This window comes from Balearica regulorum, chromosome 2, assembly GCF_011004875.1.
Source record: "Balearica regulorum gibbericeps isolate bBalReg1 chromosome 2, bBalReg1.pri, whole genome shotgun sequence".
NCBI lineage: Eukaryota > Metazoa > Chordata > Aves > Gruiformes > Gruidae > Balearica > Balearica regulorum.
In genome coordinates this window covers 48,291,990-48,436,168 of record NC_046185.1, presented here as the reverse complement: position 1 = coordinate 48,436,168, position 144,179 = coordinate 48,291,990, and the positions used below count along the sequence as shown (strand labels likewise).

The 144,179-nt window shown below is 41.0% G+C and overlaps 5 protein-coding genes and 1 long non-coding RNA gene across 7 annotated transcripts in view; 4 read left to right on the top strand and 2 right to left on the bottom strand.

The window, feature by feature from the left end:
* LOC104632547 (desmoglein-4) overlaps positions 1–17,661 on the top strand; it is a 21,508-nt gene extending 3,847 nt beyond the window's left edge. Inside the window, exons 2-16 of the mRNA XM_010298443.1 lie at positions 2,898–2,933; positions 3,307–3,435; positions 4,125–4,280; positions 4,422–4,569; positions 5,483–5,646; positions 5,928–6,062; positions 6,595–6,780; positions 6,963–7,222; positions 8,698–8,840; positions 8,985–9,206; positions 10,367–10,786; positions 12,641–12,789; positions 13,281–13,341; positions 14,986–15,194; positions 16,705–17,661. Of these exons, the coding sequence (XP_010296745.1) occupies positions 2,898–2,933; positions 3,307–3,435; positions 4,125–4,280; positions 4,422–4,569; positions 5,483–5,646; positions 5,928–6,062; positions 6,595–6,780; positions 6,963–7,222; positions 8,698–8,840; positions 8,985–9,206; positions 10,367–10,786; positions 12,641–12,789; positions 13,281–13,341; positions 14,986–15,194; positions 16,705–17,661 (3,375 nt within the window). The remainder of the gene's footprint in view (positions 1–2,897; positions 2,934–3,306; positions 3,436–4,124; positions 4,281–4,421; positions 4,570–5,482; positions 5,647–5,927; positions 6,063–6,594; positions 6,781–6,962; positions 7,223–8,697; positions 8,841–8,984; positions 9,207–10,366; positions 10,787–12,640; positions 12,790–13,280; positions 13,342–14,985; positions 15,195–16,704) is intronic.
* A 15,329-nt stretch (positions 17,662–32,990) lies between these two features.
* DSG2 (desmoglein 2) lies at positions 32,991–57,547 on the top strand. 2 transcript variants are annotated; one of them, XM_075744183.1, is made up of 15 exons: positions 32,991–33,236; positions 39,327–39,362; positions 40,256–40,390; positions 41,634–41,792; positions 42,039–42,183; positions 43,418–43,578; positions 44,860–44,994; positions 45,108–45,293; positions 46,284–46,543; positions 47,387–47,529; positions 48,204–48,431; positions 49,740–49,970; positions 50,997–51,125; positions 52,254–52,612; positions 54,712–57,547. In XM_075744183.1, exons 1-15 carry the CDS (start codon positions 33,192–33,194, stop codon positions 55,732–55,734), a joined length of 3,375 nt encoding a protein of 1,124 aa, XP_075600298.1. In that variant the 5' UTR covers positions 32,991–33,191; the 3' UTR covers positions 55,735–57,547. The 2 variants fall into 2 exon arrangements, with proteins under 2 accessions (XP_075600298.1, XP_075600297.1); XM_075744182.1 differs by having other exon boundaries at positions 33,019–33,236; positions 50,997–51,121; positions 52,250–52,612.
* A 12,109-nt stretch (positions 57,548–69,656) lies between these two features.
* On the bottom strand, positions 69,657–91,269 carry LOC142600381 (uncharacterized). The gene is made up of 4 exons (XR_012833839.1): positions 91,104–91,269; positions 86,631–86,735; positions 83,955–84,008; positions 69,657–69,767 (listed from the first exon to the last, which is right to left on the bottom strand). It is a non-coding gene; the product is annotated as an uncharacterized LOC142600381 (long non-coding RNA).
* Positions 82,298–90,239, top strand: LOC104635973 (transthyretin). Its single transcript, XM_010302989.2, has 4 exons — positions 82,298–82,410; positions 83,206–83,345; positions 87,961–88,096; positions 89,954–90,239. The coding sequence occupies exons 1-4, from the start codon at positions 82,342–82,344 to the stop codon at positions 90,059–90,061; spliced, it is 453 nt and encodes a 150-aa protein (XP_010301291.1). The 5' UTR covers positions 82,298–82,341; the 3' UTR covers positions 90,062–90,239.
* Positions 91,270–92,209: 940 nt separating the features above from the next.
* On the top strand, positions 92,210–99,022 carry TTR (transthyretin). Its single transcript, XM_010302988.2, has 4 exons — positions 92,210–92,366; positions 94,076–94,206; positions 96,818–96,953; positions 98,700–99,022. The coding sequence occupies exons 1-4, from the start codon at positions 92,298–92,300 to the stop codon at positions 98,805–98,807; spliced, it is 444 nt and encodes a 147-aa protein (XP_010301290.1). The 5' UTR covers positions 92,210–92,297; the 3' UTR covers positions 98,808–99,022.
* Positions 99,023–100,114: 1,092 nt separating this feature from the next.
* Positions 100,115–139,047, bottom strand: B4GALT6 (beta-1,4-galactosyltransferase 6). Its single transcript, XM_075744185.1, has 9 exons — positions 138,257–139,047; positions 118,281–118,397; positions 117,795–117,908; positions 110,794–110,918; positions 110,131–110,247; positions 108,347–108,534; positions 105,921–106,043; positions 104,943–105,044; positions 100,115–103,718 (listed from the first exon to the last, which is right to left on the bottom strand). Exons 1-9 carry the CDS (start codon positions 138,369–138,371, stop codon positions 103,571–103,573), a joined length of 1,149 nt encoding a protein of 382 aa, XP_075600300.1. The 5' UTR covers positions 138,372–139,047; the 3' UTR covers positions 100,115–103,570.
* Between the last annotated feature and the right edge of the window lie 5,132 nt (positions 139,048–144,179).

The window sequence follows — 144,179 nt, the reverse complement described above, 5'->3', positions numbered from 1 at the left end:
TCATTAATCACTGAATCTATGGAAAGTACTTCATGTAAATACTCAGATACTAGTTTAGAAGGAAAATTTGTTCACTACCTAGAAGTATGCTGAAGCTAGCTGCTAGGAGACATTAATTCTCTGCTAGAAACAGCACTAGAAAAAAAGGGGTTGTATCACAGACAGATATTAGAAATAGCTGGGGTGGGGCGAGCCTTCTAACTGCTGATGATAGTGGAGAACTGGAAAACATTAGTTGGGGAGGCAGAGGAACCTCCATCCCTGGATCAAGTTGTATAGATGTCACTCCAGAATTGTTGAGGTTTAGCTGGAGAAATAGACAACTTTGCTGTCTGCCTGCCCTCCTTCCTATAACACGGCAGTATCTGAGAGAGACATACCAAATGCAGACATCAAGTTCATCAGACCAGCCCTTCCAAATAACATCACAAACTGTGCTAAGGACTTCGGATTCAAAAGCATCAGGACTTCTTTCAAGTTCTTCCATTAGTCAGCATGGGACAACTGTAGAAATACGGGGCCTACATTTACAAACCCCAGTACTACCGGTGAACAAATTCCTGACATTCCCATTACTGGTGCTCAAAAACAAAGGATGAAACTCCAGTGTAAAATGAATATTCTTCACCGCTTGAAAACAGAAATCCCTATAGGCTGAAAGCAAGTGTTTTATGAATATTCGTGTCCTAAAAGAACAGAATTATTTACAGGCATCGTCCTTATTGCAGAGTATGAGAGTGATGTGGCTGGATGTGAGATATTAGATGCAGACAGTAGACAAGATTCACTAACATTGCACTGGGAGGTGTATACCCATACTTTTCTGGGTCAAGACAATTGCTTGCATGCCAGAGGGAATTTCACCCTAAGGGTGGAGAGGATATCTCTGTACTCACCAAAGGAGGCTCTTCTCTACCTGTGGGATCAACTGATAAGAGATGTTGAATCAGTGCTATTTGTGGTGGACTTCATCACTCAGCTTCTCTGGTGAGGGTGTGATCTGCCCCTTCTATTCTCCCACATTTCCCTAAGCTCCGAAAGGGATTATAGAAGGAGGCTTGAGTGAAAAAACCCTGTAGTTTAAATGGAGTCTGATATTGTCCCTTCTCTGAGATGAGTAATGGCTGTACATGAATTTGAACCCCATTCTGCAGCTGAAGATTTAAATAGTCACCAAGACATAAACTCAGATTAAAAGAGGTATTGATGCATTTAGCACAACATGAACATATTGTAACAATTTTCCTGCAGAGCACTTTTCTTAACCATTTATGTCAATAGCTTGCTCAAAGAAACAAGAAAAAAGAATCCTCACTCCATGAATAGTCCTATAAATTTCACGGTACTATACACCAAATAGGCAAATCCACAGTTAAAATTCCCTTATTCCGAAGCAGATTAGGGCAGCCATTGTGTGCTGAGGTCTCAGGGAATGTTCCGGGCAAGGTCAGATCATTGGAGACATTCCTTTGTAAATGACAGATTTACAGATGTAAATGACAGACCTTTTACAGCCTATAGGTAAACAGGGAAAGAAAGAGAAAGGAAGGAGGGTGAAGCTGCTCTTCATTGATCCATTGCAAGTAAGAGGCTGTTTTAACATAAAGTAAGTGGAAAAAAGTCTGTGACCATCTTCCAGCCTTGACAGAACAATGCAATAACTTCGAAGCGAGGAAAGTCCCATGAGGTAAAGTTACTGTAAGAAGAAGATTGTCACAGATTTTATCCAAGTATAACTGACATAAAAAACACCAGCTAAAACATGTCAGACATTTAAAAAAAAAAAAAAAAAAAAAAAAAAAAAAAGCACTATTGAACAGTACCGGGAAACTATAAGAAAAGTGGAAAATTGGTAACTGCAGCTGTTGACCACATTTGGTGGGTAAAGAGAAACTGCAACACTTCTGGAGTCACCTGGATATTTTGTTTCTCCCAATGATGAATGAAGCAAGCATCCAGTCCTGCAAATCCCATATTCTTCACCCTTTATCATCTGAAGAGAGCAGAGGCAGGTCCTAAACCCAAAAGAGATGTTTTGAAGAGGTACATTCACCAAGTGAACTTCATTTTCACACCTCATTTAGGAACAAGGTTAATTAAACTGTGCCTTCTTTTAAGTTGTGCTAATCAAGAAATTGAGGATTCTCTATTATTTTAATTTTAAATTTAAAGGAAATAAATATTGCATCTGATCCAGCCACGTTTATTTACTCCGGACTTTGGTTGCATAGTTAGACATCAAATCAAAGCCCACTGCACTCCAGGGAAATCTGTCTGATAACTGCAGTTAGCTGTCTACCTTACATTGAATCTCTTTAACCTCAGTGGGAAGTTTCAAGAAAGCATTTTCATTCTTTGTGGTTAAACTAGATAGTGAAGTACTCCAGGTCTACTGTAGACTTTCCAAATAAGAAAAAATAAAGAATAAAGAATAAATTATTTAGAATAAATAAATGCCCCTTTTCATGTGTGTATGTCCCCCGCCTCCTTCTTCCCCCAACTTTACATGCTGATCATGACATCATATGGTATGGAATATCCCTTTGGTCAGTTGGGGTCAGCTGTCCCGGCTGTGTCCCCTCCCAACTCCTTGTGCACCCCCAGCCTGCTCGCTGGTGGGGTGGGGTGAGGAGCAGCAAAGGCCTTGGCTCTGTGTGAGCACTGCTCAGCAGGAATGAAAACATCCCTGTGTTATCAACACTGTTGTCAGCACAAACCCAAAACACAGCCCCATAGCAGCTACTGTGAAGAAAATTAACTCTATCACAGCCAAAACCAGCACACTGGAGAAAAAGTACTGCTCTAGTCCTGCAATATAGAAATGTATGGCAGTTTGGTTTTGCTTACTGCATTTTGCCCTGCATTTTTATATGCCAATCTTCTTATTGTCCTTGCAGGTACTCTTGGATTGCAGCACAGGATTTCATGTAGAGGTAATATATATTTCTCTAGAAACTGATTTTGTGATCAAATAAAATGTAAGCAATACAAAAATGAAAGGGAAAATACTGAACTAAGACATTTCTGAACTTGAAGATTGAAAACATATTTAAATATTAGTTGCAGGTAATAACCTGCTCACCCTCTCAAGAGAAGTTCTCCTGAACCTCAATGAGTATCTCATACATGTGAATAATTTTAAAGTAAACATGTACAATCTTAGAGTTTGTGACTTGCAGACATATAAAAAAGCACATGATCTATAAAAATGCCTTTTCTTCTTATTGTTAGAAATTTTAAATATCTGTATTAATTTAAAATGTATTGAGGTTACTGGTCATATCATACTGGAACTCTCTATCAAAGGTAAAAGAATGGGATGAAAATGGAATGGCAAGATGGAAAACCTTCAGAAGACAAAAACGTGAATGGATCAAATTTGCTGCAGCTTGTAGAGAAGGAGAAGATAATTCTAAGAGGAATCCAATTGCCAGAGTAAGTAGAAAGAAAAATAAACGTGTTTACTGACAAGGAAGTTTTTCTAAAGACAGACTGATAAAAGCAGAGATTTAAAAGTATATTGGCTTAAGATAGTCAAAGCAAGGAATGTAGAATAAAAGAAAGATGATGCAATATTTCCAGCTCTGCTGAGACAGTCTCATATGGTGAACCCACGTGGCTGTGAAGAGTGACCAAAGGCTTCCTAGAACATTGCCACCAGTCTACTTCCTAGACAGCTCCAGCCACAGTCTCTTCGTGTGCAGCATCTGTGTACTAGATCGCAATATTTTTCTTTTCCCTGTCACCCTGAGAAACCCCTGGGCAGAAGTTCAAGGATGGTGCCTGACTCCTGTGGGCAACAGAGCAAAGAAGATGTCTTCCTATCCTCTCACCATGACCGTACCCTTACTGAGGTCCAGCCACAGTGTGATACTCATGGAAGCTTCTCTCTCCACTTCCTTGCCAGAAGATTTAAGAGAAATAGAAAACCTGGCCAGCACCTAAGGGGAGATGGATCTCTAGGCTAGCTGTTTTGTAGAAGAGCTTTCCATTGGTTCTGTCAATTGAAACTTGTGATACAACTGAAATTATATAGAATTTTTTACAGAAATTAATAATAGGAAAAAAAGCCCTGCAGGTGTCCTCAGTAAACTGGCATAAATTATTATTATCTATTATTGTAGATCCGATCAGATTGTGAAGAAAAACATCCAATCACATACAGCATCTCTGGAGTTGGAATTGATCGTGCCCCCTACGGAATATTTGTTGTTAACCCAAGAACAGGAGAAATCAATATAACATCAATAGTGGATAGGGAAGTAACCCCAGTATTTGTTGTAAGTACTCCCATTTTTGTCTTACCTTTATAATGATGGATCTGGGGGGAGCAGGGAGACCAGAAGGAAATTCATTTGTTTCAGTTTATTACTTTGCTTACTTCACTTTTGGTTTTAAAATGAGTAAATCTCTTTATCTAGATACGTTGCTTTGCTAAACACTCAATGACCGGTGAAGATTTGGAGCCACCTCTTGAACTTCGAGTCAGAGTTCTGGATATAAATGATAACCCTCCTATATTTGCACAAACTGTATTTACAGGATCTGTTGAAGAATCCAGTATGGACAGTAAGTAACTATGTTGTGCCTATTATAGTATAGTTAGTGAAGCTCCCAGAATACAGTTAATATAAACTTGGGGAGCTCGTTCTACATTTTCTAGGGCAATGACACATATTTGCCAGGGCTACTGCAGAGAAAGGAGAGGGAGATGCTTCTCTGAGTGGTATTCAAGATGGGTCCCAAGCTCATCGCCTAAAATTAAGCAGCGATGTTTCCTTCTCCCTTTCCTCCCACACATGAACACTGAATGTTCCAGTTTCTAACCATACCATCATGCAAATTCTTTCAGATGTGAAAATTTAAAATAAATCAGTTCATTCCTTCTCATTAAAAAAAAAAAACAACTAACATTAGACCTACACTTATTTCCTTTGAGGGTATATAAAATATGTTTTTTTCCCATTTTTTTCTATTTCAAATATTTGTATTTGTAGTCTGAGTATTGCAGTTGCAGTAGGATATTACTGAAAAACCCCTTATTTAAACCACTAAATTGGTTCTTTTTTACCAAAACTACAGCAATCAACATTAGACATGGAAATAGCACTGAGGCAATGGTGCCTAATGCTCTTTTTCTACTTTGTAGAAATTCTCATTTAAAACTGTGGAGATTTCTTACATGAATATCTTCAAGCTCAGTACTTACTGTTTTTACATAGTCCCTATGATGACTTACAGAAGTTCAGTGAAAATCTGCATTACTCCTTCTGACCTTAATTTTTAATGCATTTTAAAGTCATTAACATTCAGTCAGAATCAGTACTACAAAATTAAACTTGTTTTTCTTTGTAAATGTCAATGAATAGGTAGCATTCTATCATTTTTATACACCAAGTTTTAGCATTGTCTTACTAAGTTGTTTGCAGGAACAAAACATATTTTCTTATTTGTTTTTTTAATTATTATTTTTTATTCTTAGACACACTAGTGATGAAAATAATTGCATCAGATGCAGATGAACCTAACCACTTGAATTCTAAAATCGCCTTCAAGATAGAGAGTCAGGAACCTTCAGGTCCACCCATGTTCATTATGAATAAATATACTGGAGAACTCCATCTTGCAAATTATCTTGACAGAGAGGTAACATTTTCCTTTCCAAAGTTAAATAACATGACGTTGTGGTGTATATGTGTTATGAGAGTGGGAGGGGGGGAAAAAAAAAAAAAAAAGAAAAGAAAAAAAGAAAAAAAAAGGTTGTCATTTTTACAGAAATTAAGGGAGAAATGCATTTTTTCTATATGTTACAATAAAATGTCTAAGGCAACTTTCTGCATTAGGAAATAGTAGCAAGACATGAGTATTTACAGTGTTTAGATGTACAGGTGGTCCTTCTAATATGCTCATTTCTCTTTCTGTGACAGCAACATAGTAGCTACACTCTTGTTGTGAAGGCATCAGACCGGGATGGAGCTGCAGATGGAATATCATCCCTTTGTAGCTGTAACATTAAAGTTATTGATGTCAATGACAACTTCCCAACGCTCGCTCAAAGCTCTGTAAGTTTGTAATACCAAAAGCAACACCACTGTTTAAAAACTCTGTTCAAAAACCCAGCGCTTTCACATTTGAATGCTCCACTGGATCAACAGGGTTGGTTCCTCAAAGTATGCTCAAAATCCAATCGGTTGCTTGCACACCAATTCTGATAACATACACATAGATTATCTTTGTATTCAGAGAAGTCAATCCTGACACTGACTTCTCAGTTTTCAGAGAAAGCTAGTCATTCAGGTGTCCAGACCCATGCAATACAGCCAGATTAAGTAGATTAACTCAATCTTTTTATGATCTTTTCCTACAGAAAGCACAAATCCATTTGCTCTAAGCTGTCTCTGCAAACACTTGAGGTAATACAGCTCTTCAGATCTGCAACTAGAATCATAATTTACCCAGAACACATGATTTTTATTAAATTGGCATGGACTGTGGGCAGGACATCCTTCAAAAAAAATCTCTGCAATCAGCTGTGTTTTCCTCACATATTATATATTTTAGTGTTTGCTAACAGGTATTTATCTGTCATTCCAGTTTTCAGCAAGTATTTCAGAAAATTCACTCAGTTCAGAACTGCTACGAATACAAGCTCTGGATGCTGACGAAGAGTTTACAGACAATTGGTTAGCAGAGTTTTTCTTTATATCTGGTAATGAAGATAACTGGTTTGAAATTGTTACAGATCGAGCTACAAATCAAGGAATCCTTAGAGTAATTAAGGTATGGATAAATATCGTGATTCAACTGTTGAAATAATAATCTTAAAATAGTTTTAATTAATTATTAACAAAATTAAACAAGCAGTAAAAATACTGTCATTCAACCATTTAAAATAGAAAATATTTAAATAAAATTAAAGGAACCTTTATTTCTTATCTAGTTCTCTGTGGTTTGTCTTTTAGGAACTGAATTATGAACATCTCCAAACTCACTCACTGATTATTGGTGTCAGGAACGTAGCTGCCTTCCACCATTCTATTGCAAAAGACTTCCGAATGAGTGGAACACCCCTCACAATAGAAGTAAAAAATATGATTGAACCACCAAAATTTCAACCATCTTCAGTTGTGTTTTCTTTATCAGAAAGCAAAAAAGTGAATTATATTTTGGGAACATACACAGCCATTGATGAGGACACCGGACTTACTGCATCAAATGTTATGTAAGCTCTGCTCTGCTGAACTTCCTGGATGGACTAGTTCTTTTAATTGAGATTTCAATGGGATGAGGAATAGGTATTTTAAAGGGTGCTTTGGAAAACAACTTTAAAAATGTTAATATATTAGCAATAGAATAATAGCAATAGAATAGTATATTCTTCAGCCCATTTTTATGCTATGATTAGTTTTGTTTCCTGACCTACTTTCCTTAGCCCTGCACATGACAAAGAAAATATAATTTTTCTAACAGGCTGCAACTTACATAAATCAGAACAGATTTGCTTTCTAACCCAACCTATGAATATTTATTCTTGAAATGTTTGCTACAAATAGGAAATTTGTTAGCATCTCTAAAAAAGCAAGCAGAAAACCCCAACAATGGGCATTATTATACAATCACAATAGAAGAGGTCACTACCAGCTCATTCTATAGTAAAAAAATATATTCTTTTATGTTTATTTCTGCTGAAAGTGATGATAAGTAATAATTATAAATAATAATTTTAGTCTGTCAAAAAGGACCTTATTGCTCTCTACAACTACCTGAAAGGAGGTTGTAGCCAGGTGGGTGTTGGTCTCTTCTCCCAAGTAACAAATGATAGGACAAGAGGAAATGGCCTCAAGTTGTGCCAGGGGAGGTTTAGACTGGATATTGGGAAAAATTTCTTCACCAAAAGGATTGTCAATCATTGGAACAGGCTGCCCAGGGAAGTGGTGGAGTCACCATCCCTGGAGGTATTCAAAAGACGTGTAGATGTGGTGCTTAGGGACATGGTTTAGTGGTGGACTTGGCAGTGCTAGGTTAACAGTTGGACTTGATGATCTTAAAGGTCTTTTCCAACCTAAATAATTATATGATTCTATATTCTATAATTTTGCTTTTTAATGTATGTAGAAATAAATACATCTGATTTACGAAAGTTGGAAAAGTTTTCATAAAACAGAGAAATATGTTAGTAAATACAACTGTAAAAAGTTAAAGGCACTGGAACAGGTTGCCCAGAGAAGCTGTGGATGCCCCCTCCCTGGAAGTGTTCAAGGCCAGGTTGGATGTTCAAGGCCAGGATAGACCTCCTGGTCTAGTGGAGGGTGTCCCTGCCCATGGCAGGGGGCTTGGAACTAGCTGATCTTTAAGGTCCCTTCCAACCCAAACCATTCTATTCTATAGGAAGAGCTGTGGATTTAACTACTGACATCAACAAGGGTTCTGGTAACGGTTTACTGGTTCCAGAAAGATTTTGCTTTTAGACTATGATACCATTGTCAAATTATAATGCACTTCTACACATTTACTTTATTCCTAATTATTTTTCTGGCCTACTTCTTCTGAAGTCTACAGGAATTTTGCTTGAATAGGGTGAAATGCAACCACAGCCTAAAGAAAAATATTCCAAAGTGACAAATATTATTTTTACAATAAATACTTAATACTATATTCATAACATAATGCTGAGTATTTTTACTTCACCAAATACAGATATAGTATAGGACGTGATCCAGGTGCCTGGTTCAGAATCAATCAAAACACTGGTGAAATCATGCTGAACAAAGTTATTGACCGGGATTCAGTCTATGTAACCAATGGGCAGTACAGAGCAGAGGTTCTGGCTATCACCAGAGGTAAGAAAAGAGATTAAGTTTTCTGAAACAAAACTCTTTGTTCCAGATTTCTCTCAGTGTTTTTTCCTGTTTCTAGTTTTCCCACCTGAACTGCGTTCTTTATAGTATCAGTAGTCTCTCCTGACCACAAATATCTTTTTACAGGGGCTCCTCGATATACTGCTACTGGCACCATTGTGCTTTCACTTCAAGACATGTATGACAATTGCCCAAGTATTAACACCGAATTAAGGAAAGTATGTATGCATTCCCCATCAGTGATTATCACAGCAAAGTATATGGATGGTCACCCATATAGTGGTACCCCCTTTACATTCAGCATACATGGTGAACCTCAAACTACATGGATTATCAGATCAATAAATGGTAAATTAACCTACATTTTATAACAGAATAAACCATAGTAATAAATTCTTATGTAAAATAACAGATTAGGATAACCTTTTAATAACAAACAAAACAGTTATTAGACTCTTATAATTTCACTGAAATGTGATTTTATGCTCATATGAATCCAAGAAGTTGCTCTGGATTTGTATCTTTATATATATATATCAAAATCATATTAGAACTAGAATCAGAATCATTACATGTGTTTTATCTAGTTATCATCTTTTAAAGGAAACTAAGAATATACTGATAAAAATAGAACAGCAAAACTATATACTTCAATGTAGCAATGATAAGCACCTCTATTGGTCTATACCTAATGAGGTAATTCAAAAGGAGTAATTTGATACCTTTTTATTTCTACATTATCTAAAAAATTCTAAGCATATGACAAAGCTCTCAAATTTATTTATTAGAGTATAAAGTTATTAGCTGGCAGAGCTTTATTTTTATAAGAGGCATATGAAAAGGGCAAATAAGGATTATATCTTTTGCAATTATTGTACAAATTGTACTTACACTTATTTCTAAGAAAAAACGTTGTAGTCAGTGCCTAGTGGAACTTTTCCAGTTTCCTCCAATAGGACGTAACAAATGAATGAATTAGTTAAATCTCATACATTACTAAATGACAGAATTTGCATAACTTACTGTATGCATAGAAGACTATATTAAATGGTAAATATCACAATTACAACTACTCTCCTATTTATCCTAAACAGATGCAAATGTGTAACTTTAAATATTTTAAAACTACTGAAAAACAATTTTGAAAAACACATGTAAATTCCTTGTGAGAGAGAAAAAATTTTTATGTTCACCATTGTGTGAATAAAAATCAGGAAAAGCAGCAGTAGATATAAAAACATGCTTTTGCCCCTTTTATATTTCTCACGTTAAAAAGTGATGACTAGACAAACCTGGCTCAGGTTTTCCAATAGAAAAAACTAGCATAGATGAATATCATAAGTTTAAGCTTTGAATACGTACTGTAGATGCATAAGTAACTGAAGATCTTAGAATGGGAACACTTAGTCTTTATTCTATGAACATTACTCACAAAAATTATAGATTTGTACAGTATTTACAGCCAATACCTTAATCTAAATATTTTTCTTTTCTTTTCTTCCCCAAAGCTTCTTCTGCACAACTAATGAGTCAGAACATTGACTTTTACATTTATAGGATCTATATCAGTGTAAGAGATAGCCAAGGCCGACGCTGCCCTAAACCACATGTAATTCCTGTGCAAGCTTGTCAGTGCGATATTCATAATTACTGCACCAGTGGGGCCACGAAAATAATTGTCATTGGTGATGGTGAAGGTGAAAGAGACCAACACGGTGGTTATTATGACTATCGACCTGAAGAAGAACCTAAGGAATCCACAGACTGGCAGGGTTACACTGTTGACTACAGTGACGGTCAAGGATATACTGCAGCCACTGATGATACTTTTAATGGAAATGAAAATTATGGCACAAATACTCTATCTTCTACCACACTCAGTGGTGCTGCCATTGGCCTGATGTTTCTTGGTGGATTAATATTTGTTCGTAAGTATAAAATTAAGAAAAAAGAATATTATTTTTCTAAAAAGTGTATTTTTTGAATTCTTCTAAAATAAGGTGACTTTTCTAGCTGATTGTTAACATGCTGGCGTCCATGGGCCACTTGACAGAGAAAAAAATGTCTTTTAAACTATAAGAATTTCTCTGTATTTTATATTCTACATATTTATATGCATATTTCATTCAGAAACAACTATTTCCTTCCTAAGACTTAGGGTTTTTTCCTAAGGTGTTATCCAGTTCTCAGACCATCAGACAGGGTAAAAATGTTTAGTAGAAGATTCAGAAGATTTTGGGCAGGAGCTGTCCCTGTCACTTATAACATACACTTTGCAATTCATACTTCCATTGCACTACTAAAAGAAAGGGACAAGTATGAGCTCCAAGTTGGGTGTGAAAGGATGTAAAGAACAAAATTCCTTTGAACTCAAAGTCAGATTTCAGTAGTAGAACAACCATAAATTTTGAACCTTTCGGCTATTGCTGCCACACATTACATCTATTAAAAAAAAAAGTTGCATTTGTGATAACAGGATAAAAACAGATCATTCATTCATATATCCTAGTGTTTTTGAAGAAATATTAGTTTCAGGGATAAGAATGACTCAGGTTAGACTTTATGTAAGCAATTACTTCTCAGACCACCACAATCAGATGTGACCATCTTTCTTTCATGGCCTGGGCATCAAGCAATCAACATCTAAAATTTCCCAGTGCAGAAATACTGAGTACAAAAGCAGAGGAAACAGATTTTTCACCTGATTTTTTGAGGAGGGGTTCTGTTTTGTGTTTTGATCTTTGATTAGTAGGAAGCAACAAACACAAAATTTCAAAGCCGAAAAAAGTTGTTTTATTTGTAGTTCCCAGGTGATTAATGTTACAGGACAGACTGTCTTTCTGCCTTTGGAAATCTAGTTGATAGTCTGGAGTAAATATGTCCTTAGTCATGCAGTGTGAGGTAGCACTTTTTACATTGTATAGCCCTTTTCCTTTTTTAGGTCACTTTGATGTTAAACTAAGAGGTGTTGATGCTCTGCTTAGTCTGGTGTAGGCCACTTAGTAACTTAGACATCTAGGTTAAGGACCTAAAGACAGCCAGAATTAATTTTGCAGTGCCTTTCTAAAATGAGCAATGTTTTCAATGTTGGTGTTTATAGCATTCAGCAATTTCTAACACTGAGTTCTTGAAACAGCTAAGCATACTACAGCAGCACACCGGGAAACCTGACTTACTCTATGTAATCATTTGTTAAAACTGGGGTTTGGGGTTTGCCTCTATCGTTTTTTCAAATCAGGCATTATGTATATGTGATGTGAAAAATGCAACTGGAGCTTTAGCCAAAGATCGCTGTAGCCAGATGGATCTCTCTCCACTGATTCTTGGATGTCTATTATTACTAATGTGTATTTCTTTCAATTACAATATCTGAAGAGACAAATGTGTGCTAATGTATCAAGAATGAATATCACTGAATGCTATACATAGCGAGACTGGTTCTGTCTGTTTAATTTTCATATGTATGCAACTTATATTAATTCAGCTGAGATAGATCAAAGTCTGTTCCCAGATGTATAGGCATACATTTGGAGTAACAGCCCTACTCCACCCCTGCTTTTCTTTGCTATAACTAAAGGTACAAATTATTGTGAGTTTCCAAATGCATACATTTCCAAAAGCAGCTAATGATTCTGAAAGCCAGACTTGCAGGCTGCTTGGTTTGAAACATTTTAAAAAACATATTTTCAAAAGTTTTTGAGCACCTATGCTCTGGGAAAAGCAGCTGTTGCTGTGAGGAAGAGATGTCCTAAAACCTTGTTTCCTGTTTCTTTCCTGTTAAGTGATTCCAATTTTGATGTCAATGAGCGACTGTTGTGGCTGTGGACCTGGCGCTGCAGCTGGAGTTGGAACTGGATTTGAACCTGTACCTGAATGCACAGAAGGAGCAATTCATCCATGGGGAATAGAAGGTGCACAGCCTGAAGACAGGGTCAGTACATCCCATGTTTCTAAACCCCACAGTATTTACAGAAAAGACTGCATTTGACTAGAAGCATGCAAGTGATTGTAGCACTGTGTCATTTTCCGAAAGAAGCCTGGCATTGTCAACAATTGCCAGGCAGATATGAAAGGTGATTCTTAACTAACATCTGCAGATGGAGTTTGTGTGTTTTAGGCTGTCTTCAGTTAGCTTGGCCCAACAGTTTGGCGTTACTATTCCCTCAGCTGAAACACCGTAACTAGCAAGCTTTTTCAGTGCAAAGTGGGACAAGGTAACACAAACCATCTTCACTGATCACCTTTTATGCTGACAATGAAAAAAAACTTGGAGTCTTTTTTTTTTTTTTTAAATTGGGATGGTAATTAATAGCTGTCATTAACAGTTTAGACTGCTAATTCCTTAACATGATTCACAAAGTCTTGGTTTTCATATGGGAATTTCAAAGTCATCATTCAAGGAGTCAAAATGTTGTTTTCCAGGATGTCTCACACATTCTTGCCCCAACAACAGCTGCAGGAGGTGATTTTGGTGAACCCTCCGGTAAGCAGATCCTAAAATTTTCTATGTGCATTGTCATAAAGCTATCTTTCAGAACTTCATGTTTTCTGATTCAAGGGGCACTTTGGTTTCACAGCTGTAACTCAACCCTTCCGGTCTTACATCTGTAGATAGTCAAACTGATGCTAGTAGGACTTCCAGTATGAATAAAGGATCTGAGACCTGAGCTGCTGAGCAGATTCATTTCTGTAAACTACATTTATTTTGAAATATCTTGTCAAGGCTTTCAAATCTCAGGCAATTTTTCTTTATCATTCCAGCCAGTGAAGGGAGGCGCTTTTCAAGACACCAATTTTAGCAGCAATCAATCTTGAAGCCAGAATAGGGACTTTTTATTTCCTAACTTAGTGGTGAAAAGTTCAGTTCTTCCCAGTTTCCAGGCTCTGCTTCCTACAAGGGAAGGAATAGGACCTGTCAAGCAGCCAGTTAATTACCGCCCATTTGTGCACTAGCCTAGACAGAAAGCTGGTACATAGCACAATAAATTTATGCTTCTGAGATAAGGTTCCCTCAGGAATTCGATGGCCATAGCAAATAAGTCAAGCTGTGCAGTGCCCCTTTCTCTTTTTCCCCATTACTCCACAACAGGCAGGAAGGATGCTGGCACAGATCCATTTTCACTAGCATCTGACAGGAAGATATGTCACTTTGCAGGCCAACTTCTCTGATGATTATTGATTATTCAAAAATGTTCTCATCCTTAAGGTAAAATCAAAAGAGAACATTTTGGGGCATAAACATGAATGAAGAGTCTTTATTCTCAGGGAAGTTCTGCTGCAATGACAATTGAAAAGTTTAAGACTTACAGATGTGATTTTACTTTCTTTGCACTGTTCAGTACCATTATGGTGAAAACCCCTGGTTCAAATTCTATAAACTGACACTAATGAGATGATTAAATGAAAAAAACAATATAATTTAGCCTATGTTTCTTAATGTAATCATAGTCAAGACTACTGTATGCAATTGGTTTACTATATTACATGCTGATATTTAAGATCACTCATTCCTTGTTATCATATATGGAAAAATCTGGAGAAGAAAAAATCCTGTAAGTGTGACTTTATAATTTATTGTAAAGGTCATTTTCATTCTGCATTATGAACACTGTTGGTTATTATGACCCACTGTTGTTCTCCCAAATTTCCCTTAACAATCTAACGACTAGAAAATGTGAAAGGAGTTATAAAGTTATTTCTTTTAGAAAAGAGTTTAAGGAAAAACAATTTTAACCTCAATGTGATCGTAAATATACATTTATGTATTTGCATAAATATCCATAAGCATTATCTAATTTTCTAATGCAAATCCCATGACAGCATATATATACACCAGATAGAGGAATCTCTCCAGTCAATTACACAAGTAAATCATTGATTTTCTAAAGCACATATGCACATGCTGCCTAGCCTCAGGAATAAAATCAAGGTCTTAGATGTCTACTAGTATGCACTCAATTTTTATTGCAGTTTCAATGTTTGGCACCTGGGCATGGATCTGTGACTGAAATTAGTCTAAAATACCTTTAGAAACTCAGTAGTGTCATTGTACTATTTGTAAAAACAACTGGCAAATTCTGTGTAAATTTTCGCAGAGCACAGGAAGGATAACTTCTTCTCTTTTCAGACATATATACAAACACATATGGAGGAGGAGGAGTAGTAGCTTCTGGTGTTGAAGAAACTACAGGGGTTGGCTATGGCACTGGTACTGGTTACGGAACAGCTGGAGGAATTTCTGGAACAGGGGAAGCAAAAGGGTCAGTTGGAGGAACAATAAAAGAGTATCGAGAAGGAGGGGTGAACATGGCCTTCCTAGACAACTACTTCTCTGAGGTAATTACCTGATCTTTGCATTATATCTGTGAGCATACTGTTAGATTCTCCTCCCCAAGTTACATGGTGGAAATCCAAAATAACTCCATTCAAATTGAAACTTCCATGATATAAGAATGGTGTGACAGCAAAGCTGACTGTACTAGTAGGAAAAACTACAACACTAGTAGTACTGCTTGTGAGCTGCTGCCATAGTAGATTTGACTGCTCAGTAGCCTCTTTGTAACACTGATGGACACAATGCAGATATGGATAGTAAGCAATTCAATTATTTCAGCTCCATAAGTGACCACCAAATTTAGCTATTGGCCACATTTTTCAGTGTATGAATAGATAACTGTGAAATTGTTCACATGTACTTCCTGTACAGATTGTTTAATGAAGTGACTTTAACCCTTTAAGAACTGTGAACACCATTTCACTTTCTTCCTTATTTTTATTGCCATTTCTGTTCCTTAAAGACTTGTGAACTGTGACACAAATATGTAGTTTTGTAATTGGCAACATATTAATTAGCCTTTACATATGGGATTAAAAAATGCTATGGAGTTTACATGATTAATGGATTAATGGGATATAATTTCTTAATTAGCATGAACTGTAATGCATAAATACTATAATCGCATATGTTACCAAAATATCAATTAATATATACGGATTGCTGTATTTCGAAAGCTAAACAAGATTCAGTGGAGGAGAGGACAGAGCAGTCCTGAAGTCCTGAGCATGGACTTCTCCCAGATGGCTATCTCCGTGCCTAGGCTGGGAGCACTATGTATCAATTGTCTGCCAGCCTTAGGCCTCCACAGATTACTCCTCCCACTGACCATCTCAAACTCCAAACCCTTTGCCTCTCCCCTCCCACTGATCATCTCAAACTCCAAACCCTTTGCCTCTCCCTCTCGGGCCTCCCCTTTTGTTCTTCCCTACTTCCTCCAACCTCACCACACACTCACTTTAAATTCTTCTCTTTCCTGCCCAATCCTTCTGCATTGACCATCCCATCATCCTCAATGCTATCCCAAATCAGTGCTCAAAATGGATTCCCCTCTGGGCTCACCAAGCCTTCCCCATTGTGGCCAACCCTCTGTCCCATCCCCTCTGTCCTGGCCTCTCCACTGCTCCTCTCGCCATCCTGCTTCACTCTTCTTCCTACTGCTTCGTTCAGATACTGGTGGCCAAAGAGTAATGTGTTCCCCTGTTCCTTTCGCTCTCTCCCTTCACCCCACAGTCAGACCCACTGACAACAAACCAAATTTGAGATGCTAAGTGTTGGCAGAAACAAGAATAAAACATAAATAAGATTTGACTAAAACTTATTTCAAGGTTACACAAATGCTGATGATATAATTTGTCCTGTTGATGTCCTGTTTTTCAAGTCAGCTAGGCCTTACTGCGGTTAGGGAAACCTTACTGTGTTTTGAGACTTCATAGTTAAAAATCTGAGGAAAACTCACTTTGTTCTTCTTTTCTTCTTTTTTTTTTTTTTTTCTGTTTTTGCAAATTACAGAAAGCATTTGTGTATGCAGATGAAGATGAAGGTCGGCCAGCAAATGACTGCCTATTAATATATGATCATGAAGGAGTCGGTACTCCTGTTGGCTCTGTGGGTTGCTGCAGCTTTATTGGAGAAGATACAGACGAAACATATTTGGATACACTAGGACCAAAATTTAAGACTCTGGCAGAGATCTGTCTGGGCAAAGAGATCGAACCTTTCCCTGATGTCAACCCACCCTGGCCATGCGTTAACGTCAACTTTCCCAACCCTGAAAGTGATCTAAACCTCCCACCACCTGGAACCACCATCGTTGTCAATGGATGCGCACCTATGCCTCCCCCGACTGGCACTACAACAATTGTTACTGAAAACACCTACACATCTGGGTCAACCATACAGCCCTCAAGGCCGATGCCAGATCCTTTGCTCCACGGCAACATGACGGTTACTGAGACCTTCACCTCTGGCTCCCCATCTCTTTGCGTCGACCCTCTGCGTGCATCCAACGTTGTTGTAACGGAAAGGGTTGTTGGTCCTGCATCTGCCTCTGATTTGCGCGGCATGCTAGATATCCCCGATCTCACAGATGGGTCCAACGTTATCGTCACGGAAAGAGTAATCGCGCCTAACTCCCGGCTCCCGACCTCTCTGAGCATTCCTGATTTGGTAGACGGGTCGAATGTGGTGGTGACAGAAAGGGTGTTCCGGCCTGCCTCCGGCATGCCAGGCAGCTTAATAAATATTCCCTCGGAGTTATCGAACACCCACAACGTGGTGGTCACCGAGAGGGTAGTGTCAGGGTCTGGGATGAGCAGCCTGGGGGGGGCAAATCTGGGGGGCCTGAGCAGTGCGGGTCAGATGCTCAGCGCCGACAGTCACCTTGGCCAGGCAATGGGCACGGCGTCCCCCGGTACCTCCCGGAGAAGAGTGACAAAGTACAGCACCGTGCAGTACTCCAATCAGTAAGGCCTCTGCTGGTGCCCTTTCCTGCCGAAATCGCCATTCGCACCGACACTTGTTAGCCCACCCACCAAAGAATATTGTTATTATTTATAACTAGGAAATAGCTCTAAAATTTCAGGGATTCCTCCTTGTGAGAGGATCTCCGAAGGGTGCCCCATTTCAAGGTCAAATGCAGGACTTTGTCAGTGAAGGGAAAGTTGAAGTTAGCTTTAAATTTATATCTTTCTCTCCACCTAGCACTACACGTGAACAAACAGATACTGATGTTTTTGGAGAGAGATCTGATTACCAAGCAGAGCAGTGAGAGGGGATCCTTGTGTGCATACAGTATCAGCATGAATTAATGTCATCTAAAAGATTGTTAAAATACTGTACTGCTGAGCGATCTCCCACAATAAGCAGATTTAGGTTAGTAGCCGCTCACTGACAAGACAGGAAAAGAATGTAATTAATAATTAGTCAACTCAAAACTAAATAAGCACTTTCGAATGCACCATTTTACTTTGCATGTAATTCAAGAAGCGCTACAAAACAGCACTTTCAATCATTTCTCCCATCACCAACAATAGTTATAAATAATAATCATATAAACACAATACTTCATTGCTTTCTGAAGTTCTCAGTAAAGCGAACACCCCGCCACAGCCTGCCGTTCTGTTACTTTCATGGCGAGGAGCGTGACCAGCAATTCACCGCAGCCAATGCTGCCGCGTTGACACTGTCACCCAGGAAGATGTTGGCTTCATCTTTTCTCCATTACCGTTACAGCCTTACTTAATTCTAAAAGGACTTCAGTGACAACCAGGAGCTCTTAGTCAGATTTTTGTGCCAAACTATGACTACCGCTTAAGTCTCCAATGTCAGGTTATATTAAGAGGGCTATAATATACTGTGCCAGTTCTCTTTTCCAATATTGACAAGAAAATAAAATCTTAGAAGCTTTGTGATGTGGACAGGCAATAGTTTTGTATCACTGACACTGGTAGCTGAAGTCCTTCATGAAAAGAAAAAAACACTTGGGAGCAATATAAATTTGCTAATAAGCAATGTGGAGAATAATTGTTATTTCATATGTCAATGTATTTTGCATTGATATTTTGAAAGTTTATTTGAATGTGTTAATTGAAAAAGTCTTTATGATTCTATAATCTTAATTAAATCCGGCTTTTATTTTCCCACAAAAACAGCTCTACTGGACTCTGTTATTCTAATAATACCTTAAGGTGGCTTAGAATATGATCTCAAGGAGCAAAATACGGAAATATAGTATCTATCTCATTTTACTTCTGTATCATATGTACAGTAACCATAGTGTACGCAACATCGCTTCAGTGTAAATACAATAGAGTTATACAGAGGAACTAGCTTTTTTTGCTAGACCACAAAATCAGTAGTTTTCCCTCAAATTATTTTGTTTCTTCAGCTTTGATGGATAGGTTAGTGAAAAGTTTGAGAGTTGTCTGTGAACCTCCCACTCTATAAAATGGAAAAAAACCTTTCAGTTGTGTATCCAGATTAATTTATCTCAGAAGAACTGGATGACAAGTGTCAGGAAAAGGCTTTTTAAAAGAAGCTTTCAGAAATGCGACTAGATCTGCTGTCAAAGACAACCTGCAGTGCCCTCTGAGTCAATGCCACTGCCATTAACACCAATAATCCCCAGGAGTCATGACCAAATCCAAGGCTACCTCAAGAAAGAGTCCCTTTCATGGCTTCAAGTTCTTTTCTGAAGCAACTGAGCATGCTAGATGCCCTCCGATAATCCCTGAAGTATTGCTATTTTAACTTCCCCCTTGTAGCCTTGATTATCCTAAGCATCACTAAAATGGCAATGACTTCAGTGGGATTAGTGTCTCCTATATGTTATGTACCAACTATAAGTCTGATTTCTGGAACCATTCTTTAAAGAAGGAAAATAGGTACTAATACATAAAGCTCTATCCTTTTATATCTGGACAATTTGTGCTGAAATTCACTAAAATGCTGAAAAGCTCCCTTTCATTTTGCTAACCCTCTATTTACATAACAATGCAAATATTCGAAATACGTATAACTCTCTGGACATTTAGAAAGCCTATGCAATATAGCCAAAGACCACTAGAGATATTTTTTAATGTAAAAAAAAATAAATGAACTCTTATGTAAATATTTCCATCATCATCTTATGCAAATCAGAAATATTTTTCCTAATTGTGCTTCAAAGTAGTAAAACTAGTCTTCAGGAGCACACGCTGAATTCTTTGTGGCCCTCTTGAACAGGAATGTTGTGTGAAGTATGTGTGTCTGAACTAACTATGGTCTCTTGCATGTCTAGAAATACAAAGGGGAATAATTAATAGAGAAAAAATTTTGTTTCAAAGGACAGATTTTGGTTGTCTACTTCCAGTACTATCTTTTACCAACTTTTAAAAGATCAATAGTTTATTATTTAATAGAATTTCTTGAAAGATTTCTAGCATTTTTAATATTGATTTCTCACATTAAACAGCAATCACATTATCCCTCAGTGCATTTCCAGTGCATTTCTGAATATTAATTTCTATTGCTGTGTAATTTTTACAAACTTTCTTAAAATTATTTTCTTAGTGAGATGTGGACATTTTTAGGCTACTACAAATTGTGGAAGAAAAATGTATCTGAGGATGTGAACAAATACTTAGTTCATTAAAAATTCTGTGCAATTTTTTTTTAGCTTTATTATTAAAAAAATAGCATATAGTTTAAACCTGACTAGCAGACATTAGTTTTGTTTCTTTTCCTTCAGCTGTAATTTAGAAGCCTGCTTGCTGCCTACTTTTAATCGTATTGTTTAATAATGAAGAATGAATGGTTTTCAGGAAAGAAAGACAACTTTGTGTAGTGATATCAATCCTGCTCTAAACCATTCAAGCAAAAAGCTCTTTTTAAAGTGTCAGCAGCATGCAACGCTAAGTCTATGGCTTTCTTTTTTCACTTGGGTTTTGTAGAGCTGGATCCTACAATTTTACGCAGGCTCATTGAGATCTTGGCAGGAAAAGTATACTGCCATGGAAAAAAATAGAGCCACAAGCTGAGGGTCTCATTAGATTTCTATCTTGGGAACACTGTCTGAATTTGAACTGCGGGTTTTAATTCTTTTTACTCAGTCTTTATTTTGTGGTAATAAATAAGATATTTAAACTGTTTTGAGCAGCACCTACTACTTGTAATATGAAAAGACCACACAACTTAAGCAAAAATAAAAAAAAAAGTCTACTGTTTTGCTTGAATTAACATAACTGCTTAATTCAAATGCTCCTCACTACTGAGTAACCAAATGCATCATTTTCATTCTATTTAAAATATAATTAATATTACAGTGTTATTGTATTTTCATAAATAAAAATATTAGAGATTTGTTTGTAATAATTTCTGAACGGCCCTGAAAAAATACAATAAATGATCATTTGGAACATCATGTTTTAAGTAGAGTGGCTCAGGGTATTTTTTTTTTAATTTATCAGTGGGAAATGTAGCTTCCTTTAAACTTCTGGTTTGTGCAGGAAAATTCTAGTTTTAATTTTCTTTCAGAAAAAAAAAATTACACAAAATGTATTGATTTAGAAAGTCAGGGCATCCCAGGATGAAACTAATTCATGTGTCAAGTTGACTAGGATACTTTGGTTTAGGTTTTCAAGCAGAAACTTATGTCAGGTCTCACAAGAATTATAGCACAATTTCCTCAAGCCCTCATTCTCTGGGTTGTTCTCTCTCTTTACACGGCCTTTTCCATGATACCCTTCTGTCCTGCAACTCTGAAACAGTGCTTCAGAGGAGCTATAGATTAACACTGGAGTACAAGTCACAGAGAAGAAAGACAGCAAAAGACACTTGAATCACAGTATTTGGGCAGCACTGGCATCGCGGGTACATTCGGTGCATATAAGCTGAGTTGAGCCAAGCAAAAACAGTTTCGTTCTAAAAGTAAAAACAGTATATTTTGAAAATTCTGAAACACATTTCCTTCTAATGGTCCAGGCCAGTATTCATTATAATAATGATTTTTTGTACAGAGATTTTTCAAAAAGGCTTATTTAAATGCAGTAAAATATTGCTCTTAAAAAGATAATCCTATATTTACTTCTAAGTCTAATGTATAATTTTATTATGCCTTAACATTTTGAAAATATTTTTTCTTAGTATTTCATACAGCATGATTTTTAGCACTCACACATACTTCAGATAATGATTTAAATATCTTTTCAGGAAGTCAAGTTAGAAAAAATCATTGCCCATCTTCCAATTTATAGCAACAATATAGCTATCAGTCTGATGACACTGCTAATTCCAGTGCAGCAAAGCTAACTTATCATTTATCTTTTGCATATTTAGAACCTGCTTAAGTGGGAATAAAGCAAAATTCTGTTAAACAAAACCATTTGTTGAAATCTGTGGGAGTGCATGCACAAGTCAAAAATGGGTCAATAGACATAAAGTCCTTTCATATTCCAAAGGCACTGAAATTTTAACAAAAGGAGAACAATGACAAAATTACAATTGGTGACAATTTTGGATGCACTTTTGTATAATGACCAATCTGTCATATTTTACTGTTGTGACCAGTAGTTAAACAGCGTCTTGTAATTCAGGATACAGCACAATGAGGTATGAAACAGAACAGTCATGAAAAGCCAATTTAGGAAACAAAAGCTGCTTAACTGACATCCATCACATACCCTGACCTTTGATACTCATCATACACTGTTGGAACTACCCGCAAATTTAGTTAGCTAGCTGTTTAGCCCTTTTATTTTTCCTATTTTTCAGGAAAGCTCTAAAAAATAAAATAAAATATATATATTACTTACAGGCTTTTTTCCAACTCATTCATTAAAGATTTGATTCTAGCCAAATCTAAGTAAAATAAATAGCAATTTTGTACCTGCAGGCTTTGATCTTACAGTGATCCAGTGCCAAAGGTCTGGGCGAGGGTCTGTCAGGGAGGTCAATCAACTTGTGACACTGGACCAGGACTCAAGAGACAAAGATCTCCCCAGGAATCCTTACAGGGCCTCGGTAAGTTGTTTAATTTTTCTGAATTTTCAATCAATTGTCTTTGAAAAGGGGAATGGCAACTTAATCTCTACCTCTTAGGAATATGATTATAAATTCATCAGTGTTTGTAAGACGCTCAGGTGTTAAGGTGTTTTGGTAATACATATAAATATGTTGCCAGCAATGTGCCCGTCGCACCATAGAGAGAACACTTCTTGAGTCTCTGATGCTGAATGTCTATTAAAATGAATACCATTTCTCTGTAAAATCCACTCTAGATCAATTATGCATATATAAATTCCAAAGAAAAGCTACTAGACATGCAAAATTTATTACAATAGCAGGAAAGTAATGCTGTTCTTGTGTTGCTTCTGGGTATGTAAGTCTGACTTTTGTCTCCTGAATTTCCTTAGTTAATATGTTACTGAATGAAAATGACCATGGTAGGCCGTAGGTTCAGCAGCAGCAGGCTTCAAAAGGGACTAGAGAAATTCATGTATAACAGGTCTATAAATACAAACTAAATAGCCTCACCTGGGTGAGTACTAGGGGATGGACTGCAAACAATGGCCAGGCTTGCACACCCTTTCTCAACGGCATCTCCCATTGTCATTGTCAGAGACAGAATGAAAAGAAATACACCCACTTTTCTTGTCTTATCAGTTACACTCCACTGTCATGTGGGAGGTGCTTTCAATTTTATTATGACCAAGTTCACAATCTAATCCAAAAATTCAGCAGGACTATTGCCAGTGATTGCAAATAGCTTGCTTTATCACCTTTGAAAAGTTACCTAATCTCAGTTTTAGGAAATTGTCTGGGATTTGCATTTTTCATAGAGGAATCATCTGAAAACATCTGAAATATAGGCAAATTCAATGGAAAGTTGTCAATCTTAACACTGATGTTAACCAATACTGTTTGCACTTTCTCACATTCATAGCCACGTAACCATTAGGAAAAAAACAAATGCAGCCCTTGGGTCATTTGGGATTTTTTGCCTTTTGCCATGAAAATCAGAACATATTTTGATTCAACAGAATATCAGTGGTCTCGAGGTGGTGAGACATAGACTTTAAGCACCCCACACAGAAACGTGCATGTCCACAGCCCGCTCCGACATCATCATTTGTGATTCACAGAGTAACTCTGTAATTGGTTTTATCGATATAATTTTATATTTCAAAAAGAAAATCTTATTAGGGTAAGTGTGTGAAAACTACTTTGGCATCATCCTTAACATTTCATTTCTCTAACAAAAGTCTATGTAGAATGGCTGCATTTTTAATAGTTGCATAAGCCCACTGAGGAATAAAACCAACAGGTCCAACATGTGACAGACTTGCAGCACTTTACAGCACTTCATATGTGTGCATTTCAGTGTAATGTATCACCAGCTGCACCATACCACACACCATAAATGCCGCAGACAAAATCATCAGCAAAAGTTTAATGGCAAAAGTTCCAGTGGCTTCTTTTTACGCACCACGAATTAAGAGCTTGCAGGACAAAGTTAGCATGTATAATCATAGAATCATAGAATGGTTTGGATTGGAAGGGACCTTAAAGATCATCTAGTTCCAACCCCCCTGCTGTGGGCAGGGACACCCTCCACTAGACCAGGTTCCCCAAAGCTTCATCCAACCTGGCCTTGAACACTTCCAGGGAGGGGGCATCCACAGCTTCTCTGGGCAACCTGTTCCAGTACCTCACCACTCTCACAGTAAAGAATTTCTTTCTAACATCTAAGCTAAATCAACCCTCCTTCAGCTTAAACCCATTACCCCTTGTCCTCTCACTACATTCCCTGATAAACAGTCCCTCACCATCTTTCCTGTAGGCCCCTTCAGGTACTGGTAAGCCACAATTAGATCTCCCCAGAGCCTTCTCTTCTCCAGGCTGAACAACCCTAGCTCTCTCAGCCTGTCCTCATAGGAGAGGTGCTCCAGCCCTCTGATCATCTCTGTGGCCCTGGTCTGGACTCTGACCAACAGCTCCATGTCTCTCCTGTACTGGGGCCCCCAGAGTTGGATGTAGTACTCCAGGTGGGGTCTCACAAGAGCGGAGTAGAGGGGCAGGATCACCTCCCTCGACCTGCTGGTCACGCCTCTTTTGATGCAGCCCAGGACATGGTTGGCTTTCTGGGCTGCAAGCGCACACTGCCGGCTGATGTTGAGCTTCTCATCAATCAATACCCCCAAGTCCTTCTCCTCAGGGCTGCTCTCAATCCATTCCTCGCCCAGCCTATAGTCGTGCTTGGGATTGCGCCAACCCATGTGCAGGACCTTGCACTTGGCCTTGTTGAACTTCATGCGGTTCGCATGGGCCCACCTCTCCAGCCTGTCAAGGTACCTCTGGATGGCATCCCTTCCCTCCAGTGTGTCAACCACACCACACAGCTTGGTGTCATCGGCAAACTTGCTGAGGGTGCACTTGATCCCACTGTCCATGTCGCTGACAAAGATGTTGAACAGTGCCGGTCCCAGTACCGACCCCTGAGGAACGCCATTCATCACTGTTCTCCACTTGGACATTGAGCCGTTGACCACAACTCTTTGAGGGTGACCATCCAGCCAATTCCTTATCCACCGAGTGGTCCATCCATCAAATCTATGTCTCTCCAATTTAGAGACAAGGATGTCATGTGGGACAGTGCCAAATGCCTTGCACAAGTCCAGGTAGATGACGTCAGTTGCCCTTCCCTTATCCACCGATGCTGTAACCCCATCATAGAAGGCCACCAAGTTTGTCAGGCACGATTTGCCCTTAGTGAAGCTGTGTTGGCTGTCACCAATCACCTCTTTATTTTCCATGTGCCTGAGCATAGTCTCCAGGAGGGTCTGCTCCATGATCTTGCCAGGCACAGAGGTGAGACTGACCGGCCTGTAGTTCCCTGGGTCTTCCTTTTTTCCCTTCTTAAAAATGGGGGTTATGTTCCCCCTCTTCCAGTCGGCAGGAACTTCGCCAGACTGCCAGGACTTCTCAAATATGATGGCGAGTGGCCTGGCCACTTCATCCACCAGTTCCCTCAAGACCCGTGGATGCAACACACCAGGTCCCATGGACTTGTGCACCTTCAGGTTCCTTAGATATTCTCAAACCTGATCTTCTCCAACAGTGGGTGGTTCTGCATTCTCCCAGTCCCTGCCTTCCACGACCTGGGCAGTGTGGCTCAAGCATTTGCCAGTGAAGACTGAGGCAAAGAAGTCATTGAGTACCTGAGCCTTCTCCATATCCTGGGTAACCAGGTCACCCATTTCATTCCGGAGGGGACTCACATTTTCCCTTGTCCTCCTTTTCTCACTGACAGACCTATAGAAGCTTTTCTTGTTGTCCTTGACATCCTTGGCCAGACTAATTTCTGTCAGGGCTTTGGCTTTCCTAACCTGCTCCCTGGCTGCTCGAACAGTTTCTCTGTATTCTTCCCAGGCTACCTGCCCTTGCTTCCACCTTCTGTAGGCTTCCTTTTTTTGTTTGACTTTGCCCAGGAACTCCTTGTTCATCCATGGGGGCCTCTTGGTGGATTTGCTTGACTTCCTCTTTGTTGGGATGCATCGCTCCTGAGCTTGGAGGAGTTGACCCTTGAATATTAGCCAGCTGTCTTGGGCCCCTCTTCCTTCCAGGGCTTTGTCCCATGGTATTCTACCAAGCAGATCCCTGAAGAGGCCAAAGTCTGCTCTGCTGAAGTCTAGGGTAGTGAGCTTGCTGCACACCCTCCTTGCTGCCCTGAGGATCCTGAATTCCACCATTTCATGGTCACTGCAGCCAAGGCTGCCCTTGAGCTTGACGTCCCCTACCAGGCCTCCTTATTGGTGAGAATAAGGTCCAGCATGGCACCTCTCCTCATAGGCTCCTCTATCACTTGGAGAAGAAAGTTGTCATGAAATAATAATGAAATATCTGAACGCAATATGCCCTGATTTCCCTTATACTGAGGTACCAAAAAATATTAACTATGTCGAGAGCAGATCCTTCTCCCCCAAAAAGCAAAGCGTTGCTGATTTTTTAACTTTACATTCAATTGAGCTCTCTATTGAAATCAGCTGTGACTAGATTGACTCACCTGATATTTTAAACTCCTGAAACTATAGCTTGTTGCTTCCTCATTCCTCCTTAAAATAATTTCCTTGATTAAATTTAGCTAAGATTAAAGTATTTTCACTTGTGACAGGCTCTTTGATGACAGGCATGAGACTTCTTCACAGTATCACTTCTTTTTTTTCTCATCAGTACTTTTAAAGAGGGTTGGCCATGTGAAACTCCTCCAGTATGAACACAAAGAAGTCAAGAGTGAATCTTGGATTCACGGTAAAGCCCACAAGCAATATTCAAGAGAACAGGGTCTGAGGTGCAAAGTCCATGTAAAACTAGGCAATATGGAACATTGCACATCAATGTAACTTTCGAATGGCCTTTTAAGAAGTAAAGGCTTTTTAGTAGGGCCACCTGTAGGACAAGGGGTAATGGTTTTCAACTAAAAGAAGGTAGATTCAGTCTAGATATATGGAAGAAATTTTTTATGATGAGGGTGATGAGGCACTGGAACAGGTTGCCCAGAGAGGTGGTAGATGTCCCATCTCTGGAAGCATTCAAGATCAGGCTGGATGGGGCTTTGAGCAACCTGATCTAGTTGAAGATGTCCCTGCTTATTGCAGGGGAGGTGGACTAGATGGCCTGTAAAGGTGCCTTCCAACCCAAGCTAGTCTATGATTCTAGGATTCTATGAAAATTTGAAAGAACTTTCTGTTATCTCATCCAATCCATTGATAACTGGCAAACACATTATAGTAACTCTTTTATGAGCTAACTGAAATCTGCCAAAACAAACAGTTGAGTTCTTGTCCCTGCATTTCCAACTGAAAGTCACCCCAAACGCCACCAATCTGAGCATTCACTGTTCTTCTTATTTCCAGCCTAAACTTCAGATCAGCTGATATCTAGTTCTGTGCCTGTGTTGTTCTTCACTTTTAAAATGGAGACCTCTTTTTTTGCTAAGCCAGCCCCTTCTAAGGTTATCTGCTGACTTAGTGTATTAGCACATATACCTCAGTTGTGACAGAAAAAAATCACAAAATAATGCTCTTTTTCTCCTGAGACAGGGAATGCTATATTCCTGTACCTGTGGTCCCTGAAAACTTACACTGCACTGCACCATTGCAGCTGATACTGGACTTGACAAATTACAATAAGAACAACAGAGATTGCTTCCATAGCCCAAGCTGCAACTTTTCAAAATAATCTTCCCATTGAATACAGTTCAGTTATCCAACACTGATGAAGATTCATGGACCAAAAAAATGCTAATATTTCTACTTATGCAAAACACAAGTACAAATTGGGAGAGGAGTGGCTGGAGAGCAGCCCTGCAGAGAGGGATCTGGGGGTGCTGGTTGGCAGCAGGCTCAATATGAGCCAGCAGTGTGCCCTGGCAGCCAAGAGGGTAAATCCCATCCTGGGGTGCATCAAACACAGCATAACCAGCCCATCAAGAGGGGTGATTACTCCGCTGTATTCAGTGTTCATGTGGCCTCACCTTGAGTCCTGTGTGCAGTGCTGGGCCCCACAATTCAAGAAGGATGTGAAGGTCCTTGAATACGTCCAGGGGAGGGCAACAAAGCTGGTGACAGGGCTGGAAGGCATGTCCTGTGAGGAGTGGCTGAGGACTCTGGGTTTGTCTAGTTTGGAGACAAGGAGACTAAAGGGCAACCTCATTGTTCTCCACAGCTTCCTGAGGAGGGGAAGTGGAGAGGGAGGTGCTGATCTTTTCTCCCAGGGATCCAGGGACAGGACACGTGGGAATGGCTCAAAGCTGCACCAGGGGAGGTTCAGACTTGGCATCAGGAAGCATTTCTTTACTGAGATGGTGGTCAAACACCGGAACAGACTTCCTAGAGAGGTGGTCGATGCCCCAAGCCTGTCAGTGTTTAAGAGGCATTTGGACAACACCCGTAATAACATGCTTTAACTTTTGGTCAGCTGTGCTGGTTTTGGCTGGGATAGAGTTAATTTTCTTCATAGTAGCTGTGTTTTGGATCTGTGCTGACAACAGTGTTGATAACACAGCGATGTTTTTGTTACTGCTGAACAGTGCTCACACAGAGCCAAGGCCTTTGCTGCTCCTCACCCCACCCCACCAGCGAGCAGGCTGGGGGTGCACAAGGAGTTGGGAGGGGACACAGCTGGGACAGCCCAACTGACCAAAGGAATATTCCATGCCATATGATGCCATGCTCAGCAATAAAAAGCTGGGGAAAAAAGAAGGACGGGGGTGGGGACGTTCAGAGTGATGGTGTTTGTCTTCTCAAGTCACCATTGCATGCTCCCTGCTTTCCTGGGGATGGCTGAACACCTGCCTGCCCATGGGGAGTGGGGAGTGAATTCCTTATTTTGCTCTGCTTGCATGCTCAGCTTTTGCTTTACCTATTAAACTCAACCCACAAATTTTCTCACTTTTACTCTTCTCCCCCATCCCACTGTGAGGGGAGTGAGCAAGCGGCTGCGTGGCGCTTAGCTGCCAGCTGGGGTTAAACCACGACACCAGCCCTGGAGTGCTCAGGCAGTTGGACTGGCTGATTGCTGTAGGTCCCTTCCAACTGAACTAGTCTATGCTGTTCTGTTCTATTCTATTCTACCAGCTGCACAGAAGAGCAATTGTTTATTTGCATCTACCTGAATACTCTCTGTCATGTAAGTTTTCCCTGAAGGACAGTCACGCTACCCTGAAAAAACACTCTACAGACAACTTCAGAGCAGCCTCGGTTGCTACACAGAGGAAATCAACAAAAGAGTTGCTCTGCCACTCCCTGTTTTGTGCACATAAAAGACGGTATTTCATGCTGTCAGACAGTAACAAAATGCCTGTGTTCAGGGCAGGGATCTGGTCTGGCTTTTTTACAGCTCTGCCAATCCCATGGCCCGCGGCTGGGCAGGCGTGCTCATTTCTACAGCTGCACCTGGCACCTGGAAAGTTAAACAACCCGGCCGCACCGCAAAAGAAAAACCAGGCAGGCAGCAAGCAGGAGAGTGGATACGGAGGAAAGAGCTGAAGAGAGAAAAATAAGGAGAAAGCAGCTGAGAGAGAGACAAGGCGAAGCAATGAAAGGAGGGGATTATTCCTGGTGGGTAAAAGGGACTAAACAGCTTGAATTTGTTTAGGGAGCGTGACAGGAGGCATGGAGAATCAAAACCACAGTTACCACACACAGGAAAAACAATTACTCCATTCTGAGAGTGCCAACTGTTTACTTACAGTATCAAACCCTGTCGCTAATGTACTTCTCTCCTCAGACCGTTCATTTTTCCCCCCCAAGGGCCCTGGTCCTGCAAGCACTTTGAAGCTGGTAACTATACCTAATGCAACTGCTCCAGTCCCAAGAGCTGTTGGGGGTTTACGAGCCCTCTCTGTGATGTGCGTATTGTTTCACAGAATATGCATTATCCATTATATATCTTGAATACTAAATGTAACTTTGACATATTCATGTGCAGCCTCGATACACTGCTTTCTACTGGGATCTTTTCCCAAAAAAATGATTGGCAGCTGGGGCCATGGTGCAGGAAAGAATCTTTAAACAATGCAGAAAAGATTAATGACATCATTTCAAACAATGTGAAATATTTGCATAATAGCTTCATATGAATCATAAATGAATTTCAACATTTGGTTACTAAGAATATACACTAGATTTTCCACCTTAACACCATTTACTATATACTGCACTTTTCTGATTGGATTGAATCGCTTGCCTAAAAGAAACTGTACTTTTCTAGGACAAAAAAAAATACACAGGTGCAGTGAAGTTACCTTTGCTTTTGTAAGAAGCAGAGGTGGACTCTGCTGGTCTGATCTAAAGCACGTCCTTGTCCTCCACCCCAGGGAATCCAGGAGCTCCTGGCACATTACTCAGCATGAGGAGGGAGCGGCAGGCAGAGCTGGGGGCAAGGCAGGGTTTTGGGGGAGTCACTGAGGGCCAGCCACTGTCCCTTACACCGAGGCCACTCGGCGCGATTGTAACTCGCTAGAGTACTTGTGCTGACAACTATTATCCCTGAAAGCAAACACTCTCCGGAGAAAAGTTAGGTTGTTGTAGAAGATGATTTATTTGCTGTTAAAAGCTTACTAAGAGAATTTAGACAGATGTTTGTACCTTGAGAAAAGCGCAACCTGGTGCATGCCTCACACCTTGGAAAGCCCCTTTCCTCACGGAGCACCAAAGGGCTCAGCTCTTCTATGGTTTAAAAAGCAAAGATGAACTTCCTCTTTGTTCTGTGGTGTCAGTGAACTCTGAACTGCCTCCAGACGGAAAACAAAGATCCATGGATCTCCCGTGCACGCTGATTGTATGCAGGGACAGAACTGCAGCTAGGTTGTGGGAGGAGGAGTGTTTAGCAGCTGCCAGGTTAAAGTGGAGGAAAGGCAAAAAGAAATTCGACCTCAGAGGTCATTGACACAGCTACTTGCTGTCTTAGGAACAAATTGATACTGTTTGACATTTATTTCATAACATCAGGCAAATTACTTCTGTAAAATATGAATAATAGTTTTCCATACAGGCGAACTGAAGAACCTGCATAATATTTTAATTATTCCTGCTTTCATCAATTAAACAAGTTAAAAATAAAGCCTCAAACCTTTTTATGAGACTAAGAGTCTTGTAGGATGTGCAGGACATGTTGCTGACCCACGTGAAAGTTATAACCAAATAAGAACAGGCATCTAAGTTCTGGCAAAATAATTTCCAGAACAGCTTCTGTCACTCTGTGGTTATTGAGCTCTGTGAAGAAGAAATGATTCTACTCATTCCTCCCGTAAACATACAGGTAACTTCAAAGGGAGAACAGAAAGGATTTTTCAAAGGAAAATAAATTAGCTTTATACTCTATCATATAAGCATAAAAAAAAATCGGCAAATAGTTGTAAATACATATATTCCCTGACACTTCATTAACAGTGTGTTGGATAGGCAACCAAAAACTTTTTCAGAATTCAAGGGAGCTAACTTTCAGATTAAGAAGTCACAAATCAAGGCTCTTGTCTTGCAGCCTTTTGATGTAAAGAAATACTTTCAAGTTATGCTTAAACCATTAGGCTAGGAAATTTAATATACAGCTAGAATCAGAATCTGCTTCTAAATCACCAAATTAAAAGTAGTGTAATACGAAGCCTCTCTGAGACATGCTCTGCCTCATTTATCTCAAACAGGAATTACTAACAGAATTTCACACTACTTTTACGAACATTAGCTGCACTAGCTACGTTGGCTGTTAAACCTGTACCAAACGACACCCCTGCCCTTGAGACCCTGAAGAAGATCCTCAAAGGATCTCAGCGTGTGTTCTTGTGCAAATGTACACATTTCTGTTCAGTTACAAAGTGATCAGTCCAGCGCAGTGACTCAGGGACAGAGCCAAGAAAGAATATGGAAAGCGCCTTAATATTGTGCATTTTTTGTATATTGGTTTCTTTGTTTCTGCCTTTTGTTTTCTTTAAATTAAGAAAATTATATTAATACAAGGGTATCAGCAAACTCCATAAATTGTGATATTCTAAGTAATACAAATAGATATACATAACTTCTGAATAAATTGTGAGGTAAAACTGTTTCTCTTGTGATCCCCACGCAAATTATAAGTGTTGCAACTGATGTCACATGCGATGTGAAAATTTTTATCGTACACTGTTTCAACAGCAATTGAGGGGACATAATGTAATGGGAAAGACTCCCGTAAGTCGGGTTCCCTCACCAAGCCCTAATGGTATCACACATAGCACCATAACCAGCCGCTTCAGAAATTATTGACAACAGTTGAGCGTGATCTTAGAAAGATGAAGTGCCTCAAAGAAGAGTGGATGTACGGGAAGTACATTTAATTGTTGCGCCATGATGAAGAATCAGTTATACTTTCGTAAGCATCAATTAATTAGGTGTATCCAGGAAAGATGTCTGCCAGATAAAGAGTAGGAAGGATATGGCTTGGAGCGCATTAAAAAGAAGATTACAGGGAAGGTTAGGCTAAAACAACTCACAGTTTTATTTTCCCACGAGACTGTATTCCCCCCTATCAATTACTCGTTAATTTCTCGTTTTGTTGTCCCAGTTGCTTTGCATCCCTCCTGCACGCTCCAGCTGGCTTTTCTTGGCGGGGGGCGGGGGGGAGCTGCAGAGGAATTAAAATCAAACTTTGAAAGCCCTCAGGAAACGCCAGCCACCCGCCCGCCCGCCCGACGGGCTGCACCGACGGCCCCTCAGCAGCCTCCGCGGGCTCCCGCGGGCGGAGCTCGGCGGGGCGGCGGATGGAGCTCCCCGCCGCGGGCCGGGCGCCCCGAGGGCGGGGCGGGGCGGGCCGGGCCGGGCGCCACCGTCCCCTTCCCGGCGCGGCGGGGCACGGCGCCCCGCCCGGCACACTCCACCCACCCGCGGCTACTTGCGCGCTCCTCGACCGGCCGCCCCCATTTCCCCTCCCGGCCGGCCCGAAGAGGTGACCCCGTCCTGGGGCAGAGCGCGGAGGAGTCGGCGGCCATGTCGCGGTGCCCCGCCGCGGCGGTGCGGCTGCTGGTGCTGCTGGTGAGTCCGGGCCGGGGCGGGGGGTTCCCCGGTGCCGGGGCGGGGGGGAAGGCGCTGCTTTGCCGCGGGCAGGCGGGGGGTGTTGCGCGGAGCTGCGCGGCGCTGTGCGGGAGGGAGGCGTGGGTGCCGCCGGCTGCTTGTGACTGGGAACGGGTTTTCTTCCTTTCTTTGGACAGTAGGTAAAAGCGATCGCTGTTAGCTGTCCGAAAGCAGGTAAAGGCAGAAAACCCCGATAAGAGCGGTATCTCGAATGGGTGGGGGGTTTTGAGATGCCAGAAGGAGCAGGAACGCGGTGAAGAGTTCATATCGTTGCCGTCTTCATGTTCAACATACTATCTGTATTAATAAATTGCATTACTTTTTTGAAGGAGTGGTGCAGGCAGGGAAAATGGATCGTAAAGTATGATTTAATGGAAGTCTTTATTGCCTTAGAGAAATGATATGTAATTCTTAACAATCCAAGACACTTCAGGCTTTCTCCTTCCCCACCCTCACCCACTTTTAGCCATCAGCCTTTAGAGCTTCCATCCTATGAAATACCTTTTCGGGCTAAAAGCAAGGAGTATTCCATAACAGAAACCAAAACACCTGGTTTGCTTGATTTGCACTGATGCTTTCTAGTTGTTTCTAGACGTTTTACTGGAAGCTTTCCTTCATATCTGGAGCATTGTTCTTTAGCTCTTCACCTTTCCAGGCTGGCAAAATGCCTGCGGAAGTCAGGCCGCCACTGCTCAGACAAAGGCAAGGGTGGAGGCCAGGTCATGGTCTGTTCCGGGGAGCTGCCAAGGAGCTGGGCAGGGTTCAGTAACAGCTTGTTGCATGGTCAGGCTGGAAGGTGCTGTAGATCGGGACCTTGTTCCCTGAGCCTGAGGTCCTGCAAAATCAGGTTTGTTAGATGGAGACCCATTGCCTGGTAATTTTAATGTAGGCTTGTGGTTGGCCACAAGTCAGCCAGCAACAGTTAACCCTGTTCTTTGCAGCAAGCTGGGAGTTATGGCACAAAAGAACAATGGGAAACATGCAAGGCGTTACTTGTACAAAAGTTTTCACTGACTCTGTAATATCTGAAGCCACACCGTCGTCTGTTTTGGTGGGCTTGCACTGGCTCAGGATGCTGATGGTTTTGCCTGAAGAGAAGAGGAAAATTATTTTTCTCAATCCTCATCATCCTCAGTCTCAGCTAAAGTTGGGGCGGGGTACAGTATGCTAAGAGTGAACTCAGTTTGGTGCCTAAATGCCTCATTGTCAGATAGAATATTAGAGCAAATAAAGCTACCTTAGTTGGTTGATGTCCAGAGAGACATGGAGGCGCTGCTGGGTTTTGCCTTTTTTTTTGTTTGGGGGTGTTTTTTTCCCCTCATCTGGACAAAGCCATTCATGTGGTAGAAAGTCTAGTTGCTTGTTTGAGAACATCAGATTAGGATCATTTATGTCTTATGACATGCAAAGATGGCACTGATAACTTTAAAACCTTAAAAAACTACTGGAAAACAGAACCACTCTAAAAGTACTGTCTTCCCAAAGTGTCTTCTACCTTAGAAGCATCGAGGACTGTAAGTTCTTCACTCCCTGTTTTTCCTGGAGCTCTCTCATGGTCATCCATGCTCCCTCCCTGCCTGCCGGCTGCATCCCTGTATCTTCACGCCAGGGTACCTCGCCGAGGTCACGGTAGCTTTCCCCATGTCCCCCATGTCCAACCCTTTTCCAGGGATGTCTGGGCATGCTGGGCGGTAGTGCACCCGTAGGGTTGGGCTTGACCTGGCCTGTGTCCAGGGCACACACCCAGAGCCGTGGGCCTGCCGGGCGGGCACGGCTATCGAGGATTATTAGTCTGGGAGGTTTCTCGGTCATTTCTTAAGACATCACGTCTTCAAGAGAGGAAGTCTTAGAACACTTCCTACATTTGAGTGAAAGAAGGGTTGACAGATGTATGAATCTTACTACGCGAGTAGAAAAACTTATTTTTTTTCTAAACATCTTCTCAGATTGTACTTCTTGATGTTTAGGATGTTAGACTTAGGCTGGGTATGATGAAATTCAGTCCAGAATACATTAGATCACTATTGTAATGTCAGAGCCAGTAGCAATTACTTTTCAAAACTCATAGAAACAAGTTAAACTTAAAAAAAAAAACCCAACCAAAACATGATGCTTAGTTTTAGAAAGAGCAAAGGCGAGAGAATTGAAAGCAGCCTAGCTTCTGTGGCCAGTAACATGTTGAAACATGGTAAAAATATTTACAAGCATCTGTGCATTGATTCAACAACTTAATATTGCTCTGAAAAGGGGGGTAAACAGTGCTATGGTGAGATACGAAAGCAAGTGAGGAATACATAAGATCCAATATTTTATCCATCCGATTGAACTAGTGATGTATTATTTTGGACAGCAGATTTCAGAACAAAGTGAATTCCACCCAGGAGAGACTAGAGGAAAGCAAAAAAAATGCAATCTAAATTCAGGAAATCCTGTTTTATGATTCTTGAAGTGAGATTAAAGAACTAGGAACTGAGAAAAGAAAATGGGTAAGATGCATGATAAGTTTTCAGATACATGAAGGGTAATTGTGAAGAAAAGGGAATTACACTGTTCAAAGAGAGCTTTACCAACCTGGCAAAGAGGGAGATTCGGTTTGAGATTAAGACATCTCAGTATAGGTGTTTGAGTAAATGGAGATGCAGTGGATGCAGGGTGCACCTGTTTGGTTGGATCAAATTGTGCTTTCGAAGCAAATCTCCGGAGTGTGTGAATCTGATCCCTCCTGGGTGAAACTGCATTGGGAGGTGCATCCATCTACTCGTGGGTGTCTGGTCGGTGGGACCAGGCTAATTTTAGTCTGAAATAACAACCACGAAATATGGTTTGTATAGTGCTGGGTTCTCAGCAGCAACAAATCCTCTCGTATTGGGCTTGCAAAGTAGACATAGCTATAGTCAGTGGAGTCCAGAGAGAAATGGCAGATGTGGGCTGGCTTTGGGGTGACATGAACTGCTCTCTCATGTCCCTGTCTGTATTGGCTGTATTTCTGTTGAGTATAACAGAAGTTTAGGCACTAAACTTCATTTAGACATGTAAATTTGTGTGCCTTAATCTGAAACTGAATCACATTCAAACAGCAATGTGATCAACTTGCAAAGCGCTAAAAATAAGGATAATAAAATTAGGATAAAAATTAACAAAGACTTTTCCATCTGTAAGGTTCGCTAATGAGGCTGTGGAACCGCCATCACTCATTTTTAAGAACAGGTTAAACCATTGTCAGGAAGCATTTAGTGTAGTTCATCCTGCCTCAGGGCCAGGAGATGGACTAGTAGATAAGCTTGCATGGTCTCCTCAGCCTGCTTCTCTACATGTGGAAGATCATCACTTGCCCATTGTCTTCAAAACCAAACTGACTTGCAGGAGGTGTGAGATCTACATCTCCTGACACAGCATACAGGAAAGACCACATTTCTAGGACTTACTGTTTCATAGTGTAGCAAATGCAGACACATACTTTCTTGCATGCTCTGTCTGTATCTTCATGTTATAAAACTAAGCTATGTGTTCAAAGTCTGTCCTTTAGTCACTTCCTGGCTATACATGAACATGGATTTGGGCAAGAGCAGCCTTGCACTCCCAATACACGTCAGTCACTCCCTTCTTTTTCCCCTGCCCTCTCGCCTGCTCCTGCTGCTTTCCTGTGGTATTTCATTCCATTTCTATTACTTCAGGCCTCTGGTTTTGCACCTTGTTTTCTGTAACCATCCAGTTGTCTTCTGACAATGCCTTCTCAGCTCTGTGTCATCAACAGATGTCATCAGTAGACATCTATTTTTTGTGCCAAGGCTATGCTCCACATCAAATAACAGACAGGGCTTTCCTGCTCTTTACTAAGCTGTTTAATAGAAGGCAGCTCTAGGATGTTAAAAAAGGGAAAATTCAGAATTCAACACCTGTTGGATATGTGACTTTTCACTTTTTCTTGAAAAAATTTCATTGAATGAACTTTTCCCCTTTTTAAAATTCTTGCATCCTCTAAAAATTTGCAATAAAACTGCAGGATCCCTTTATATATTTTTTCCAAATGTATTTATACATCTCCTAAATAAAATTGCCACTCTTAAACACTTTTTATTGATGTCATAAAGTCCCTTATGAGATTGCCTGTGGGCTACAGATTGAAAAGTACAAAAGCAAAAGTATTTTTTTAGTGTCTCAGCAATAAAACAGAATCTTTTGAGGCTGCTTTGCAGCATTTGCAAACCAATTGGTTTTTACTTTTAGTTATCTTAATGAAAGACTTCCTGTTTATAATGACTAGCGGGATTTTCTCCACTTTCTTGATATGCATCTCAGTGGAAGACTTGCTTTTCTTAAAGTTCAGACACTTTTGTTCATACTGTGGTTTCCAATATAACGAAGCTTCTCACCTTGTGCCTCTTGTCTCCAGTATTGAGACAGAAACTCTTTTCCATTCACTTTACCAGCAAGAACAGACAAGGATGTTCAGAATGACATCTTGACAACTATTCACCTTCCAAAAGAGTTGCGGCTTCTGTTGGAAAACCCTGACTATAAACCAGAATCCTCCTGTCACTCTTGCTTCTACAATGTCATTAATCATAAAAAATAAACTTTAAAAACCCATATAACTAATAAAACCAAATAAGATTAGGAAATATTCATGTAAACAACTTGGTATAAGGTGTAAGATCCTGTAGCCCTCACAATGCATATCTGTTGGGGAACTTAGTGCTCGCTGATTTTTGTCTTCAGAATATACACATTGGGAAAATTGCCATTTGAAAAACAGTTCTGTTGTGCAAGTCGAAACAGCAGTCTGCTACATTGCTCAACACCGTCCACGCATTGCTGCATTGTGGGGGAAAGAGATAACATATTTTAAAAAAAAAAAAAAAAAAAGGCTGTCATCGATGCAGCAATCAAGGCTGAGTCAGAGGGATGAATAAGGAGAGCCCAGTCAAGAGTCTAGAATACCAGTCAAAGAGAATATCAGGAAATATCCTCTGAAATATCAGTAGGAAATCACTTTTTCTGAGCCTGCTTTGCCTGAGGCATTAGTATTAAAAAAAATAAATCACCTAAGATGCAAAATGTAGGTAGATGTAATAGTGCCGAGAACAATAAAAGTAATCTCTACCTATGCAAAGCTCAAAAGCTGTATTTAGTGGTTTCACAGTTGTAATAGCCTACTTTTTGTTGTTGTTTCCCAATGCGTACATTTTTGCACTGTTTGAGGGGTTTTGCTACTTGCAGAGTCTTTGGTGCGTGCAGAGCGGACATAAACACAAGGTCTATGGTAATCTGGTTGAGGCTCCGGTTCCTTCCAACCAGGGTGAGGCACCCAACTGAGGTGTTTAAGGGCATATATAGCTATCCTGGTGCATGAAGAGATGGGCAGTCCCAGTAATGGATGTGGGCATGCAAGGTTTTGTCAGAACAAGCATGATTTGCTTGCTTGCATGCACGTGTCTCCGCCTTGCTTAAGGAAGGGATGTATATGTGCCATTTATCCTCCCAGCAAGGTGCTAAGTAGAGAGTTGCTTCTGTTGATTACACTTCAGCAGATGTTTTGATTAGTCTTTGCTTTTAAACGTAATTTAACCTGGTTTGTTCTCTGATGTGGTTGGTGACCCTCCACAGCCTGTATAATCCATGATTTGCCCAGGAGAGGGAGTTTCTCCAGGGTGCTGCTGGCAACCAACACTTAATTCAATCAATGGCAAATTCCCATCGGTTTGGAATATTGAAGCATTACTCAGCAATAAGAAATGGTTGTTTAAAAATAACTATAAAGTCTTCAGTCAAAAAAAAAAAAAAAGATTAATTTCTTATTATCTGTTTCCTGCTGGGAGAAAAGTGCAAAACCTAGTAATGATATAATTACAGTGTATGTTTTTCATGTGAATGGCTATGGGTAAATTTTTCAGAAGCTATTATGTCTAAATAGTAAATATTAATTGATAGATATAAGATATCCTCTTCCTTGTGGTTTTGCTTTTCTTATGAGGTAGGTTGAGTCAGTTAAGTTTTAGTGTGGCTAAAGTGACCTAGAATTAATAATGATTATCATAACTTCCATTGCAGATCTGTCTGAATTATGGAAATGGACTCTATGTGAAGGTAGGAAATAATAGAAAACTGCTTTTCTTTATCAGTGTCTGAAGAAGGGTTCTTAAGCAAAGAGCAAGTGTCAAAGGCATGCTTTACTTCAGTTGAATAAATATTGTGATTTTTACCATCTTCTGAAACATGAAAGCTGTGTAATGAATAATGCCATGAAAGCTGAAATGTAAGTGAATGGATTCCTACATCCATCAAACTGAGTGGCATTCAACTTTGAGAAACTGCCCCTAAAACATTAAATATGTAGATATCTTTTTTTAACTCCGTGTAATGAAATCAACCGTTATTTTATGGAAGATGTTAATTGTAGAAACATTTCCAGTTAACTTGGAAGCCAACAGACACAGAAGGGACTGAGCTGGACAGAAGGACTAAGGGTGTCATGCAGAGTGAGAACGAGGGGTACTGAGCGAGGATAGCAGAGCCAGTGGATGGGTTGAATAGAGGCCTACTGTTTCATGTATTCTGATTTCAGAGAGAGGGTTGAGTCTGATGCAGTATTGATGCTAACAGGGTAATGAGGCAGAAATGATGGTTTCAAACAGCCTTAGTACCAAACCTCTTCCCACATCTGATGACAAGCACTGATATCAGCTGGAACAGGTGTATTTTCACCAAGCCCTGCTCATGCAAACTTGCGCATGTATTTAAAGCCTGTCTTACTTAATTCTGTCTTGATGAAAAGACTCGTATAGTTTTCCTTTTCAACCAACTTGAGGAACATACAGCTCTTAGACTGTGGCTTGGAAGGATAGTGTTGCTCCACGATTTTGAAGTTGCTAGGTATTGAAAGAGTAAAAGCTGTTCAGAAATCTGGGCTATAGCAGCAATAAAATACTCATCTGAAATGGCTAAATGTAATGCTGACATTCAACCTTGTTTTTTCACAGGTTTATAATCGAAATGGCAAGAGTGGCATGTTGTCTCACCCCAACAGCCTACTGAGACAGAAGCGAGAATGGACAGTCCCTCCGGCTTTCATATGGGAAGAGCAGGACAATGCTTATAAGAATCCAATTGCTAGAGTAAGCCCAGAAAAAGAGATAAATACAGAATACACATAAACGTAGAAATGAAAATGTAAAATAAGAGCATGGTTGCCCTAAACACATGCACAAATATGTCTTGAATTTTAAAGTCAGTTGAACGTCAGTTGAAGATTGGCACATTTCCTTCCGTTTCCTTCTTTCAGCAGATGAGTTGCTCTTGCAGCCTGATTTGGCTCAGTCTCTCATCTTTCCCAGCCACTAGTTTTATGAAAACTTTTGGGAATGCAGTATCTTTGAGTTTTTTCACTCCACCACCCCTACGCAGCTGTGGTTGAACTTGGCAAGCGGGTCCCAAAACTGCTGGTGGTGATTGAGTAGAAGGATGTACATGGAGCATGATTAGTATGCCTAATTTTTTAGGAAACAGCTAAAAATAACAAAGTGTTATCCTTTGTGCAAGTGATACGCCTTTGGTTTAGCACCAGTGCTGACACCTGAATTCACCACACCTGTCACTTCAGCGTATAAAGTAACTGCAGACGGTAGCAGGCTGTTACCCTCTGCTTGGTCATGCTGGCACAATGCACTCGTGCTTTTTCCAGATGTTTCAGGTATTTTCTGACAGCAGAGGAAAGGTATAATCTCTAGTCTATGCAGCCTCTTCTACCTGTTCCTCTCCAGGTCTGACCTTTCTTCCTCCAGCTTATCACTTCCTCAGTCCTGGTCACACTCGCTAGCTTAGCTCTAATCTCCCTTAAAAAGTTGTCCTATCTTATTTCCAGGCTTTGCTCAAGTAACTTCAATCTCCCTTGCTCAGGTCATTGTTCCAGATTCTCCCTCTTTTTTTTTTTTTTCTCCCTTGGCCTTTCTCCACATTTTACTTATTTTTATTAATCAGCCAGTTTCCTTCTTCTTCCCTTACTCCAACTTTTCACCTTATGATGGTGGTTTTCCAGCCTTTCCTTGCACTTGTATCCTATCCCACTCTCTTTGTCCAAGCAGTCCCAATTTTCTTCTCCCACAGACCTCTCCACTCCGTGATTCCGAACTGTTGCGCTGCCCATCATGTTCCCCATCTCCCTGCATGAGATCCTCAGGCAGAACACGTAACTCTTCCTGCATTCATCTCAACATCTCCACACAAAAAGCAATGCGGGAAAACACGTGTTTAATATTTATTTTTGTTTGTTCATTACAAAAATGGCAAAAATATTTTATTCGAATTTTTAAATGTGGTTTTATTTACCGAACGGTATTTAACCTGTTACATTCTTGCTAGATACATTCTGATCTGGAAGATACAGGGATAGTGGTGACTTATACTATATCCGGTCAAGGAGTAACAGAACCCCCTTATGGATTATTTGTTATCAATGGAAAGACTGGAGACCTGAACATAACAGGAATAGTTGACAGAGAAAAGACTCCAATTCTGCTTGTAAGTTGAATAGTAACTTTTTCCTTATAGGTGCCCTTCTATCCATTTTTTGTTTATTTTGTTCAAATGTGTTTGCTTCAATTAGTTTTAATCTAGTTTCCAGATACTTGTGTGTGTGTATGTATGCTTATATTTATATGCTTATATAATGCTTAGATTTTGTTATATATATATTTCTATTTTGCATATGTATTTATATATATTACAGTCACTCATTGCTTATTGTTTCTGTCTGTATTATTTCAGCTCAGAGGTCACGCACTAGATAAGACTGGAGCAAAACTGGAAGAGCCAATAGACCTCCCAATTAAAGTCCTGGACAGAAATGACAATTCTCCAGTGTTTTCACATGAAACCTTTTTTGGTTCAATTGAAGAATTAAGTGAAACAGGTAACTTATTTTTAAAATATTTTTTTTTCATTTAGCTTTTCCCAACACATGCAAGGGCACAAGTGAACATACTCTTTGCAGCAGCATGTCTACAGTAACAAGGATGCATTCTCTTGCTTGTGTAGGCCAGGTTATCCACATGTGAATGCAAGTTTTTATTCAGGCCTAAGCTGTGTGATGTGATGACGGGAAAGCGACCACGTAAGGGCAACGGAGACCAACACTTCCTCTTACGGCATCTTTGGTTTGGTGTCAAAGCTACCACAAATCCAGGGAGCAGCAAGAATTGCAGGGGAAATGCAGTCCACCTTCTGCCCTAGCAATCCCAGCCCATCTGGGAGGGACTCCACTCTGCCATGCTCATGAAAAGCCCTGCTTTATCTATGGGCTGGAGAGGTGCTTCGCTGTTAAGCACATATGGCTGTGACCTAATCCTCAAAGAACAAGTTAGTGGCAGTTTTCCTATTGATGTCAGTAAACATAAGAGCAACAGATTATTTCCCAGAAGATAAGAAGAGCTGGAGTAAAACAGCCTAATAAATACCTGACATTGTGTCCCTTTCAATATCACGATAATCTGAAGAAATAAATTACTGACTCACTTGGGTGAGGTATTGAGTTCCCTCAGCTCTCTTTCAAGTCAGTAGCAGCCATATGGTAATTGCTTCTTTGCCTGAATTCCAGCTAATGTTCAAATTCAGGCACTGGACGCTGAGGTATACCCTTTCCCAGAGGACAAAATCCTGTGCCATGAGTTGTAAGGGGATTGCACCATGGGGACCGCCATGGATTTTGAGTGAAGGTGTTGGAGGGCATCAGTACAGAGCAATTGTTTTAGTAACATTCAGGCAGAGGAGTTAATAGTGTTCCCTTTAGAGTAATGTGTGAGGGAAATGCAGCTTGTTGTTCAAAAACTTCTTTTCTTTTATCTACAGCTTTCTGTCAGAATTTTTGAGAGAATTCAACCTGCTCTGTGATGCTGGTGCATTGAATTCTATGAGTTACAGATGTGTGGATACAGTCTTCTTGTTTGCTGGAGGATATACCGTTAACATGTACTATTTGGGTTTTAGGAACATTTCTTTAGCTCTATTCATTAAATAAATAATGGCAGGAGCATCAGAAAATTGTGCGGTGCATCTGACAACAGTCTCTCAATCTGTGACATTACAGTAAAAATACTTAGCAGTTCATGGCAGTGTAAACATACTATGTTTTGCTTGCTTTTTTCCAGGTACAATTGTAATGAGGATAAATGCAACAGATGCAGATGAACCAAATAACCCAAATTCCAAAATTGCTTTCAAGATCCTTTCCCAAAGCCCTAGTGCTGCATTCAGTATAGATAAGCATACTGGCGAGGTTCGAGTAGCAAAAATAAACCTTGACAGAGAGGTAAAAAACCCATCCCATTTTTTATCTGTTAACAGCAGTCTTCTGATGCCTGTTGTGTTACCTTCAGCTCTGCCTGCTGGGTTGGAGAGCTGGCCCTTTTGCCTTCCTTCACCTCCCTTAGGATTTAAGCCTTGTCTGGCTGATGCATGTCTTTCGGGGATTGGGGGGGTGTGGGGGTGTGACAGGGTCAAGCTTGTATTCCCCCTGTCACCTCTCTAGCACAGCACCGGCCCGATGGCTGTTGCTTTCTGTCCCTCCCGTGCAGCCAGGGCAGCAGATACGTGAAGCAAGGGGTCATTTCATAGAATCACAGAATGGTTTGGGTTGGAAGGGACCCTAAAGATCATCTAGTTCCAAACTCCCTGCCATGGGCAGGGACACCCTCCACTAGCCCAGGTTGCCCAAAGCCCCATCCAACCTGGCCTTGAACACTTCCAGGGATGGGGCCTCCACAACTTCTCAGGGCAACCTGTTCCAATGCCTCACCACCCTCACAGTAAAGAATTTCTTCCTAATATCTAATCTAAATCGACCCTCTCTCAGCTTAAACCCATTACCCCTTGTCCTGTCACTACACTCCCTGATAAACAGTCCCTCTCCAGATTTCTTGTAGGCCCCTTCAGGTACTGGAGAGCTGCACTAAGGTCTCCTTGGAGCCTTCTCTTTTCCAGGCTGAACCACCCCAACTCTCAGCCTGTCCTCATAGGAGAGGTGCTCCAGCCCTCTGATCAACCTCATGGCCCTCTGTGCTGGAGAGCATATGGCACAGACAGCCTAGATCACCGTCTGCAAAGCTGCTGGCTGTGTCTAAATTTTTGTAGTATGCTACGCAAATCGACAGTGCAGAGAGTTAGGAAGTGTGTTGCTGAGAAGCAGCATTGAAAGCCACGTATTTCTAGCAACTTTACCTGTGCTTGCATGAATTTTCACTGGCCAGCAGATGGAGATCTGGATGTTAGCTCTCTGCAGCTGAGGGCAGCGTCTCTGCCTCTAGCCCTGTCCTGACTTGCAGGAATCACTGGCCACTGGATTTTTTTTCATTTTCTATGTAAGTACAATCTAACACTTTGTGGGGGAGATGCAAAAGTACCAAATCCTTTTGAAAGCCTCAGCTTCACTCCAGCAGAGCCTGTCAAGATAGTTGTGTGTGAGATTTGCTACTAGCTAGAGATAAGAGGAGCTATAGGTGGCCACGAGAGGGATTACCAAAATCTAATAAGGATAATACAGGAAAGGAAAAATTTGTAGCCTGGTTTAAACGTTTTTTTCTTATTGTGACAGACACAAAGTAGCTATTCTTTAGTGGTGGAAGCAAAAGACCGTGATGGTGCTTCAGATGGGAATGCTGCAACATCATCTTTAGAAATCAAGATTTTGGATGTCAATGACAATGTGCCTGTGGTTGAAAATAGCGCAGTAAGTACATTTATGACAGTATTGCTTCATACGAGGTTGTGCAAACTTTCTTGCACTGGTGAAATGAGGTAAATGATGACACCTTTTTAAAGAAGGGTGTTTTTGTATTGCAGTTTGAAGTAAGCATCGAAGAAAACAAAGCAAATGTGGAAATTCTGCGAATAAAAGTAATTGACAAAGATGAAGAGTTTTCTGATAACTGGTTGGCGAACTTTTCATTTGTTTCTGGTAATGAAGGCGGCTTTTTTCATATAGTAACAGATAACCGAACAAATGAAGGAATTTTGACTGTTGTGAAGGTTAGTATATTCTTTAGAGAGTCTTCTTTAAATATTAGAATAATTTATTCCCTTTAATTTGACATATATATTTATATTCAGTCAGTATGTAAACTGTAAATTTACATGGTGGACGCTCCTCCTTTGGCATATTCTTTGTTGGGGCATTCAGTAATTCCATGCAAAATAATAATTTTGTCTAGCTTTACCGCTTACATTCTGTGTGATCTTAAATATAGTGGGGCAGAAGTCCCCAAACTTTCCTTGTCAGGCAACAGTGCTAATGCATACGCTGTAAACTTTCCCATATTTTTGCTCTCCTTGCTGGTCTCAGTTTAAATTTCTTTATTTCCCATGGCCACAGATAATGTTTCAGGCAACGCCTACTCCATGAGCCATAGGCTACAGACTATTTTATGAATTTTCATAAATTGAAAGCATGAAAATATTTTCCATAAAGGGAAATATCTATTTTATTAATTTCACTCCCCTTTAGTCCACAAGAACTGAAGATGCATAGCATCCTAAGTACCTTTTTTCTTTTTTTTTTTCCCCTGCTCTGGTTTCCTTATCTGAAAACTGATAATTGTAAAAAATTGATAAGCATTATTAAGTAAATGAATTGTTTAAAATAAAAATAAAAATAAAAATTGGAAGAGCCAAGTAATATTGAGCACTGATTCACTGAAAGTAAAGACAGAATATATGGGTATGAGTCATTTCACCTACCTTAAATTGGTTTAAATTCAGTAATATAAAGACATACCTGTGGTGCCATCCGTTAAGAATAATCTTCCTTATGTACTTTTTATAAAGAGTTGAAGCATTATGTATTGGGAGTAACATGTTAACCAACAGTTCTTCTTTGCACTTTATTACTTACTACTTAAATAAGGATGCTATAGTATTATTTAAACAGTATTATTTCAATATTAAATGTATGAATGTTGTCTAGATATAAGATTCTGTCAAATTCTGAGTGAATTTTTTTTTCTTTTTAAATTACTCTAGGAGCTGGATTATGAAAAAATGCAAAGCCTGCACTTGGGCTTTGTTGTTACAAACAAAGCAGAATTCCACAAGTCAATTAAACACAGTTATAAAGCACAAAGAATTCCAATCAGAGTTCATGTGGTTAATGTGCAGGAAGGCCCTATATTCCCTGGTGGCACAAAAATTATTGAAGCAAGTGAGAACCTACAGATAAGACAAGTTATTGGACAGTATCAAGCCTATGATGAAGACACTGGAAAAATAGCAGAGCGCATTGTGTAAGAATCTTTTTATAGCCATAATAACTATGTCAGAAATCACATCTTATTGTAAAAATATATATATGGAACTGAAATAATTTCAAAAGCAGTTACATAATTTACACCTAAAGCAACATCATCGTCAATATTGTATTATGCAGAAAATAGCTGACTTGAAAAGCCTGATTGTTTGGTCATATATGGTGAGACGTGAGTGTTTGGGCTGAAGTTGTCCGTGCTTGCACGCTTTTTGTCACGCCTGTTTACTTTTGAGGGCTGATTTACTCGTCTGACTTCATCGTCTGCAGAAATGTTAGGGAGAAATAGGCAGAAACATCTAACAGTGGGACAGAAAGGGTGTAGAGTAGATGAGGCTGTGTGTGCATTTGTGCATTTAGATTTTTGAATCTTCAGCTAAAATGTTGTTGAATCACCACCGTGGCTTTTACAGGTGGTGCAGAGCAGCACCCAGTGGAGGACCCCTCTCCCCCACACCTGTAATACAGTCTCTCCCAGGTGGCTGCTGCTCAGATTTTGCTGGGAGCAGGGATGGAGGGAAGGAGGACCGCAACCAGCAGCTCTCTCTCCTGCTCCGGTCTCACTCCCTGAGTTTACTTTTTATAATGCCTCCACACCTAAATGCTGACTGCAGAGGGAAAAGCAGGTTGCAGCGTTCAGGGGAGGTTTATAATCTTAGTTTTAGAGTAGAAAACAATTCCAGTGGCGGGATCATCAGACCTCACACCTAGGGATTTGGTCTCTGCTTAAATGAAGAGTAAACGTACCGTGAAGCTGCTTTTTGCACTGATGGTTGTGTTCCTCATTATAAATGTGTACGTCTTTATATGCAATTTTGTTCAGATACATGAAAGGAAGAGATACAGCAAACTGGATCACAGTAGACACAGTCACAGCTGAAATCCGACTTGCCAAACAACTCGATTACGAATCGTCTCATGTAGTAAATGGTACCTACACTATCACCGTGTTGGGTGTAACTACTGGTAAGTTGAGAGGGTTTTGTTTTCACACTAATTGGTTTGTTTAGGGTTTAGTTTGCCTTTCTGTAACTCTGATTGGTTTAACCTCCCTATCTTTAACTGGCTAACAGTTAGGTGCCTAGTGCAGTTTCCCATAGGCTCTGTATTTGGAGGAGAGACATGGGCAACTTGTTAAAATAGGATGAACCTTGGAATGGGTTCCCAAGGTGCCCGTTTCCCTGACTAGATGCAGGTGAAATTTTTGTAAAAGTTTTGCAAAGACCAAGTTTGATAGGAACATAGCTTGTCAAGGTGGAAATTGCCAGTATCTCAGTACGCTAATCAGCATACTTCAGAGTCCTAAGTTTTCTTTGAATGCTAAGCAAGAAAGACTCCCTAAACTTCTTGTGTATCTAATTAAAATTCTTTTATAATCTGCATGTTATTGTGTAACCATACACAGGAAATACGTTGGGTTTTTTAAGTCAAAATAGTAAGACAGCTTGCCTTCAGAAGAACTTTGCCAGTACGTTTATTAACATTAGGAATGAAATATTGCTCCCATAAACTCCAGGGAGAGATTCTTTAACTTATGTCAGAAATGTTTGTGTTTGGGGAAATAGTAAGTGTTTTTATTTTAAGAAGAAATTTTTTGCACTTTTCAAATCAATTTAATTTTTCATATTTTAAAATCTTAGATGTTCCTAGGAAAACGATCACCGGCACAGTCGTTATTCAAGTTAAAGATGAGAATGATAACTGCCCATTTATTGTGAATGCTGTGCAGACTGTGTGTTCAGATGCAAAATTAGTTAATGTTACAGCTAATGATTTGGATGGTTACCCAAACAGTGATCCCTTCAGCTTTACTGTCATTGATCAACCAGAAGGAACAGCAAAAAATTGGATAATTGCATCTGAAAATGGTAAGAAAATATGTTTTTAATTACTTTCAGTTCTTTGGAGTCCTAGTGTTGTGATTTAGTTCCAGTCAAACTGACAGTTTGGCTGATCCAGACTTAAAAATCCCATATATATATATATATGTGTGTGTGTGTATATATATATATATATATATATGGAGTTATGCATGAAGACACATCACTTTGGTTGTGCTCCCTTCTCTCTAATGGCTATAAAAGCACACTCATGTCTTCTAGGGCCTGTCACCTCCCCTCAGTTGGACTGTCCTTGCCTAGCTTGATGACCCATATGTGGTCACAAGGATTTTGTGGGTGATGCTGGGATCCAGCCATTCCCATCTTGCCACAAAAAGCATACAGTGATGAAGGATGCTTTTTGTTAGAACTGACTTTGGAGATATGTTTGTGTTACTGGCTGCAGTTTCCCTAACTTAAAAATAAACAAACGAATCAACCTGCCTGCATAGTGGATCTTGAAAAGGGGAAATACAATGTAACCTGAGATTATCCAGCATGATAGGAACAAAAATAAGTCATAAATCGTAAATAATTTTAATGAGCATTTTCTTCTTACATTTCTGTTCATAGAAGCCTAGGAAATGCTTGAAGGAGATGCTTCAGGTAGCTTGAAGGCATTTTTTCTTCTCAGACTCATTCTGTTACCCATAATCCTACAGTATAACTCTGCAAAGCAATCAGCAGAGTCATCCTAATGGCCAGGTTTAGGACCAAGAAGAAATCTTCTTACCTTTTCTCACCCCGTTTGTAGCCAGACTAGCAGTAATTGTAGGGATCACCCAAACAGGGTGGCGTTCCCAGCTGGGAGCATCATCTGGGCGTCTCTTGCCTACTTGTGTCCTTGACATGACATGGCTACAGGAGCAGGTCGTGTGTTGGCTGCCCAGTCTCTGCCTGTGGCCTTCAACAGATGAATCTCCTAAAGACTGCAGCTGTTTTTTTGTGAATTCAGCCTTTGGCTATCTGGACGACGTGAAGGTTAACGCTATAGAGGGGGTTGGGCTGTCTTCCACGATAAGTCTCTGCTGGTGTGAAACTCTTCGCAATTATCTGAGACTGCAAGTGAGCATGGCTGCTTTGTTACCAGCATGAATTACTTGATAAAAATAAGAGCACATATGCTGTAGCAGTAGCTAATTTAACTTAATTGTGTTGCATTGGCTGGACTTAACTGGAGGGGGCTTGTTGGGAGGCTGTGATGGTTTTATTTCCCTTAGTTTACAGGAGTCAACTTTCTCACTACTCATTTCTTGTTTGCCTTTCTTTTTCTTTAACCTCCTCCTCCTGCCTCAGGCACCAGCATACAGCTGGTACCACAAAACCTGAAGCTGGGCAGAACTGAAGTTCCCCTCCTGATAAAGGATTTCCAAGGGTTGAGCTGTGGTCAAACACAGTCTCTACAACTGACTGTTTGTAAGTGTACGGGTGACGGCGTATGCAAAGAGAAGATTGTTGGCACTAAGTCTGTGGGTCTGGGACCAGGAGCAATTGCACTAATCATCTTGGCATTTTTACTTTTGCTGCGTAAGTAATTGTTTCATATTATCTCAGAAGCACTGTAAATATGGTCTGCAAGGCATCAGGAAAGAAACAGTCCAGCTCCCAGGTTTTATCATCTTGATATACTCTGTGTAATCTCCTAGTATGTGTGAATGGCAAATCCCCAGCTAATTTTGGTAACATCAGCATCTCACCCTCAAAGGATTTCAAGCTGTGCATTTTAAAATTAATATGTACAACTTTAATATTTGTTTATGGTATTGTAAATAACAGGTGGGGAAGCAGTAAGGAATCCTTTCGCTGTTTCCCACACCTCCCCGTGTGAACCCTAACTCTTCCCACTCAAACCGCAGCGCTCTCTCCACTCTCTTCTCCCTCACCGCAGACCCAGGTCTGGTGTCTTGCTTTGAGCAGCACGTGATGATTTTTCTTTGGTAAGACAAAACAGAGGCTCAAAAACAGAAGAATGCTTGTAGTCAGGGCATCACCATGTGTACCAGTGCTGTTTTTAAAATGGCAATAGTTTATTGTTTGTACTAGTAGCAACCTAGCTGTGGCAAAACAAAGTTCATGCCACAGGAATATGCTCTGCTCCTGAAACTGGTTTGTTTTGAGTTCCCCAGGCAACGCTCTAGACGTGTCACAGGAGTGGTGAGGTGGAATTTACATGATGTCATGTCGTTATCTAGTAGTAAAAGAACAGGAGGTGTTAGAAATGCTGAGGTCGTACAGTGATACTTAGGGCTTGGTTTAGGTATATGAGATCTTCAGTGGAAGTATAGCTAGATACATGCGTGGTCATCTGCAGGGTTGAGGCCCTGACAGGTTAATTGTCAGTTTATTCTCTAGGAAACCATCCTGGCATCTGTTTCTAGGAAATACCTTGAAGATTTGGAAACGTGTCTTCAGTCCTTATCAGCCCTCATACTGATCACTACCTCACTAAAGACACATTTTGGTCTGAGAGCTGACCAAAGTTTGGTACTGGCTTTTCGCATCCTTTGACCTTAATCATCACATAGTTAATGGCAAACTTCTGTTTCCCCGTAGTTATTCCACTGTTACTGCTGCTGTGTCCCTGCGGCTCGAGAGCGAAGGGATTTGCTGTGATATCGGACTACAGCGAAGCGATGTTGCGTCAGTGGAACAGCGAAGGGGCAGCTCCTGAGGAGAAGGCATGTATCCCTAATAGCATTTCTCTTTGATTTCTATCCAAGTGTTCAGTTTGGCACTTGGCGCTTGTTCCACGTTACGGGCTGATGTTTCAAAGCTGTACAGCAGATTTTAACCGCACATGAACATTAATTAAAATTAACCCTGTGAGGCTCAGTGAAGGATGCATGGAAGATGAATTCCACCAGCAGCTCTAGAAAAAACAACCATGTTGTTTAAACCCCAAAGTAAAGGGAAAGCAATCAAGCAAATGTTGATGGTATCTGAGCAGAAGATAGGAGTGTGGGAAAAGCATGGATGCTGTGAAGAGTGAAGCATTTGCATTTGCAAGCCTGGAATGTTCTGCACCCCTTTGGTAGCATGGTAAAGCAGCTAAAGAATGGGTTATGAAACTTAGCTTCTCCTCACTAGTTTAAAGTTTCATGCTGCATTTTAAATGACTTCCCTGTGTATTTGCCTTCTTAAACAGAGGAAATTCTTAATTAAAGAAAAAAAGGGCAGAAAAAAGTGCAAATATGCAGAGGGAACTGTGAATGCCAAGAGAAGTTTGACCTTTCTTGTTATGCTACAAAACTCAGTTTGCAAAAAAAGGGCATGACACTGGCATGCTTTTGCACAATAACAAAGAAGTAAGATAAAAGACTTTGATTTAGGGCCAATGCTCACACCAAATTCTTGTTAAAAGACAATTAACAGGGAAGCCAAAAAAAAAGAAGAAAGGGCCAGGCAGCACCATAGAGGCAGCAGGCAGTGCACACTCCCCTGTTCTGTGTCTGAGGAAAGCTGGGCAGAGTCTTTCTTAGAACAGCTCAGCTCCCTGGAGTTTTGCAAGCCTTTTTTTTTTTGTGGGGTTTCTTTCTCCCGCTTTCACTCCCAACCCTTTGAGTTTCAAGAAAACAATGATCTATAGAAAAATTTCCATGCTCCTCCTTGGGAAAGCGGTTGTGGAAGCTGCACCCTATTTCAGGAGGCCATTTACTCCTTGCAGCAACATGTATAAGTGCGAATTTGAACAAGTCATAAGACAGTACCCTCCCAGGTCCCACCCAGCCTTACTGCTGGTTTGGTGAGTTCCATGTGCTAGACAGTGCAGCTTTCATGTCACATCTTAATTTGTGTTATTTATGTAGTCAGTGCTAAGCCTCATCTCAGCCACCGCGCTGGGGAACTCAAAAGGAGCGACCGGCGGAGCAGCAGCGGCAGCGGGAACAGCAGGAGCAACAGCAGCAGGAGCAGGAATGAGTGGAGAGGAAACTGCGGCAGGAGGAGGCAGCTCTGCCTCTCATGTGAGAGAGCATCACAGCATGATCACCAAGGAAAGATGGGAAGAGCAAAGACATCTCCTTTCTGGTGCTGAATATGGAACCATGGCAGCTGGAGGGGTTGAAGGCATGGCAGGTATGGAAGGCAAGACAGTGGTGGCTGGAGGAGGAGTCACAGTGGGAGCAGCAGGAGCCATGAATGAAGAATTTTTAAGAGACTACTTCAATGATGTAAGCATATGACCCGAAAATAACAGTATTTTGATATTTACACTTAGCATTGTGAGATGCCACTCATGTTATTGCAAACACAGATGTGTAGATATGTGTATATAAACAGTCCTGATGCAATGGCCAATGTTGTGTGCATGTGGAGTGGGGGCATTAAGGATTTTTGGGTTAGGCTCACATGTGGGACTTAGAGCATGACAATGGTCAGTCTTGTGGCACTGAGTGCTAACAAGATCTCCCACAACAAGACCCTTCCCTTGCGGGACGTACTTGGGAATGGGATCCAGAATATTCAACAATGACCAAGGATCCTCTTGCCCAGGAAGCAGCCATGAGAAAGACTATGTGATATATATCTCAGGGATTTAAGCACATTAAACTGGCCTGTAGGGAGGTACCTATGATTCATCATGAGTCACAGCTACAAACTTTATAATGGAGCAGGCTTTTGAAAGATAAGCTGTAGATGTCAGACAGTAGGTGGGTCTGCATTTTCAAAGTAGCTGATGAAGGAAGCGGTGCTGCACTTGTCTCTTTGCCCAATAGCCTGGGTAAAGGGCCATTCATCAGAAGTGTATGAGGCACATGTTGCAATCCCCTTTCTGACTTTTTTTTTTTTGTGTGTGTGTGTGTGTGTGACCTAAACATTGACCAATAGCTATTCCTACTCCTTGCAGCTATTCCTCTTTACATAATGCATCATTAGTCCTTAGGCTGGTGAGCTCCTTATAGTAGAAGTTTCACTTCCATATGCCAGGGAATGTACAGATTGTCCATCACCTGTACAAACAAAATATCTTCACACCCTACAGCTGGCTGATGGTGGGGTCCTGCAGGGGAGTAGCTGTGCAGCTTCGAATCACCACTTCAGGCCAGGGAAGGATTTGAGCTTAAGACACTTGTATGGCTCGTGAGTGCTGTAGCTACTGGTCTGCTGGGTGAACAGATGCAACAGCAGCAATTCTGCTTTCCTTCCGCTCTTTGAGCTCCCTAATTATTAAGGCATGCTTTAAGCATAGCTGCCTGCTGAAGTCCTGCACGAGCACTTAGTAAAGGTCATACTACAGTACTCTTTACAACTTCTGGGAGACTAAAATATCTCAGATTATAGGAAAAAATTAACCCCAGACAAGTAACCAAGCCACATAGTTTCAGATGTGTGCTGATTTTTGCAGAAGCATCTCAGGTAATGTGCCTAGTTCCAGGATCAAACGCAGATAAACATACAGAGTCAGCTTGGGTCTGGACATATACCACATTACACAGATGCCTGAGCTAAATGCACTCTGGAATTTCAGATGTGGCAGAAAAGTGGTTCTGAGCACAAGCCTGCAACTGTATTAGGTAAAGCTGGTTCAGCAGGCCCAGAGGATTTGGCTGTCTTCACCCCTGGAGCTGGTGCAAGCACGTACACAGATATTTGTGCACTGACAGCAATCCATTGCAGGTGCTGCTTTCAGACTGAGCTGGCCGTGGAAGTTCTGTAGTCAGAAGCCCTGAGACCTCCTTGTTGCAAAGTGGTCTGAATAGAGCCTAAAAATCTGTGTGCTGGGCTATGTTACCATACTTATCAAACAATTTAACTTGGTGATTTGTTTGCTGTTGAGCTCCTTGGGTGTGATCCCGCAGGCTGTGCTAGTGGAAAGGGCCATGGCAGGTGATGATATGTCAGCATGTACTCATTGAATGTGCATTTACATGTTAGGGTACTCTCGGGCATGGCTTTGGCACTCTCCCGCCAACACCTAGTTACAGGTGAAGTTCATTCACTGAACCAAAGTAAAAGCAATCTCTTTGTGAGGGCGGAGTGGTATCACAAATGGCTATCTGGTAGGAATAGCAGCAGATGGGTATAGTACCCAAGGTTTTCAATGTAATCCCAGAGCACCCTGTGTTTTTCTTCTCATCAAGTGTACTGCCAAGCTCAGACTAACTTCAAAAAAGCACTTTTAGGTGCTGCCCTTGGTTCGTTGACAGTTGCTGTGGGTTCAGTTAAATTTTCTTATTTTAACCTTTTTGACCAAGGTTTGATTTTCAAATTTACTATGTTTAGAATTGCCATTAATGAACTTTTGCTTGCTTTTGTTTTCTATCTGTAGAAAGCTATCTCTTTCGCGGACGAAGATGAAGCCCAAGCTGCAAGCGACTGTCTCCTCGTTTATTCCCAGGGAGAGTCAGGCTCCCCTCATGGCTCTGTCGGCTGCTGCAGCTTTATTGAGGGTGATCTTGATGACCATTTCCTTGATGATTTAGGAGACAAATTTAAGACTCTAGCAGAAATATGCATAGGCAGACAAATCAACATGAAAGATGGTAGCTCCAGGAATGAATCAGGTTTCGGTCTTAATGACACCAAGTCACGGTTCTTAGATCAGCAAAATGCTTCCAGCTCTGAACAAGCCTTTGCCTCAGGCAGCCGCTTCCAGCCCACCCCACCAGTGTACACGGGCAGAGGTGCAGGGGAAGACACGGTGTCCAAGGAGGTCGTCACAGAAACAACCTTTGCATCCCGGTCTGGGCAGCACGGCAACCAGTCCCTTCCCACAGCCCATGCAGAGACCAATTTCACCGTGATGGAAACATCCTACTCTGCGGGGGCTCCCGACTACTCAGCCGTTCGCTTTCTAGAGCCCCAGTTTAAGGAGAACGTAGTAGTGACAGAGAGAGTGCTGGCACCCGCGTCGAGCTTGCAGGGTATGGTGGAAATCCCCGACTTGCCGCACGGAAGTAATGTGGTGGTTACAGAGAGGATGGTGAAGTCAGAGGGCGCCAGAGCAGGAGCCCTGATGGTTCAGGATCTCCCTGACTCCCAGTATGTCGTGGTGAGGGAGCGGGAGAGGGTGCTTGTGCCTGCTGCAGAGCAGGGCTCGCTCAGCTTCCCCGCGGTGGCGGAGGGGCGCAGCGTGGTGGTGAACGAAAGGGTGGTGACAGCCTCAGGGATGCAGGGCAGAGCCGAAGAGGCGGTGGGTGCTGGCTCGGGAAGGCAAGAGCATGCGTTGATCACAGACTCCTTGCTTAACCAGGGGGGCTCCAATATAGAGGGGACGTCTTCTGCCAGCGCCACGCTGAGCAAGTCTTCCAGGGTCACCAAATACAGCACGGTGCAGTACACTCGCTCGTAGCCTGGCCCCTTGCAGGGGCAGCGGTGTCCGGCACCCTTGTGTCAGTGCGTGTCTCACCTCAGGCTTTTTCTTGAGACCCACATTTGCTGGAGCTTTCAGAGTGACATGGACTCGCTTGCAGTAGTTTATATAAGTAAGGATTATGACCAAGAAGCTAGTAAGGAAATCATCTGTTGTTATTAGGCGACATTGGCAGTGATGCTTTTGAAGTGGAAAGATGTGGGAAACATTTTTTTTTTCCTTATGTGCTATTTTTGTAATTGCTTTTTTATTATTCAGTTAGTGTAATAATACCACATAACCACAGCTGCATAATTATGGGAAAGCAGGAAAAAAAGTCTAAAATCTAGTGATGGATAGTAGCGTGCAAAGCACAAGTTAAGTTTCTGACCTGCTGTTTAGTGTATCAGCTGAAGTTCCCCTTAAGGGGCAACAGTTGCTCATTGCATGTTTGCCATCGATTACCTTGTGGGCCAGGGCAGCTCCCTCCTGCAGATCTCTGCCCCTTCGTGTATTGCTAAGAAATCTCTCCTTCCTGAGAAGCCCAGGCCACCAAAGCCAGTACGTCCTCTGGGCAGTGGTGTGTTGATCTCCTGGAGGGATGTCACAACTTCGGGTTATCGGCATTTCTACCTTAAGCAATCAATATTTGCATATTAGCACAGGGATTAAAGAGAGCAAGTAGCATAAAAAGCTGAGAACTGCAGGTTTTTTGGTACCTCAGTGTAAAAGTTCCATTACTCGGTGTGGGTCTAGGCTGACATGGGCAAGTAAGCATTTGCATCGTATAGATTTTTCACTGGCTCCTGACCGGTCCTTTAATAATATATGAGAAACAGCCAAAACTTACCTTAGCTTTAGAGCCAGAGATTCTGTCAGTGACTTTGCTGGCAAAGTTTATGGCCCTTAGAGATCTGTAGGATCTGATTTACAAGTGCGATTAGCTAAGTGATTTTAATTCTGTCTCAACTCACAGATACAAGCACAGAAACGCAGCCTGATGTCTGTGCGTGTGAGGTTCTGCTGGCTCCAGCACCAGAGCTCGGGTGGCCTGTGTAATGCCATATAATGGCAGCTTTCCTTAGCTCTGACAAGACAAGAGAAAGCCCCATTATAATTCTGTAATACTTAAAATTACTTTTCTTTTCCATGAAGTTTATGTGGTAAAAGCAGAAGAGAGTACTGTATGCTGTTTGGCACTATGTATATATGCACATGTAAATATTTATTTGTACGCAGTTTGAAACATTTTAAAGTGAATTTTATAGCCATACACTCCGCATGTTTTGTCAGAGTAGAAAGGAGTATTTTAGATGAGGTATTATACCATGTTTATCTCATACCTGTAAAGTCAGCAAATCTGGTCATACGGTAATGCATAGCCCATGCATCTGCAGAGCTTTCTGGTTGCCTCCATCTCTCCTGGAATTTTCCTGCAGCTGCAGTGTTGTTTTCCACTGGTATGTTTTGCCTTTGACTAGAAATGGTTTCAGTGTATTTGATTTTACTGATAAGGATATAAAAGTTGATGCAAAAATATAAACATAAACCAGGGTACATCTTGACAAATAGGCCATTACATTAAGTGGAGGAGTACTTCCAAGCAAATCAAACTATGCATTTGCTTGGGACCTACTGGTTATTTATCTCTTAAACTTCATTTTTAAAGTATGTGTATTTACTTTTAAGCAAGCATGCAGTTTTGAGTGGTCACCACTCTTTCCTGCAGTTAGAGGGAGTGAACTTATTTCTGACTTTTTAATGGAGTATTTCTGTGGTTTTATGCAATCTTAAAATAAAGAACACTACTGTATTTATTTATTCTTCCTTCAGTTTTAAGATAGCTACTCTGGTGAAAACACTGACTTTACTACTGCAAATAAAAGGTTTAAACATAGAATGAGGATTGGGATTTCCCAAACAGCCTGAAGGATTATCTGAAAGATACAGAGGTAATAAAAGTTGTTGTCCTGCTAATTTACAGATTCTGAAAAAAATGTGAATTCTGCCTGCTGGTTAAGCGCACAAAATTCTCTAAGAACTTGATGCAAAACAACAGCATCCCATCCACAGATTTACTGGGCTTTGAGTTAAACTCTTCTAATCAGTTTAAACTTCCAAACATGGCATAAAATATTGTCTGCTATAACAGATAGTTGTTAACATCTGGAAGAGGATGTAAGAGTCAGGATGGTGTCACAGCAATCCTGACTTCCCCTTTGTATTGTTTATATATAACCTTTTATCACAGATTTGCTAGTGCTGTAAAGAATCTGTTCAAATAGATTGGTTAAGAGTGAATCTCCATTATTTGGCTTAGTCTCGTACCAAGACTTCAGATGCTATCAGCATGTGCTAATGCTGACAGAACATCCATCGGATTAAGTCAGTCACTTCTAATGGTGCTGTGTTTTGTAAATGATGGTGGCTGGTGGGAGGAATGTACAGACCCAAACTAATGGAAACGCCTGGTTAGCATCTGACCACTAGATAACCCTGAGACAGGCTTAGCCCTAAACACTTATCTTTGTGAGAGATGCCTCATTCTGACTTCAAAAGTAAAAACGAAGTCTATAATTTTCTTATCTAAAAATAACAGAGCACGGTTATGCTGAAATACCAGCGTGACAGGGACTGTATCCACGCTACTCCTCCGTGATTTGTTTTTCCTGCGGATCCTCACTATGCATGTCGGACTCCACAAGTATGAACAAAGATGCGGCCATCCCCAGCGGGAGGGCAAGTGGAGCGCCTGTCCCGAGCACCCACGAGAAAGTATTTCCTGCGTTGTGTTGTGCCTTGGCGTGCATTTGGAGCCAGGCTAGACCTTGCAAGACAGGATGATCTCTTCCAGGCTCTGTTCTTTCCTGGGAATTTGACCATCATCCACCATCAAAGGTTTAAAGCTTGTCAGGGTTATCAGCAGTAAATCAGTTTTTAAAAAGTTAAATAAATTAGCTGCTCTCCCGAGGAGAGTGATGGTGTTTATGGCCTTGAGGCATCCCAAAAATGCATCACTCCCTCTGCTTGCACTGTGCTCGCAGAGCTGCTGGCTCTGGCTGTCTCCTCTACTGGCCCCTTCCTCCTGGTGGCCTTCGAGCTCCCCATGAGCTCAAAACACGGTGACAACCACGTGCTCTGCAGGCAGGAAAGCTGCCCTCTGTCTGGCACCAGCACAGGCTTTCACCTCCAGGTGAACCAACTTGGGTGAAAATCCGGGGGGGGGGGGAATGTAAAAATCAGTGTCAAACTCCTTTTGCATGTGAGGCTGGGCTGAACAGGGCTCCCAGGGGCTCTGTGTGCCAGTTGGGTGCAGTTTGTGAGCCCACCTTGAAGCACACAAGCTAGGAAGGTCAGCCCACAGGTGCCTGAGGTCACGTAGATGTGCATGCCAAGCTGCAGGGCAGGCTCCCTCCGGGACCTGGTTTTGTTGGCACGACAAGAGAAATGGCTCCTGTTCACCTGGTCCTGTGTAGGCTTTGGCCCAGAGGCCGCAGCTTGCAAGCACATGTACCCCAGCCCTGGCCACACCAACCTGGGCTGGAGCCCAGTGATGGGACTGGTACAGCGCCGTGGGTCATAGCTGGGGGGGGGGTGTGAGTAGAGCATGGCCAAGGACTCAGGATTTTTTGCCTTTCCTTGAGGGATTTGAATCTACTGCTCCCTCAGCCCGGGATGGTCCATGTGGGAACAGGCACCAGATCTCCTGCCCCATGGTCCGCACCTGTAGCTGAAGCTGAAGCAGATGCTCCGTTACAAAAGCTGCTGTGAATGACAGAGTTTGTGCAGATTCAAGGCACAAGTGCATTGAAAAGCAATCCACCGGGGGTTACAGAATACACAGAAATGGCTTCCAGCTCTGGAGAAAGCTGATAGCTGAGAGTCCTGGTGAGAAGACCCTCTTTCCTAGGCATCTCCTTATGGTGACTGCTGGGATACTGAACAAGAAGGACTCTTGGCATGATCCAGGAGAGGCTCAATGTCAAGGGAGAACAGACAGCAGTCACCTGAGGCAAAGGGACAGTAGATGAGGGAGGTGACTGGATGAGGAGAAAAGGAGCGCTTTGCTCTCCCTGCAGAGAACAATCACTGAATAAAAAACTAACACAGGGCAGGGACCTGATTGCCAGATAAGCCATGCCCAGTGCCCCAACCCTCCCATGAGAGTCTCTGCCAAGAAACAGCAGCACAAACGCAGCCATTGTGACCCTTGAACCACACAAAGAGGTTGCAGTCTCCAGCTCCCAGTTTCTCTGGGTGGCCTCACCTCAGGAGCTGGCACTGCAGGTGGTTAAGTCTTCCCAGCACATCCTGTTGCTCACCACCTTGGCAGCTGAAAATCAAACTCAGGATTACCCCCTCTCCCAAGAAAGGGATAGATGGCATTACAGTCTTTGCAGAACAGATGCTGAAAGCTGCTCCCAAAATGAGCACGTTGTTTAACTTCAGGTGCTGCCTCAGAGAGCATCGCCATGTCCACAGCTCTCTGCTGACTGCCTGCCATGATGGACAACTCCCCGGGCAGTACCGAGGGCTGGAGGGTCTCTGGTTTTGCAGTCGAAGGACATGAACAAAATAAGCTGTACCAGTGGCCCATGCCATCCTCCTCACTGCACCGTGTCTTTATTTCCACAGCCAGAAAAACCACCAAAGTAGGCAAAGCTGTGGATCTAATTTTGAGGCAGAGCAGGGCTGCGTACCTGCTCCCCTATTTGTAGGGGGAGTGTGTGTGGGGAGGTAGTCCTCTTTGTTACAGCTCCCCATTCATGGAGCCACTGAGGCTGCAATGAAAGGCAGCATGAGACTAGGGATCACAGATGAAAACTGTATTTTTATTTAATACTAAGCAAATGTTTTGAATTGCCAAATGCTGAGGGAAACTTCATCATTACCTTGTATTAGCTGGGGAAGCCCAGGGAGAGAGGGATTCACACCATACACGTTCCCTCCAGTTATTTCATTATTTTCTTTTAGTTACTGAAATATGTGTACAAAGTGATAGCAGTCATTTTAAGATTGCCCTGAAAATCATTTCCTTGAAATATATAACAGAAAGTGTCTTCAGCCGCACGGTGGGAATGCCTCCAGAAGGTGCTGCGGATGCGCTGGGGGAAAACCTCATGGCAAACAGTTTGCTCTGCAGGGCACTGGGGTGGGAGGGTTTATAGCCCTCCCGCCTCAGCGCCACGCTGGTTTCTGACCTACAATTCAAACGTTTCATCAGAATATTTCTCTTAGATCTGTTATCTCTAGCAAATAAAACTCAGAGATGAGATATCACCTCCCAGTGATTAAGCAACAAACTGGATTGATTCCTGGGCTAATGATTATCCAAGATCTTTGGAGCATGGCTAAAGTTTAAACCCTGGGTGAGCACAGGAGTTTGAGAGAACAGTGCTGGTACCAACTGATGGGTCTCCCTTCAGGCCTGGCATCCAGCCTCCCAAAGCACCCAACTACACTTCTGCTGCCGGGGACCGGGTATCTGGAAGCAGCTGTGGAACACAGGATGGTGGCCGGCGCTGAGCTGCTGGGAGTAGCTCGGTGGCAGTGGCACGGCCCTGGGCAGCAGGAGGGCAGGGCTGCAGCAGCACCCTGGGCTGGGTACCAGAGGCAGGACTGCGACAGCCTCCCTGGGTGACCTCCAGCCTGGCTGGTTGCCCTCGCAGCCTTCTCCTGCCACCCACGCTGGTCAAGCTGGTGCCTTCCTCACTTCCCTTGATTTCTTCCCCTTGTGAAAAACTCCTGTGAGGCAGTTTGTTTTTCTTTTTTTCAAATCTGCAAGCATTACCAATTACTCCTTTCATACTTTCTTGAAAAGAAAACTAAAATCAGAGCTTCCAAGTAGAAGGAATTGCATACTTACGGAGTGAGTTTTTAGATGGAGCCAAATCACATTTCCCAGATGATGCATTGCACCTGATATAACTCACATCTGACAACATTGCTGGCAGAGAGAGACTTGTTCTGTGCACAGGGGTGCTCACCATTTGGCCATTTATCATTCTGTGGTACACCCAACACTTTTGTCCTGTAGCCAGCAGCCTGACTTTTGCAACAGCAGGAAAGACAAAGCCTCTCACGCTCCTTTTGAATTGGGACCTCAGAGAGGTACTGTCAAAATAATAGATCTGTTAAAGAAAAGCTTCTTTGTCATCCATCCTGCCTTTGCTTTCTTGCTGTAAGCAAATGTGGGAGAGCTGAAATACAGACTCATACAAATATTTAATTTTCCATAGGCCTGGTAACTTGGAGAGGGGCTATTCCTCCTCCCTACACTCTGCCTCACTAGAATGAAATATTTTTTCCTAACACAAACAAACCAAACCATATTGCTCATATGGATTAAGAGCAGGAGGAGGAGGACTTGGGGATTTTGGTTGTTGAGAAGCTCAACGTGAGCCGGCAGTGTGCGCTTGCAGCCCAGAAAGCCAACCATGTCCTGGGCTGCATCAAAAGAGGCGTGACCAGCAGGTCGAGGGAGGTGATCTTGCCCCTCTGCTCTTGTGAGACCCCACCTGGAGTACTGCGTCCAGCTCTGGGGGTCCCAGTAAAAGACATGGAGCTGTTGGAGCGAGTCCAGAGCAGGGCCACGGAGATGATCAGAGGGCTAGAGCACCTCTCCTATGAGGACAGGCTGAGAGAGTTGGGGTTGTTCAGTTGAGAAGAGAAGGCTCCAGGGAGACCTTATAGCAGCCTTCCAGTACCTGAAGGGGCCTACAGGAAAGCTGGAGAGGGACTGTTTACAAGGGCATGGAGTGACAGGACAAGGGGCAATGGGTTTAAGCTGAAGGAGGGTTGATTTAGATTAGATATTAGGAAGAAATTCTTTACTATGAGGGTGGTGAGGCATTGGAACAGGTTGCCCAGAGAAGCTGTGGATGCCCCATCCCTGGAAGTGTTCAAGGCCAGGTTGGATGGGGCTTTGGGGAACCTGGTCTAGTGGAGGGTGTCCCTGCCCATGGCAGGGGGGTTGGAACTAGATGATCTTTAAGGTCCCTCCAAACACAAACCATTCTGTGATTCTATGATTTTGTATCCATTCAGAGTTCTGTGTGAGCTGTTTTAGGCATCTCTTAAAACAAACAAAAAATTAGACTCAGTGTCAGATGGGTAAAAGTGTGGTTGCCCCCTAAATGCCCCAGATACCCTTTTCCAGGTTAAACACCACTCTAATGGGTGGTGCTAGTGGAAGTAGTGGTTGAGCTTACTGCACTTTGGATAAAGGGCTGTCAGCTGGGGCAGATGAAGCCCAGACTACAGCAAGTAGACAGCTGGAGCAGATCTCAAGGACATGTCCTGAACAATGGGTGGAGGATCATTCTCACACTCCTGTTCTTCATATTAATAAGCATTTAAATATTTGATACCATGTGAAACAAGTCCAAGCAGAATGACCTTGTAGCATCCTTGAAGCTGTTAGTTAGGATGCTTTTGTCAAAGAAAGGGAAGATAGGATGGAACTAAACATAGGTCTTCTCCCACATGAAAATTTCCCTTACAACTCGAATAGAGGCAACCACCATTACAAACGCTGCTAAATTTTCTGGCTCACTCTGCTCATGTTACTTCATAAGATTAGTTCGAAATACTTGTGAGACATTCAGAATCAATTTTTCTTGAAACGTACAATTAAAAAAAATTCTTAGCTCCCTTTAAAACCTCACCCATTCCTATTATGTTATCTTCCTTTCAAATCCAAGAAAATTCCTGCAAAATAGTTTAAAATTAAAAGAAGACGTAAGAACCTTGCACCTGTTGACCATAACACCGTATTACGAGCTGGGAAAGCAACTACAGTAAAATTGGACTTGTAAATTTGTCCAGGCCAGTAGAGAAGTATAGTTAGCTGTTCAAGGATTAAGGAAGTCTTTTAAAGGAGATATTTAAGCAAATGTTCTGCTAAAAACTCCTGAGCATTCATGGCCCCCACTAACCCACTTGTAAGAGATATTTCAGTGTATTATTTACCAAAGATCTCACCATTTTATTGTGATCCCATTCCTACAAATCCCACTGGTAACTTCTAGTGCAGTCTGGCATCCCACTGTATTGGTTTTGGCTGGGATAGAGTTAATTTTCTTCATAGTAGCTCCTATGGTTCTATACTTTGGATATGTGACCAAAACAGTGTTAATAACACAGGAATGCATTAGTTATTGCTGAACAGTGCTCGCATAGTATTGAGGCCTTTTCTGCTTTTTCACGTTGCCCTGCCGGCAAGTAGGCTGGGGGTGGGCAAAAAGTTGGGAGGGGACACAGCCAGGATGCTGCACCCACAGTGCAAAATCCAAAACAAAGGACAGAATATGGTGCTGTCCCCGAGTGTCTTTACTCATTTTTCAGATATGCTATTCAGGTTTTTCACTGAGAAGGAGTATTGCCCTATGGCAAAAAAGAAGAATACTTTTGAAGCATGTGAATTGAACAAAAATATTCTTGGTGTGTTCTAGTGTGAAGAGCAAGACAATAATGTGAGGTAGAAAGCTCCAGAGCAGTGGTGGTCTGCTGTAAACGTGATTTTAGGCGCCTGAAAGCTGATTTATTGCATCAGCTGAAGTTTGGGATTAGCAAAAAAGGACAATGATGTGACACAATATGTGATGGCTTGAAAGAAGGAGAGAAGCTGTTATTTTTAAAATCGTTTCTGGAAGAGTGTGCTGAACGTACCGCTCAGTCTGAGCTTACAAAATTATATCTGCTGTGTGTTAGAGAGGAATAATCTGTGAGGAATGTTTGCTGCACTGGAAGGAATTTGTACCACAAATAAATTAGCAGCTAGTACCACCAGGGTTCATTTCAGAGAGAGCCTCCTTTGAAAAGCCCTGCCCCTCAGATAACCCCTCTGCGTTTCTCTCCCACATCTACCTTTTCCTGCTGTGCTCTATAGCCAGATTAAGGGATCAACAGGGATCGAAATACTTAACTGTGCTGCCTACCCATCCAGCAGACTTGGTGCTTTTTTGTTTAGAGGAGTTGGAGTTTGACAATGTCTGACCTATCTGAGTTCATTAAGTTTGTTTTCAGAGCATTAGGAAAGAAATCCAGGCTTTCAAAGGGAAGGGAAATCTGCCTTCAGCATTTTATTTTTTTTCTTTATTTACCTCGGTGACAGAATGATTTTTAGTTTTTTACGGCTGGCTCTGTCTGCCACAACAGATGAGCTTCTGAATCGCAGTGACAGAGGAATGCCAGGTATCTTCCCTGATGTCGTTGAAAAGAGAATTGGTTTATTATCTTTATTACCAACAGATGACCAGCTACTCCTAGAGGCACCAGAGGTGTAAGGCATTTCTTGAAGCAGAACAATTAAATCTTTCCTTCTGTATATAGGACAGCATGACGCTCGCTTCCCTGCCTGCCTCCTGCCTGCAGCGGGCCCTGCAGGCAGCAGACCCGGCACCTCCCGCCCCACCGCATCGGAAAAAACAAAACAAAACAAAACAAAACAAAACAAAACAAAACAAAACAAAAAACCAACCTGATTTTCCCGGAGTTGGTGAGAAAAACGAGTGGTGGGAGATGGAGGCCGGCGGGTGCCTGAGGCCACCAGGTGGCAGCCTGCGATCGCGCGTGGCCCCCGCCTCCCCGCGTGCGGAAATCCCCGGTGCCACCAGGGGCGCTGAGGGAGGCCCAGCCAAGGCGGGGCTGTGGGCCAGGCCACACGGCCGTACCCGAAAAACGCGGTGTTACAGACGCCTCTGCAAGGGATGGGCAGCAGGGCAGCTGGCAAAAACACCTTCACACGATGCGGCGGCCAGTGAGGTTTTTCCGGCGTTATTGCATCTGAAAGATTTTTGGGTCCGTTAGAAAGACATCTTTACCGGCAATTAAAATGTGACCAGTTGTATTCAATAAAGCCCATGGGAATAAAGACCAAGGTCTCGGAGTGCAATACAATCTCTCTTTTCTAGTGTTTCCTTCTGTGTAGGTAACAAATCCCTTCCAAAGAATAATGATTTTTCCACCTTCATCATTGATTTCTTAAATAAGATGTTCTCTGGCAACATACCAACACTTTCCTGTTCTCAAAGGACGAATCCCTTAGGAAGCACTTACGGCATTTTCCTTTCAGAAGGTTTGACACATTTTGTAACGAAAAGAAAAATACTCAACCTGATTAATAGAACTGCAGCTAACGAAAGGCAGCCTGGGGGAGCAGTAGGTTTCCTTATTGGTCTTATCATCAAGCAATGCCAGAGCAAAGTCTCTGGCAGCATCTCACCGTCCCCCTTTTCTTCACTTTTCTTCCTCTCAACTTTGCATGGTTTTAACCTGAGGCAGCTCAACCAGTGTACTGAGCTTATACAGGTGATGAATCCAGCTCCGGGGCGTGGGGGGGGGGGGGTAGGGATGGAAATCCCACCACCCATGGTGGTCTCTGTATGACTGTCACCCTAAGTCAAAAGGAACAACCAATCAGTGATGACTTTAGAGAAGAGACCTATTATAGATGTATTTTTTTTTAACAGCAAAAATTAAGAAGGGATCGAGAAAAAAAAAATACACAAAACAGCACAGGATGTCCACTCCCTCGGAAAGCTAACAGTCTTGCTATGTGCTATTGCAGCACAGTATGTTTTTCACCCCTTTTCTCTCCTTGCTTCATAGGTTTTCCACAGAAAGCTGTTTTTGTTCTAATGATGCTTCTTTCTTTCGTGGTCCATCCTTTCCATCCCGCTATGCTGGAAGAGCCATAAGAGGAGCCTAGACTTGAACTAGGACTAGACCCTATTTGCCATGAAGGCACTATTACGTTTGCTTCATCAGGGTTCACTTGGTAGTTTCCTCAGCATCTAGGCAAGAGCACCATGGGAGGGTCCAGCAATTCCTTTTCCTTCTGAGCAGAACTCAGCCTGGTATGAGAGGCAAGTGTAATTCTAAAGGGAGTTGCTGTGTTAATCACAGCAGTCATATAGGGAAATGTATATAATTACAAGGTCAGGGACAAATTAGTCACCTTGTCATCCTGACAAATAGCAAGGCTGCCATAGTCCTAGGAATTTAGTTTTCATGGGTGCGAGGAATTTTGGTTTTGATAGCTCTGGTCAAAAATGGAGTTTAGACTGCAGATGACTAATCACAAAAACAGTAGGATGTCTGTAGCAGTGAAAAGAGAATGCTCTCCATTTTTGAAGGGTATTTTTCTTCCTTCCAGAACGACTTCAGATGAGGGGCCCTACCTGATCTTAGGTAAAACCTTTTCTTGTTCCCAAAAGCAGACTGCTCCTGGGGACAGCAATCAAAAGCAGAGGCTGTGCGTATCCCTGGTCAGAAGTACATGCTGGTCCCTCTGCCTGATGGCTTCTCTGCTTTCCACCATCTCCACCTGGCAAGCTCTCCCAGGCCTTTACTTCTGGAGCAGTGTCATGATGAAGTCAATGCTACCCGTTCAGACTGAAATCCCAAAAAACTGTGTCTCAGAGCTGAAGATCTGAATGGACTCAGATGGGAAGGAAGGAAAGAAAGGGAGCAACCTCCTGATCTTATCCAGGGTGCTGTGCCAAAACAAAAGAGCCGCAAGGGCAGCAAACGCCTTCTGCAGCTTGCTGCTAAGGACGAAGAGAAATCAAAACCAATTCTCTTCTTTGAGTCTGAAGGAGACCCGTAACATATGTGGGAAAAATCTGTTCTGGGGTAGGAACTGCAAAGTGAATGTTTGCCTTGTGTTTGATCAGCTGAATTAGCACATCCCAGCAAGAGGAGCTCCATTTTTGGACCCACTGCTCTAGTCACTGGCTACCCTGGTGTGGCTGCTGAGCCAAAACCAATCTTAGCAAACACAGTGTCCTGTTCGAAAACAGCACAGTTACCTCCAAAGAGAAATTACATGCAAAGCTAAGGCAAAATGGGGTGACAGGAGAATCACAAGATCTCTTTCGAAAAAAGGACAGTGCATATTTATTCCTTCTAAAATTTGAAACGATAACAAAAAAAACCAAAACCAACCCAGTGTCTCCTTTGCAAGGGGCTCTGTAAAGCAGGATGTCCATCAAACACAAGGCCTTGAGTAGACACATGGGCAGCACATGTTTAATGTCAGCTACAGTTTAAAACACAGAAACTATCCCTGAAAATATTATTTCAGCCTTGTTTTTTCTTGAGTTACTGCTTCCCTGGGAGACTCAAGCATAAAAGACATTGAAAATACCAATCCCCTGGAAAGCAGGTATACTGAACTGCCAACAGATTTCCTTTTCTATACATTGCTACTTGCAGTTTCTATGTTTTATTTGCATTACAATCTGTGTCCATCACCTCCTGAAAGTGTATCTTTTTGTTTACCTCTCTCCCTCCGCACATCCTTCCCTTCTGTTGTTTTTGCAGCTCTGGTTTCTCACCATCCCTCCATGCCAATCCTTTTACTTACATTTTAGCCAGGCAATCCTTCTCCTCCCCTTCCCTGCCCTTATTAAATGCATGGCTCATGTTCCTTCCTCCCTCTCAGTCCCAGGGATGGGTCCCATGCAGCTCTGCCCTTCTTTCTGTCTCCTCTTTCTCACATGGTTCTCTTTGGTGCAGCTTTTCGACTTAAAATAATCTAAACTGCTTTCCTACATGAGGAGGTCTTTGCTCCCCATGCTTCTGTGAACACACGTGCTCTGCATGACCATCCCCTGCTCCCAGCTGACAAACCACATCTCCCTCCCAGACTCCCTTTCTGTCTGTGTCCCCGACACTGGCCAGCCCTGCTGCTGCCTGGTTTTTCCATGCTGCTGCCTGATTTTTCCATGCCTTTTTCACTGGTTCCATCTAAAACCCCACTCTAAGCAATTTCTGCCAGAGGTTCACCCTTAACATTTAATAATTACCTTGGCCACTCATGTTTGTTTCTTCCTCCACTTTCTGAAGCTGCTTGACCACTTTTGCTTGAGAGAATGGAACCACACTGGCTGGGGAAAAAAAGAAAAATAAACGAGACATTTCTCCATGAAGGAAGGAAGTGGGAGACCTCTGAAAGATCTGAATTCTCTAAACTCTTTTATACGCTCTGTCCTGCTTTATCCCAAAATAAACCATTCAGAAGGACTAGAGTAGGACTTTCTGAGACCCTCCCTAAAAGCAGAGACCCCCAGGGTACCCGAGTAGGCAGAGCCACCCTGGGGTGCAGAGGCTGTGTGGAAAGGAAGGGCCAGTTGTTCAGGATCCTGACCAGCCCCTGGGGATAACAGATCTATGGAGGGGTGAGGGTGGGGTGGGAGCACAGCAGCTAAATTCAGTTCTCAGATAAGTAACTGAAATGTATAATTACACAAGAGCACTGAATAGAGGTTTCTGTTAATCTATGATCCGATAATCTTCTTTCGTTGCCACTTAGCAACAGAATTACAAACTGAGGATGGAAAGCCAGTGACTTAAAATTCCTCTCTTTGCTGAACAGAGAGCAGAAAAGGTCCCTGTCTGGGCAGGCAGAACAGGTTTCCCCGGTACTGGCTATATTGTGCCTTTCAGCACTATTATGCAGACACTTGAATTCCAAGTTGCCCAAAGTCCAGCTCAGCTGGGCAAATAAAATTGTTTATAAGAATTAGCAAACTTTACTCAAAGAAACACAGGATTAATCCAAACAAATACATCCACTGACTGTGTTAAGATCCTATGTCATAAGCAGGAGGAACATGGAAGAAGGGACCAGTGGGCTAAAAGTGCTGCACTGGAAATTACTCTTCACTGGTGGATAAAAACAACAGTCATCACACCTTTTGGGGATCCACAATGTCACAGAGATGCTCAGAGAGTGGTGCAGCAATGCAACGATCCTTACCCAGAGCCACTGCCTTCATCGTCCCATCTTTGAGAGACTGTCTGCACCTGACAGAGTGCCAGCCTACCTCAACCCTCTCCTAGGCTCAGCTATTTTCATAAACATCACAAAAAGTCTTAGATTTAGATGCCTAGCACCACACTCTTTACATCCCAGCCTCTTTTTTTCCATCTCCTTCTCACCTTCTGGTTTTCCACTCCTGTGCTTTTTAGCTAAAGAGTCTGGAGGAGCAAGACAAGCCGTCATCTTTTGCAATGTTGCTGTGAATCTGGGGGCAGAGAGGTAGTTAAAAGACATTCTATAAGCTACTTGACAGCCAGGCTGAGCCGCGCCTCGGAGCGGCTGGTAAGACTGCACGCCCTGCTTGTCATTCAGCAGATTCTCCCCCATAGTCCAGCTCGGATGTCTTTTTCTTTGCATGTGTTGTGATCCCCAAGGACAAGACTCCAGCGACGACAGCTTCCTCCCACCTTGAGAAATTTGTTCCCCGAACTGCAGAAGGGATGGGCTGCCATCCCAGCGGTGCTGCCCAGCAGCAGAGGAGAGAGGGAAGGTATTCCAGCCAAAGGGCAACACACCCAAGGGTGCTCTTAAAAGGAAAGTTTAATTTAATATTTACATTTTAAAAGGATTAACTTTGCTTTGCCAGGTTTGTTTATCTTTAGCCAAGGCCATGGCTTTTTTTTTTTTATTTATTATTTTTACAGTGGTATTTTGCTCCAAAACTGAGCAGCCAAGACCTGCCTATGCCAGATCCATGAACCCTGTAACAGAATCACTCCGTAACATGACATGACTCTGCTCCAGTTTGCTGGAGCCGTTTATTCCCAGGCCAAATGAGCCGTGGTGGCATGGAGCTTGCCAAGGGGGCTGCAGAACTCCAGGACCACTGGGTGCCCTGCCACAGGCCATGGGCAGGGTCCCCTTGGGAAGGAGCTGATGGGCGAATGGGAAGGGCAGAACAGGGCTCTCTGCTACCTCTCCTCTGCTTTTTTTTGGGTGGTTGGGTGAAAGGAAGTAGTTCTGGCTTTCAAAAGAGCCCAAGGGATGGTTTCTCAAAGCAATTACACCTGTGTTGGTAGATGTTACTAGAGTACTTATGGACCTCTGCAGGAAATAAACTCACCATCCACAAGCCAGATGTGTGTATGCAGCACGCAGTTGTGCGTGCCACTTCGGGCGGGGGGGAAGTCTCATAAGCCATGTATAGCTCAGTGCTTTTGTGCACTGAGTTTTTCCCAACTTCTGCATGCCAACCCTGGCTGGGGAAAGAAAAAAAAAAAAGACAAATTGCTCAACAGAAAGGAGTGTGACTAGCAATTACACACTTTTCCTGCTATTTACAGCCTTCTTCACATAATGGTACAAAGAAGGAGCCAAATTAGTATGTGTTCCTCTTTTTATGTGACTTCTTGTACTTTGCGGAGGAACTTCAATAGACTCATCAAGCTGATGATACTAATAAAAGATCTACAATTCTGTCTATAGTCAAATATTCCCCAGATAATAGTCGTGGGCTGGAGTTATTTGCTGGTTTTGCCCATTTCAGGCTATGCTTCTTTCATCATCTTTCAAAGACTAAAGCACCTACTTGCCAAGTATCATCTTTAAAGAAAAAGCTAAAATTTACTTTTTCCCTGTCACCAGGAGCCCTGTAGCAAATAATGTCAAACTCATGGGAAATCATCTGTACAAAGTAGCAGCCGATAGTGTAGAGGAGTCTAATACTGAGGACAGAGGGAATCTTTTAAATTGCGTGAAGGAAAGCAGAATAAAGAAAATAATCCAGAGTGCATAAATATTTTGTCCTCTGTTGGGGGGTAATGCTAATTAGCAAGGATGGATAAAGATTTTGATCTGACATTTCAAAGCATTTTGAGGGATCCAAGCGGTCCTAAGGATTTGACTATTTGACCACACTTGAGTTAGGGCAGTATGTGAACATAAAGTGTGGTAACAATTCTGCTAGGTGTGGACAAGCTGCTGGCCTCAGTGCCTTTTCTGGCCTACATGAAAGGGGATTAAAATTCCTTTGAAACTTGCTTAGAGAGGAAAATCACAGAGATGAAGGGGATTAAACAAGTTTAGTTTACCAGTACATATTTCCCTAAGCTGGTTTCCAGTAGCTCTGATGTTATGGGCTGTGATGCAGTTTCAGGAAGACGTGGGGTGCTGTGTACTGCATCATGTAGTAGCGAAGGGACCATAGTGCTGCCCTACAAACAGGGATGGCACTACCTGGCAGATGCCTTTGGGCAGGATCAGCTCTGCACGAATGCTGGGGTGATGAGGAGCAGGAGTGGTCCATGAGCTCTGGTCTGGGAACTGCTGTTAGAAGAGCCTGTACAATAACCACAGTTCATACTATCAGGACTCCAGATTTTCTTGGATTACTTTAGTCAAGCAACACTGAATTCCTCAAAGATTTGAAAAACCAAACTCAACCCCTGGAGGAAAAAAGTGTCACAAAAGGTAAAACACAACGTAGGCATGTTTTACTGGTACATTCTACAGCATAATCTGCATTATAGAATTTAAAGATTTTAGAGCCAAGCAAGGAGAAGGGTTTAGACTAATTGCCTGAATATAAAAGACCTGTGGGCTTATATTGAAGTTAAGTCATTGGAATATAGCAGTCAGTGGACAAACATCCAGCATCAAGGGATCCTTTGGTCAGCTCTGCTACTAGCTTGAATTGCTGCGAGCAAGGAAAATGAGCTTTTGTACAAAGTTGCTTGAGACCTCCACATCCCACAACAGCGGGCAGTGGGAATAATTCCCCAATAGCTCCATGCTCATGCAGCGCTGTGGATCACGCCACTTCATGACTGTTATTGGTAAAGCATCCCTGGATGCAGAACAAGTCCTGAACAGTCCTGTGACTGAACAGTTTCTCAGCAATGGTATATGGTGCACCCACGTACTATGCAGACCAAGAAAGAGAAGCTACATGCTCCCCAGGAAGAACATACACAGATACAGGGCAGGGATAAAATGCATACCCCAGCTGCATAAAGCAGCTTTTATAATAGCTGTGATTGTAGATCTAGAACAGTGGCACAATGGCCATGCATACAGCTAAGTTGTAGCCTCATCTGATATATATTTTATTTTTGTGCTACAAGAGGTGTTCTGAACCTTGTTCAGAGATAGCAAAGAAACTGCTGGTTTTATCCGCAGCAGAGGTTGCACCGAACTACTCACAAGCTCTATAAACCTGAGCATGTACCTGTTATGTGATTAGAATTCAGTCTCCCAGCTTGGCTGGCAGCAGGTAAAGGGAGTGATAACCACAGAGGCTTAATCAGGGAAAACTATACACGTTGCCATTGTTCACCCATTTAAAGCAGCAATCTGTGTTTGCAATTATGTAGGGCAGACATAATTGGAGTTTGTGTATTTACATGTATGAAGACATACACAAGCTAGATTTTTCATTTTCAATATACCAAGTCATGACTGACAGTTAATCTCCTGTCAACTTATGTAGCCCACAGCATTTCAAAGCGTTTAAATGATTTTTGTCTCACGTAGTACAAAACTAGCTTGATTTACAAGCAATGTGGTGAGAAGCCGGACAGACCCTGCTCTTAGGGAAGTCTGCTGTCTCCCTGGGACCTGAGTTAAGGACATCACTAGGAATCTTCCCAGCCTGGTACAGCCCTCAGACTACTACTACTACTGCTCTTCCATGTGGGTGATGATGAAGCTGCAATGCATAGTCCAGGAGTGATCAAAAGAGACTTCAGAGCCTTGGGACTGTTGGTGAGGGAAATCCGGAGCACAGGTTACTTTTTCCTCTCTCCTTCCAGTTATGGGCAGTGCTACTGGGAGGAACAGATGGACCCAGTCTATTAATACATGGGTCCGTGGCTGGTTGCTGCCACAATTTGGGGTTTTTTGATAATGGGATGGCCTACACGGCACCAAGGTTGCTGGTGTCAGATGGGATTCACCTTTCTAAAAGGTGGAAGAGGGTCTTTGCTTGCGAGCTTGCGGAGCTCATTGACAGAGCTTTAAACTAGGCTTGAAGGGGGAGGGGGATCAGGCTTGCCTGCAAAAAGCTGTGTGCTGACCCCCCAACGTCAGAGGGATGGGGTGCTAGCGAGGACCTTCAGCCTGTTTCTCAGAGATAGACTGCAGCACACCTGAAGTCTTATGGAGATGAGCCAGGGGCTCCTGAGACAATAGGAGCCAACAGAGAAACACCAGTGAAATACCTCAAAGGAATTCCAGCCACTCTACCAGTAAGTCAGCACCATCAGAGGCCCAACTGAAATGCCTCTTGCAAATGCACATAGCATGGGGAATAAACAAGAGGAGTTAGAGATGTGCCCATGTCTGCAGGGCTGTGATCTCATTGGCATCACAGAGACGGGGTGGGATGGCTCCTATGATGGAATGTTGGAATGGAAGGATACAAGCCATGCTGGGTCTTGTTCGCACCAGCAAGAAGGGGCTGATGGGAATGTGCAGCTCAGTGACCATGAAATGGTGGAGTTCAAGATCCTCAGGGCAGCGAGGTGGGCACACAGCAAGCTCACTACCCTAGACTTTAGGAGAGCAGACTTTGGCCTCTTCAGAGATCTGCTTGGTAGAATACCATGGGACAAAGCCCTGGAGGGAAGAGAGGCCCAAGATAGCTGGTTAGTATTCAAGGATCACCTCCCCCAAGCTCAGCAGCGATGCATCCCAACAAAGATGAAGTCAGGCAAAAACTCTGGGAGGCCTCTATGGATGAACAAGGAGCTCCTGGACAAACTCAAACACAGAAAGGAAGCCTACAGAGGGTGGAAGCAAGGGCAGGTAGCCTGGGAGGAATACAGAGAAACTGTCCAAGCAGCCAGGGATCAGGTTAGGAAAGCTAAAGCCCTGATAGAATTAAATCTGGCCAGAGACATCTAGGGTAACAGGAAAAGCTTCTATAGGTGATAAAAGGAAAACTAGGGAAAACGTAGGCCCTCTCCAGAAGGAAATGGGAGGCCTGGTTACCCAGGATATGGAGAAGGCTGAGGTACCTAACAACTTTTTTGCTTCAGTCTTCACTGCCAAGTGTTTTAGCCACACCGCCCAAGTCACAGAAGGCAAAGGCAGGGACTGGGAGAATGAAGAACCACCTGCCCACTGTAGGAGAAGATGAGGTTCAAGACCATCTAAGGAACCTGAAGGTGCACAAGTCCATGGGACCTGAGGAGATGCATCCACGGGTCCTGAGGGAACTGACGGATGAAGTTGCTAAGCCACTATCCACCATATTTGAGAAGCTGTGGCAGTTCAGTGAAGTTCCCACTGACTGGAAAAGGGGAAACATAACTTCTCATTTTTAAAAAGGGGAAAAAAAGGAAGACCCGGGAAACTACAAACCGATCAGTCTCACCTCTGTGCCCGGCAAGTTCATGGAGCAGATCCTCCTAGAAACTATGCTCAGGCACATGGAAAATAAGGAGGTGACTGGTGACAGCCAACATGGCTTCACTAAGTGGAGATTGTGCCTAACAAATTTGGTGGCCTTCTACGATGGTGTTACAGCGTTGGTGGACAAGGGAAGGGCAACTGGCATCATCTACCTGAACTTGTGCAAAGCATTTGACACTGTTCCGCACAACATCCTTGTCTCTAAATTGGAGAGAGTTGTCAGATGGACCACTTGCTGGATAAGGAATTGGCTGGATGGTTGCACTGGAAGAGTTGCAGTCAATGGCTTGATGTCCAAGTGGAGATCAGTGATGAGTGGCATTCCTCAGGGGTTGTGATTGGGACCAGCCCTGTTTAACATCTTTGTCAGTGACAGGAACAGTGGCACTGAGTGCATGCTCAACAAGTTTGGCAATGACACCAAGCTGTGTGGTGCAGTCGACATGCTAGAGGGGAGGGATGCCATCCAGAGGGACCTTGACAGGCTGGAGAGGTGGGCCCGTGCAAACCTCATGAAGTTCAACAAGGCCAAGTGCAAGGTTCTGCACATGGGTCGGGGCAATCCCAAGCACAACTACAGGTTGGGCAGAGAATGCATTGAGAGCAGCCCTGAGGAGAAGGACTTGGGGGTTTTGGTGGATGAGAACGTGACCTGACAATGTGCGCTTGCAGCCCAGAAAGCCAACTGTGTCCTGGGCTGTGTCAAAAGAAACATGACCAGCAGGTCAATGGAGGTGATTCTGCCTCTCTACTCCACTCTACTTAGACCCCCACCTGGAGTACTGCTTCCAGCTCTGGGGTCTCCGGTGCAAGAAAGACATGCAGCTGTTGGACTGAGTCCAGAGAAGGGCCATGGAGATGAACAGAGGGCTGGAGCACCTCTCCTGTGAAGTCAGGCTGAGAGAGCTAGGGTTGTTCAGCCTGGAGAAGAGAAGGCTCCAAGGAGACCTTAGAGCAGCCTTCCAGTACCTGAAGGGGCCTACAGGAAAGCTGGAGAGGGACTGTTTATCAGGGAGTGTAGTGACAGGACAAGGGGCAATGGCCTTAAACTGAAGGAGGGTAGATTTAGATTAGATATTAGGAAGAAATTCTTTACTGTGAGGGTGGTGAGGCACTGGAACAGGTTGCCCAAAGAGGTTGTGGATGCCCCCTCCCTGGAAGTGTTCAAGGCCAGGTTGGATGGGGCTTTGGGGAACCTGGTCTAGTGGAGGGTGTCCCTGCCCATGGCAGGGGAGTTGGAACTAGATGATCTTTAAGGTCCTTTTGACCCCAAACCATTCTGTGATTCTATGATTCGAAGCACTAGGAATCTCAGAGATATTGACATCTATTATAGTATGCTTTCATCACGTATTTCCTACCTTGCTCACAGAGTTAGCTTTCACATCTACTATGGGTATAACCAGCAACAGCTTTTGGCTCAGGTAAACCAGTCTAAGAGCAGTGTCTGGTGTATGATAGCTATTAACTCTTTTATTCTGCTTATGCATCACACTGCTGGTTCCACAGCATAGAAGTATCTAGCCCTTTTTCAACAGTTTTTCTCCTTGAAATGTTGTAGTATACTTTATTCTTGTTCTTAAAAGTTGAGGAAGAGCAAAATAACAACAAAAAAAGGAAATCCAGATGTTATTACTGTATTGTACGTACATAAGGGTCTTAATCTGCCCTGTTCCTGCCCTTTTGAGATACCTTTTTCTTTCTGTCCCTCAAAAGATACAAGGTTGTTTCCTCTCAGATCTATTGTCATGCAGTACACGTTTGTTTTAGCCAGACCAGTGGCACTGGTAAATGTACTTTGAAACTGATGCAGAAGTTCAGTGAAGCCCGTGGTAGATACAGGAACGCTGTTTATGAGATAAAATGATTAGTGCAGCATTTCCTCAGAGCTTTTGGCAGGCAGCAGGCACCGGTTCAGTTAATAAAAATAAAGGCATAGATGCGTGACTGTCGCTGTATCTTGGTAGCTCCCTGCTCAACAGCACACCCAGTTGATTTTATTCCAGGGCAGATGGGGAACTTATTCCAAGGTGGGGCAGGTCGGCAGGAGGGATACAGGGCTGGGCAGCCCAGGACACACGACAGAGTGTAAAGGCACTCCCGGGCACTCCCGTGACACTTCACATCCAAGCTGCAGCCGGATGAGTCCATGTGGTGGTCTCCATATACTGATCTCCACTAAAGAAAGAATTGAGTAATTTAAATGACATTATAGGATGATTAGCCATTAACCACTAGCTAATTTGGCCCTGTGCAAATTTGAAGAAGCTTTTGAAGAGACTACCCAGGTGGCCCTGCATGCTGGAAAAACAGGCATTTCCACACACCTATTTGTATTTGGGTACCAGAATGAAGTGCCTTAGACTCAGCATTTTACAATCTTGAATGGCAAGATGCTGAGCAAAGTACAGAGCTGCAATAGCTGACATAGGACCTTTAGCAAATATATATATAACCTAAGTAAAGATTAACTCTACAGAATCTTTTCATCGGTCATAATAGCTAGGGGAAGATTTTCTGTCATGTCTGATCTAATTATTCATTTGACATCTGCAGTCCACTGAGAATAAATTGAGAATTTATGGAGATTCCCTTAAAAATTGTCATACACTCCCATAAGAGACTAGCCAAGACCCTAGGAAAATAGTGGCCTCTCTTAGTGTTTTTTGCTATCAGAAATATTTGTGTCATGTTGTAGATTTACTGTGTACCTCTTTCTTACTATAAGAAGGGGACAAAAAAAAAATTATAACCTGAACCATGTAATCATTTTGCTAAACAAAGAAATTGACTCTTAAAAACATTGCTCTTATGGCAAGTTCCAAGCATCTTTCAGCAATAGAAAAGGTTAAGGCATCAGGGCTGGCACAAGGGATACTCAGGTAGCTTTGTGTATAAATTGATTTGGGGTTGTTGGGTTTTTTTTTCCAATCACTTGTCTAGACTGATGGATTAGTATGTGGACATAAATACATATTAAAGTTGAAGAACAGAAGTTTGTTTTAGAGGGATCACAGGGACTATAGGGGTAGCTAACGAAGTGGTACCTTGTAGTGATCAGTGCCCAGTGACCTTGGGCAAAAGCCTGCTGAGATGAGCAGGTGCTGGATGAATTCATACATTACAAATTCTCCAAAGCAACAATCATCTATTTAGATGTCTCTCTTTTTTTTTCTTTTTTTTTTTTTTTTTTTGACTTTGGGCTATGTCCCAGGATGCTCCTTGGACATAACCTTGAAATGATCAAAACCTGTGATTTTTGTACCTGAAGCCCAGCCCAACCCATCTGTCTTCTAAATTTTTTGTTAGCAGTTTACATTTCCTCATTTTCAAACTAACTGGATTTGATGTAGCATGCAAAGTAAGGATTATTTTCTGATTTTTCTGTTTAAGATCACTAGTGTTTCCCCATTTCCCATTAAAATAGCCAATGTGAGTCCTATGAACAAAGAAATATGAGAATGATCATTAAAACTCTAAATACAAGTGTATTGCTCAGAGAAAACCAAAATAGGCAGCAGGCTGACAAACATGCACACACTACACATGCCTGAAATGCCACTATTTTTTAATGCAATTATTTACGAATTGAAATTCAAGCTCAAACATGAACCTCCTGGAGCACGTTTTTTAATTAGAAAAGTATTATCCCTGGCTTTGCAGAGAGGGAAAATTTTACATGATTAGCAAATAGTGAAATCAACAGAAAATCTCTCCCTGACTTCAGCAGGTACTGCACTGAGTGCTTGCTGATGTGCCAGAGCTCTGCCACAGCAACTCAGCTGGCAGACACCTGGAGTAAAACTCAAAGAGTGCTTGATTCCAGTTCAGAAAGTGCAGGAAAACTTCTTTGAGAGGTAAATCTCAGGTCTTTTCCTATAAACCCTAATGGAATGGTATTCCAGAGAAGTGAAAGAAAGTGTCACATTCAGGTCTCTAGAAAGGATTTTTTCAGAGCTCAGGAATCAATTAATTCTTTGGAAAGTGCTAGGCAAATCTATCTAGATTACTGAATGGTTTACCATCTATCAGTCCCTTTCACTCCAATGTCACAGGAGTAGCTTACAGGTTTTTATGTCAAAGTCAGGTATTCCAGCCTGAGCATTTTGTCATGTAGAAGCAGTTGGCTTTCTAAATAAAATCAAATAGAAGGAAATGGAGTAGAGAATAAGGAGTTTATCTATGTAAAACAAGCATGAGTGTGTAAGACTAGATGGAAGAGAGAGAAAAATACTGTCATGCAGTTGGAAAACTCCTTGATATAAACAAGAGTATTAGTGGGACACGTTCTTGACCTGAACACTGTAATGCTTCCACGCAGGGAACATGCTTTCATTAAAAATAGGCATTAATTCTAATTCTTCAGAGATGAACTTCAACTGATTTGGAATTCAGATAAGCCTTTAAAACATTTACATATTTGAGGATTATCTAAATTTTTCCATAACTGGGGGTCTCATACTTCTTAGCTTCCATAATGCTGAGTTTACTGTGCACACCAGGGACTCTTGGCCATTCTCTTCTCCAGCCCCCTAATGACCCTGTATGCTGGGTGATCCCCCCTTCTTCTGGGTTTTGTGTATCCCCTTGTCCCCAAATAGCCTTATGCTATCTCTGTATTAGCTAGGTAACCCTACTGTTTCTTCCACACCAGGATTCCTACATATCTCTTTCTTCAGAGTTTTCAGTGACTCTGTTTACCCTTTTCTTACAGTAGGGCTTTTATGCTGTTGCTCTGTGCTAAAGCTCTGTGTCGCACCACTTTCCTCGTGGCACGTATCCTGCCAGCGGTCTCTGGGAGCTGCCCTGTTTCCTGCCCCTTCAGAAGGACTAGCGTTTCCCAGCCCCACTTACTCCTCAGTGCTCAGCCCCTTGTCATTTCACACTCCCATATTTTTTTATCTAGGATAAGTTATTCATTTATAAGCTTCAGACTCCCATTGCACAGAAAAGGTTTAACAACAATAGAAAGACAACCTTCAATCAACACTTGTTGGATGCTCAGCAGTTACCCATCCCCTTTCTCCTTTTCCCTCCCACAATCACATGTTTTTGATTCTCCACCGAGGGAGAATCGTTCTTCTCAGCCAGCTATTCCGAATTCCTGAGCCCTTCCATACATTTTATGGAAGGCATTAGCATATTGTGCTAATAGGTTGAGGCTGACAATGGAAGAAGGAAGATCTACCTAGCATTGGTTTCACCAGGCTACAGTAGTTTTAAATTAGGTTCACGTGGGATTTGAATAGAATTCTGTATAAATTCTAGATGCTCCATGGCCTTCTGGATCAGAGAAATAACACTTTTGTTTTACCTTGTCACTGAATCCACTTGTATCTTAGAACTTACAGAAATAATCTAGTTATCTGCAAAATGTGTGAATGGAGATTCACAAAGACACAAAGTCTAATTTCCCTTCAGAATGGTGCCCCTGCTAATAGTTAAAGAATCTCTATCATCTCAGCTATGTATGGGATGGAGAGAGTTAAAAAATACAGCAATGAAGGACAAGAAAAAAAATCCATGTTTGGGGTTAGAGTTTTTCATGCTCCTTATTCACTTTAAAAACCAGCTGTCAAAAGGTCAATGTTATAAAAGAAGAAAGTAAAGTAGATAATATGGACAGCTGAAAGGTACTATCCCTGTAGACTTGATTTTTCCGAAATTGCTACCTCGCAGGAAAACCTAGGAAAAATAATTATTTTTGAAGTCATTCTTCCATAGAAGAGCAATTTCACATGCAGGCAGGTGCCAATACCATTAGCTCCTTGGCATTATTTCCTCACAGAACAGCTGATAGCAAATCACTGCACAGTCTACTTGCACTAGAATACAGATAATTTTCTTCCTCCTGACATACAAAGCTTTACTGCTTCAGAGAAATATTTACAACATACTTATCTATACTTATTTACAATATATTAATCTAAGAGCAGTATTTACCTTTCCAAGATCTGAATACAACCCACAAGCACTAGTTTGCAGCACAATTTGTTACTCCTGGGCACCTTGCATTGACTTTCACATGCGTGCAAAGTGAGTGTAGAATGCTACCTACGTACCAACCTGCTTTGCTGTAAGTACAAAGGGCGCTTTGATCCCAGTTCAGGAGATTACTGTAATACAGATTTTTTTCAAAAAACAACTTTGCCTAAAGAGAACAACTGCATAAAGCAGCCTGAAAGCATGAAAGCCACTGGAGAATACCATCCATGACTTCTCTCCTTCTGACCTTCATCTTAATCCTATTCAGGTTAGGAGGCAAACTTGCTTTTTGTTAGAATACTGTGAAATCAGTAAAAACTGAGTGTGTCAGTTCCCGAGAATAGAAGTGTAAACTCAGGGTTGTTTAGGACATGGGGAGAAGGAAATGCCAAACAGGGCTGTTTCTTTGTCTCAACTAGCACAGGGTACAGTATGGACAATTTTTATGTGATGCAGCTGGAGAAACTCAGCTACACCATACCTACTCCCCCAGCTGACATATTCTCCCAACTTAGGCTGGGGCTGAGTTCACCCCTGAAAAGCCTCACCTAAATGTACATTTCAGACCATAACAATAACATTTCCAGCATATGAGTTTGGCAACTAGAACATTAGTTAGACGCTAACATAAACCACCAGCCTATGCTCATTGCCTTGGCTCCTTCGAGGGTACAAGGAGCGAGAGAAGACTCATTTCACTTTTGTGAGACCTTTATCTTCCCAAGGGGACAGATCTCTGAAGGTCTCTTCACAGTGACTAAGAGGAAACCTCAATGTCTATCTGAACATTTGGAAAGATGAAACCTTAGGAACTTCTGCTAAGAGAACTTCTGTTGTCAGATCCTATCTAAATTGGGTTTCAGAAACATTGCTCCTTTTCAACAAGCAGGACAACTGCTTGGGAATCTGTCTCCCAGCATGGACCATTAGCACTGCTTGAGCCAGACAACGAACAAGCTCCATCACCCATGCACTGAGTCTGCATCTGTATGTGGGAACCGGTCTTCAGAAGCACTGAATACATTGAGAAGAAACACAGAGCAGGCGTAGAGAAAGCATTGGGGTGTTATTGTGCACAACCTGAAGGCAAGGTAAAGATCTCCTAGAACTGGTTGGATTTCTGGACAAACAAAGGTCATTTGCATTATTTTGTAGAGGGCTTTCTACGAGTCTAATCTCCCCAGGCAAGGGTCATGTTTGTGTCCGTTACTTATTCTCTTTGCTCTAGTGATCCTGCAGTCCTTCCATTGACTGCAGTGGCAGTGCTATTCATGAACTGACTCTAGGATTGGACTGTTTACTAAGCAAATAATCAGAATCAGCAGATTTGGAGTCATATGGGCACCCAATAAGCAGCCTGTTTTGTTGTAGGATTGGCTATAAAATCCCAAATCCCCTCAGCTCCTAGCTGCTGGCTCCAAGGCTCACTAACAGCAAACAGAATGGCCTTTCACTCTGTGCTCTTTGTTTTCTTAGCTGGACTGGTATTTTTCTCTGAAGCTGCACCACTGGTGAGTCTCTTTTTATTCAAACTCAATCATTACAAGAATGATAATCTAGATTTTCTAGCTCACTAGCATCCTCCTTTTCCATGAAATTCTGTAACCATTAGGCTTTGCTGGAGTGTTATTTTGCTATCATTTTTTCAGTAGCTTCTTCAGAATTTTTAAAACTTCTTTTTTTTTTTTTGCCATTTACCCATCTATTTTAGGATATTATGAAAGGGTCAGGGTTCTAGGAGGTGTGACCTTTTATTTCTGCCTGTTTCTGTCAGCTCGTGACTCACATCCCGTATCTTCAATATAGAGGTAGTTTTACCTTCTTCACCAAACAAGTGCTTCACTATAGCACTCGAAAAAATACGTTTGAAGTGTGACTAAGGATTCCTTGTAGTATAATGAAGCTTAAGAAACAAATACTCTTTCAACCCTAGGGATGCCATAGGTATTTATTTGTTGGTTTCCTATGCTAACATAGTCTGCCTGAACTTATAATAATTTACTATTTTCTTATTTGTGACCTCATGAAAAAGGCATACTTTATAACATTTTCCTAGGGCCATATGCAACTCTAAGTATTTATTAAGCAATCTGTTTTTGTATGTGTAATAAAGTTATCAGTATAAAGCTCTAAGATACTCTGCTTTAAGAAATAGGTGTTTGTGAACTAGCTTTGAATACCATTTGGCAAAGAACTTGCTTTTAAGTCAACGTTAATTCTGTGATAAGAATCCCTCTTTTCTTTGAAAGAAGGTTTTTGCAGGGCTGGTGAACAGCTCCCATACAATCTCTCCTGCTTTCCCCAAGGTCTCCCATGGCTCTGTTGATTCCAAATGCCCTCTCATGGTGAAAGTGCTGGATGCAGTCAGAGGAAGTCCTGCAGCTAACGTAGCTGTTAAAGTCTTTAAAAAGGCTGCAGATGGAAGCTGGCAGGACTTTGCTGCTGGGTAAGTTATGCGGTCTTATGGAGCCATTTTTAAGGTGCCTCGGGCAAAGAACTGAGAAATGAAGGGAATGGAGCTCTGATGCAATATGTTTTCTAGCACATATGTCACACTATCACTGTTAACAGCATGTGAATTCTGGTCTAAACTCCATCAGATTCAAGTGGAATCTTTCCATGACTGAAATACACGCTAATTGTAAAAATATGTTGAGATATTCATCTTTGTAAGGGAATAGGTTTAATAATTTTCTTCCTAGCTTCAGTAATATCTTTCCTTTCTACTAAAAAAAGAAATTCAAAGCCTACTTACCAGAATTTTGTAGGTAATCCAAACTAACCAGTTATCTTCATATGCAATGGATATAGAGCTGTATTTGCAGCAGTCGCATACACAATCCTCTCTGTAAGCTTTGTCTGTACACATGCAAATAATAAGCGCATTAGTCATCTTCTCCTGTGTAACAAACATGCTGGTTGGAAGGAACTCCTTGACCAGAAAGTTCTAAAGAGTCCCAGTGTAACACAAGACAGAAGCACAATCTCAGCATTTGCTTGTGGTCATTTCTATAGATCTGCATGGCTTTTGCTAGAATGACAGCTTAATACTTACAAAGCATCCTCAGAACATCACTGAAGGGTAGGCAATAATACTATTATCTTCAGTCTATGGGAAAAGTATGGATATCAGAGGAATACAGTTTATTAAAATTCAGATAGGTGAGGTATTCAGGCATTTAAATTCCATTGTAACAACTCACTGAATCAGATTTTCAAATAAGTCAAGAGAAATCGCTAGTAACAGCAGGATATTCAAGCACAGAATGACAAGCACAAGCATGGACAGGAGCCACCAGAGCATCCAACTCTCTTTTACTGAATTTTTATAGTATGATTTACAGAAAAGCTGCAGAAAAAAAAACAGAGGAGAAGACTACAAGGAGAGAGACATCTTTCTCTCCATCTGAAAGGTTTCTTTTTATAAAACTCAAAACAAAAAATACTTTTCCCCATTGAAAAGGAACAAGAATGGTTAGGAGATAGGAGAAAAACATCTCTACTCCCATATGCTGAGTGTTAATCTAGGAACAAATGACTCTCAGAATGGATTTATCTACTTTAACAAACAGAGAAACCCCATGAAAAAAATGACACATTGTTTTCAAGGAAAGCAGAGACAAGGAAAGTATCTTGTCCTCAATGACTATTTCTGCCATTATTAGGAAACCCAGATTATTTCAAATGTTTAATCTCAAACACGTAATACAAAATACCATATACAGAGGAATAAGATAAATGCAACATCAGTGTTAACTGCCCTCACTTTTGGGGCATAACAGTGTTTTCTTGTTCAGTTTGCAACACTGCTCTCAACAAGCCCAAGGAGACAAATCCTGCAGTTCTTCTAAGCCAACCTCTTTTGGCACTTTAGGTTGGTACACCCCTGAGAAAAATCAAATCACTTCTTAAATATAAATTGAGAGGAATTGCCCTAGGCAAGTGAGAATCATTTTGCTGGGGGAAGGCAGTGGAGGAATGTTAAAGCACAATTTTTTTTTGCAGGTAAAGATTTTAACCTTTCCTTTAACTTGCATCTTAACCAAAGCTGCTTTCAGCAATACCATTGACTGTAGCTGATGACACTTGTTTGAACTGAGTTTTCACACTTGATTGCAAATTTTTTGTTTTGGGAAAACCAGAGTTTCTCTGGGTTAAACCAGATGATAATCTCAATGCAATCAAGGAACACAATCTGTAACTACTCTTGTCCAGTTAATAATATTTTGAAGTTACAGTACATAGCAGATGCATATGGAAAAGTTACATTTTGTTCAAATGTCTACAAAAGTTATTTTTTTACCTTTTTGGTTTTAGTTTGCTAATACAATTTAGGGAATTAAGCAAATGCATCTAGCAACTGGTGAATTTGAAGCAATAGTATTTATAAGGCAGAGAGGAACTTAGCATAGCAACAGCTGACTTCAATAAAGAGGCTTATTTCAAAATTAGTCTAGCCCAAAATAGGCAAGAAGAGATAACTCAAGCTGAGATGCACTCTGAGGAAGGCTTTAGGGCACAGAGACCTGGGAAGCATGGGTTTTGGGTTCTATATGAGCTCCTCCCATGACTAGCTTTGACCTTCCCACTCCTCACATGTTTTTAGAAATCTAGGTCTTATCTCATAATTCAAGAGTTGCATTCACCAAACATAGTTCTCATGTGACTTTGGTGGTAAATAAGTAAATAAATAAATGAAGACTGCAGCATATTTGAAGTTGTTCCCCCCATCCTCTTTTTTTTTTTTTTTAAACTCCAAAATAGTTTGTGTTCCTGAGCTATTTCCCCAGCAGTCTGCATCTGAGGGCAGAGTTTATCCCAGCGCAGAGTTTGTCTCAGGGCAGTATGTATTCCAAGAGTTCATAAACATCATTGCACAGACAGTGTAGATTTAACCTGGTCACAATATACAGCTAAGGTCCAGACAGTGAAAAAGAGGATCAGGATTGCAGTCTATAGACTAGAGCCATAATAACTTAACCAGTTGTTTGCAATTTTTTTGCTGGAAAAGCACAGCTTTTTTAAGTTAACTGTCCATCTTAAAACAGATGCTGACAATCTATATCCTATTAAGAATAAGTAACCATACTATATTTATTCCCCCACTCAGAAATACAAGTGCTGTTCAGAAGGAATCACTTGTAGCTCTTTGCTACCAGGGCCGGATGCAGGCACCCTCTGCCTCCTGCTAATCCCACCCAGGCTCTGAATCACACGCTGTCCTCTTGGCTGTCAACGCAGCAGTAATGCTGAAGGGTTTGCTTGTGAGACCACTTGCCTTGAATGGCTACCGCTTAATAACTAAAATTAAGCAAGTGCCATTAACTCCTGGTAGTGGGAGAGAGTCTTCAAGTGAACTCCTGTTTCCAGTTTCCCAGCTGCTTTGGATGGTTAACATCTGCAACTCTGGGTTGGCACCATTCAAGCTGCATCCACGCTTTTCTGAAACTAAACCTTGTTTACCTGAACAAAGATTTTGAGGCAGACACCATTTTTTCTTTTAACTGGTTTGTGTCTAGACTCTCCAACTTATAAGCAGATGTACGTGAATTACTAACCTGCACTTTGAACATTTTGCAGGATCTCAGCAATTCTGTTTCACAGTTTCAAGGACGCTCACCAATGAATTGTTCGTCCTTTTACGTATTGTCTTTTGTTAAGGCAATATAAGTTAAGCCAGGAAGTCCTAATTAAACCAAAAGAAAACAGATGTGTATACTTCACTAATTACCTGTGAGTCATGTTTCAAACAGGGCTTGGATTGTCTGTGTATCCCCTGAATACAGTTGATTTCACTTGTGCTGGAGCAGCAAGACTTTTGTCAGTCTTCAAAGTGCTAAAGTTGAAATATAAGAAAATCTGAAAATTAGCATGGGATTTTCAATCCTGTTACTTCTTAATTTAAGCAAAAGCTCTGTTATTCAGGTTTTTTTCATTCATCACCATTAACCAAAGATGAAGGAGACGTCAGCGGCTGAGAAAGAAAAGCTGCAATAGCACAGCTGATTCTGTCTGATAAGCAGCATGTCACCACTTTCTCCCCTCCCTCTCCTTCCTCCTCAAGCTTTTGTTTTCTGCCCAGACAACTACTCCTTGCCATCAGATGGGAAAGTTCCACTAGTTCTTCAAGTGAAGGCTTTCTTCATTTTTCCTTCAACTATATCATGTGGTTATGAAGTGCTCTAAATATCAAATAAATATTTTCAGCAGAAAAAAACAAACCTGGTTAAAAAAAAATCAGAAATAAAGTGAAAGGAGGGAAAAGACATAAATGGGGTTTAGGAGCTAAGTATGTAAATATTTAAACAGCTGTCATACAAAACTTGCTCCTTTTCAAACAAATAGGGTGCCATGCCAGCTATATTTCCTTTTTTCTTCTGGACTTCATTCACCCAGAGTTTTTTGTTACAAGCAGCATACATAATCTCTCTGAGCTGGGAATTCCTCTTGCTCATTTATATGGTACCCAGTGGAAGAGGCCCCTGCTCTTTGACCACGGCACTGTAATTCAAATTAATAAAAACTTGTGATGGTAAATTGCTGTTCCAAGACACTACCACTCTGGGTCACATAAAGATGGATCAGCATATAGGGGTAAAACCTATAGCCTCAGTGATAGTAACTAGAGAATAAAATAATTTCCTACTAAAATCTCTCTTGTCTCTAATTATAATTTGAGATTTGGCATCTTGCCCTTCATCATGACGATTCTTTTCGTAAGCCACTAACATCTGGTTCCACAGGGCACTTGGTACAAGTTAAATGTGATATTAAAAGAGGGGCCTTAACTGTAATCCCTTCCATAGCAACAGAAAAGACAAAAAAAAAGCCAGCCAGCTTTGATTTGTGATGTATATGGATGAGTTAGTAGCAAAGACAGGCTCTGCAATATGGAAACATACATTACACAGCAGGAGGGAATTATTTCAGATTATTAGAAACCATTCCACATGGAATTTGGCTCTGCAGGACCTCTGCTATTTAATATTCCACATTGACTGTTTCTGTTTAGCATCTAAATGATGGTATAAAGTATTTATGTAGATACTTTACCATTACAGGAAAACCACAGAGTATGGGGAGATCCATGAGCTCACAACAGAAGAACAGTTTGTAGAAGGAGTATACAGGGTTGAGTTTGACACCAGCTCTTACTGGAAGGGACTTGGCCTTTCCCCATTCCATGAATATGCTGATGTAAGTATTTGCAAATATACCTGATAACCTATATACTGTGTAGTGGCTTCAGCCGGAAAGAACAGATACAGTCCTTAAATACTGAATTCGGTGAAACAGTTCACTACCACATAAGAATGTGTAAATAAACGCAGTATATAGCCGGCTAAGCCAAAGGAAGCAGCCAACTCGCCAGCAAATGCTGATGTAGCTCTTCCAAAGTGGAGCTGTGCCCATTCACCCATTCAGACCAGTAGGGACCTTTGTTCAAAAAAGAGCTACGCTATTCAAAAAAACAAAAAAGAAAAACAAACAAAGACTGCTTTTATCATTGCTGAAGGAATATAGGGATTTGAAACCCCTCATTTTATAGGAAATGAGTTCTTTAATCAGAGGGATTTCCCTCATATCAGTCACCTGAAAAATCTATGAATTCTAGTATGACTTGAAATTACAGGATAAAATGAATCTTTCTGATATGCCTTTTTTTTTTTTTTCTAAATATTGCTCAGTACTGAGATACACAATAGAAAAAAGGCATAAAAATATAATGAAGTAACCATAGTGGGCAAAGTTGGCTGTTTCATCAATACTCAAATTTCATAAACAGGCCAGCAATATAATCATGTCTTGTGCCTCCCTTTGCTTTCAGCCCTACCGTGATTTATTGTGTGCTCTGTTCTGTTAGGTTTACTTAGCACTTTAAAAAAAATTGTTTAAATTCTTCAGGCTTAATCTGCCATTAAGTTTCCCCAAATTAAGCGGTCTGGAATGGCTACAGGTTGCGTTGTAGAACATTTTAAACCACAAGTTTATGAAGCTCTGTGGAAGACTAAAACAAACGACTGAGGCGCAGGTCCATAAAAGCCTGAGGTGCAGCTTGGGTCATTTACAAATGACCCAAATAAACAGTCTTCTAAAATATTCCCTAAGCATTTGCATGTCTAAAAGTTGCTGGGACCTTCAGAAGGGTTTCACCTCAAACAGTGCTTAAAAGCACCTGGTTGAGACTGTTCCAGCTACGCTGTTGAAGAAGCTTTCCTTTGGTGTAACAGCCTAGACGTTAGCAAATTAGCCTGGGAAGCAGGCAGAGTTCAGTGACTGACTGTGTACAAGATAACTGAAGCCTACAGTCCTCACGTCCCAGCAGCTTAAGCTTTGGCAGGACCGGGATGTAGGAGGGAACTCTCTAGTCCTCTTGTAGAAAGTATGTCATGGTTCAGAAAATAGATCAAATATTAGGGTAAAGAGAGCCAAAGAAAATGGGAGCTTAATCCAGGTGACGGCACTTTCCTAGGAACTGGATGTCCCAGGGTGCAGGGACTGATTTGGAGAGCAGCAAATGTGAGTTATCTTAGAACAAGTGTCTCTCCTTGTTCTGGCAAGCCTAGCCACTCAGTTCTCAGTGCAAGAACTGACCCATCACCAGCTGTGTTAAAAACAGGAGCGAGGCACTGAAGTACCGAAAGCGGCTTTGGGCTCCAACTGCCTGCCTTGCTTGGACACCTCACCCAGAGGTTGTATTTAAGTTCACTAGATGGGATTTCATCTCTCTGTCTTTCTTATTGGTCATTTGAGATACCTCCCCCTCAACCTCCCATTCCACATCACAAACTAGTCTGCCCGACTCAGGTGTAGCTATCTCCGCCTAGCTTCACCTCAGCTCTTTGTGGACCTCGGTCCAAATCTCACAAATTTCTCAGTCTTCAACAAGCATCACAAAGTAACGGAGAGCATTACCTTCAGAAGGGTAAAATCATTGCCTGGACAGAACTGGCAAAGTATTCTGCAGAGGAAATGGAGTGTGCTTCCTATCTCTTAATAAGGTAGTTTCGAACGTACGTTGTTCATCGTGATCACAAGTTTTCTCTTTTCCAGGTGGTGTTCACTGCTAATGATTCCGGTCACCGCCACTATACCATTGCTGCTCTCCTCAGTCCTTTCTCTTATTCAACCACTGCTGTTGTCAGTGATCCCCAGGAATAAACACGTACTGTCACTACACAAACATCCTCCTCCGCTAGAACTACCGTAGGCTTTTAGGAGGAAGGTTTTTCCTACTGCTAATGCGTAACTTTTTGCTACGTTAGTTGTTTTTTTTTTTTTCCATTTTGTAACCTGGCAAACTTCAGACACGTCAATAAAATGTTACTTCTTTAAAACAGTTTTGATTCTATTGGTGAAGTTTTATTGTGTTCATGATTTGCATTCAAGTGCAAAGGACATCTGGAAAACATGCATGGCATGGCACTTGATTTGGTTCTGTTATCTTTCTCCACTACCTTAAAAAAAAATCTCACCAAATGCATTGGTTCAAAATAAGAAAGTTAATAGAGTTGTGCTATCTTAAAAAATTTTATCAAAAACACATGTACTCAAAATAAAGTCATCCATATTACTCCTAGTTTACACACAGAAGAGACAGTCCAACTATTAACTAGGTCACAAGGTAAACAGAAGAAATTCTGAATACCTAGTAGCAGAACAAACAATGCAGAAAGACTGTTGAAATACCTATATCTGAATAGCTGAAAGAGTTAAAATCTGTGTACCTTTACTTAAAACTCCAGGTAAACTTCAACACTTTGTCCTTTTGAGAGGACAGTTTGCTGCTCAAACAGTCTAGGAAGTTCTGAAGCAATTTCAATTAGCACCATTTTTAACAACTTCTTTGATCTTTAAGCCAGCTGACTACCATATTCAAGTGCATTCCAATGAAATCACTAATAAGACAAATCTCTAGCCAGCATTAAAAAAAAGTTCTAAAATAGAAGCATCATCTTAATATTCTCTTCATATTTTTAGAAACAGGAAAAGGTAAGCTGTAGAGTGACTGTGATTCAATAATGTTGTTGATACTGACCAAAGGTTTTGAAAGCTTTAGCAGTGATTTCTGTAGACTGATGGCCTACTGTATTTAACATATCCTGAAGCAGAGGAATTGTTTTTTAACGAGATTACAGAAACTACAGAGAAAGTTACTGAAATCATGCCATTCAGAAACCATCAGCACTCATCCGCCACTGACCTTGGAGTTTATCTCTACACCAGGAGCCTGCTGGTATGACTGCATACTGAGTGAATTCACAAGTTGCAAAAGCTTGCCTTTAATATTTCGCTATTTGGTTACTTTTTTCCCCAATTTCTGGACACTGCCATAGTTACGCAACTCTTGTAAGCAGTGCAAATAGTTTCAAAACAGCACCCATCTTAAATAATGCAGATTTCATGGGATCCTGCTATTCCTGGTGCTTGAAAACCAGTAGGTTTGATTTGCAGTGGGCTACGCCCGGCCCTAAATAGAACATAAATATGTTCATATAGGTGTAGTCATTAAAAAAAACAAAAAAACCCAACAAAAACCCCCAAACAACTACTCTGCACGTAGCCATCCATCTGATGATAGGATAAACCTAGTATATATAGAGTGTACATACATGTGTCTAACCAAAGATCAGAAAGACAAAGTTTAATTTCAAGAAGTAACGTTTCCCTAAAATGAAGCAGATGCTTCTGGTGGGAGCTGCCTTGCAGTCTGCCCTGCCTTTTCCCAGTCCAGGGAAAGTCCTGAACTTGTACTGAATTTAAGGGACAAGTAAGTGATAGGACTTAAAACATTGTTTAACTGTGCTTCAGAAACAGCTATGTAGTTACCTGGTTATCATGCTGGAAACCAAAAGTAATGTATTTTTCCGCCAGGGGAATGCATAAGATAACTAGGTAGCCCACACATTATCCACTTACCTTTTATCAGAGGTGGGGAGAAGGCCACCACTGAGAGAAATCTCTTAATAGATAAACATAGGTGAGTCAGTTATGCCAAGCCATAACCACAGAGAAATTCTGAAACTGAAATTGCCAAGTTGACAAGAAATTTGTATTTCTATCAACTATATGAGATATATACAGCACTATTCCTCAACAAAAAGAGAAAAATAAAACAGAATAGTTTCAAAAAAAATAGATCACTGCAGTTGAGCTAGGCAATATTCGCAATATTTCCACAGGCGATGACAGAAGAGACTTATTTTTGCAGACAAGGTTCATGTTTGTATGGGTTACTTATTTTCCCATTGTTTACTAAGCAAATAGTATGAATCAGCGTGTTGAAAGTCATATGGGTTTTCTGATAAGTAGCCTCCATTTAGAGGCCTTGATATAAAAATCACAGATCCCATCAGTTTCTACTTGCTGACACTGAGACTTCCTAGTGATAGGCAAAATGGCTTTTCATTCTGTATTTCTTGTTTTCTTAGCTGGCCTGGCATTTTTCTCCGAAGCTGCACCACCGGTAAGTGTCTCAGGATTGAAGTCCTTCATACTGATGTAGTCCCAGCTTTTTTTTTTTTTTTTAATAATTTAATTAGTATAAGTGAAAAATATTCCATTTTATTGCAAATGATTTTATGGTATGTATTGACTGTAGTTCTCTCCTACTGCTCTTTTTCTGGTTCTTCTTTCTCTTTCTCCAATGATTAGTGAGAGGGCTTTATGGTTAGAGAAGCAGCACTTGTCATTAGACTCTGTGACTACGTGGAAAAACGATGTAAGACAAGAAATGAAAAAAATATCATATTCACTACACAAAAACCTTGGGCCTGTTGAAAAGTAACTAATAGCCCTTACAACACAATGAACAAGCTGCCGTCATGCAGGATTTCATTTCCTGTCATGAGATCCACACTGGAGAAATGCCTTCTCTACTCCTTTCCCTTACTGCTCTATCCCATGCAAGCAAGAAGGGATCTCAACACTCAATGATCCAAGCAAAGAACAGAGCCAAAGCCAGGATCCCACTTCCAGAGGGCTCCTTTATTCCAGCACAGCAAGCTAGACACACAGATGCTTCAGCCTGAAATTCTCCTAGAATTCTCCTTATCTCTCTCCCTCTCTACTTGTTCTTCCTCTCAAGCTCTGATCTTTGGGAAAAGGAGCAACCTTTGCAAGGAAGTAGATTTTTGCTGAGCTCCCAGGGTGTAAAAGCCAGGAAAACAGGTGGTGGTGGCGGCACTAGAGCCTCCCTTGGCAATGCCTCAAAAGAAACACTAGTGAGCGGCCTCTGCATCCCAGGAAGGGAGCCTGAGCAGTCAGGGCGCACAGGCGGTAGAGGTACATGCTGATACATTGGTCTGACGTAGGGCAGGGTTCCTGGCCGATGGGATGTTCGGTATGTTACGGAGTGTAAGAGGGGATGTAAGAGAGGGCTTTTAGTTTTTACCATCTACATCACGATTCATTTTGCAATGATTAAATGGAGATCAGTGATTGCTATTTTGATCTCATCCCTGATTAACACCTTCCTCAAAGCTCTATTTTCTCATTGTCCATCTACAGAATTAGGTAATGGAAGGTCAAAGCCCTGATTCAACTCTACCTTTGAATACATCAGGGCATAACCACTGCTGGAGATGAACACAGCCATCCCATCTCTGAAGGAAGGTTTTCCTCTCAGCCTGCATAGCTGCCAGGGGCTGACAAATCTGATCCAACATGGTGTTAGGACAGAGTCCTTATGTGGTGCTTATCAAGTTTACAGCAAAATGAAGATAACTCTATAGCAACAAGACATCAGGGACTCTCAAGTCCAGAAAGCCGTGCTCAAATTGCCACTCCAAAACACAGAGGGAGATTTTTAAACATTCCTAATACCTTTGATGATTATTTCCTGTTGTGGTCACAATTTAGTTACAATTTCATGCTGGAGATGGTGTAGCTAAGCCATACCAATGAGAAAACAGAAATGCATTCTCACACACAGCCGCAGTGCCTCCCCAGCGCACACGGCTACACTGCCCCCGACAGCCACTCACATCTTCCTCCCCGGTTCCACCACGTCCAGCCCCCAGAAAGCTTCAGGCCACATGTCAGCAGTACAGAGTGATCTTCTTAAGGAACATATGGCATATTCGGTAGATCCAAAGAATAATATTCCTTACTGCTTTATTATGCACCATCACTTACCTTTCTTACAACATAAAAATTCTCTCTTCCGATCTGAAGGACTCTGCTGACTCCAAGCATCCTCTTTTTATAAAAATTCTGGATTCAGTCCGAGGAAGTCCAGCTCCAAATGTTCCAGTAAAGTTATATAAAGAAGCTGCAGATGGATCTTGGGAACTGTTAAATTCAAAGTAAGTCATACCAAAATAACAAGTGAAAGGGAAAGGCCATGGGAAGAGGCCAAATAGTTGAAAAAACAGTTTCACATTCTCTAATGTGTCTTTTTTTACTCCGAGGAAAGATAACTTACTATTGCATGAGTTTGCAGCAGTCTGTCTTTTAACTGTACTAGTTTCAACTACCAAAATAGTTTCATAATGCTTTATAATTACTGTGAGCACAAGAAAGTATTTTAAACTATCCTTTAATTCAATCATCGCTTCTCTTCAATTTCATTACAAAGGATTACATTACTTTTTAGTATCCACCAATGAACCGCTGCATTGTTACCAGAAGAATCAGGCAGGCTCTTTTAATTTGTTTGAAACGAAGACTCTGGTTGAGAATCCTACCTTTATTGGCTATTTTCCTTCTTTCTAAATTGATTTTCATTTTATACACCACCAGACCTTTAAAAAGAAAACACGGAACTGTTTTGAACATATACTATATCATATCTGATAGTCACCTTTGCTTCAAGAAAAAGTAATCAATCAGCCAAAAAGCAGAAAATTGGGGATAAAGCTTTCTCACCTCCTCCCCTACAGAGAAGCAATTACATCTAAAACTAGAAAAAGAATCTCCCAGGTATTTAAACATTGCCATTTAAAAAAATATAGTTGAAGAATTTCAAATGTAGATGATTTTTTTTTAAATTCCCATCATTTTTAGTATACACTAACACTTTAAAAAACTCAAAAGCAATTTTTACTTAATCTGAAATGAAATTGAAAAGAATTCTTAGGGGGTACACAGAGTGAATATCCTTTATTCAACAAGCAACATCCCACTTCCACACTTACCTCCTCAAGATAGTTGCAAAGTCTCACCTGAGACCTTTCCAGGTCTGTTAACAGTCTATTCTACCTAAAAAAGTGAGACAGGGCTCATAAGGGCTAAAGCTGACATAGTGCAGGAATTTCAATGGTGGGACCCCAGACTCAGATGCATTTCTAGAAAGTCCATGAGAAACTGTACATAAGTGGCTCTCTGGTGTCGGAGAGCAGTGGGCTGGCAGAAGCAGCAGTGCTCTCATGTGTGTCCTTGAAAAATATAGCTACAGTGAAGGCCACGCATATTTGTACAAGGTGGGGAAGAACAATCTATTCACATTGTCCTACTTAAATTGCCTCCCACCTCTCAAGCAAGAAGATAGCTTCACACATATTCTGTCACTGGAAATGCTTGAAATTTTCCATTAAGATGGTGTTCGGTTTACTGATCTTCAAATCTGAGCTTAGAGGCTTTATATAAAGATACATGGCTGAACAGCTGGATGTTGACTGAAGCCTTAAAAAAATACATAACATTTGAAACAATGAACAAAGTAACCTTAAGATGAGGTATGCAAAAGTCCTGATAATAATCAACCTCTCCAGCCTTGTTAATTTGTAAATAATTGAATGTTAGCAAGAGATTCTGAAATAACTGTTCTCAGTTAAAGATATGTTTGGGTTTAGCTGAGAAAGCTTATTAGAGAAATGAACAGGTATCTAACAATGATGAATGTATGACAAAGAAAAAATAGAGACATTTGAACCGATAAAAAAGTCTGATAACCAACTACAGAGCATCTTGTAAGACATAAATGGTGTTCTAGGATTTCACAGTTATAAGCTATATTACAGCACAAATCCTACATAATGCACTGGACAACGACATAAAAAGCATTCAACTCTATTCTTCTCTGCATGCAATTTGAATAAAATATGTTCAGAAAAAGATTTGGCAGCTAGAACACAAACAGCGGTTTGTGACTACTAAAATCAGGCACCAGCAGCATTGTTATTTGCTGATAACCTACCCAGTCAAAACCCTGGTATTATATAACTTATTTCACAGAAATGGATTTCAACCAAGAGACATGTTTGAGAGACAGCATTCAATATTGGTTCTGGAGCCCTAAACTGGTTGGTGTTCAAAGGTGTATAGTTTCAAGCCTGTACTATGACCTTGGATAGCACTGATGGCACCTTCAAATCAAACAAACCCATCTGTTTGTTGAGGATGGAAAACCACCTGATCGATACAGACAACAAGGAGTTCCATAAGGCTACACTGTTGGCTGACCTACAGTCATTTCAAATAGATCTCAAATTTCAAACAGCCAACTGTAAAAATATTCATACTGATAAAACAACTCAGTATATTTAATTAAGAAAGAAAACAATGGAAAAAATCAATACAGTTGACCCTACTTACTTGCACAGTAAGTGCATCATGGAGCTTCCACATTGCTTACAGCAGTGGTGAGATTTTCCCTCTGAGTGGGTTCATTTAATTAATTCCAAGACTCTGCCAAGAGTCTATGAACAGTAACGCCAGCTTTTGGCTCACCCCCAAACCATGCAGAGCAGTGACGTGGCAGGCAGCCACCTGCTGTGGCGATCGTGGAAGTAGCAAATGCCAAGATAAGCTCTGAAGCATCCGTAATACAGATGGACATCAGCCATTCTAGATCAGTAGAAGTATTCATCATATTACTTAAGCTACGCAACATCGCTCACATTCGATTGCCAAGAACTGCATTTTTCTCGGGCTTTTAACCAAAATGTAAAAGTGCATTCTTCTGTCCTCACACAGACAAACCAATGACAACGGAGAGCTCCATGAGCTCACAACTAAAGAACAATTTGTCACAGGGACATACAAGATTGAGTTTGACACGGCCTCTTATTGGAAGAGGCTGGGCTTGAATCCCTTCCATCATCATGCTGATGTGAGTACTCATTTTCTCCTGTTGCAAAGACTAGTTTTTATGTCTAGGCTTTGATTCCTAATTGCACTCATTAAACTTTCTTTTCAGTTTAAAGTATTTTCACATTAACGCTTTCAATCCAGTCTCAATGCTCTGTAACAACATAATCATGAGAGAACCTAGTTACTATCTTCCCATAGCTCTCAGTAAGCTCTCAGATGCATTACTTACAAAGAGGTTTTCTGTCCTTCCACTTCTACTTAAGCCTGTGATTCTTTCTGTGACTATTTCTAGACACCTGAGCGAGAACAGCTGGAGTACTCTGTTAAGTCTCCTGGGAAAAGGAGTTTTCTGCCTTTTGGATCCAGTGTTTGTACATCCGCAGACAAAGTTTATAATTTAGATTTGTAAAGATAATCGAAGTATGAACTGTGTTCTGGATGATCTTAGCTTCTCAATTTACAACAGAAAAAAGTTTAACGGGCCTTTTTAGTTTGCATGGGACAGATAAACTGGTTAGATGAAGGTGGTTCAAACCAGGTACCAACTGAGGCCAGCTGCAGGGTCTGGGACTCCTTGGGGGCTGTCCCCTCCCCCCCACCCCCCAGCATCAGCCCTTTCATATGACCTTTCAGTGGCGGCAGCAGTCCGGTATTGCTGGACTGACAGATCAGTGAGCTCCACCAGCTGTACAGCTTGCAACTGCTGCTCAGTCATTCCTCATCTCCTTGGTAGAAAAGGTGACAAACATCTGGGTTAAATTTTGTTTCTACCTCCCTGAAATGGACAAGAGATTACATTCTTATTCTAGACAATAATGAAGGTTAATGCTGGATAGTTTTTCCTTCTGTGATAACTGAAATAAAAGATGAAATATTTACAGCATGCAAGTGAATTGATTATACATCAAGATAATGTTTAAGTCTATATTCCAGACTAGAAATGAATTTAATCCAGAGTGCAAGAGCCTCCTTTCTTAAAAATAAGCCTCAGTAGGGATCAGTTTTGCTCAGTTCACTGGTGGTTTCATATGCATCTTTTTTATAATGTTCAAAGGAGCACAAGCAATGCTCACAGAATGTTTTTACACCGTGTCTATTTTAAAAGTTGATACTTATTGTCTCTAAACACAAAATAATCTACTATGCAGAGGGAGAAATCAAGGGACAGGATACGAGCTGATGGGGAGATGTTAAAACGGTTGTTGTAAATCATTCATATGTAAGGTTATTACCATGTTGTGGCCAAAGGACTAATGCAGTCCTCCTCTATCTACTAGATATGTAAGTAGGATTAAAGAAACTCACTGCTTCGTATTTTGACCTGATGATAGTTACTGTAGCACTATGTTTAATTCTGTTCCTCAAAGTGCAGGACTTCCTGAGAGCAACAAAAATATTAAACTGCTTGAAAGAATGCCCCCCCCCCCTTTTTTTTAATAAAGACAATGAATTGAGTTCAATGTAGATCTTCAATAAGAAAAAAAATAAATCTAGTTGCCATTTATGACTACCAACAAGGAAACCCAGAACTCCCAATGTGGATAATAAATGTGTATGATAAAATTTTAAATAACATAACAAAAGATATTTAACCAGTGGAAATACTGTGTGTGACAGGCAGTCACAGATCACACTGATCAAATTACCACAAGAGAAGACATTTCCAAAGTTTTGTGGGAGGTTAGATAAAATGATCACAGTGGTTCCACCTAGGCTCATATCTACAGATCACTCCTCATTCGTCTTGTATTTGTTCTTTTTCCAGGTGGTGTTCACAGCTAATGATGTTGGTTATCGACATTACTCCATTGCTGTTCTCCTCAGTCCCTTTTCTTACTCAACTACAGCAGTAGTTAGTGAGCCAGTGGAATAGAAGCTGATATTAAGCACAAAAATTTAGATGTGTAAAGTAAAATGTCCATAAGTGATAAGAACTTAGTTTCTGACTGTATCAACAGCTTTAGATTTCATAGTAAATCACTAACAGTAACAGTCAAGTTGTTTATTCACTTTGTTAACTTGAGGAATAATGTGTATTGACTTTATTTTCAAATACTCTTCTGAATAAAAGTATTCTATATTTCTGTATTAAGTATTATTCTTCTGAAGTTTAAGGTTTGAAAAAACACATTAACCTTAGAAAAAGTGCATTGAAACTCCGTTACTGGGATTCTGAGAATAAACCAAAGTTTTCCAAGAAGTTAATAAACTACATTTCTTCTTACAAAGGAAACGAACCAAACACATCTGAAAGGTCTCATGAAAAGCAAGCACACAGGAAATGCAATCCACCAGCATCATCTATACCTTTTACCATCATCTATACTTTATTACTGAAGCCTACAATAGATGAAGTCACATGTGACTACTATCCAGGGCCCCCCATAATCATCAGATAAACTCACCTCCCAATTCTGATTTTTAAGATATAGAGGCAAAAGCAACTTAAAAGTGACAGCAAGGTAGAAGAGCATTTAAGGATGCCAAGGATGCTACACATACTTAAAAAGCCTTCTTTCCTGCTTTCCAATATATTATCACTGGTGACACTTGCAAGGAGAGTCCATATCCAGTGTTGCAGAAAAGCATATTCATCAAACGTACCTGAAGTTTATTCATGTATTTTCATAAAATTTTGCAAATACCTTTGTCCCCAGTGGAAGTACTCCCAAAAATTACTCACATACCTCTAATCATCAGACACTTTTGTAATAGCTATAAGATACAAGGAAAAATAAGAAGGATAACTGATGATTCCTGAGAAAACTAACTCCTTATTTAATGCCAGGAGAAATACAGATGAATCTTTGTATTTCCAATTCTTGTAATCCATATATAAGGCAGATTATGCCTAAACAGAAATAAGCATAGAGAAGAGCCATTAGGAGATTCAACAGAATAGCAACCCTATCTTGGAAAAGTATGCAAAAAAAATTAAGTCATTTAGCCTAATAAAACCAAAAGCTGAAAGCACAGAAATACCAATAGAGGGAATATGGTTTGTTAGCCTAAGGCTCGATCCCATGACAGCCTAACCTGACATATTTGTTGGCCATGTGTCCCTTCCTTTTGTTGTTACTTTGAGGAACTGAGCGCTTGAAAACTGAGTACTTTGTCTGTAAGCAACACACAAAGAATGTACCTCCTTCACAGAGCCTCAGAATAAACAAACCAACACAATCTTTAGAACATTGTATTTCATAAAAGACAATGATAAAAAAGTACAAACATTTTCATGAACAACAAAAAACCAAAACTATGATAATACACAGGAATTTCCCAGCATTTGTTTCAGTGCATTTTTCATTAAGCCTATCTTACATACCTCTACAAATAAAATAATCTTAAGTACACTTCCTCTTGCTGATATGCAATGGATCCTTTCAATATTTTTAAATAACTGGCTCATTAGTCACCCACTACAACATAGTCATTAGTAAACATAATGATAGAAAAATAGACTGGCAAGATCCAAGAAAAAGGACATTTTGCACTTGCTTTTCAATATAGTGTCTATTGCAAAATGGATTTTATATTTTATATTCTCCTACTTAAACTTGAAATACAGCAAATGGGTTTTAAGATTATCTTAACATACCAACCAGATTCCACTGTTAATATTTCTGTAATGTTTTTACTTGTTAATTTGCAAGACCTTCAGAATCTTGTAAAATTCCTCTTTCGTCTCCCTCCACATTCACTCCTTGAAGACAAGACGTCTTTAATTTGCCTTGTCAGCAATACAAAAAGCCAATGTGATTGGCTTCTCTCTACATTTTACAAGAATCATGAAAATATCAAAAGGAATGTGCACAACTCTTAGTTCTGCATCGCATTTATTTTGTTCGAAGGCACTGTCTATGTTAAAATTCACTACAGGGTAGTACTGAGTTCAAGCAGGTAGTATACAAACACTATTTTGATGTAATTTAAGATGGCAATTTTTAAAACTTCCCAACAAAGTGATAAAAGGTATTTAGAGAAGAGTGTTGGTTAACAATTCATAATTTAACACCCATCACTCTGGGGCACCAAAATGTAAACTTTTTAAGAACTCAGCTATATGTCATAATCCATTCACATACTGGTTTAAACCACATTTTTCTAAGACCATACATGATTAATCACTTTGAGCTGTAAAGTTGTATTAGTTCAGCCACAGCAGATGTGTAATATAGCATGTATGTATATATACATACATATGCATTAGAATTTTTAAAAATTGCACATTAATTTCACAGAATGCCTAACAAATGGGCACAAAAGCATGCTTCAGAAAACAGTACAGACCTACAGTACCAAAGGATGTTTCATAATCATAGGTGTTAAATTGTAGGTGAACTTGTACTGAAAACCAGAAATCACTTCAAAATTACATCAGGGATTTAAAAATTTATTCCACAGTTCTTAAAGAATTTTATTAGTCTGTTATGAAGTAAGACTAAATTTTATTTTGAAGATATAATTGTTCATACAGTGTATTAATTCTCTCTCCTTTACCCATATGCTTCAGAATATTCTATACACTCAATTATAGAAAAATATATCAGCAGGTGATCAAACCACTTAAGCATGCTTTTATAGGATGTTTTGTTCACTTTATGCTCGCTTTTTGTTATTTTCATTGCATTACATCATTCCTAAAGTATATCAGATTAACTGGTAGATTTTAAGATAATTCCAATATGGTTTAAAATATCCCTTACAATTGTTCTCAACTACTTAAATTAAATTATTACATTTCTACTAAATATTTGGGATACCTACAACTAAGCTCATAACCATACTGAGGAATGGCTAAGGGTAAAATTTGCTGCTGGGATGTCAAAGAAATAAAAGGTGTGTATGGCAAACAAACTCAAATATACAAAGCACCACACCACCTGTGGCAGCAATTCAGGAAACCAACACAGAGTAATGAGCTAAAGTTAGTATTTTTTGTCAATACTCTTACAGAACACTCTGTGGATAAACAATCCTTATTATATACTGCTTTCCATTCTTCATGGGAGCAGAAGTCAGTCTTTGGTTCCTAAAGAGTAGAGTAACTGTGACGAACAAAACAGTTTAGTAGATCTTGGTCAGTATCTTTGTATTAACATAGAAAATAAATGAGCCGGTCCTTTGCCTTAGTATTAACAAGGGATGTAAAAAAATATTAGGAAAAGATAATAATGCTTAGCAGCGGGATACTTTTAGGTAGCATAACATTACGAGCAAACAGAAAATAAGAAGATATGTTTTTCATTATAAGCCAAGGAAGGAGGCTAGTTACTCATACATATAACACCACAGAAATAGAGAAACAGACAGGACCAATCCTTAGTGGGACTGCGCAACCTCAATCTCATTGAAAGTCATCGACTTGAGGATACTTAGTGCATCACAGAAGCACTCAGCACTCTAGCAGAATAGGCCCTTAAATAGCTATATTGATTAATATATTACGAGTGAAATTTTAAAAAGCACTTGGCATTGGCCTGCTTTCAGTTCTGCTTATGCCATCAGCAGCAGCAGAACAGTTTGACCAACACCGTGGTTCTGAAAATCCCACACTGCAAGCATTAGAACTATTAGAACTATGTTTTATTATCTTCTTAAAAATCTAACTTTAATATTCTTCCAATGAAGACACATTTTTGGCTCTTCTGATTTTGGAGGAATAAAAGTGCTGTTTACTAGGATTAAAAAAAAAAACAAAAACAAAAACCAAAATACTGTACGCACCCAGACACATTGTTTTAGGCATTAAAATCCCTGACATTGACACTAGTGGCACACTTGGAAACAGTTAGAGTTCCTGTAGATCATAATACGCAACAACTGCAAGATTTTCTGTAATACACATGCAATATGCATATAAATAGGATTTAGATGGCAGGCAGGGTATCATACAGTTTTGCTGGCAATAAATAAAATTAAAAACTTTCTTTCTAGCAAGTTCATATGCGAAATTAATTTTTCTATATAGATATGCAGGAGGCCTAGAGCTCAAAACTAGTATAACAGTTTACAGTCATAGCTGGCCAACAATTAATATTTCCTTCATTTCACATAAGGTATAACCTTTTTTTAAGTATACTTACATTTTACACTTGTTCTTTCATGCTAATAAAAACATTCTTATAGAATTCAAACGAGAACACACTCACATACTGAAGCATAAAATATTGAGCAATTTAAAAGCAATGTACACACATTAATTTACATCACATATTTACAAAACACATTTTAAAAAGAAACAAAAGCATTCATTTAAATACGAGGAGGGGGTGGTTTAGTATAAAAAAATTCCTGGAAGAAGAGGCCTCTGTCTCTACTTCCAGAGAAGCTACAAGTCTGTTTTCTGCAGTTTATTTAGTTGAGTGGTTAAGATAGAGAATATGAAGAATGAAGGCTTGAACAGTAGTCTCATGCTGTAAACATCTGAATGGTAGCTGCTGGCTTTTCTTTCAGAACAAAATGCATGGTACATACAATCACTTTACTTCTCATCTCAAATATGCATCATCAAATGGTCAAAAATTTCTAATTCTAAGCTGCTGTTTGTTGGGTTTGGTTTGTTTTACAGTGTCTATTGGTAGCTTCCAGTGTTAAAAGTTTATTCTGGTAGGGTAGCTTGTGACTCCACTTCCATCAATAGTCTCTAACAGGAGCAAGTTCTGGTATGAGATTAACAGTTATATTTTTATACAATCTACTGACAAGTATTTTAGGAGAATATATTAAATTGTTCAACCCATCAATATACTGACGTTCTCTGGAATACCTCAGAAGTTTATATCTGCAGAGGGAATTGGAAGAAGAAAACACAAGAGAGATTTGCAAGAAACAATTCAGTTGATGTTAGACATGGTACTGTAACAGTCATTTCTTTTTGAAATATACTTTAAATTCTGAAACTACCTCTCAGTCCTTTGAAATTACCAAATTACCTACCTAAGCTTTAAAAGCAAGCCACTTTCTGTTTTTTAATACACCGAGATTTTATGTTGGCTTATACAAGTTAACATTAAGACTAAACAACAAAGACAGCTTTTAATATGTATACTTTTTATGGTCCCAAACTAAACTTGATTTCTTCATGTTCTTTTGCTATGAAACTCAACTATGGAGCTCAGAGAAGATTTAGCAACCTTCACTGTTCATCAGTATACATGTAAATGTCTGATTTGTTTTTCATTTTGTTCTTGAGACTCCTGCATTTGCAAACATCTAAATCTGAGGTGATTAAAAATCTCCCCTAGATTACCAATGCATACATTTTAGTTTCATATAATGTTTTTAATCATGTCTATTATGTCTATTTATAAATTATGAATAAAGCATAAAATAAAGATGTTCCCAGAGACACGCATTGATAACAGAATTGAGCAGCATTTCTAATTATCTGAAAACACATTATAAACCCTTTACTTTGCTTTTCACATTCTGATTTTTAGGTGTAGCTCATCTGCTGCATGCGGGTTGCTATTCCAGTCTAGTGCAGCCAGAACCTACTGGCCAGTTAAAGTGTTTTGCATCTTTGTAGCCAAAGAAAGGAACCCCAAAAGGAAAAGTTCATGTCAATGTAAGCCGAAAATGAGAAGACCTGTATCTCAAAGGAATGAAATATGATGGAAGAAACCAATCCTTGAGGAGTTTTAAAAGTCTGTTTTCACACAGGAGTCATTTTCCCTAGCTGTACTGCTTCCTTTTGCAGAATATCCAAATTAACCAAGTAATGGAGCCCTCCCAGCACTAATGTCCAAACTATTAAGTAACAGTGACATTCTGCATCAAAGATTATGACGATAATATCTTCTGACACACAAACTCAGTCTCTCGCACGGCTAAATATGAAATATCTGAACAACAAACGTGTGTTTAAGAAAATACAAAGTTTAGCACTAAAGAAGGAATAACACTGATAAGCGCTAACTGCTTGTTTGTATGTGTGGAAGAGTTGCATGTAAGAAAAAATTTTACATCTTTAGCTCTAGTATTTGAACAGTTCTGTTTTTCTTACCGTCCTAAAAACTGGACTTCACCTCTGTGATGATGCGGAATGGATTTGTACTTCCCTAAATCTCCCTCTGGTCTTGTTACATTGTATCCAGCATAGTGAACCCTACAGTATAATACAGAAACATTTGTATGAAGAGTATTAAAAAGATGGTTTTACAAGTTACAGCAAAAGTGAAAAATACACATCAAATCTTTCAAAGCTGAGTCTTTGCATTCACTGACATTCTCTTCCTAAAAAACCCAAACCACTCCTAACCCAACAACTAAAAAAAGCTGGCAAAACCAATGAAGTGTGAAATAATATTAATTTCTATTTCCTGCTTTGTTCTTAAAGCACAGCAGCATAAAAATATGATACCAGTAAGGAAAAAGAACAAAAACATACAAACTCTTCCTTTAGAAAATACATATCTTTTATATATAAAACTCGTGCAGACAATTTCAACAGCTCAACTGGAACAATTTAGTTGTTTACTGTGAGCAGTTATTAATAGTGAGTATTGTTATACATTGTCCAATTTGTGACTATCAATATAGTCACAAATTAACCTCTCTCTCAAACACTGCTCCTAAGATATGAAAGACACCTAAACCCATGCTTACTCTACATGTCTGTAGGATGGTACTCCATAATGCTAGCAGCAAGAGAGATTTAAATTAAAATTAAAAAGCAATACACAGAAGACTAGAAGGAATGAGACTAAATATGCTTAGTACTGTTATCTGTTGTTATATTTGTTACAAGACCTATCTCTTAAAAGCCTGTTAACTGTCCCCAGACCAAGAAAAATCAACACCATACTTATTCCTTCAAATAGTAAGTTCTGATATTTCTGAATTAAACTCTTTTAAAATGTTAGAATTTGTTCATTTAAAACAAATTAACAAAAAGGTAACAAATGAAAGAAAAAACACCTAATTGCTCTCAAGAGGTGGATATCGCAGAGCAGCGAGAAAGACTTAAGAACTGAACACACACCTGTTCCAAAGATCATCATCTTCTCCACCCCATCCCCAAAAAGCATTCGGAAACCCATTGATCTTCTTGAATTGTTCCACTGTCAGCCCACTTACACCACCAAAGAACTCATTGTATGGAAGACTGAAAACAAAAGACAAATTCTGTATTATTAGCTGAACTTAGCTATGTAGCCTTCTATTTGAACAGTACCTTTCAAAATAACAAGGACCCCAAACTAAGGACATGAACAGATGCTGAATGTATTCGCTAAGGGATACTAGTTCACAGATCGCTGGTATTAAGTAACATATATGGAAGCTGAATAAAATATTTGTGGTAGTGTCAGATTTGTACAAAAGGTACTCTTAGACTGCAGCTCAAATTAGCACCACCACATGAAACAAAAGTCCATCATATATATTACATAGTTGATCTGGACCCAAAGCTGAAGTGTAAAATGAAGCCCTCAAACTATTGCCTTTTGACACTATTCAACTGAAAAAAAACCTCTTTAATCAACTGAAAATAATTACAAATCAGTAATGCATCGATTCAGTAATTTTAATTCATGACTATATTCTACATAACTGTTAAAACTTGAGAGAAACAGTTTAACAGTACATATTCAATCACAATGAAATACATACTTATTTTAAAAAAAAATCCAGTTTTTACAAGCTAAACTTTGAATCAAAAGAATCTATAGGCATTTTTATCAGTAAGCATACAGTAATTACTAACACATTAAGTAATAAGCAGTTGGCCAACATGAGCAGCCACTATAGCTATATAACACAACACACTGAGGCCCAGGCAACATGATTTCCAGTTCTCAAAACACTGTGTCAATCTAAAAATAATAAATATATATTTAAGTATCTATATTTACTTCCACTGATATTGACTTGCATCCTTAACCCAGAAGCTGCTACAGAAAAGTGTATTGTTCCTCTTCCAGAAACAGCACACAATTTCATCAAATAGAAGTAATTGAACATATTTGTCAGGAGACGCTTCCAAATCTGGAACCTTCAAGGAGTTAGAACTATCTACAAAAAGATTTACCATTGCTTAGGACACAATTGCCACACTGAAGGACAAATAACTCCAGAATGCAAGGGGAAAGAAAAAGAAATACACAGTCATGTAATTTCTGATCTCTGTGGTAACAGAGGATTCAACCAAATCTTAATAGCTTTCGGGGAAGGTTGTTACTATACATCCCTTTCAATATTTAGCTGAAATAACAGGTGTTCTAAAAACCCAAGGAAACAAACACACACCCCCAAAAAAAACCCCAAAACCCACGAAGCAAAACAAAAAAACCCCACACAACAAAAAAACACCACCACCCCAAAAACAACCCACCTACCAAAAATAAAAACAACTGGAGTATGACAGTTTATACCTGGAACCTGAGGTTTTAATTCATATGTATATATGCGTGTGTGGTGCATGTGCACTTTTTAATACATATACATAAATACATATGTATTTTCATATTTTATAAATATATATTTATATACACATTTATTTCATAAACACACATTTTGTAAATATCTGTATGTAGACATTTTTACATTTTATAAATGCATATATAAATACATAAAGTATTTTATAAATAAATATAAAGATAGATGAGATATCTTATATGTTTATATGTGCTTATTTATGTATTTTTAAATACATATAAAATCTTTAAAGGTTTGACTTCTAATTGGCTGACAACCTGAAGTTCAGAGTCACATTTTCAATGCACTGCTTCTGATCTGTCAGGTTGACCAGGTTGTGAAGTTTATCACCTTCACAAATAAAATTTCAGGATGGGAAATACATACATGTCATAAGCAATTAGCTACAGCTTTTTACGAAGTGATTAGAAGAGTGTCATGAGAAAGCAGAGTGTTAAAAAGCAAGTGAAACTTCATTCATTAAAATGGCAGAAGGAAAGGAGGTAACAAAACTGCAGGACCCACTACATTCATCAAATTTCAATAGAGACTGAATACAACATACAAAATGGTATAGCAGCAAGAAAATCTTCTGTTGAAAAAGCAGCACAAAGCAGAAATAAATTGTACATTTATGAGAAAATTAAGTAAGACTTTTTTCTTGTGGTATTTTGCTGAGGATTATCTGCTTATCTTTGTTAACAGCCACTGCAAAGGCTTATGTAGCCAGAAAAGATTTCTAATACGGTATCAACCTCACTGCAACAAGTTCAACACTGAAAACTATAGTGTCTTCAAATCAGCCACATTATCAAGTGCAGACACTAAACTTAAATCTTCCTTTTAATAACTAGATATTCATTGATGTAAGTAGCAGGGTAGGAGGCTGTTTTATTGTTTTCACCTACTGTATATACTGTCACAAAATTCATACACACTTTAAGAATGTTTCTGGGTCTTTAAGAAACAACGTGAATTTAACTAATTACTTACATGTACATGTATTTGTCCAGCTTTGCTGCAAAATGGCGTGGCATTTCTCCACATCCATAGTAATTTCGGTCATTTTCAGGTAAGTGATCCACATCATGGAATATTATGCAGTCCCAGACAGCATCCTTCATAGCCTCTTTGAAGCCAACATTAAAGAGCATTGCACGATTAAAAGGTTGTGTACCTGTCTTCAAACAGAAAACAAAGGAGACATTGTAAGTATCAAGAAGAAAGAGATGAAATTCCAATACTATGAGAAATACATCCTCTACCACACACACTCACCAAAAAAAAGCATTGACAAGGATGCCTGTTATTCTTCTAGCTAAGCAGAGCAATAGCTCTGGTTAGCACCAACTACATCAACTGTACTTCATGATTTAAAAAGTCTAGATATTCTCCCCTCTCACACAAAACTTAACAGCACTAACAACTTAAAGCACTAGTAACTCTGAACCATCAAAATATGGGTGGTTTGGATTAATGGATCATGACATTATGAGTTAAAGAAACACCAATACAAACTAAGAAAGAAACATTACATTTTGTTTCTTGCTAAAACAGTCAACTAGAATAGAACAGAGTATTTCAGTTGGAAGGGACCTACAATGATTATCTAGTCCAACTGCCTGACCACTTCAGGGCTGACCAAAAATTAAAGCATGTTATTAAGGGTGTTGTCCAAATGCCTCAAACACTGACAGGCTTGGGGAATCAACCATCTCTCTAAGGAAGCCTGTTCCGGTGTTTGACCACCCTCTGGGTAAAGAAATGCTTCCTGATGTCAAGTCTAAACATCTCCTGATGCAGCTTTGAGCCATTCCCACACATCCTGTCCCTGGATCCCTGGGAGAAGAGATCAGCACCTCCCTCTCCACTTCCCCTCATCAGGAAGGTGCAGAGCGCAATGAGGTTGCCCTTTAGTCTCCTCTCCAAATTAGACAAACCCAGCGTCGTCAGCCACTCCTCACAGGAGCTTTGTTGCCCTCCCCTGGATGCATTCAAGTGCCTTAACATCCCTTTTAAATTGTGGGGACCAGAACTGCATACAGGACTCAAGGTGAGGCTGCCCCAACACTGAGTACAGCAGGATAATCACCTCTGACCGACTGGTGATGCTGTGTTTGATGCAAACTGCTGACTCATATTGAGCTGCTATTGAGCAGCACCCCCAGATCCCTCTCTGCAGGGCTGCTCTCCAGCCACTCCTCTCCTGATTTATACTTGTGCCTGGTGTTACTCTGTCCCAGGTGCAGAATCTGGCATTTCGACTTGTTAAATTTCATCCCATTAATCTTAGTCTAATGCTCCAATCTATCTAGATCGCTCTGCAAGGCACCCCATCTCTCAAGACAGTCAACAGCACCTGCCAGTCTGGTATCATCAGCCAACCTGCTAATGGTGCATTCAACTCCTGCATCCAGACCATTGATAAATATAGTCTGGAATTAAGCCCTGAGGAACACCGCTGGTGACCAGTTGCCAGCCAGATGTAGCCCCATTTTTTTGTCCTTGAAAACTTAGGAAGATAATAGATTTATTTTAAAAGATAATAGAGGCTGTGTTATCACCTATAAAACATCAGCCCGTATTTGAAGAAAAGCAACATGTTTAAGTCACTGCTTAAACTGGGGAATGGAGCTGAACTTTCCTTTTTCATTCAAAGCATTAGAACAGTGGAGTAACAATTTTTAAATTCTGGATTCATCCAAATCTTAGTAAGAATATCAAATCCCCTTTAGTAAAGAATCTCGAAGAGTCACTTTTCAAATAAATGCGGTTACCTGTTCAACAACATAGAAGGCAAATTCCAGCCTCTGCTTCTGCAACATAGGTATCAGATGACGGAAAAAAATTGGAAGATGCTCATGGCGGTTCCGAAAAGGAATAAGGATCGCCACCTTCAAAAAAATTTTTATATATATTTATTTATATATATATATTTATTTATATATATATAAAAAGCTATTATATTAGCATTTTCAAATTTTAATGTTTCAGTACAGATCAAGTTTCCTATGGCTTACACAGGCTTTCAACTTTTACATTTAAATTTGCTTTCATTCCCACTAGGAAAGAGTGTTGGAATTTTGCTCAAACAATTAGAAAAAGAAAAAAAATCTGAGTAAAATATAAACAAGACTTTCCTTTCCACTTGTTTCTAATTATACTTTTAGCAACATACATATAAGACAAGTTTGTATCCATGTGATAAAATGTTCAGTAACAACAGTTAACGAACCTTTAGAAGTTCTTGACAATCCATTTCAAGTTTTTCTTCACACTTTAATCTCTTCTTGAGCACAGATAGCATAATACATAGACTATAACATACTACCTATTATATGCGATACATAGCAGTAAAAGACTGAGTGCTTGCAATGGTAAGCCATTCTTATACATCAACAGGGGAAAAAAAATACAAAAACAGAAAAGCAGCATCTCACCTTCCATCGTGGCTTACAGTCTTTTGGTTTCCAGTGTCCTCCTGGTTTGATGTCTAAATCTTTTGAAAACAGTTGCTGAATTTCATCAAAACTAATTTCACTCATATTGACATCGATAAGGCCTCCTAAATAGAGTAAAAAAAAAAGTATGTATTAATTTCAATTGAGACGATAGGTCTAATGCTACAAGGTTTCTCACAGACAAATAGCATCAGAAATTTGTAGGTACACTACCTACAGATAAAAAAGAAATACTTTCTAGTATCCTCTTAACATTCAGTTTTACAGAATGAATTTCAGTATTTCCCAATATAAACATTCCTTCAATAAATCCTGTAAGCAAAATACTCATTTCAGAAGACAAAGAACAAGCAAAGCAATTTGAATTCTGTATCTATTAGTCACCTTTCATTTCAAGTACCACTCAACAATTCCACATCATCTGCATTACTGAACTGATACTCAAATTCTGGGTGTCTTCCTACCTGTATTTCCACAAAAAAGAAAATGCATCATCACTGCACTCAACAAGCTTCCTCAATTTAAATCCTAGATAATTATGCACATTTTATGTACAGTCTTCATCCACTAATTCACTACTGTCTGCATCAAACCAATTTATAGCAAGGGGCTGGATTTGAGAATTGCCACTGAAAGAACTAATTCGCTGGTCGCAAAAAATTCAGGTTTGTACTTACTATGAAAAATTACTTAGACTTAGTTGATAACTGAAAGTTGTCAGTCATTAGCTTATGCCCATATATAAATTTCAAAACTGGAAATAATGATTCATAGTAGATAGTCTCAAAAGCAGAAGTAGAAGGAATCAAGAAAATTTGGGGAGAAGAGGAACGTAAAACTCATTAACCAGAAGCTCAAGTTGTTCTTCAGCAACTACTATGCTAGATCATCAAATAAAAATCTTGCAATAACTATCTGATAGACACCATAAACTATTCTACTTATTTTTGTCTTAAAATTTAAGTCTTTTGGTGAGGGTTGGAATTTTAAAGTGAATGAAAGGAATCACTCCCATTTTCTCCCCTGTGTCCATACCCGAAAGATCCTATTTATGTCCAAAAGATTGCTTCATGTTGTAACACTGAGTTGTCTAGCTACCTAAATCTTTTGGAATGACTGAAATTTTTGGAACATACTAGGAAAAACTATTGTTTTCAGAAGAAGGCAGAAGATACTGCAAGAGCTATTTTAGTTTTGGATATGATTAAACATAGAACTACTTGCAAATGTAGAAGGTAACTTTAAAAAAAAGCAAAACTATAGGAAAAAATCCATCAGGAACAGCACAATAAGGAGAAGATATTTTAAGAGCAGATTTAAACAAACTCACATTTAATTATTTATTTTATAAGAAAAATTAAACCTGGCAGTTGCTGAAAAGACTGTATAAATATACACCAGAACAAGCTAATCCTACAGAGCTTCAAATAAAAATAAAATAATAGTTAAAAAAAAAAAGCTTAGAAGATCGTTATGGTTGTATCTGAAACTCTTCAATAACCTGAAAAAGAAATCTTACAAAAAGTCAAAACAAGGGCAATCAACAAAGGACCTGTATATAAACATGTACAAATTATTTTTTTTTTAAAAAAAGAAATCTCTAAATCAAATTTCAACTACCAAGAGACAGAGAAGCAACAAGAACCTTTCAGTTTATTTACAGAATCTAACAGGAAAATAAAGATAAATAAAGGTCAATTATTACCCCAGAAAAGGAAGTAAACAACACATGATGAAAGGACTCAGGTGCCTTAGTCTCCTGAGAAAAGTTTAGATGTGATCAAATGCTTATAGAGTTTAAATTTAAAAAAAAAAAAAAATGGCAAAACACTATTTATATAAGGCAAGTGCTTCTAACTTTATGGGACATGATGAAATTCCCTCCAGACTGTTTAAATAGCTACAGTAAACCCTGAAATATTGGTACTATCAAAAGTGCAAAGGAGATGGGCGAACAGAAATCAGCAGGACTTCCCTGTCATTGGTGGGAGGCAGGAGAAGGCATCACAGTAAATATCTGGGCTTAGTAGTCACTACTTCCATTACTGTCTAGCATGCTGCAATAAAACATATTTATACAACCTCTAAAAAAAAGAAAGCTGAGGAAGCAGAAAGCATTTTGAAGAACAGAATCAGAAAACAATAAATTTCAACAAATCAGACACATACTGAAATCAACAGAGTGAAATTAATAAAAAGAGTATGGATTGTTACTGAAGGAGAAATTAAGCATACACACACAAAACAGGAAATACATGGCTATGCTGCAGTATGCAGAAAGGTATTTTGAAGCCAACACGGCTTCACTAGGGGCAAATCCTGCCTGACAAACTTCTATGATGGGGTTACAGCACTGGTGGACAATGGAAGAGCAACTGACGTCATCTACCTGGACTTGTGCAAGGCATTTGACACTGTCCCGCATGACATCCTTGTCTCTAAATTGGAGAGACATGGATTCAATGGATGGACCACTCACTGGATAAGGAATTGGCTGGATGGTCGCACTCAAAGAGTTGCAGTCAACGACTCAATGTCCAAGTGGAGAACGGTGACGAGTGGCGTTCCTCAGGGGTCGGTACTGGGACCGGCACTGTTCAACATCTTTGTCAGCGACATGGACAGCGGGATCGAGTGCACCCTCAGCAAGTTTGCCGACGACACCAAGCTGTGTGGTGTGGTTGACATGCTAGAGGGGAGGGATGCCATCCAGAGGGACCTTGACAGGCTGGAGAGGTGGGCCTGTGCGAACCGCATGAAGTTCAACAAGGCCAAGTGCAAGGTCCTGCACGTGGGTCGGCGCAATCCCAAGCACGACTACAGGGTGGGCAGAGAATGGATTGAGAGCAGCCCTGAGGAGAAGGACTTGGGGGTATTGATTGACGAGAAGCTCAACATGAGCCGGCAGTGTGCGCTTGCAGCCCAGAAAGCCAACCATGTCCTGGGCTGCATCAAAAAAGGCGTGACCAGCAGGTCGAGGGAGGTGATCCTGCCCCTCTACTCCACTCTCCTGAGACCCCACCTGGAGTACTGCGTCCAGCTCTGGGGGCCCCAGTACAGGAGAGACATCAAGCTGTTGGAGAGAGTCCAGAGGAGGGCCACGAAGCTGAGCAGAGAGCTGGAGCACCTCTCCTGTGAGGACAGGCTGAGAGATTTGGGATTGTTCAGCCTGGAGAAAAGAACGCTCCAGGGAGATCTAATTGCAGCTTACCAGTACCTGAAGGGCCCTACAGGAAAGATGGTGAGGGACTGTTTATCAGGGAGTGTAGTGACAGGACAAGGGGCAATGGGTTCAAGCTGAAGGAGGGTTGATTTAGCTTAGATGTTAGAAAGAAGTTCTTTACTGTTAGAGTGGTGAGGCACTGGAACAGGTTGCCCAGAGAAGCTGTGGATGCCCCATCCCTGGAACTGTTCAAGGCCAGGTTGGATGAAGCTTTGGGGAACCTGGTCTAGTGGAGGGTGTCCCTGCCCGCAGCAGGCAGGGTTGGAACTAGATGATCTTTGAGGTCCCTTCCAACCCAAACCATTCTGTGATTCTATGGTTTATAATGGATTGTCTATTAATAAGAGGCAATACACTGTAATGCAATTGCACTAAAATGGCAAATCTTATTCTGGAATACATTAACTGCTGTTCTAAGAAAGACAGAGAAGGTAATGACATTTGTTTTGTAATCAGAGTTTTAGCCAGTTTTGATGCTTCAAAAGGAAATCAAATTAGAGGAAGTCTACAACACAAAAATTAAGAATGACAAGAGCTTTAGAAACTATGAAGTTTAGAAAGGCTAAAAGTACTGGCGTATCCTCAAAGGAAGAGACTGACAAAAACGTAAGTCTTTTCCAAGACAGAATAATTTGGTACATGCATGGCAACTTTTTTCCAAGCATCAAGAAGGGCAGGGAGAAATCCAACTAACTGGCAGAAGGGAAAAAAAATTAAAAAACAAACAAAAAACCAAAACAAACTACCCACAAATGAAAAAACTAAATGCAGGTTGAGTATCATGTTGAGTATTAGGAAAAGCTTAACTATTCAGTTAATGGAATATTAGAATATACTAGTTCTGGAGACAGAAGAACTTCCTCCACTGATTATTTTTATTTTTTTTTTAAATACAAAATAGATTTTTCTAACATCTATTTAAAATAGTTTAGGCATATTCAACTGCAGTGTGCTGTGGTGATCAAACTACAAGATCTGGATATTTCTTAGAGCTCATTAAGAGCCAGTTCTTAGATAAACCATGACCTCACTTGGGTAGACTGCTTAAAAATTCTTAAGATGAGGGGTTTAATTCATATAACTGAAGAAATAATCTGCTTTAAGTTTACCTCTCAAGTCAGTATTAAAATTATGCTGCTTAAATACTCTTTTTGACCTGCTTCTATCCTGAAGTAGAGGTATCTTGCTTATGAATTAGCACAGCAGTGCTCAACTAGTGGCTTATAAACTGAAAGACTGAGTCACACACCAAAGGCACTAGTTGGTCCTATTTTAAGAGTGTACGTACTTGGAACAAAACATGATTTTACCATACTCCTTCCACCACATAAATCTGGCAAGCTGGTGTAAAGAAGAATAGCTCACTTCTTTAACAACCTTAAACTATTAAGCAGGTCAAAATATATGTGATTCAAGAAGAAGCTTTCTTCCCTGGCTATCTGAGGACCACCTACAACATTTCATTGCATTAAATCATCTTCGAAGAAGTTTTATTTAAATTATAATTAAACACACAGATGGTGATTAAAAAGGTATACATGAAAACCAAAGGGTGAGACATAAGTATCTTTGCTGAACAATAACTTATCCAGTGATTTTTTTTCCATTAAAATTATGATTTCTGCATTAAATTCAGCGGGACAGGATAAATACAAAGAGATTACTAACAAAAAAGATGGAAAAGAGAGCAGCAATAAGGGGACCTATAGACAAATTCTGGTAGAATTACAGAATTAAACCTTTCTGTTGAGATTAAAAAGGAAGTTAGGATGGAATCTAGATTAGTCTAATAAAATCCACTATTTTTCTTCAAAGAAAAAATGATCAGCAATTCAGTTTGGCTATCAGAAACATTGTGTGGTATGATATAGATCTGAACTGCTATAATAAATGCTTAATTGTATGCTCACGCTGAATGACAGCCCACAGCTTGTCAGGTGTTAGCTTAAAAGACAAGAGGTTAGAATTCTGGAAGGTGTCACAAGTATCTTCAGAAACTATTTCAAATTTTCTCTCTTAGAAGTCAGTAGATTACTTGTTTGATTTTAAATATAGCAAGTAAAATAAACATGTTAGCATAACAGATACTAATGAATAGTCACTTCTAGTAACATATTTACATTTATTTAGAGTTGTTGATTCTTCTCTAGGTGGTACATTCTGACACCAAATGAGACATTTTGATTTAACTAATTAGTTTTGAGATCTATACTAATGCTACTATTAGTTCTTCACTCAAAAATATTAGTTTGTCTACAAAACATTTACTAGAACTGAAGTAATTCCATGGATTAGTGACTCAAGTTATGATTTCTTCCAAATGCAGAGCACAAAAAACCCATTTATACTTAATCATCCCTTGCTTCCTACAGCAACTCTGATAAAGTAACAACAATTCCTGACAGAGAGAAAAAAGCTGAAAACTCAATACTGTTTTCAAAGAAGGAACTCTGTTTTAGCCAAGGGACTGCAATTTTATAAAAGTTAAATATAAGAACTATCTCTAATAGCAATCAATCAGTGGTGAAGGTCAAGGGAAATCAGTAACCACCAGGAGTGAATTGCCTCTTTCTTCTTATGTTCAAAACTGGTCTCCTACTTAACACTTCTTGGTCTTTAAGGATTGCTTTTTCTACAAGCCAGAGGAGAGCAAACAATGCCCAGGATTTTGTCTGAATCTGAAAAATGGCAAGTTTGCAGGAAAGGGGAACTCACATAAAAAACTACAGTTCTTAACAAGATTTTTTAAAGAATATTTCCAAACAAAGCTATAGTTTGTCTACAGAAAGAAGATTTTTAAAAAGTCATGCCAACAGCCTTTCAGCCACAGTATTAAATCATGTTAAGGACACTGAATTACATCAAGGAACTCTTGCAATCTGAGTTTGTGTAACTGCTTTAATTGTGCAATACCTGCTCATAAGACCTTCTACATACACTAGGATACTGCTACTTAGGACAGCTGTGATATTGCAGATTTTATAAAAACCCAGCAAACCAAAACAGCAATGGTGCTAAAATACTCAATTCAGTTTCTTACTTCTGGATGGCATTCCTCTGCAACTTGACACAAACAAAATAATTAGAAGTTTAGATTCTAGGCTTAATGACAAATAAAGTTAGGATTACCTAATCAAGCTCTATTTTATAGCTTGGGATCTTAAACAGCTGGGTTTGAAAGCTTAATTTTAAAATTTCCTGAGAATCACATTTCAATTGTTACTTAAGTATTACTTCCTCATTATGACAAGGCTTTAGCATTTTCTTACCACCATCAATTCCCACTTCAGTACACCAACTTGTTCAGTTTCCTCTCTGTTGAGGTAACTGTGATTACCTGATGAAGATTTGAGAACTAGTTTCTGACTCATGAATCTTTGTATCAGGAATACCATTTCCAAAAAGGAAATCTTTAACTATTCCCCAAAATACGCAACTCTGAATGGGTACTTTTTATAGAGTATTCTTACATATTAATAAAGACATTTAGTATTTAATTTGTAGGAAGGAAAATGATTTGTAAATACAATTTAAAACACATCAGGTGACTATTAACAAGGCTAAAAGCTTTAGTAACACAATAGTTACAGGCAAAACTCTGCTAAGCATTATTGTCCATTTTCAGATGTATTTTATTCATTATTTTCTGCTATATATTTGGACTACTTACAATTATATTTTATATTAAAATAATTGTATTTTGTTTTAAGCACAATCCAATTTACTAGATAAATATTAAGGTCAGTTTAAAACTTACTCATGTAAGGCAGCTTCTCTGGACAAGCCTGGTAAGGAGAGTAAGTGAAGTTTTCTGGGAGATACATTGTTGTTTGAGCAACACAGTCACTAGAATTGTTTCCTTCAGGATAATCTTAAAAAGAGGAATTCATTTGTGTAAAAACCTATGTTATCTGCTTGATTTCTAACATATCATCATGCAGGTGACAGCATTAACTTTGTAAGAAACAAATTCCTAGCAGCATGATTAAAAAACAAAACAAAACAAAACATTTTACCGCACTAAAGGAACAATAATTAAATTAAGATATCTTTGTTACAGCTATGACAAGTATTTCCTACTAAAGTGAACTGATAAACAGTAACTATTTGGCTTTTACTCCAGTGACAGAGAAGTAGGACTTGGGTCTAGGTTTTCATAATCAAGCTATGTCACTGAGGTTTGGCCTTTTTTTTTGTCCCCATGAAGCTTTTCAAAATGAAATTAAACAAGAAATACTCTTACCTGTGCCATTCAGTGTAGTATTTTTGTTAGTGTACAATCTGATCATGTGTCCTATTGTTTTTACATTTTCTCTCAACATTATACCACGAGCTTGCACCATAAAGAGATACGTGTTTGCTGAACAAAACAAAAGAGCAATTTTGAATTCGAATTAAAATAAGGTATTTCCAAATTATTCTAACATCCATTTATAATGTGTTCAATATTTGTTACTATGTCTGAATCCACGGCTACTGAACATTAATCCTTCGAGATGAAGATCCACAAAGAGTGAAACCTAACAGCAACAAAACAAAAGAATAAAATCGATTCATAACCACAGGTCTATATAAAAGCCCAAAATTATAAAATGTCAATACACACTTTATATGACACTTTCATTTCTCTTTAACTTACAAAAAGCAACTGGCAGTGCCAAAAAAAAATTGAATTTAACAATAAAAAGATTTTCATATGTAGTTAACATCCTTCACATATGCATCTACATATACATCACAGAAATATAGGAAAAAATTATCTAGAAAAATCTTTTAGTTCCATGGAATAGATCCCCTTTTTACTCATTAGTTAACACAACTTTCAGTCAAAATGTACTGCTATTCATTCACCCCCAACAGCTGTTTTGTTATACAACTGCTACAAATCATTGCCAATCTCAAAGTATTAATGTTTGATAATTATATGTGAAGTATTTATTATAGGCATCAAGGGTGAGTAAATCAACATTCTGAGTAACTAAATGACTCACTAATAACAACAGCATGAAATATTCCTCTCTCTCAGCCTTACACTCAAAGCCCCAAATCTGATCTCAAGACAATTTTTTTCTCAACAGGAGAGAGTTAAGTTGGAAAAGAAACTGCATTTATGTTTGAATAAGCAAATGTCTATCCAGAACTCACAGAGCTCAAAGAATAATGTAGAGGGAAGGACAAATTCCCTTTGCAGAACAGTTTTTACTCTGGGTAGTAAGGAGGACCAAAGGGATCATCTTTCACTTCACCTATGTTAAGCATCCATCTGTCTGACACATACTTGGCTCGCTGTAACTAGTAACCACCCTAACCAAAAAAATGCTCTGAGACTTTGGAGGAAATAACTAAATATACCAGAAAAACAACAGATTAATCTTAATCTGTCCTAAAGAGATTAAAGAAAATTAGAAAATTATCTCAGGAACGCCACTTCATCATATGACCTGCACCAGTGGCATGACACAAGTAACTCCAAATCAGTTGATATCTTCTCACAGCCCAACACAAAGAGACTAGAACTATAGAGAACTGTTTATAAGGGACTGGGGCATTTCCAGAGGAAAATAGAGTGACTAATTCCACCACATTAGCAAACAACACTACCAACATCCATAGAGACACAAATACCAACTTAATGTTTTAAGGAATATTATTTGCAAACCCTACAATAATGTTTTTGTTTTTAAAAGAACAACTGGAGGGGCCCTCCTGGCTTTCAAAGAACTCCTTATTAAAACAAGAAATACCATCACTGAAAAGACAGGCTCTGAATATGTCAGGTGCTATACATGGCAGGTAATTCTCAAACTCTTGGCCAGCAAGACTAGCTGTTTTGATTAAGGAGATTTTACATGTGTAAAAAAGTTACTCAGCTGCTGGCATCCTGAAGTTGTCTCAAAAAACACACCCACACACCCACCCCCTGCCACTACACCAGAAACAAAACAAAGAAAAAAAAAAAAACAACAACCTACAACCTTGGCCTGATGACAGAGGTAGGAAATGGAACAAGAATGATACTTACTGGGATCCAAGACAACTGGATTCAAAACAGGTAACATTCAGATTTCCTTAACAAAAACTTGCACAAAAACTTCTCAAAATTTTAACCCAATTCACTGTAAAGTAGCACTTCGGGGTTCCAATTATTTTCTTACATGCGTAATTTTCCATTCAAATTCTGTTTTTAGGTTGCCTGTATTAAACATTTCAGGGAATCTGTGCAAGTCTTGAGTTCATATATGAAGTTACCTACTCAAGAAACCTTCTCCTTCAAGAATCAACATAAAAGCAATTTGATCTAGTCCCTCAAGAACAATTATTTACATTCAAACAAACAATTTCAAAATTCAAGGCCTCCCTGAAAGTAAAACTAAGTGGATTTTTGCCTTTCAAATAGGACAAAATTTTCCTAATTAACAAAGAATGATTTTCTTCAAACTTTAACATATTTCAAATTGGTATCCTCCCTTCTCCTCTCCCTCACAAATTACTGTATAGCTCTTCTCTTCAATATCTACCTATTCCAACACAAAAATAAAGCTCTTTTTAAATATAAGTGAAGTAGCAAATACTGATTTCAGAGAGAACCTCTGGAAGATTGTGTACTGTATTCTCCTTTTAACATGATACCAAAAGCCAAAGTCACTTGAGTTTTTAACACTGCAGAACAGCGATTTTATAGAAACATAACCCTAATTCACACATATCTGGTGTGGTGGGTTGACCGGGCTGGCAGACAAGCCCCCAGCAGTTGCTTGCTCACTCCCCTGCAGTGGGATGGGGGAAAAAATCAGAAGGGCAAAAGTGATAAACAAAACCAAACCTCCAACCACACCACCAGAAGACAGATGCCCTGCCAGTCCCCAGGCAATGGCTACTTTGAGGGGAAAAAACCCCACCAGTTTTATTGTTGAGCATGACAGTATTCAGTATGGAATATCTCTTTGGTCACTACAGGTCAGCTGTGCCAGCTTGCGCTCCCTCCCAACCTACTCACTGTGGGGAACAGAGTGGAAACTAGAAAAGTCTTGATGCTGTGCAAGCACTGTACAGCAATAGCTAAAACACTGTGCTTATCAGCACTGTTTTGGTCACAAATTGAAAGCATGTGTCTCTGGAGACCTGTGCTTAGACCTCTTTCTGACAGCCCTTAAATCATTTCATTAGCTGCTGCTTGTTCCTTTTTCATCACTAACACTACAAGCCTCTGTCTTCAAACTTCCTAAGAATGATACCACCTTTCTTAATGATAAAGATCAGTGCTTTTTCTTCTACTTACATGTTCACCAGCCTTAGGAATTTCTTTCTGGCTGCCACCAAATCACATTGATTACAAACATTTCAGCTGTCAGATGTCACTTACCAAACACACACACAATGACAGAAATTATGGACACTGTGCAGCCAATGAGCATGCTCTCCAGCACTGTTCCTGATATGGCTGAGATGAAAGATTTGCCCCAGAAGTCACCGCAAGGAATATTAGAAAAATCTACACAAACATGTTACTGTTGCAATCTTAGGAACCTGGAACAGTACAAAACTGAGACTAAGACCTTCAAACAAGTCAACAAGAAAATATATATATATATATATATAAAAACTGTTCTCAATTCCTATGGGAAACTTTACTGTAGTCCAGATAATGCAGACGTAAACCTTGATAAAACAGATTTTCTGCAAAAGCATTTGCATCTCCCCTTTGCTGAAGGACAACTTCCTTCTTCTTATCAAGAGGAGAAAAATTAGAACACACCAGACCTTTGTAAGAGACAAAGCTAGAAAATACATTTCTCTCAAAAGCAGGCATCAAAAAAGATAGAATTAAAAAAAAAAAACAAAAAACACCCCAACAAAAAAACCCAACCGGGCAAAGTCTGTTGCCACCTCAGCCTAAGTACTCAAGAGCTGTTCTTGCTAAGAGGAGGACCTAGCTTTGCTGTGTTTTCATCAAGCTATGCTTGTGGTCTACCCCCAATCCAACACATCCTCTTCCTGGCTGATCTGCTTGTCAACTCACCATCCAGCTCTACCCAAATACATAAACACAATGAAACATCTTCCCTTCTGTGCACTCTTTGTCCCAGCTACCTGGGTATCCAGCACAATCATAGTTACAGAACAGACCTGACTAGTTTATTCCACTGTCATTCAACAGCTGCTTAGGTAGTAGCAGATGCTTGAACAGCCAATTAAATACTTCAGAAGCTAAAAGCATCAGGCAAAAATCAAAGATATTGATTTAGTCCTAAAAATAAATCTCATCTACTGGCACAGGTTTGTCAGCAAAGACCTGTGAAAAAGAGTACAGCTCACATGTCACATCAACTAGCAGCAACAGCAACAAAGCATTTAAGACAGTCCACAACGGCCAGAAGCATGAGAGAAATACATCTTTTCTGAAGGGGGGGGGGAGGAACAAGACTGACAGCAGAATAGTGAGGGCTGGAGTTTGATGACTTCCACAGCAATCCTCTTTTCAGCTGTCATTGGTACTTTAATACTCATCATCTTCCTGAGCTTGGCATGGGCTTCCACAAGCCTTACCTATGCTGTCATGAATACAACTTTTAACGTACTTGGGTGCCCCTCAAGCACCTGTATTCTAATGCACACAGTACAGGGAATAAACATGATGACTTAAGAGATCTGTGTGCAGTTCCAGGGCTACAATCTTACTGGGATCGCAGAGACGTGGTGGGATGGCTCCCATGACTTGAATGTTGCAATACAGGGATACAGGCTTTTTAGGAAGGACAGGAAGGGAAGATAAGGAAGGAGAGTTATCCTTTATGCGACAAAGCAGATGGAGTGCATGGAGCTTTGCCTGGGGATGGAAGAGGAGCTAACTGGGAGCTTATGGGTTAGAATTAATGGTGACATTATAAAGGGTGTCTGCTATAGGCCCCCTGACCAGGAAGAACAAATGGATCATGCCCTCTACAGACAGATAAAACACCCTCACATTCACAGGCCCTGGTCCTCACGGGGGACCTTCAACCAGGCCAGTATCGGCTGGAGGGACACAGCCAGATAAAAGCAGTCCAGGAGATTCCTGGAGTACATTGACAATAACTTCCCAACACAAGTGAGAGGAGCCAACAAGGGGACGTGTTCTGCTGGACCTCATAATCACCAAGGAGAGGGTCACTGGAGATGTGAAGATCAAAGGCAGCCTTGGCTGCAGTGACCATGAGATGGTGAAGTTCAGGATCCTAGGGGCAGGAAGGAGAAGCAAGCTCACAGCCCTGGACCTCAAGAGAGCAGACTTTGGCCTCTTCAAGTATCTGCTTGGTAGAGTCCCATGGGATAAGGGCCTGAGGGGAAGAGGTCCTAGAAAGTTGGATAATATCCAAAGATTACCTTCTCCAAGCTTGAGAATTCCATTCCAATGAATATGAAGTCAGGCAAAAATGCCAGGAGCCCTGCATGGATCAACAACGAGCTCCTAGCCAAACTCAAACACAAAAAGGAAGCATACAGAAGGTGGAAGGGAAGCAAAGACATATAATGTAGGAGGAATACAGAAACAATGTTTGAGCATCCAGGGAGCTAAAGCCCAAATGGAAATGAATCTGCTCAGGGATGTCAAAGACAACTAGAAGGGTTTCTATAAGTACACAGGTGACAAAAGACAGACTAGGGAAAATGTGGGCCTATTGCTCAATGAAGCGAGGACCTGGTTACATAGGACATGGAAAAGGATGCGGTACTGAATGACACCTTTGCCTCAGTCTTCACAAGACTGGCCTTCAGGAATCCCAGGTCCCAGAGCTCACAGGTAAAGGCTGGATCAAGGAAGATGTACCCTTCCTGGAAAAGGATCAGATCAGGGAATACTTAAGCAAACTGGACATACATAGGTCTACAGGCCCTGATGGGATGCACCCACGAGTGCTGAGGGAGCTGGCAAATGTCATTGCGAGGGCACTCTCAACAATCCTTGATCGATCATGGTGACTGGGAGAAATACCCAAGGACTGGAGGAAAGCAAATGTCACTCCTATCTTCAAGAAGGGCAAGAAGGAGGACCCAGGGAACTACAAGCTGGTCAGCCTCATCTCAGTCCCTGGGGAGGTGATGGAGCAGCTAATCCTGGAATCCATTCTTCAGGTACATGATGTGGTGAGTTGACTCTGGCTGGGGGCCAGGTGCCCACCAGAGCCGCTCTATCACTCCCCTCCTTCTCTAGACAGGGGAGAAAAAGTGTAACGTAAAGCTTATGGGTCAAGATAAGGACAGGGAGAGATCACTCACTAATTATCGTCACGAGCAAACCAGACTGAACTTAGAGAGGGAATTCATCTAATTTATTACTAAGCAAAACAGAGTAGAGGAATGAGAAATAAAATCAACTCTTAAAACACCGCCCCCCATCCCTCCCATCTTCCCGGGCTCAACTTCACTCCTGGCTTCAACCTCCACCACCACCCCAGGGGCACAGGGGGACGGGGAATGGGGGTTACGGTCAGTTCATTACACGTTGTTTCTGCCGCTTCTTCATCCTCAGGGGGAGGACTCCTCTCATCATTCCCCTGCTCCAACATGGAGTCCCTCTCACGGGAGACAGTCCTTCACGAACTTCTCCAATGTGAGTCTCTCCAACGTGAGTCTCTCCCACAGGCTACAGTCCTTCATGAACTGCTCCAATGTGGGTATCTTCCATAGAGTGCAGACCTTCAGGAGCAGACTGCTCCAGCGTGGGTCCCCCACGGGGTCACAAGTCCTGCCAGCAAACCTGCTCTGGCGTGGGCTCCTCTCTCCACAGGTCCACAGGTCCTGCCAGGAGCTTGCTCCAGCGTGGGCTTCCCACGGGGCCACAGCCTCCTTTGGGTGCCTCCACCTGCTCCGGTGTGGGGTCCTCCACGGGCTGCAGGTGGAATCTCTACACCCCCCTCATCCTCCCTCCATGGGCTGCAGGGGGACAGCCTGCCTCACCATGGTCTTCACCACGGGCTGTAGGGGAATCTCTGCTCTGGTGCCTGGAGCACCTCCTGCCCCTCCTTCTGCACTGACCTTGGTGTCTGCAGATGTTCTTACATCTTCTCACTCCTCTCTCCGGCTGCAAAAGCCCTCTCTAACTGGTTTTTTTCTTCCTTCTTAAATATGTTATCACAGAGATGCTGATTGCCTTGGCCTTGGCCAGTGGCGGGTCCATCTTGGAGCCGGCTAGCATTGGCTCTGTCAGACACAGGGGAAGCTTCTAGCAGCTTCTCACAGAAGCCGCCCCTGTAGACCGCCCCCCCCCCCCGCTACCAAAACCTTGCCATGCAAACCCAACACACATGAACAACAAGAAAATCATCAGGAGTAGTCAGCATGGGTTCACCAAGTGGAAGTCATGCTTGATCAACTTGATAAACTTCTACAATGAAATAACTGGCCAGGTAGGTGAGGAGAGAGCAGTGGACACTGTCTACCGGGACTTCAAGTAAGGCCTTTCACACTGGATCCCATAAGTTCATCATAGATAAGCTGCTGATGTTGCTGGATGAGCAGTGAGGTGGATCAAAAATTGACCAGGCCCAAAGGGTGAGAATCAGTGGCATGAAGTCTAGTTCGAGGTCAGTGACTAACACTGTACCCCAGGGGTCAATATTGCATCCAGTCCTCTTTAACATCTTCATTAATGATCTGGATGATGAGGCAGAGAGTACCTTCAGAAAGTTTGTTGATGACACAAAACTGGGATAAGTAGCTGATACACCAGAGGGCCATGCTGCCATCCAGAGGGACCTCGACAGGCTGAAGAAATGGGCCAACAGGAACCTCATGAAGCTCAACAAGGAGGAATGCAAAGTCCTGCACCTGGGGAAGAACAATCCCATGCACCAATATATGCTGGGGGCCACCCAGCTGGAAAGCACCTTGGCAGAAAAGGCCTTGATGGACACCAGGTTGAACATGAGCTGGCAATGTGCCTTTGCCACAAAGAAGGTCAATGGCATCCTGGGCCGCATTAGGAGGAATGTTGCCAGCAGGTCAAGGTGATCCTTTCCCTCCAGTCAGCACTGATGAGGCCACACCTGGAGTACTGTGTCCAGTTCCCGGCTCCCCAGTATAAGAGAGACATGGACATACTGGAGAGAGTCCAACAAAGGGCCATGAGGACAAAGGGACTGGAGCATCTCTCCTATGAGGAAAGGCTCAGAGAGCTGGGACTGTTCAGCCTGGAGAAGAGAAGGCTCTGGGGGATCATATTAATGTATATAAAGGGTGGGTATATATGTATATAAAGTATATGAAGGGAGGGTGACAAAGGCCAGGCTCTTTTCAGTGGAGCCCAGTGACACGAGCAGAGGCAATGGGCACAAACTGAAACACAGGAGGTTCCACCTGAACATCAGGAAACAGTTCTTTACTGTGAGAGTGACTGAGCACAGGCACAGGTTGCCCATGGAAGTTGTGGAGCCTCTATCTCAGAGATACTCAAAAGTCATCTGGACACAGTACTGGGCAACTGGCTCCAGGTGGCCCTGCTTGAGCAGGGGGTTGGACCAGATAACTTCCAGAGGTCCCATCCAATCTCAAATATTCTGTGATTTTCTTCCACTACTGTCTTCCTGCATTTGCACCAACCATCACTCTTGTCACAGTGCAAGGCAGTGCACAAACCAGGAAGGCAAAATTTCACATTTAACCAAAGAAAACATCTAGAAATGTAATCACCTAGAACTAGTTTTATTCACATTCTCCTTATTTCACTGTATATGGTCCACAGTAAGAAACAGCACTTCTTATTCCTGAAACATATAGAATCCAGACTGTCACACAGTGTACAAGGTAAGCAAATGGGAAGTGCAGTGCAGGACATAAAACACCATGCCTATATAGGACAACTTGGAATAAATACCACACTAAATGTTGCACCTAAAGCAACTGCAGCATGAGCATGAGCTCATACCTAATTCAGATGAAATTTTCACTAGCAATTGATCTAGATCTGTATCAGCAATCAGGACACACAGCTCCAAGTCAGCCATGAAAAGTCCTGGTTTCAAGGCATTATTTAAAACTCATTCTGATGAAGCACATTCGGGCACTAAAGGGATGATCCTGTATATCAGAGAAGATGTTAAAAATATCAAATGGATCATTTTTTGTCTCCAGTTTTTATAGCTCACCGGTTATTAATAGTTTTATGTGTTAGACTGAAAACAAGACCACTGGCAGGAGGGACATGCATTATTACTTAAAATATAAATATATCTGTAAAAATGGTTCAATGTTTTACCTCAGGTAGCTTCCTGTTACTTAAATATTTGCCCATGGATGACTTACACCTCTTTTAAAGAAAAAAAGTCCCATTCACAGATCACTCTCCATTAGGGAATCAAGCTCCTTCCAAGTAGTAGACCAAAAATTAAAGCACTTACCACAACACCGCATTAGCTTCATCCTCACATTTCATTCTCACATCTCCTAGCTTCGCAGGAAAAGCACCAAATTCAGTTTTATATAGAAACCTACTAATTTATCTTGCTGTACACATACATCAAAGCAAAGCCAAAACAATGTGCCACGCGCTTAGAACCAGTCAGCATAGTGAAGTATACAATAGAACAACTGAATTTAAAACTGCATCAATGACTAAGATTCTGAAGAACAGTAGGAAGTCAGAACTATGGCTATTTTAACAAGATAGTAAAAAAAGCATTAATGGGGGTTTCTTAAATGCCAAAGAAGAAAAGATGAACAGACTTGGAGATTTTTAAATTTAATTTAAAAATGCAGCTTTTATTGTACAAGAAAAAAAAAATCCCAAAACAAAACCACACAAGAAAAAAGTCTTACATCAAGAATGCTTTCAAAGCAATTAGCAAAAAAATTTAACACCCCCATACTTAAAAAGTGAGATCATCATCATCAGAACAGCTCTAGCACCATTACACACTGACCTTCTGAGGAAAAAAAAACCCCTGAAAAACTCAGATAGGAGATACTTCACAGAGAATCCAGGTACACTGCAAAACTTAAATGCAATAAACACAGCTTTACAGAAAACAGGTCTTGCCAAATGACCATTGCCCCTACAGTTACTCAACTCCTAGCCAACACCTGCCTTCACAGGACTTCTGAAAAGCACATTCAACACACTGCATAAAAATTGACATGGATTCAAATGGATTAACACAAAGTTCTCCACTAGTAATTGTAAATGGGGAATCATCTCATGGGGACATTTCTAGAACAAGTCCCACATGGATCTCTTCTCATCTCAAGGTTGTATGATACTATTCTCAGCAATACGAGAGTTATAAATACACTACTGGCAGAGTTCATGCATGGCAAATTAACACAGAAGTGAAAGATTAAATTCTATAAACTAATCTAAATATACAGTTACTAGAGCTCAGCTGAAGATTGCTTCGAAAACATCACAGTCACATTTTTAGGAGATAAGAATATTTTCCACAACAACAGGACAGGGACTTCAGTCTGTAAAACAGATTCATTAAACAATTTTGCAGTGAAGGACGATACCGAAAGTAATATAAGACTACTATAAACTGGTTCCTAGTCGCAAATTGAAATCTACATAGAACATGTAAAAATCCTATGGAAGTTGAACACTGACTATAGGATTTATCTACATTTGTTGTTAATCAGAAGTTATTTCTAAAATGTATGCAACAACCAGAAAAAAAACAAAAAATTGTATGCCTTGAAACATTTTTTTAACTTGATTTGTTGTTCATATTTAATACCAGTTTTGCACTACTTGTCATTTAACAATAAATCCAAACTTAATTCACGTGTATGGTGAGACTGCATTTGAGTCTACATATGTATACCTCCTGGTATGGAAAATACATTACAAAGATAAGCACCTCAATCTACTGAAAATACCAACAAGATGACTTTGGACACCAACAATTAAATGGTTTTATGGTGACATTTTAAGCCTTGCCAATTCTCCTATAATTTTGTTTTAATGAGTTCAGATGTTGAGGAAAAAAAAAATAGAAAACTGTAGTATCTGTAAATCAAATATTCCAAGTATCATCATAAATCAAATAAATATAAATAAATAAATATATAATAAATATGTCACCATAACATGAACGTAAAGAAGGACAACTGCAAATTTAAGAAAATTAACTGACCACTGGGGATACCTCGCAAAAAGGCATCTTTTGTACCAGAAAGCCCTGAAACCAATCTTTGCGCTGTATTCACACAAATCTAGCACTGGATCCCACACAATGCACAACCATTGTATGCTGGTCCCCATAACATCATTGCATTATCTGAGTACAAAAGATTACCCTAAACAGGCTAAGAGCTGTAGAAAACCAAGCAGCGATAGTCACTTGTAGAAACAGTCTTGGTAATGACAAGCCAGTAGATAAGGTATTTTGCACCACAGATGTGGAAATGGTTAATGGGCCATGCCAGCGAAGCATCGTAGTTCCAATAAATGTTTCCAGGGCATACAGTTTCTCCTCCTCAATGGAGGAGAATACATTCAAATAACTGGGTGGCTTAAGTGAAAATATGTTTCACGTGAAGTCTCATAATCACGTTGTCCTTGTGAAGTTAGCTGCACACCATAAGCGCCTGTATTTTTTTCCCTTTTCTGACTAAGGGCAAGACCACAAAATGAGTACTCCATGAAATCTTACACAGGCAAGTTCCCTGACTAATAACTAAGTATCCCTAAGGGCTTTAGGAAAACTATCAGATAAAGATGCATAACAACTGATTCAGAAAGAAGCATGCATGTTTAGTCAAAGTTTATCTGTTGGTAAAAGCAAAAGACAGTCATGAATTACTGAACTGCAATAATTTATTCAGCATGAGGTGCTAGGAATGACTGTGCTGGGCCATCATCATCGAAAAATCTTTGCACCTCCCAGAATAAGGCAGAAAACTTACCCATGAAACTGCCTGAGCTTATAATGAGCTCAAGCCATTAGTCAGAATGCAAAGGAATTTTTGATGACTGGAAATCAGTAAGCCTCATACTCTTCTTTGCACAAGAAAAAAAGCACAGATCTTATTCATCAGAAAGTTGACTAAAATGTTTCTGTTAAAGGGCTTGGTTGTATTTTGTGGAACGGAAGTGAAAAGCTGCACTGCAACCAAGAAAAAGACCACTGCAGCGAACAAAATTACACCTGCCTCCAAAGGTAGCCTTTAATAACATGTGAATCTTAGCAAAGAAATATAGCTGAAAATAGCTCCCAAACAAAACTAGGTCTGAAGTACAGATGCTTCCCTGCAGAAATTATGAAACAAAGGGACAGACAAGTTTCATTCAGTGAAGAAACTTCTAAGAGACCCATGAGAACAACTCCCTCTAAAGGAATAAAAGACGACGATAGCAGCAAAAAAATATTAACATCTACCACACCCTGCAAAACCCATCAGTCTTTTATCAGATGGTATTTCCAAACAGCATCAAAGGAGGAAAGTAACAAAGGATTTGTTTTGTTTTAAACAGGCTAGCTGTATTATTCCTATTTCAGTGCAGCCCTTGAGCTGCATTAAACCTACTGCCTTGAACAAACAGGCTCTATTACAAAACCCTCAGAGGAGGTATTACCATCTGTGTATCATTGTGGCAAACACAGTCAGCAGTATGCTGCCCTGTATTAGCAACAGCATAATGAGGTATCAACAGGAACAGCTATTCTCCTCTAGTCAGCAACTTGTGAAACCATACTTGGGGTACTGTGTCCAGTTTGGGGATCCCAGTAAGAGACAGACATTAATATACCAGAGCAAGCCCAGAGGAAAGCTTCCAAAATTGAGCATATGATGTGCAAGCAGAAACTGAAAGAAATGGGAGAATGAATTTTTTTTTGCTGTCTTCAACTATGTAGTAGAAGTGTACAGAAAATATAAAATTGAACTTAGAGGTATACAGAGAAAAGACACAGGGCAATGAACACAAGGTGCAAATTACGATATGCAAATTACAATTACATATCACAATTTTCTCACAGTTGTTAAACATTGGAACAGGTTTCTCAGAGAGACTGCAAAATCTCCATCCCTGGAGTTATTCAAAACTCAAGTGGACATGGCCCTGAGCAATCCAATTTAGTAGGATCTGCTTTCAGCAGGAGGTTGGATCAGATGACTTCCAGAGGTTTGTGCCAATCAAAATTATTCTGTGATCAAACAGTAAGTCTTTAGAAACACCACAACTGCCACAGATGCCAGGAACAAAGAATATTAGCACAAAGGCTGCACCTATATCTATGGGTTCAGCACCTGGAAGCACTCACAACCATTTAACTTGCTGATAGCATTTTCAGCTCTTTCCTCCATTTCTGCACAAGTTCATAAAGGAATGGTATCACCCTTTCCTATTAGGAAAATTGTTTCCTAATAACAGAATAGGAAATAGATTGATATCAAATTGTGAGCTAAAACCAATGCAGATATTTCCAAATGCCACCTAGCCTGCACAGCTGCCATTTGGTTAGGATTGCCAGAGAAGTAGTAAAGTCTTAGTAAGAGAAGCAGAACAACAGAAGAGAGAAAATAGTAGCTGCTTTTTCCTCCTCAGTCTCATTCTACCAGTCAGGATTTCTAGTCACTGATGTCCAAGACAGACTGCATCTTCCCTGGTAACTCCACTGTTCCGTAACCAGTTCTTACGAGAACCACAAAGGTTATTATGTCCAAGCAGGCCAAGTTAGCCTGCAATTGACCACAATAATTGAGAGCTCCAAGGTACTCTTCCACCCGATCCGATAAAGGTTCTCTGCTGAGTCAGACAGAAAGGAATAACCCAGAGATGAGTAAAACATCATTTTCTGAGATCAGTTATATGTTGTCCAATGTGATTCCAGTTATGATGCTGAGAGAAAATAGGAAAAGCAAAGAAAAAAATTCTCTGGCAATACTCAGATTGGCTTGGCAGTGAAATAACATTCAGCAAATGTTCTCTCTCAGTCACCACTGACTTGCTACTTTGTCTTATTCTCCTCATCTTTGGATCCTTTCCATGATGTAAACTTGAACCTACATGTGTTCTGTGTAGCTGTCAGTACCAGACATCAACTATTCAAGTTCCTTTTATCAGTACTGTTATCTACAACACTGAAAAAGAACATACTGGTGCCAAAGATTCCTTCTCTCAGCTGGCTTCTTCAGTCTCTAACTGCAGTATACATAGAAATTTGTAACTTCCAGTGAAGTCTCAGAACCACAGGCCATCTTCATTGACGAACTCAAAACCAGCAACTTCAGTCTGTATCTTGTCATTTCATGTACCAGAAAAGCAGCACTAGATGAAGTACTGTCAGAAAAGGGGTCTTTCTGGAGAAGTAGCACCTCTTATCTGCTTCCATCAAATACTTCAGACTATCACATAGAAGTATCATTTAAACATAGAATCATTGAATCATTTTGCTTGGAAAAGACCTTTAAGATCATGAAGTCCGACCATTCACCTAGCACTGCCAAGTCCAACCACTAAACCATGTCCCTAAGCACCACATCTACATGTCTTTTAAATACCTTCAGGGATGGTGATAACCACTTCCCTAGGCAGCCTGTTCCAATGATTGACAACCCTTTCAGTGAAGAAATTTTTCCTAATATCCAATCTCAACCTCTCCTGGCACAACTTGAGGTCATTTTCTCTTGTCCCATCGCTTGTTACTTGGGAGAAGAGACCTATACCAACCTCACTACAACCTCCTTTCAGGGAGTTGTAGAGAGCAGTAAGCTCTCCCCTCAGCCTCCTTTTCTCCAGGCTAAACCACCCCAGTTCCCTCAGCTGCTCCTCATAAGTCTTGTGCTCTAGACCCTTCACCAGCTTCGTTGCCCTTCTTTGGACACACTTCAGCACCTCAGTGTCTTTCCTGTAGTGAGGGACCCAACAGTGAAGACAGTACTTGAGGTGCAGCCTCACCAGTGCCGAGTACAGGGGGACGATCACTGCCCTAGTCCTGCTGGCCACACTGTTTCTGATACAAGCCAGGATGCTGTTGGTCTTCTTGGCCACCTGGGCACACTGCTGGCTCACATTCAGCTGGCTGTTGACCAACACCCCCAGGTCCTTTTCTGCCAAGCAGCTTTCCAGCCACTCTTCCCCAAGCCTGTAGCATTGCATGGGGTTGTTGTGACCCAAGTGCAGGTCCCAGCACCGAGCCTTGTTGAACCTCATACAGCTGGTCTCAGCCCATTGATCCAGCCTGTCCAGATCCCTCTGTAGAGCCTTTCCACCCCCAAGCAGATCAACACTCCCATCCTTTTCTTGGTGTTGTCTGCAAACTTACTAAGGGTGCGCTCGATCCCCTCGTCCAGATCCTTGATAAAGCTATTAAAGAGAACTGGCCCCAGTACTGAGCCCTGGGGAACACCACTTGTGAACGGCCACCAACTGGATGTAACTCCATTCACAACTCTTTGGGCCCAGCCATCCAGCCAGTTTTTTACCCAGCTAAGAGTATGCCTGTCCAAGCCGTGAGCAGCCAGTTTCTCTAGGAGAATGCTGTGGGAAACAGTGCCAAAGGCTTTACTGAAGTCCAGGTGGACAACATCCATGGTCTCTCCCTCATCCACTAAGCAGGTCACCTTGCCATAAAAGGAGATCAGGTTAGTCAAGCAGGACCTGCTTTTCATAAACCCATACTGACTGGGCCTGGGCTGTCCTGTACGTGAGGAAAAGGACTTGGGGGAACTGATTGATGAGAAGCTCAACATGAGCCAGCAGTGTGCGCTTGCAGCACAGAAAGCCAACCGTGTCCTGGGCTGCATCAAAAGAGGCGTGACCAGCAGGTCGAGGGAGGTGATCCTGCCCCTCTACTCCGCTCTTGTGAGACCCCACCTGGAGTACTGCATCCAGCTCTGGGGGCCCCAGTACAGGAGAGACATGGAGCTGTTGGACAGAGTCCAGAGGAGGGCCACGAAGCTGAGCAGAGGGCTGGAGCACCTCTCCTACGAGGACAGGCTGAGAGAGTTGGGATTGTTCAGCCTGGGGAAAAGAAGGCTCCAGGGAGATCTAATTGCAGCTTACCAGTACCTGAAGGGCCCTACAGGAAAGACGGTGAAGGACTGTTTATCAGGGAGTGTAGTGACAGGACAAGGGGCAATGGCCTTAAGCTGAAGGAGGGTCGATTTAGATGAGATGTTAGAAAGAAATTCTTTACTGTTAGAGTGGTGAGGCACTGGAACAGGTTGCCCAGAGAGGTTGTGGATGTCCCATCCCTGGAAGTGTTCAAGGCCAGGTTGGATGAGGCTTTGGGCAACGTCATCTAGTGGAGGGTGTCCCTGCCCATGGCAGGGGGGTTGGAACTAGATGATCTTTGAGGTCCCTTCCAACCCCAACCATTCTATGATTCTACGGCACTCAAAATAATCTGCTCCATAACCTTCCCCAGCAGCGCGGTCAAACTGACAGGCCTGTAGGTCCCCAGAGACTCCTTCCGGCTCTTCTTGTAGATGGGTGTCACACTGGCTAACCTCCAGTCAACTAGGACCTCCCCAGTTACCGAGGACTGCTGATAAGCAATGGAAAGTGGCTTGGTGAGCACTTCTACCAGCTCCCTCTGGACCCTTGAAATGAGATTTTTAAATTTTAAGCATTTAAAATGTTTTCTACCATTTTACTTTGCCATCCTATCCCTCCAGGTTTTGCTTCAAAACATCCACTCAGTTAAACATGGAAAATTAAAAACAGAAAAATAGTTGTCTTCTCTAATCAGCAGTTAGAAATCAATCTGCTTCCATGTCTGAGCTCCTCTGACTATCAAAAGACCACCAGAGTGCTGAGGTAGGGTCGCAGCCATCTCTACCCCACCCCATCTTCTAGTCTTACAGAAGAGCGGAAAGGAGGCACGTGAACAACCCCAATATAATGTACGAATTCTTCTGAACCATATAAATCCTGTATTTTTATATTATGTGAAATATTATATGACTTAGCCTCAAAACAGCTTCTGAAAACCTGAAACCTGTTTTTCCTCTCCTCATATTCTGAAATACATGGGATAACAAAAGTTTCTATTTCCCAATGAACTAACATTCTGCAAGACCTCTACAAAAAAAGTGATATGCAGGTAATTACTGTGGAAATAAAAACATTTAAATATTAGACAGAAATAATTAAAGACCTTAAAATAAGTAATTAAGATTTTTTCCTCTCTAAACAAATTGTCAGAATTCCAAATTGACCCAAACTGCATTTGTCACAAAATCTGCAATTTTGATAAAAAAATGCAGTAAGTCTATTTTCTAATGAGCATGAAGGACACACAGAATGTGATAACGACCTCTAAGAATACTCCCAGTGCTAAGGGCTTACTTGTGCAGACATTTCCTCCCCTTAATAAGCTGCTTGCTAGGAGGGAATGCCACTCCATTAGCTCATAAGAATTCAAATCTTCACTCAGCTTTGACATCTCAGGAAGCCACACCTTCACCCTCCCACCTTCCAGTACACTGCTGCTCCATAAAACATTTGGGAGTCCAACTTCTTCCTCTCTTTTCAGTTCCTCTGACCATCAGGAAGAGAAGCCAGCCAGGGAGCAGCTCCAGTTCCCTACATTACTAGAACTGTCTTCCTCTCTGCCACTGTGACTTGTAGCTTCTTGAGGAAGAAAGTGTTCTGATGAACCAAGTATCTTCACTAAAACATCTCTGTACACATAAATTATGACAGACCCCAACCATTTATGACTTAACTGCAGAACATATTTCATGAAAAGCTGCTAACAGATAAGCTGGTTGAACATCCATAAGCAATCTTAAGCCCTCCTTCTCTCTGCACACGATTAGCTTTGATTTAGATACACCTATTCCACCACACACAATGGAAAGGAGGAAGCACACAGTGCAATATGCAAATGGTATCAGCATACGGCATAGGATTATTAGATGAATTGTCTGCCTATAAACTTGGGGAGGTGGGCGTTACTGGGGTTTTTTTTGCAAATCTTCCATTCTTACAGCTTATATTTTCCCCAATAATATTGCCAGGATACCTATTAGTTTTAAGATAATATTTGTCCTTCTTTATCTCCATTCTACACAGCAACATTTCCAGGAGCAAATTCCTGGGAAATCAGTATCAGGCTGATATTTAGATATATAATCTAATCTAAAATAGATATATAATCCTGATATTAGATATAGAATGTAATCAGGCTTAGATTACCAGTGTAAAATTTTCCTATTGCCCTTTCCGTTACTATTTTCTACATTCCCTCCTCTAGTAAAGCCAGCAGAGCATCACCACAGCATAATAGCATTTTGATCTGGATTCAAGAAGTGCCATAGACAAAGAATAAGCCAAATATCGTAGGGTTTGGTTTGATTAAGCTGGATGAGTTCACAACACAACTGCATACAAAGTTAGGGCAGCACACACCATTGAACAGCAACACAAAAGAGCTGTGATCTCACAAACTCGTGTTAACTACTGAAGATTTTTGTACCGTTAAACCACAGCTTGAAAGGGCTAACTGCAGTATGTATGTCTGAGATAGCAAGAGCGAGCAGTTTAAGTGAGCATTATCTTTTTCCTTAAAGTTGATCAGACCTAATTAACCTAGCCCAAGAATTCTTTTGGTGCACACTGGATTTCATTTCACCCCTGGTACAAAGGAAACCTAACTGATATCTAAAACCCAGTAGCTAAGCAGCAACATGAAGTCAGGAAAGAAAAGTCTCCTCAGAAGAGACTCTGATTCTGAACAAGGTACTGCATAAGCCTTGTTTAGTAAGAAGGGAACATACTTCTAAGAGAAGTTTCTTCTTCAATGTATATCACTTAAATAATTAAAACTCCAGCTGCATGCATTAGGTAAGATGTTAACAGTTTCACTTACTTATAAAGATTTGGAAACTGCACTTTGCTTTCTAAATCATACATCAACTGCTTGTACTTAAAGTCTACTCTGATACTGCGCTAGTGTATTGTAGCGTCTCATATCTAAATGGACCCTAGAAGCAGCATTCTCCCACTTACAAGACTAAATTACATCCCTTTCAGCAGGGAAACACTGACAGACAAGAAACACAACCCATGATATATTCCCTAACATTTTTTAATATTTATTTGTACAGTAATAATGATAGGCATGTCAATATTGTATGAAGTGCTGTAAGTATGGGAAAAGTAATGGCACTTTGAAAGGGTTTACAAGCTAAATAGAAGACTGTGAACAAGAGGAAGCCAAACAGCATAATGACACCAGTGAATAGGAAACAATTCCTGCAGATTCAGCGGCCAAATCAATGTGGACATTTTGTAGTAATGACCACAGTGACGAGTTTTAACCGCTGAGGACAAACAGCGAGATGGTTTTACAGGTATTTAGGTGACACCTGATAAGCAAAAAGAATTGGAGGAGAACATGTCAATGTTCCCTGGAAAAAAAAAAAAAAAAAAAAAAAAAAAGGAAAATATTGCCTAGCCAATAGACACCCAACATAACAAAATACCACAGAGCACCATACAGGATACCGCTTGCCTTAGCTCAGGGGTAAGGCTAACCAGTTCTGAAAGGATCATCCAGTGAGAAAATGCCTGATGCTCTCCCAGAAATAACAGAACAGTGAACTAAGGAAAACAGCAAATTTTTTTGTCTGACCTAGACTTGCAGTTATTTTACATAGCTTTTCTTAAAGAAAATGTTTGTCTCCCCTCTGAAGTATTTAGTGGAAGCTAACAAACTGTAAAACCTGTTAAGAGAGATCCCACTGACAGAAGTAAACAACAAATATTCAAACTGGTTCTTAATTTCTGTTCACACATGCTTTATTATTAACGTAGTTGCTAATGATTTAAAAGATTAACACATTCAAGTGACTCCAGCAGGCAGTTTTGCAGTTCTTTCTTGGTTTCTACCATTAATTTATAACATGATGAAACGGTGAGCTGCTTTTTTGCCTCACTTTTCCGGCCTGGGAAGCAAGAACAGCATTCACCTACCTCGCGATAGCAGATGAATCTTCTAGAGCATTTGAAACCAATAGAACAAAGATGCGAGATTAACACACGTTACTGCCGCCGCCACGGCCCCTGCCAGCCGCCCCGACCTTCCCTCCAAAGGGTGCCCCGCGTTTCGACACCCGAGACGCCCCTTGCCCGGCGCCGCCCGTGCCCTCCCCACCGCCGTGCCAGGCCAGGGGAAGCCGGGTGCGCACCGCCGAGGCCGCCCCGCAGCGCCTGCCGCCCCCCGCCCGTTGGGCTGCGGCGCCCACCCCCGCCCTCACCTTTCCCCCCCCCCCAAGGGGCGGCTCCCGACTCACCGATCCCGGGGGCCACATAGATGAAGTAGAGGCAGGAGGAGGAGAAGGAGAAGAAGAAGATGAAGGCGAGCATGGAACGATTGGAGACCCGCAGCACCTTCCGGAGCAGTGGCATCCTCCCTCCGCGCCGGCGGCCGGCCGCTCCGCTCAATCCCGGCGAGCCGCGGCGGCGCTTGCCAGAGGGAGGCGGCCCGCTTCTCCCATGGATCGGGCAGCGAGGTGACGATGGGGCTCCGCTCGCCCCGTCCCTCCCTCCCTCCCGCCGCCTCCCCGGGAGCGGGCGCGCCGGTGGGGGCCGGCAGGGGCAGCGCCGCGGGTCGAGGAGGAGGGCGGGCGGCGACGCTTTGTGGCCGGCCCGGCTGCCCCCCTCTTGGGCGCCCGGAGGGGGCCTGCCTAGCGCTGCGCCTCCGGGCGGGCTGAAGCCGCCGCCGCGGCTCGCAGGTGGCGGCCGGAGCGGGGAGGGGCCCCTATCGCTGCCGCGGGGCTCGGGAAACGTTCCCGCCGCTGCTCATGCCGCCGGGAGCCGCGGCCGCCCGCTCTCCCGCCTGCTGCCCCCTCACAAGCGGCGGCGGTAGCGGCAGCAGCATCCCCGCTGCCGGCGGGCAGTCACCTCCGCGCCCAGCCCAGCCCCGCCGCTCCCTCCTCCTCCCGCACCCGCGGGGAGCGCGCTACAGCCGCGCGGCGCGGCCCAGCCCCGCCCCGCCGAGACCCAGCTACTGCGGCGGTTGGGGCGTGCGCGAGCCCCTGCGCGGCGGCGGACTGCAGAACTGCGGCGGGCGCGCGCTCGCCCCGCGCTCCAGCGGAAAGGACCTGAGGGGCCCGGGCGGTACCGCCGCTATACTGCAGCGGCGGCGCGCGCGCCGCCCTGCGCTGCGGACCAATGGGAGGCCAGGGAAAAGAGAACCCGCTCTCCCGATTGGCTGGTGCGTGGACGAGCGTTTGTATCGCCGGAGCGGGGGGAGGGGTGCGAGGCGGCCTGGGTCGGCGGCGGCGGCGGGGTGCGCTGGGGTCCTCGCGGCCCTCACGTGAGGGCGAGGCGGGAAGAACCGTTGGGGAGAAGCGGGCGGTGAGGGGGGAGGACCGGTAATGTCTCGGCGCTCCGGCTGTGCCCGTACTTTTTCTGTGCCACGGTACCTCGGCCTTTTGCGGGGCACGGCGAGGAAGGGCCGGGTCCCGCGGGCGGCGGCACCGCCGGGCCTCTTAGGAACTCAGCCCGTGCCCGCTTTTCAGCGGTGGTGCCGTCCTCTCCCACTTTTCCCCTTCGCACTGCTGCCCTTCTGCCAAGTGCAGCCACAGGCGCATCTCTGACATCGGCTGCTTTTAGTGCAGACCAGTTGGAAATGGCAGGCAGGGCTAGCAGACCCGACAGTTCTCCGCAGGGCAGATAAGAAAACATTTCCTGAAGGTTTGGCTACACGTGCGCTTTCGAATTTGCTGAATTCATATGTGATGATCTACACACTCCATTAGACGTTTGCTCTCAAGCCCATTGCACGCAAAAGATATTTTAAAAGTCAGTAATGTAAGCTTCATGTCATGTATCAGTTCGTTCTTGCTGTAGCAGCTAACCTTGGCTACCACAAGTTGCTAGGTGATCCAGTCAAGTCAGTGATCTCTCCATTCCTCTGCAGAATGGTGTCACAGATGGGAAGATGTGTGCCAAGGGGTTGGCAGCTGGCGAGGACGTGCCTCAGTGCACCTGATATGGCAGCAGGATCCAGTTGCGTAAGAATCCAGGTCTGTATTGTTAATGTGTGTTGAGTTTATTCAGACATAGGGCAAAAAGGATGGAGATACAGAATTGCACTCTCCCCCCTTCCCCAAATACAATTTTATCTCAGTCGCTATACTTGCACTACGTTTTTTATGCATTAGATCTTATAACTTAATTTTGTTTCAGTAATAATTGAGACAAATTGTTTCATTCACACAGCACAGCTCATGGTCGAGTAGAGTTTATCCTTTAGGCTGTGCGGGATGATCTTATCACTTCCTTCACGTCAGTCACAGGCAAACAGCTTTCAAACACTCTGCAGGCTTCCATATCAGTATTTTTGTATTGTAAATGTAAAAAGTCTAAGTCAGTTGCCATGTAAACATCAGAGCTAGAAATACAAAATTATTGGTTAATCAGTGAAGTAGTGATGGAAATAAGTGATAGTAATAACAAAACTGCAGGTTTGCTTAAAAGACTTTTTGCTTAGTCGAAAAGAGGTTATTCTATCCTCCAATCTTGCTAGATGTTGAACAGGAACATTTCTATGTATGGTAGAATACAGTACATGCAGTAATGATCTGTAGGCACATCATGGAATTTCCTGATTGTCACTTTGATGCAGAGCATAGACATAAGAATTTCCCAGTAAGGGTTTCCATAGGAGAGAGAGAAATTCTGTTCCTTCAGCTCTGAAACAGAGATTTGTCAGTAATATTTTGGTGGATGTTATTGCAATGAGTATCTGATGGATAGACTGAGTGATGCATTTTGTCACAAAATTGTTTCTGAATTGCCAGTAGCGGCTATGTTACTTGATGTGTGTCGTTTATTTTATTGAGCAGAGTGTAATACTAGCTATAAAAATACCACATTGAACTACTGTATACATATATGGCTTAAATTTGAAGCTTCTGTAATATACAGCTGACTGTAGTATAGAGGGTCCCTATGGACATGAACTTGGGTTTATGAAGCAAAAATGTATGTATAATATCTTTATGTCTTGTTACTATCTCAAACTGAAGTAATATTTATATGTGATGCAGTATTATTACTGCTTTAAAGTATTAAAGCTATTGATTTACTGTATTAACTGTAATAACTGAGTATTGACACATGCTTCTCTGGTATTTCACTTTTATTAGTGGTTTTGATACTGTTTTAGAAGATTTTTTTCTATGCTGTAAACATAGAGAAGGACATTAGAAGATCAATACAATGACAACTTGCAGAATCTTATCACAGATAAGAATGATATCCATGGTACATGAAATCTTAAGACTGGCCCTAACTTTTGTGTGGAGGAACATTAAGTAGTGCCATCCACATCACCGTCTCTGCATAACTAAAAGCAAGTGCTATGTCTTCAGCTCAACAGTATTAATTTTGTTTTAATTGCTTAGATTGTTAGGTGCACTTTTGTATGACTTTAAATGCTACTGTGATGAGCATGAGAAAATCTATGGAATAATATCTTAAATATATAGAGGCATTTGTGGAAGAATATCAAAATGGAATTTCAGAAGATAGATGTATCATGTTTAATTCAATCTCCAGCAGCAGAACGCTGCAGGAGCAGCAGCATGACTCACACACACTTGTGGTAGACGACTAGGCCCAGGTATCTACTCTGAAAAGAATACTTGAAACATCCTCCATCTTATTTAAATGTTACTTTCTTCAGTAAAAGGATTACTGCATAATAACTAGATCACTCCTTTGAATAAGTCACAATATTGCAATTTACTTATTATTCTAAGGAAAGGAAATTCCGTTGGGTATCCATTGCTCTTTGCTCTATTTCATCCTGCAATGGAATTTATGCAGAAAAGAACTTAAACAATTGTAGCTGACTCTGGAAAAAGGTGATAGTTCAAAAAAACTCCCTCCTCATTCCTGTTCTAACCACCCAAAAGTTAATTTTCTATGGATCAACAAACACAAAATCAAATAAGATCTCACCAGAGCAACAACTGCAAAACCATCGTCTCCAAAGCTACAATAATCAACACATCTGTCAGTTGTTCCAAAAGGTCATATATTTCATCAAGTCCAACAAGTGATGCCGTAGAAAGTACATGTGTGAAACTAAACTAACATGCTTCCCATGTTGCATTGGCACAGTTGTGCATGACGGTGTTCTGTTAACAAAATCAGGGCACTGATCTGTTGGAGCAAAGTAACAGCACTTTTTTTGATAGAGGAAGAGGGAGAGGTTTGATGATTTTTCATGTGGGTCATTTCTGCAATCCATTTGAAAGAGTGACACCCCAAACCAAGTGCCTTTATGATTGTGGGCATAGGGTGCTGTGAGACAACAGCAGGAAGAAATGCCAGAAGACCTTGAGGGAAGCAAAAGTATCTTAAACTACTGCAGTCACCGAGTGTAGAGCTTGAGCCTGACACAAGCAGCACTGAAGCTATGTCAGAGGTTCCCCTATCCAAGGAGGCAGCAAGTCATATTCTGCTTAAATCATTTGTTAGACTTAGGGGTTAAAACAATGCACCTATGAATGTGCTGTCCATGTAACATCCAGTTTTACAGTCTGCAATACTAATTTAAATTCTCACATTTTGTTCTCCAGGTCATTTACTGCTGCATGTTTATATCATTTCTTACTGCTCATACCCAGTCTTTGAGTCAGGTGTAGTAAACTATTGTTTAACTAGCTGGTTTTTTCTCTTCTGTGTAATGATCTGTCTTGAGTCTGTCTTTCCTCCCATTAATACAGCTGCACATATGGTCAAGTTTTACCTGTCTCCATATTCTGTATTGTTCAGGCAAAAAGATTACATGATTGTGACAACTTTTCCTGTTTAAAACACTTTTTATCAACAATAAAGTACTAAAGTACCACATAAATCTTGCAAATTTTGCATTGTCTTCTTTGTTTCTGCAAGCTTAACCATTAACACCAGCACAGAATCATAGAATCACGGAATGGTTTGGATTGGAAGGGACCTCAAAGATCATCTAGTTCCAACCCCCCCTGCTGCAGGCAGGGACACCCTCCACTAGACCACGTTGCCCAAAGCCCCATCCAACCTGGTCTTAAACACTTCCAGGGAGGGGGCATCCACAGCCTCTCTGGGCAACCTGTTCCAGTGCCTCACCATTCTAACAGTAAAGAATTTCTTTCTAACATCTCATCTAAATCAACCCTCCTTCAGCTTGAACCCATTCCCCCTTGTCCTGTCACTACACTCCCTGATAAACAGTCCCTCACCATCTTTCCTGTAGGCCCCTTCAGGTACTGGTAAGCCACAATTAGATCTCCCCGGAGCTGCCTTTTCTGCAGGCTGAACAATCCCAACTCAGCATTATTGTGTCTTCCCTATGCCCTACCTTTAAACTCCAACACAAGTCACATTTATTTGTTCTCTGGTTGCTGACTGTCACTTTGTCTTTGCTTTCAGCTAAGCCAGCCCAACTGCTTTATTTAGGCTATAGTTAATTTAGTAGCCCATCAAGCAGAACAATTCTTTCACACTCTTTTTGCAAGAACTCTTCCCCACTCACACTACCTATTCCCCAAACCAGCTGGGTGAACTGCAGCCAAGCCACAAACCTCCCTTCGTTCCAAGCAACCTCGTCAAGCCACAGGTGAAAGGACATGATCAGCTTTCTCCTCACCACAGGGAATTCCAGAAAATCTTCCCGGTGGCTTGGTTTCTTAAATCTTTTGCCATCACTGCTTTAGTTTTCTTCCTTGCCTTTTCTGTTTTCCTAAATGGTAGTAATAAAAATCGATAAATGAGCATAATGTGGTTTCATTATTAATCCTACATATAGCAGTTACTTTGTTGGTATTGTTCGTAAGTTCCTTTGGTTTTTCATTTACCTGGATATGTAATCCTTCTTGCAAGGACAACAAGGAGTTAAAATGCCTTGAGTTAAAAAGCTCAGGGTAAGAAGCACGAGATCAGACCTGACAATTCCAAGAAAATGCACAGTCTGTGTAAGATTTTTAAAGATTAAGATAAAGATTAATTATGATTAAAGATTAAATCAAGTTGTGTCAGGGTGATCTAGGCTGTAATTTAGCAAGGAAAGTTAGTCCTTCAGTGTGGCACACAAACAAATAAAATGCACCAATAAATACTGAGAACTAGAATAATGTACTTAAGTTTTGGGTCATGTGACCTAACCCTATTACATCAGTTATAATCCCATTATTAAATGCCAAATTGGAAGTATTTTGAGAA

Coding starts and splice junctions, on each gene's coding strand:
- TTR (XM_010302988.2), top strand. CDS start 92,298: ATGGCTTTTCATTCTGTATTTCTTGTTTTCTTAGCTGGCCTGGCATTT. Junction 94,207..96,817: donor TGGGAACTGTTAAATTCAAA/GTAAGTCATACC, acceptor GTCCTCACACAG/ACAAACCAATGACAACGGAG. Junction 96,954..98,699: donor CCTTCCATCATCATGCTGAT/GTGAGTACTCAT, acceptor TTCTTTTTCCAG/GTGGTGTTCACAGCTAATGA.
- B4GALT6 (XM_075744185.1), bottom strand. CDS start 138,371: ATGCCACTGCTCCGGAAGGTGCTGCGGGTCTCCAATCGTTCCATGCTC. Junction 106,044..108,346: donor CTGGACAAATACATGTACAT/GTAAGTAATTAG, acceptor TTTTGTTTTCAG/TCTTCCATACAATGAGTTCT. Junction 105,045..105,920: donor GATGATGATCTTTGGAACAG/GTGTGTGTTCAG, acceptor ATTATACTGTAG/GGTTCACTATGCTGGATACA.
- DSG2 (XM_075744183.1), top strand. CDS start 33,192: ATGTCGCGGTGCCCCGCCGCGGCGGTGCGGCTGCTGGTGCTGCTG. Junction 41,793..42,038: donor AAAAGACTCCAATTCTGCTT/GTAAGTTGAATA, acceptor GTATTATTTCAG/CTCAGAGGTCACGCACTAGA. Junction 45,294..46,283: donor GAATTTTGACTGTTGTGAAG/GTTAGTATATTC, acceptor AAATTACTCTAG/GAGCTGGATTATGAAAAAAT.
- LOC104635973 (XM_010302989.2), top strand. CDS start 82,342: ATGGCCTTTCACTCTGTGCTCTTTGTTTTCTTAGCTGGACTGGTATTT. Junction 82,411..83,205: donor TCTCTGAAGCTGCACCACTG/GTGAGTCTCTTT, acceptor GCTTTCCCCAAG/GTCTCCCATGGCTCTGTTGA. Junction 88,097..89,953: donor CATTCCATGAATATGCTGAT/GTAAGTATTTGC, acceptor TCTCTTTTCCAG/GTGGTGTTCACTGCTAATGA.